This window comes from Doryrhamphus excisus, linkage group LG3 (assembly GCF_037039965.1).
Source record: "Doryrhamphus excisus strain RoL-2023G ecotype Guam linkage group LG3, RoL_Dexc_Guam_v1.1, whole genome shotgun sequence".
NCBI classification, from domain to species: Eukaryota; Metazoa; Chordata; class Actinopteri; order Syngnathiformes; family Syngnathidae; genus Doryrhamphus; species Doryrhamphus excisus.
Window position 1 is genome coordinate 25,826,524 of NC_136359.1, and position 135,977 is coordinate 25,962,500.

Sequence of the window (135,977 nt, forward strand, 5' to 3'; positions counted from 1 at the left end):
ACATTTCTTCTCCAATCAGGCCTCCTCCCTCACACAGGTCTTCATTCATGGCGGAGCACCAGCACAGACTTCTGAAAGTGATGGAAGATGCTTTGTCAGTGACGAATGGAGATGATGAATGCTCGAAGAGAACGCTCCTCTTGTGGCAACAACAAGGCCACACGGAAGTTTGGCAGAAAATGACACTTTTCCGATTTCAAGTCTCGTGTTGGCGGCGGCCGCTTCAACTGTGCTTTCCTGGTCCAGGAGATAGCCCAAACCTCCATGTGCCAGAAAATTTTCTGACATTTTGTCGGTCTCCCGGCTGGAGGGCTCGGATGGCAACTTCCATTATCATTCATCATCCTTTCATTGTTTTTAATAAGTGTTTGGAAATGAATATTAGAAGGCTAACAAAGTAGCAGTGGTACAATGTTTTGTTGGATTATTTTGTACGACAACATGAATCATGGGATTCTGGGATTCTGGCCCAGAAGTGACCATGCAGTCTCCGCTTGCTTCCAGCTGAGGAAAAGGGAAGGAAGCTCCTCCAGGAAGTAGTCTGCTCCAACAAAAACAAAAGGGAGCGGAGAGCAAGATATTGGATGAATACCATCCTTTTTTCATGAGCGTTTTAGTCCAACTTTACGAATAATGCAGAATAATGCAGAATAATGCAGAATAATGCAGAATAATGCAGAATAATGCAGAATAATGCAGAATAATGCAGAATAATGCAGAATAATGCGTGGCTATTGCATAGGCTCCATTTGTCCACCAGCTATGCTGCTTTTCATTGCCTTTTTTAGTTTTGCAATTTCAGCATCAGAATTGGACAAAAACTCTCCACAAGATTGTTGAATTCATGAGAAAACGTCCAAGGAGCAAAGTTGGACGAGGTCAACAGAAGAACTCCATGAAACACTCCAACAGATGCTAACGAGAGCTCTCGGACCAGGAAGCAGTAAATCCAATTGGTTCAATGTATTTTCTTGCTCTGGTGGGTGAATGTACTTCCGTACTTCTGTACTTCTGTACTTCTGTACTTCATATTTGGATCAAAGGGAGGAACACAAAGGTTTTGCAATTCATCAAAAACATTTTGGTTTCACTAAAGAGCCACAAACACAAAAACTCAGATGTGAAACTCCACGAGCGTTTATGTTGTTCTCAAGTTGATGAACAAGGAACGTGTACTACAACCCAACCCCCCCCACCCCCCGGTAACACAACACATGACCACAACAGCTGCACATTGTCTACTGAGTCTACTGAAGCCTACAAAGACCACGCGTCTGCATGGAGAGCAGGGCTGTTCATCTCACGTTCATTGAGGGCCCTCAGAGGGCCGCTTGGAACCACCAATGAACCGGAGCCTTCGGAGCCACAAGAGTTGGCAGTCCAGGTTTTTAGATCCACACCCAGCGTTCTCCACTCTGGTTCCAAAAGACCTTGGTTGGAGTCTGTGATGCTGGTACCTTCATGGACTACAGTTTAGTCCTTTAATATAGTATTTCAGTCACTGTACAGAGATATATAATACATCATGACATCAGTAATCATGTAGAGGCCATGGACAGTATGTATTATGTATGTACGGGTATTTCTACCAAGTATTGTTTCTCTCCAAGAAGTGTTCTCATGAAACACCTCATCAGTGCTCCGTGGGTGCCAATGAGAAGGGCGGGAGTCGAACCCAATGAAGTAACTTTTCCTCCCGCCCACAGAGAGCAAGGCTGAGTCTGAGAGCCGTGATGATGTCATTGGGAAAACCCCTAGAAGTACACGGCCTACAAGTACACAGCCTAGAAGTACACGGCCTGCTACACACGGCAGTAAATCCATTTGCACCAGCACTCACTGGCCACTTTTCAGAAGGTGGGGGCTCCTTACCAAGGAGACGCGCATGGGGACATTTGCGGAATGATTCACTAGAAGAATAGGAATGTGTTCCAAAACATTTCCCTTCCCTGTTGGGAGCTACTGGCAAGATGCATCCAGACATCCATTAAGGTCAACTATACTCCATCCACCTTCTTCCGAGTATCCCAGGTTGGGTCATGGGGGGCGGCAGCCTCAGCAGAGAAGCCCAGACTCCTCCTGGTGGATCCCGAGGGGTTCCCAGGTCAGCCGTCCCCCAGGCCTCCTGCAGACCGTACATGCCTTGAACACCTCCCCATTTGGGTTACACCAAAGCAGGGGTCCTCAAATGGTGGGAAGCCTTCTTCCAGGGGGTCTTTGCCAAAAGAGTCATGAGCAGGAATGAGAGGACATCATGCATCCGTCCATCACACGGCTAGCTCGCTAGCTAGCTCGATACCCTCTGAGTGAAAGCTCTGTTGTGTTGTGTGGGGAAACACATCGCCATTAATTGCATTTATTTGTTCTAAAAAAAACTTTGAACGCATTCTACAACATGCTTACGTTGTGAAGTCATCAAAAATGTTCACATTTGTGCAGAAATATCTGGAAATCCCACAGATTACTGCAACAATTCTGAAAAATATGATGATATATCCTGGTAACTTCCTGTAACACACTTGTATACAAACTCCCCCCATTTGTATGACCATTGAAATACCCCGCACTTCCACTGGGTGGCGATCTAACCAAGAGTTCAGTATCCGGAGTGGCGGTTATGTCTTTGATGTTTTTACAACAAACTTTCTCAATAACGTTCACTTGTGTCACCGAATCAAATCAGCGGTTAATTTCATGAAAATTATACATCCTAACATGAAGCAACTACTTGTAGGAACTTATCCTGTTGTTCATGGACAATTTAGCGAGCTGAATTGAAATGCAGCCAGAACAGCAAAGTGACGACGATGACCAGATTGCGTCTGACGCAACACAGGAAGTGTCTCCGTATAGCAGTCCGGCTGCAACTGGAGAGATACAAAGGTTCCGCCTCACACCAACTGCCAATCCACCTCCACCAATGTCAGTAATGCGTAGAACCATCACATTTTACAACTATTAATAATCGCTACACTTTCAAATAGTATATTATCTCAATAAACACTCAATTAAATCTATGTGGACACGATATTTTCGAGTGTGCCACAACTGACTTCAAGACCGTTCCAGAAAGCCAAAACTGGAACCATAAAACACATTTTTATCATTTCACAACTCAAGTCTCTGCTTTACTTTCGATCATGGCTGCAGAAATATCTCCAAGTTCAAAAGGAAGGCGGTGTCTGTGTTGATCTCGCTATCACATCGTGTCTCTGGGAACAATCATGTCTTCAGTGAAGGCAAAAGTAACCTCAAATGCCCGTTGATCCCAAGGGTATGGAACCTCCAGATCCAGATGTGGCTGTTTGGATGACTGCATCTGGTTGTCCGACATTTAACACCATAAAATGCACCCTGAATTCAGTTTATTTGACTGGCACCGCAGGTCAAAGGTCGAGGACAAACAAGGAGAAAACAAAGAGAGCTTAGCAAACGCTTAGCACACTTCAAACTGAGGACGCGGCGTGCAGGCAGGAGAGGTCTGGAAGGCGCGGCACGACTCAAACGGAGCAACAAACTGGCAAATGCAGAGTGGCTGCGGGTGTGTCTTGTGGCTCCGCCCGGGGCCAGAAACAGGTCTGGAGACCAGCTACCGGCATGACCAGCATATGTTGTGTTTTTGTGCTGCTAACCAGGGTGTACTTTAACCAAGGTTCCATTCAGGTGGCACATTTTAAATGCATCCAAATGATGAGACATCTTAGTAAAGACTAAGAATCATTTGAGTATCTCATTGCCATGGAATTGTGCTAACTTTCTTCAATGACTTGATGAACTTGATGAATTGTCCTGTTTTGCCCCCCCATAAAGTGTAGACGTTTGGTACGTTCTTGATCCAAAGACAGAAACATCATGTGTGAAAATATCCTTTTATGCTTAAGCAATTTTGAGGTCGAAGAAAGGTTATAAATATTAAGAGTGTGGGTTCCTTCATATATGGTAAAGTACAGTAGACCATGTGGTTGACATATTTAGGAACAAAGTCAATCCACTTTGAATCCTGGTTTGACTTTGAAGATGCAAACAAGAGCCAGATCCTCTCCTCCATTCCTCCAAATGAATCTCAGATTGGGTCCATAAGTAAGCAAATGACTCTTCACTCTTGGAAATCAAAGCGCTAACTAGAACCATGAGGTTCTTTCAAACCTTTGTGTTGCCTGGTGGAACCTCTGAGGACTATTTGGAACTCTTTTGGAGGGTTTGACCCAGAAGCCCACTGAGAACTGTCTGTGAAAGGTTCCACAAAGAACACTTGCTGGAGGCGACATCCAGAACCTGTTCACCTTCCAAGGGTTTCATGTAGAACCCCTTCGCTTCTCCACATTCCCTCACTTCCTCCTTCCTCTCATGTGCTTCTTCCATCCACATGATCTCCACCAAGCGCTTATCAAATGCACATCTGCCCCCTGGTGGCCATTTTTATGGCTGAAAAGTGCTTGAAGTCAAATCCATTGCCTCTTGTGCACACAGACGTAAAAGACGAATAATCGGTTGTAGGGATCGGGCGTTGGGGTTTATAAAAAAGTATGAATATGTCTTTTGTGTTGAGTGAGTTGATGACAAAAGGCGAACTCAAAAAGGAGTGAAAAGTACAAAGTACAACACAAACAGGGCGAAGCCACAAGAGTAACAACAACTGCAAACTCAATTTATTCCCAAGAGTCCCAGACTGAATGGCAGGACAGCATGGCAACAATCTGGCAACGAGTGAGTGGAGCGATCAGGCTTAAGAACGCCTGATGGCACGCAGAACCACCAAAGCACACGGCCGTTCTCACGGTTAAGGTTCCTCAACTCTACCAGATGAAGACGGGACGCGGTCTTTTGGAGGAACTTCCCAACGTGTCCTGTCAGCGTCGTCTCTACTTGCCGGCCTTGTTTCAGTGAACAGGTAGCAGACCATGCACCACACGCTGCGTTCCGGAGAGATCTGAACCCCGCTGCTGCTCCGAAAAGGCCTCAGAGCACAGGAACCTGTCAGCAGAGAAAGTTACGCTCTGTTGTGACATCTGAGAAGAACCCAGACCCACTTGTGCTCCAAAGGAAATGATGCTAACCGAGGACGAAGTACGCAGCAGCACTGAGAGTTAGGATGATGAGGAAGATAGTTCCAAGACCCAGATCTCCAATGGCACAGGCGTTGGGACAAGCACACGGACTCTCCACCCAGATGTGCAGCAGCTCGTCTTCCTTCAACATCAGGTCCCGGATGAAGGACGTAGACTGGTTTGGATTACAGTGATAATGGACCCTTGTTCGCACCAGTTCTTTGTGCCCTGGGAGGAAGCGTGTCCGTGGAGCGGTTGGCTAAAGAGGCGTACGGTTGACGTTGCACTCACCAAAGTAAGAGACCGACAGCGTCTTCAGGGTGTCGTTGTAGTGGAATTCATTGCCGTCGTGTCCACCAAAGTTGATATAGCGGTGAATGTACCTGTTGAAGCGCAGATACCTGCTCTCACACACACAGAGACATCGAGAATAGCGCTTGAATACGGCCTGCTATTAGTAAAAATATGCAGATTTAAGAAGGAGCCACTCAACAACCTGAGCCAAGCCACCGTGCAGAAGAAGCAGCTAACGTGGACGAACCGAAACGTCCACCCTGTGTGCGCCACAACACATTTACAACATGAATTGTCCTTTATTACGTCTACTATATTAGGCCATAGGACTAGAAAGGGGACTATAGGGGTGTTATTTCATGTCTAGCAGACTCTACTAAAGTTGAAAGCCGGAGTTACAAGGTTGTAAATACGCCTTCCTGTCCCAACAGGATGTGATGACCAGTGTGGGTGCGTGATATATTGTTTGTGTTGCAAGGTGCTCACTAAAAAGGGTTCCATCTATTTTAAATTGATCTACAATGCACTCTGAATCAATTCATCGGGATCGATTGTCTATGCCTGCCAAGGCCGAAAGGGGGCGCTGTTGGCCGCGGCACTCCATTCCGGATGAGATATTAGTCCCCTAATATTTATTTCCCCTCTTCAGGTATGTCACAGGCATCATATTTACTCGTTGCTGTGCTGCAACATGTGAGCATTTTTGAGCATTTTGTTTGTTGCATTTTGGAAACTTTTTGAGACATAGTTTGGTACCACGTTGTAGATGCTACATGGTACTGTTAGCTAGCTAACCGACGTCTGTTAGGAGGGTAATGGCGCGGCTTATGTTTAATGTATGTATTTGTTTAGGTAGACATGGACAGTATGTGTTATTTCTTTAGATGTTTAAAATAACATGCAAATGCTTTGTGTTTGAGTTATCTGAAAAAGTAGAAAGGGACACAGTTTGTTGTCTTGTTGATTTGCTGTGCAGGTCTACTTGGGGGAAACAAAATGGCTACCGTGTGCTTGACGCACATGTTTTTTTTGTGTGTGAAATCGATTTTAAACAAGCATTGTGCATGAGGATGCCCGAGGGAGACATCGTGTCCGGCCATCCTTATTCACCTATTTCCCCCTTTTCAGGGTTCCAACATGGAAGGTTGAAAAAGCAGGTGAAATATTTTGAGAAGATATTTAGTGTACCTGACAATGAGGCACGCAGCAACATTGGTGCAGTCACTTCCTGTCAGGTCTTCTGGCTGCGAGAAAGGTTGGCACGGACTAAAAGTCATCAGAATCTCCTCATTGGCTGGCAGGTGGTCTGCAGGAACACGCTTCATCCGCCCCAGAAGACCATCAGCATCTCCCATGGCTTGGAGGTTGATGACCCCGCTGCCGTCCTTCATGATGCACTTGCAGGTGTTGACTCTGAAGCAGCCCGTCTTCTTGCTGGAGGTCACAAGCGGGTGAAGGAACAGAGGGATGACACTCCAACATACGGACAGTTTGCGGAGCGTCTGAAAGCTCATGGCGTCTGTCATGGCAGCAAGACACCCGGGTGCTTGTTGTTTAGCCCGAGAGCAGCAGCTGACAGCTTGGTGTCACCGAGACAATAATTAGTACCAAGGTGATTTCCATTCCAGGCATTCCTCAGGGTCACTGTGCTCACATCAGCCTCTTGAAAGGACCGTCGAGTCGCAGTGTGTACTCGGACATGCAGGGTTATGTTTTAAGACCACCGGTCCTGGTCCGTTTGAAAATAAGTTCATGTAATTGGAAGCTACTTTTCTGTGCCGTCCGACGGGAAAAAAAACGCAATACTTTTATTGTGAAGAGCGGAAGTCATTGAACTCTTGACGACGATGAAGTGGAGTTCTTCCTTCATGTTGAGCTTTCACAACTGAATCACGGCCGATCATCTTTCACACTCTCGCTAACATAAATACATCCCATTAAACACTACATTGAGTAATTATTGATCAACAAATAATTCACAAAACTATAGTAAAATGCCTTTTTTATTCATAACAGGTTCCGTTACAATGTTATTGTCTGGTAAACAGAGCATGCTTTATTTAGCCCACAAGAGGGCGCTACGGGATCATTGTTCAGTTGAGACTCCAGAAGCACAAAGTACTCAAGATGGCTATAAGAATAGAAATGCAAACATTTCGATCGTTGTACATTGTCACATTGAACATTGTTAAGTAAAAATCGCTAAATGTGTACATTTCCTGACTAAAATACAAGGCAGGAACCTGACGACCCAATCAATGACTTGTGCCAGTTTGTCGCTACCATCTTTTTTGTTTCACAACAAAATAACGCTTTTCCTAGACACTGACAGTGTTGTGTTAGTAACGGTGTGAGTCCAACTATGCAGCGCTTATTTCTTCCACAACATGCCTGTGATACGGGAGCTGTCCACGCCATCCGTGCCGGACATGCGATGGGTTCTACGCATGTGCGAGAGCTACGTCACTTCCTCCATTCAGACGTCAAGTGCTGCGATATATACATATATACATACACACACATATATAAATAAACCAATAGCCATACGTCATATGTGTAATATATAGGTTGGTTATTTTCTTAGTGACACTTCGATAGAATGCAAACATTCACCAAGCGTGACGGCCTACGTAAAAAATACAAAGGCACATAACGTATGTGCAGATGCGCCATAGCCATAAACGTCCGGCCATGGATGCCATGCATGCATAAATACAATAACGTATATAAAACAAAAGAGCGATATTAGAATTTAGACTATAAGGAGTGTGCACTAATGGCTTGGACGTATGTACAAATTAAGTTGAGCACATTTTCAGCTTTATAGAACAGTCAAATTCCTTTTACATGAACTTTTTCCAAACGTACTTACGGTGTGATGATTTATCAATGTCCAGTGAGAAAGAATTTCAAGTTAAACATTTTTCAGCTATCCATTTAATTACTTGAAACTGAAAACACAAGTTGAATCGAAAAAATAATTTGAAGTTTATCAATTGTTTAGTCATACTGCATCAAACACAGTAAAGTACTACAAGTTGTTGACACTTGCTGAGGCAGTCAAGGGGCTGATGATCCAATAGGTTAACTTGGCTTTTGGTACACGCCCATCTAGATCACATGACCAAATGGCTTGTCAGCGCCTTTTACTCTTCCACTATGCTAACTAACTGCATTGGGTTGAATGTTTTCAGGTGTCTGAACTGCCAGACAAAGAATGGTGTCAACCCTGAGCTTTGTGGAGTTTTATTGATGTGGTTAGAAAAGCAAAGAACCCCTACCAAAACCAAAACCAGAACTTGCCAAAGCGGTCACTATTGAGAGGACAAAAAGGTAGGACTTTCCACATTTTATTTTGTCAATAGAAAAAGCTTCAAGCTTTGAGGGCAAATTTGCGGACTGAGTAAAGGAGGTCTTTCCTCTGCTGCTTCTTGGTCCGCAGATTCTCCTCGTGTTTGTTGAGGCGGCGACGCAGAGCTCGGGTCTTCTTGGGTCTCAGATCCAGGGGCTTGTACTTTTTGCCCTAAAACGAGACATTTAACTATGAGTAAACCAACTTTACATGGTCATCTAAACAATAGAAATGAGTAAAGTGATGTTAGGTCATGCTTCAAAGGAGAAATGGATCAGTGGTGGTGTTGAAATGTTTACCATCAAGGGCCACTGATACTTTGGGAAAAAACTGCATCTCAGCTTTGTGATAGTGAAAAAGTATTAGTGAGAAATTTGGTAAAATAAGTCAGATTTTGATTTAAATAATGATCTCCCCCGATCATTATTGGGGGAAAAGGAAGGGGTGAGGAGATAAGCTGCCAATAATGATCTGGGGAGAAAGAAAAGCAAACATTCCCAAAGCTTATTTAAGAAGAAAATTGAAATGTTTGGAAAATTCAAAGAAAATATTCAACATTTTTTGGAGGAGGGGATTTTTGACCATTCCCATATTTTGATATTCCAATAATGAAATCAAATTACATTCTCATAAAATTACAGTAGTGCTTTTCTCTTAACATTTCGGCCGTATTATTGTTAAACTACTGCTGGTTTTTCACATTATATTCTTACAATGTGGCATGTAAGCATCATAGAAGATGGTTGGATGGATGGATGGATGGACAGTCCAGCATACACTACATGATCGCAATCCATTCGGGCTGTGAAGACCATGACATCTCAAGTCTCAGTCTTTTGGTAAGCAGTTGGGTATGCATCAGCAAAAATTCAGCTCAACAATGATCATCTTGGACAAGAGAGCCAAAGTGGAAACCAAGCCCATGCAATCTTTTTTTTTTTTTTTTTTAGTGTGTGCAATGATCGTGACACCGTTTCTCACCTTGTAGAACTTCCTCAAATTCTCCTTTTGAGTCTGATTTATTACGGTCAGGACTCTGGCGATAGATTTGCGGACAACGCGACTGCAAGAGAAAAGCAGGCTTAAGAAAAATGCATCAATAATATAACAGGGACTTCCAAAAGACAACTGCAACTATACAAATGCTAAAATTTGATGGCACAGGTGAAGCTTATTCTGCTAATATCCACCACAAAGCAAATGATCCTGCCAGGGCTACATTTGAACGTCATACAAAACAGCGTCCAAAGCACCTTGTCTTATTTGGCTCTTTCCCAATAAGACAACAAGAGCTAAGGCTTAATATTAGCATTGGTTCAGTTGCAAACTCCTGCCCAAAGCAGACACCAGATATATTGTCTCTGTTATTATTTTAATGTATGAACAAAAGTGAAAGCACAAAGTCAAATAACAAATATTTAGTTGCACTTAAATTCTGTTTGCTAATATTTATGATCTTGTAGTCGTTCGCTGCAAAAATATTTACACAGTGCAACACACGTTTGCACATATTGAAAATAAATCCAATGGAAGTTCAGGTGTGATTACTTGCAGGAAAGTTGAAGTAATTAAGGGCATATTCATATGAAAAGGGATGTTTTTCCACATGTTTTGGTGGACCTTTCCACAAAACTCTTGTGTCAATGTGTGCAAATGGGGACAGCTGAGCTTTTTTGGTCTGCGTCATCAGAAACGCACAGCATGAGTCCATATTTTTAAACTTTATTTAATGATATATCTATAAATGTGTCCAGTTACCGGTGCTGGTTTCATTTCATGCAGCCGTAGACATGCAAGCCCATAGGCAATTTATAGAACGTTCATGTAAGATTTTCAACACACGCTATTGCCCATTTAACAATAATTTTACATTATTACCAGGTCAGCAGTGGCCGATTTTTTTAAAACTCAGTTGAGAGTAAAAGCAAGATGGCTAACCCGCAGTAAAGGCTACTGTAAATTCGCAACCCCTGCACAAAACCAATGCATAGGTTTCGCATTGGTACCTTGGTGGATGATGGAAGATCAGAACCACAGCATTGCTGACTTCTTCGGCAATGTACTCACATCTTGGACAGCTTGGACGCAGCTCCACCGGTCACTTTGGCCACACGGAGCTGAGACAATTCATTTTTCAGGTCATCCAGCTGCTTGAGCAGCTCCTCCTTCTTCTTGCCCCGCAGATCTCTTGCCTTTATCTTGGCCTGGACAAGAGTTAAACGTGAATATTACATAGCACTCGCTCGCCTCAAGACTCGTTTCACGACAACTCTTCGTTGACGGGAGAATAGTGTTAATAAACATGGTTGTGTTCAGAAATGCGGTTTAGCAAGAAAGACACGAAAATTGAATTTATGACACACAGATTATTCGGGAAGTCAACCCATTACCGTATAGCCAAGAAGGTCGGGTTTTAAGCTAACGCTAGCAGCCTGTCATCACTGCATTAGCTTAGCAATGTAGCTAAGCTAATGCGGCTGCTCCTCTTAAATAACGCTTAACTCATTGCCACGCGTTGCCTTCTCATCCCCACGTATCAACATCGCCACATAAGTGCTTCATACGCTCCTTAATGGCTGATTTTGTGGCGGTAAAATGTTAGAAACATGACAATTTTCACATTTCGCGAGGACTGATCTACGCTCACCATGTCGCCTCTAGTTGTCGTGGAGGAAAGGCCGGACGTACCGCGTGCTCACAAAAAGTGGCTGCCGGAAAAGGTCTTCTTCCTCGTTTTGCTGGCTTCTCCCTCCAACCTGACGTGAGTAACAGCGCCACGCCTGGACATGAAACATATCACAGCGTGACTGCACAGTAGTTGACGTTGCATGTATACAGCATGTTTGTTCTGCGTTCTTTATGTTAACGCAAACTGTTAAAATTGAAAGAAAAAACAAACAGGTAAGCACATTTACACTACAGTAAGTAAAAATGCTAAGAAATTAAATGCTATACTGTACACAATATTCAAGGGTTACAGTTAACACTAAACATTTTACGAGTTTTACGAGTTAATACTGCATTATTGAGTGGCATAGACAACAGATGGATGGATATCTAAAACGTGATTGAAAGGTGATGATAATGAAGTAACTGTAAACCTACTTTTGGCCCACGCTGTACATTGCAAATATTGTTTTCTTTTTTCAATTTCATTTAATTTATTTTGAACAAAACAATCAAGATAATTTCAAATACTAGTACTAAAAACATTGGTCATCAGAAAAAGAAGAAAAAAGAATTTTGAAGCATAGGAACTGGAGGAAGGCATGGGTTTTTATCATTCACTTTTTTTATTAATAAGGCAGGAGTATCAAGCCTTTTTGTCACTTCATGACAAAAAAATAAGGAGAGCTGTAGTGAAAGTACAGTTGTGTTGCCAGGTTCACAGGTAAAAAAAGTGCATTCAAAATTCCTTAATTCTCACAGAGACATTACTTTGCATGAACCACGCATTTCCTCTGACTTAATATTCACCTTCATATTGTGCAAAAATACCTCCTGTCTGCATTCATGTGTTTTAACAGTATGCATAATCCTGGAATAAGGGAAACAAAGGCCTTCACACAGGATGGTTATTGGGAATGACTGGGATACAATAACACATTTTCACAGCAGTAAAAAGCTGTAATAAAAAAACAACAACTAGAAGATGCTTTTACTGACACGGAGGGATGAACATGGAAATGAGTCAAAAGCAGCGTGAGGGTTGCAGATGATGCCAAATACTAAACTGATCATCAAGCCATTTACACATCCCTGTTATACACTTCCCTATTATACGCCACATCCCTCCCTATGATTAAGTTCGAAAAACATACACACACACGTACTTCTCACAGCATACAGTATATACATATATATATTTTCCTTAGGTATTTTATATATACATTATACATACGCAAATTCTACGTGTATATATATATATATATATATGCAGTGTGTATACACAGTATATATATATATATACTGTATACATGTATATACAGTATATATACATAAAACATTAACAGCATTGGTAGCTACCAAAATATTTGTGTTTGTTTCTGTTCCAGTTAATACACCAGTATTCAAAATGTTATTTTTAATGCTAAAATGTTCCGTGAATATTCAAATGCGTTTTACAAAAATCCCCCAGAAAAATAGCATCTTGATGAAAATGTGTTGGCTAACAGAAGAATGTGTTTTAGTGGTTGGTTTAACATTTAAAATAAAAGTTTTTGGAGAAGCCCAGTGAACAGATTCAAATTTGGTGTTTCATTCTCAGTTTCAAACAAGTATTGGAAAGGGTTATAAAACGTTTGTTGTTTCAAATGCGTGACAGACATCATGTCCTGTCATGACTTTAGCGTGTCGTCCTGGACTTGTGGATCACATATAAATACCAAATACGAACCAAGTTGCAACATAGCAAATGTTGTTGTCCTTTGACATGAAATGAAAAAGGCCAATGAACCAATGTACAAATCAAATACTAACTTATGAATGGTACGAACTTATGAACATATAAAAGACTGAAGAATGTGTGGTGTCAATTTTCCAGTGTAAATGTGTGTTCAGGGAGGTCATTTTACGGCAACAACTGCTTACACCCAGACTTCAATCCCTCAAAGAATTCACGCAGCCTGCCTCCTAAAACAGATTTAAAAAGTCCTTGTCCGACAAAAGCAGAATTGGGGTGTCAGCACCGACCACTGCACTCATTTCCTCCTGAAGGTGCTGTAGGTCCTATTTCTATGCCTGCCTTCCTTCCACCCTTCCTGTGGGCCATCAGCTCCAGGGGCTCGAAGCGCCTGAGACAGAAGGTCGGATGATACCCTTTGGAGAAGGCTTGGATCCAAACCAGGACATCTGAAACATAACATTTCCAATAATTAATCGGGATTTAAATATAAATAAACTACATATGAACAGACAGTAATACCTCGCAACTTTGCACTTACACAATGCCACAGCTTTACTCCACTAGGGTTTTTCAGAAATATAAAAAATCATGAATAATGCAGTTTCATGGTTACTATTAGTAAAACAAATAAGCATATTGATGTGTATTTCAGCATAAAAATGGGGAAATGAAGTAAAGATGACACATTGTGATGATGTAGTAGTCTACACTGGTCCCTAGGTGTCAGTAATGTTACTGCAACTGGTGATCATAAACTTGATCACCGCAACAACAGGCTTTTACTTCATAACAAGCAGAATACTCCCTAACACGGGCGACTGTTGCGACTGTTGCGACTGTTGCGGCTGTTGCGGCTGTTGCGGCCATGGCCAACATCAAGATAAACTGTGAACCCTTGACGTCATTTCCAGGCTGAAAACGCGTAGTATTTTCATAAACATGCATATTTTAGGACTAATCCAAGGCTGTATTCAACTATGAAACAGCATGATTTAGTAATATCGTTTTGCACAATATTTTTATTTTCAAACTGATGCAAGTAATAACAAGCAATAACTTCCTGCTTCTCAGGAACGAGAACTTTTTATATACATTTTTTTAAATACATGTTTGAGGGCCGCATGGCGGCCATGCAGTCAGGCAATCGGGAAGGGAAGAAGTCGGGAAGAGCGGAGTCTGTATGGCATCAGAATTCCGCATATTGGCCTGCTTATCCCATCATTTTTGACAGAGTGGAGTAGAGTGGAACTGTAAATCTCCAAGAGAGAGCGGCGAGGATTACTGTCCAGCCCCTTTTTGAAGACAAATATTCATTTGACAGTGATAAATGACACTAAAAGGAGTTTGATTAAAAACACTGACTTTATACTCCAGCGTTTGCTTCAACATGTCCTCTTCCTCACGAGTGAAGTTGAGCAGCACAGACACAGCTCGTATTAGCTGGTATGCCTGAAAAGACAACACACGCTTTCTGCTTCTGTTTCCTTTCTTTGGAGGTGACCTGAGTTCCCGTGTGGAGTCACCACGGATGACTTACCTCGGCGTCTCTTGATGACATAAACTTGAGGACAACATGCTTCAAGTATTCAAAGTTGATTTCTCGTGAGTCGTTAAGGTCTGAGGTGTTGGTCACTGTGGTGTTGGAAGTGGACGGGCTCGGTCTGGATGCTGGTGGGGGCTCAGAGCAAAGCCTTTCTTCCTTTTCGACTCGGCTTTCTGGCATCTTCTCCTTTGCCTCTTCTTCTGGGTCAGGCTTCAGCTTCTGCAGAGTATAAACAAAGAAAATACACAATAAGTATCTCAAGCTTAGTTCCTTCCCTTTGGGGCTGGTGCAGATTTGATTCAGAAATAGAGTTGAACCGGTGTTTGCATTGAACAGGCTCTATAAATGGAATACTTGGTATGAAAGATCTTAACCGTCATTTGCAATAATATACACAAGATGAAACCTTACCAGTTCTTTCTGTAACGTCCTCTTCAATTCCGCCATTCGCTGCTGCAACTGTCTGATGGTCTGCCAACAACAAACTTTATCAATATGGTCTACATCTACATATGGTCTATATTTTTCTACGTTCCATAGAAAAATATATGGACAAGTTGTTTGCATCAAGACGGTCCATGGCGTGCAGTGAGGTTCATGACTGGTGAGGCACCGACGGACTCCTCTGGTTGATCTTGGAAATCTTTTCAAATACTTCTTCATCCCATTGACTTAGTTGTTTTATTCAATGAGAAGCATTTGTGTTGCTGTCCAAAAACAAAATGCTGGCTTTTCCTTTCTGTGGAAGGACGGCAGTCACAAGCACCCGCCCCATTCAGGAGGAAGACAGTACTGCTAGCACCTTCCGTGTATTTGATTGTGGGATTAGCAAAAACTAATGACGTTACTCTTTAATTAGAGACATTACACAAGCTGCAGCAAGTCATGGTGTATCATAAACGTGTCGACAACATGATATTGTTGGCCACGTGCTGACAAACAAAGTGGCAGGCGCTAAGCCGCTAAGTGCACACACTCAGCTCACTTAGATGGTAGGCAGTGCTAAGCTGATATATATGTATATGATAAATATTCATATTTATCTATATTCATCATACGTACATATATTCTTATCCATATTCCTCACCTGCCTCCCCTGACTGCACATCACGGAAGACTGGTTTCTTAATGAGCGCTAGTGCCATAATTGTACCCTGGTCTTGTCACTGAGTTGCTGCTCCAGCTCTCGGTTGACCTTGTGTATGTTGTCAAGGTCATCCACTGTCATGCTGCCGTTGTGATCCTCCTCGCACACAGCAGGGCTGTGAAGCTGCTCCGTCAGAGTTTCCACCTCCACCTCCAAGTATGAGATCTGCAATCACGCCACGTTGCACACACACAAACATCATATGTGCTGACAGCCAAAGATGCTGCATACGTGATCTTGGTTCGAGCACCAAAGGGCAGGTACTGACCCGAGCCTGACAGTGGTCAAGCTGTTGAGTCTGGCTGAGAAGCTCCCCCCTCAAGACCGTGAGCTGGGAGTCTTTGTCCAGCTCCATCTGCCCTCCTTGGACCCGCTGCTGTTCAAATTCCTCTTGCAGCTGGACATGGGCCATCTTCCGACTTTGTACCTCTGCAACACACAGCATACTTCACATGTAGTACGTATGGATCAGGGACAAATAAAGGCATCTTATCTCTTAAACTGAAAATGTTGGTAGTTACAGCATAGAAAACCAGTTTGAATTTCTAAATAGTTTTTTTTACCATTATTGGAGCCCTCCAGACACGAAATAACACCTCTTTTTAGTTTTTGTTTACACACAGATTGCACGACACTAATGTGCAGGCGACAGGATCACTGCAGGGACATACAGTAAGAGACGCCCGCTCATAGCATATACCTAACCATATACCTATACCTAACTAGTTAGCCTCCCATTGATTTCTTGGAAACACAAACCGAGTGGGGAAGAAAGACAAAGGAAGAACCCAAAAACTTACCTCATCTACACAGAATGGGAGAACGTTTTCCCACTACGTTACGTCGGACGTGCTATGGTAAAAGTGCTTATGGCTGACTCAATGCAAAGTATCAAGGTCATGTAACCGGTTTCATCAATGTAACATGAATTGCTGCAAATGACCAGAATACTACATATTACTTTTTTAAAATAATAATAGGTCACAGTCAACCATGACACAGTGACCAATCACTTATGAATTATTTTTTACATTTTTGTTCCCTCTTTGCAACCAAATTGTAGCTAGGGAGGACTATAGAGGTTGAAAATATGGTGGAACCCTGATTAGTGTCATGAAGAATCCATAAGGTTGTGATAAAAGGAGGACTGAAACGTAATTGAAATGATGTCGTGGTACCATCATGGAGTGTTTGGATGTCTTTCTCTCTCAACAGCAGCGTCTCACCGAGCATAGACAATTCTCTTTGGGAGCTCTGTAGAGATTTGTTCAGCTCCCCGACCTGAAATGCAGCGCATAAAAGCACTCTTCATGAACACACATCAATAAAACCAAGTTGACTTAGGGTTAGGGTTAGTATGTGTGCGACCACAGACCTGTGTTTGGAGCTCCTCTCTGTGTCGCCTGCTTTCTTCTAGAGCTTTTGCTATTTCAGTGCTAATCGTCTGCTGGCCGTCTAATTCCGCCTACAGCAAATCATTGTGGGGTTAGGAGTACAAGTATTACATGTTCACATTTAAAAATGAACCAGAATGAGAGTTTCTATCATACCTTGCACTCATCCAGTTCTTGCATCTGCTGCGTCAGAGCGACATTTGCCTGATCCCTTTGCCTTTCCAGGTCGGCCTACCAAGCAAGAACAGTCATGGAAAATACTGAGTTCTAGCTCAACACGCAATCCATGCAATCCTATGCAATCAATACAAACGCTGACAGGTCCACCTTAACCGACATCAGAACATAACCTCCTAAACAGGGACTCCTTGGAGATGTTAATGTAGGGTGCTCATTAAGAGGACAATAAAAAAGAGACATCCACTGCTACTTTAAAACAACAACAATAAAAAATCCCTGCATTTTCCTCTGTATGGAAGGATGGCTGTGACAAGCACCTTCCAGCTCAAATGTGCCCTGCCCCCTTCAGGATGAAGCGAGTACTACAGCGTCTCCTCATATGACATTTCTTTGTATTTGCGATGACCAAGAGTGATGATGTCACACGTAGATTAAAAGACATTATTCACAGGCATGTGAGCCTGCCCTTCATTGTCTCTGTCCCTATATATATGTATGTGGTTTCCCATATCAACTAACATTTTGGCATGAATAGTTGGACATTTTCTCTGGAAGCGTTGCATTGGTCTGTCTCCTTGCATGCAGGTTGGATTCAATTGTAACTCTTATTATTCTTTTCTAACAACTTTTCGTGTCTATATTGGAGCCTTGACTCGTCCGCCGTGCAGCCCCCAATACTAACATACTGGATGTTATATAGATTTTCTTTCCACCATTCTCATTAAGGTAAGAGACACAGGCTACTTACTACTTCCTATGCCAGGGGTGGGCAAACGTTTTGACTTTGCTTCAACAAAATTTATGGGACTGTATATTTTACACGTAACAGTCCACCTGGAAGTATTGTATCTGTAAAAGTGTGTGTGTTGTGTCCCTTTTTGTCAGGAGCACTTTGTAAACGGCAGACCACAACAAATAACTAAATTGATAAAACTGCTACTTAAACCATCAAAAGGTTGGCTCAAGCCACGATGCCAGGTTGTATGTCAAGTTTAAATTAAAAACTTTGGAAAGAACGGGCGGGCCATATTCGAACACTTGGCAGGCCGGATGTGGCCCTCGGGACGTAGTTTGCCCACCCCTGTTTGTTTATTTGGACATCCTGTGAGGTCAGGTTGAAGACAGCACAAAGTAGAGCAAGTCATAGTGTGAAGACATGCTTGATATGAACAATGCTGGCCAAAACGATGAAAAGAGCCTACCATTGTGTCTTGCATGGCACGTTTGTCTGTCTCTAGGGCAATTAGACTCTCCTCCAGCTGCTTGATCTTCGCCTGACTCTGCTGCTGCACCAAACACAACTGCTGATCCAAAAAGGCCTTCTCTGTACTCCATTCTACTCGCTGTGAAAAAGTACGTGTATGGTAGTCAACGACATGTTTGATTCCTACATTCTTAAAATGACAGTAAATCCCTCACCACATTTGGCTTCAAATTTCAAAATAGATTAATTAGTTATGCTGTTTCGTGGTTGACTACTTCAGGGCTCTAATCATGTTTAAAAGTCGTAAACTGGTTGAAAATATTCCATTTATGAATAGAGAATGCTACTTGGTGGGAACCAATTGGTTCATTGGTCTAGGACCAATTCCCCGCTAGAAATACATTTTTCTCTTTCAATTCAAGACACCAACCTGTTTTTCTACGAGCTGTTCTTTCTCTACAGTCTGCTGCTCTGCACTCTTCAGTCCGTCCCAACTTTCTTGGAGTTGCTGCTCCAGGTTTGCTATCTGAAAAACAACCGTGAAATAACAAGATTTTCACAAAACAAACTGAATAATAAACACGTTGTAACTTTGCAGATGCGTCCAACATACTTGTGTGTCAGTTCTCTCTCGGTACGACCTGGAGGATTCATCTTTATGTCGTAGAAGTGTCTGCAGCTCGGTAATGCTGCATGTGGTTCTGGATATCTGTGGTCACAGGCGCAAGCTTCAATGAAAACATTCCTTTGACTTACTATCAATTGGCTCTTTTACTTCTGGCTACTTGATTTACTGTAAATAGTATATGACATGTACTCATCAATTCACCTTCAACTCTTGAAAATGAAATGGCACAGAGCTAAAGCTAAAAAGGTGAAATCCAGTGGGCGGCGTACCTGCGCCTGCAAGGAGCTGACAGTATCAGCATGCTTTGTCCGAAGGTCAAGGAGCTCTTTTCTGGTCTCCTGCAGTCTCTGTTCAAGACTGGACTTCTGCATAGTTGAAAACAAATGATAAAGCTGCTTTACACCCTATGATACTGTATGACAACAGAATGTTTATTATTTAAGCTTTTCTTTTGGGTTAACCCTGATTTTACATTCTTGTGTATTTACATTTAGAGCTCACCTTAAAAACTGTTGACCTTGTCTGGGCTGGTTTCCTTTTTGTCAGTACACATTTTGGCTAAAATCCCCCATAAACTTAAAATCTGAGGAGGGAAATTTAAAATAGAAATAACTTTCCCAATGCTAACATTCGTGAGTCTATATTATGGATTATTTGTCTTTGTCATATTTCTAACATATTGGGTAATAAGAGTGTAAAGCATAATATGGGTGTTATTTCATGGCTAAAAGGCTCCAATCATGTTAAAACAGGTTTTCTGTGCAAAACTATGCCATTTATAAATAAATGGCATCCTACAGTTGAGAAATTTACCTCCACTGTAAAACATTTTTTCTTACTATCTTACCGTAATTTCCGGTGTATAGTAAGTGTGTACTTTCTTCCAACGCTTTGAACCCCGCAGCTTGTACCAAGATGTGGCTAATTTATGGCTAACTACATTGCCCATAAAGCTTGGCACGTCACTTCAGAATAATAATACAAAAGTTTGACTTTTGTCTCATTAGAACACAGAGTACAAGAGTACTTTCCCAAAAGAACAAGCACCGAGTACTTTCATCAAGATGTTTCCTGGCAAAAATCCTGACAAGCCTTATTGTTCTTTTTGTTCAGCAGTGGTTTGGGTCTTGGAATCTGCCATGCAGGCCGTTTATGCCCAGTGTCTTTCTTATGGTGGGGTCATGAACACGGAGCTTCACTCGGGAAGGTGCACCGCTGTTCCATGGTTTCCCCATTTGGAGATAATGGCTCTCACCCCAGTTGGCTGGAGTCCCAAAGCTTTAGAACTGGTTTCATAACCTTTTCCAGACTGATGGATCGAACACATTTAACAAGGAGGAATCACTTTTCCACACAGGGCCATGTAGGTTATTTTTTTTCTCCCTAACTAATAAAATGTATATAATAAAAATGGCTCATGTGTTCCGCTGTGCTGTCATTGACGAATATTTAAATTTGTTTGATGATCTGAAACATTTAAGTGTGACAAAAATAAGAACTCAGGAGGGGGCAAACCCTTTTCTAAACCACTGTACGTTATGTCACCTGTTATAAGTCACCTATTATGCTGCGCCTGCATTTTCCACTTCTGCAAGGAAAGACGTCTGAGAGCTAATCATCTTTCACCTCCTGGAGAAGCTCCTGAAGATGTTCATCAGGGGTCATGTTCCCTTGTAGCCTTCTTTCCAGGGAGCTCACTTTCTTCTGAAGGTCCCCTAACAAGCGCTCCTTGTCCTCCTCAGTAACAGCAGACTAATGAATTCAAGAGATGGTCGACAAGTAAAGTCAACACTGATTTGAACTTCTGAAAAGCTAGAAGCAATAGCAATCATATAAATGGATTCAGTTTACTCTGACCTTTTCTTGTTGCAATTTCAGGGCATCATTTTCAGTCTGGAGATCATGAAGGGAGCTCTCTAAAGAGGACACCATACTCTGTGACTGAGACAAACATGCTGTGTTGTAGTGTGCAACTCATAATCAACTGAAGTCAAACTTGACGAAACATTTATACCACTGACCTCGTGCAGGTCTTTGGATACCTGCTGGATGGCCGACCGGAACTTCTGGTTTTCCCCCTCCAGCTCACTAGCTGTCTTTTCTGCCTCTTCTCTGAGCAGCAGCAGCTCCTCCCTGCACAAATCCAATTACAAGCAACATTCAAGCCGACAGTCAATTCAATGCTCCAGTAATGGCTTGTCACTTTCTTTGCAGCGTCACACTGTCAGTTTTTCAACATTATAGTACTTAATCACTTATCGCTGTTTCTTGTTGAATACGGCCTATTGCGGCCTAACCCTAACCCTAACCCTAACCCTAACCCTAACCCTAACCCTCTAAGCCAATCATTTCCAAGCATACAAGTAGCTAAATGATGTAAAATACAAGTATAAAGCATTCAGACGATGCATTCAAAGTCATGATGACATGTGGTATTCTACACTGCTCACTATGCGTCAGTAATGTGATTATAAAGTTGGGTGAGACACACAAGCACCAGACTTGATTGCCGGAACAACAGGCTTGTATTGTATGATCTCTCCAAGCACAATGATTCAGGGTCAGGAACCAATGAATCACAATAAACAATGGATGACTGTATTTCGGGATGTGTATATTTGTAAATGTCATTTGTATACTGAAATACTACATGTACTTTGTGTATGCTAAAGTGGGGGAAACTCCTCCTGATTACACTTAAGTTGATATGAACAGTCCATCATTCTTAAGTAAGAGAGAGTAAGAAGTTGAAAAGAAAAACATTCCAATTTTAAAGGGTACAAATTAATTTGTATTTGATTGAGTGAAATAAGTATTTGATCCAAATAGCAAATGGAGACCTATTGGTCTTGCTCACAAGCACAAAGGTCAGACGTTTCCTTGGGTTGCTCACCAGCGTTGCACACGTCTCAGGAGGGGTTTTGCAGAGAGAAACATCCCCAAAGCACAATGCTTGCACCTCCATGATTGACAGAAAGGATTGCTTGTTGATATTGATGCCAAAGAGCTTTCTTGCTTGTCTGACCCCGGGTTCACACTGAATCCGTTGCGGCCCCGGTCCTGATCCAGTTCTGGCTTATATAACTATCCTTGTACACAGGAGGTTCTTGTAAACAGTAGCTGTATTTGCCTGCACGGATTTTGGTGGCTTTTTTGTTGCCTTTTGACTTCATACAATGAGGAAGTACAAAAACCTTTAATATTATCAAGTGGCATTGAATAACTTCATATTGTTGTTTGTTCTTTGAGTACGATGGATATCAAATCATCACTGTAACTGTTACCCATTACTTGTATTGATGATATCATGATGATATAATACGAGGGTGCTCTGCAGCGTCCGCCCCCCACGGAGCTGCTGTAAGCCTTCAACAAGCATTTCAATCTTGCGGAAAGCTGCTGGCGGCCACAACAGAGGCGGGATGAATTCAGTGTGAGCCCAGGGTCAGTTATTCAAGCGTTCAGATCCACAACCTACTTACCCGATTGGATCAAGACACAACAAAAGACAAAGATGAAAAGACTCAAATAAACAATGCTCCTTTTTACCGTTCTATTTCCAGCTCGGTGTTCAGACTGGAGCTCTCGTCGTGCTGAGTTTGTAAAGCTTGTAGTTTCTCCTGACTTTCAGAAAGCCTTTGCTTGGTCGAATGAAGCTCAGCCGCCTTCTGTTGGAGGTCCCGCTTATGCTGACCCAGTTGTTCTTCCTTTCTCAGCAGCTTTAAACATTGACAGGGACACTTGCTTCAATTACAAACATATTAACACTTAGAGCTGTAACAATCAATCAATGTTCAATCAATTAGCGGATGAATCCACATCATTTTCGTATTCGATTAATTGCGCTTTGATTTCAGTCTCTATTAAATGATATTATATACTATTATATGTGTGATGGACATTATTGCCTGTTTTCTGATACGTTTAGTTTTTGTCCACCATTTCGGTTATTGTACAATTAACAGTGCACAAACAAATTAGTCAAGCGCCCAAATAAGGCAACCACGTTTCGGTGACTCTGTAAAAAATGCATGGCGGTTCTTTTAGAGTCCAAGTGAAATATGGCTGCAAAAAAGTTGCAAGCACTTTGATAAGGAAGGTGAGAAGCACTTCCGAATTCAAGACAAACTAAGATCTTATATGATATATATATAATATATATTTAAGGGAGACACTTTTTCCAATGACATTGAGGTCTAGCTCTACAGCTCTACGACAGCTTAGGCTTGGGCTCTAACTCTCCACTCTTCTTACAGTAGTTAAGTTTAACGTTAACTCTTGAAACTGACTCATTGGGTTGACATCATTTCTTATGAGAAAAGTTCATTTGGTTTTAATCTGACTTTTTGTAAAAGATTACCGACCAAAGGGGGGGTTCCACTCTACACAACACACAATGTATGTGCACCACACAGACGATGCTGGAAGTGTGGCACAGTTGCATTGTGGTCCACATGCGTGGCGTGAGGCAGGCGTTAGGATTGATACCAACGCCTGTTGGTTTGTGATGTGCGACTTCACTGATTCATACTTCAAGAGCAAGCAAGCTGAGGTTTGTATCCGACTACTTTCTGTGTAACTCAAGCTTTCCCAAGGTGGGGGACATGGGATGGGCTTTCTACTGATTATGGAGAAAATGAAGCACAAAATGGCGGCTTTTCCCACAAATGGTGAATGGCAACTATGAAAAATAACTTCTGCTTCAGGGCTATACCTCTTCCCATCCTTCTGTAATGGGATGGTTGCAGTAGGCAGGACGTACCATGTGTTTGACTTTAGCGAGTTCCTGTTGCTGAAAGCCTTCAAGTTCATCGATGTCATCCCTCTTCTGGAAAAGTGCCAAGCTTTGCTCCATCATCTCATTCAGTCTTTCTGATAAGGCAGACTTCTCCTAAAAGGCATGTTTCACAATGGGTGATAACGACATTTGTGATCTCAATGAAGAAAACATTGTTCAAACGTTCAAAAATACATTCCTGATCAAACTGTACATGATTGGACTTTTTCAACTGGTCTTTAAATTTGGATCAGGAGTGTATTATGCCAGAAAAGCAGTGCTTACCTTTTCCATAACCACCATCTTCTCCATCCATTCCTGTCCGTAAAAGATGGAGAACATTAAAAGACGTACCATTGCAGTCCCAAGTTGCCATCCATGCAGGAATGCATAATCATAATCATAATCATTCCAACTTGTACAAAGAACAGCTCAGGGTATTCACACCCATAATCAACGTATGCAAATAAGAGCAACTGTACGTATAGGTGAGATTGGCGTTTACCTGGTCCTTCTTCTCCAGAGCCAGCGTCATCCCTTCCGCCATTTTGGCTCTATCGGCCTGATGGAACTCATTCTGCTCTTGAAGTTTTTTGATGGAAGCTAGGCGGAAACAAGCAAGAGACAAATAAAGATGAAGATAAAAAAAAACTCCAACCATGAAGTAGGCATAAACAGCAACACCAAACCATTAGTAGTAGTATTAGTAGAAAGTAAAACAATGATGCTGGGGTGGGATTATCCAAAGAAAAGGTACTGTAAGTACTGTTAATGCCCAGTTTTTGACGCATGGCTTACTCCTCCCCCTGCAAACCCTCCTGCCAGCTTGAGGTTGAAGTTCTCCAATTTCAGTTAAACATCCATCCATCCATCCATCCATCCATCCATATATACTCTCACCCCCAATGAATGATAAAGATGATCCATCAACATGCTGCATGTATGCTGCGTATTTAGGGCAGTCAAATGATGAACATTTTTTAACAGATTAATCACGGTTTCCAAATTCAAATCAAAAGATAACCCCCAGGTCGGAAAATATATTTACCTAACACTAGTATACGTATATAGTATATATACAGAGATGGTGTTGTGATGTTCAGTGTGTTCGTGAGTGCATCTTGCGGTGTCGCTTGAATGGACTACATATATAGTGTTGGAATTGCACTGCTGATGATATGTTCAGGTGAGAAGAAAATGATGAAAGAGCACCAGACTCGTCCCTACTATATCTCAGTATACGCATACGTATCCTCTGACCCTGCTTCCTCTATAGAAGGGATGTCAGTGGGATTGAGCCCTGCCTGGTATTTATCACTAAAAGAGAGTGTTTTCTACAAGAAAAAAGCCCATTTTCAACCCCCCACCCAAAACAAAATCAGCAAATTTAAGGGTCATGAATGCTGAAACTACACAAACATTTTATGATGAATAAATGAATAGAAAATATATAATGAATAATGAATGAATGAACTGAGTAATAAAATGATCCCAGACGGTGACATGGTTGTTAGTATTCTGCTTCCTCATACCATTGTGCGAGTTATATTATATGTTAAAAAATGGTATTATTATCATTTTGGCATCGCTATCAGGGAGCACTTTGTTTGCTATGTGCATGATTGTAGTATGCAAATGTACCAATCCAATTTGGTACATTAAAAACAGGACCACTGAAGTTGGAGCAGCGGGTGGTCATTATTTTCAACAGACTGCTTAAATGGTTTTTTTTTTTTTTTAATGGTGGGAATATATATATATATATATATATATATATATATATATATATATATATATATATATATATACGTACAGTCATCCCTTGCCACTTTGTGGTTAGAATTTTGCAATTTTACTCTATCACGTTTTTTTCAAACACGATAATTAATAAATCATGCTGTTTCGTGGTTAAATATGGCCTATTATTCACCCTTTTGCTGGGTTGCTCAGTTTCATTTTATTTCTACAATGAAAAAACATGCTGCTTTATGGACAGCATGTATTAATATGCATTTTGATTTGTTTTCTGCAACTATAAAAAGCCATTTGTGTGAACATTTTTGGCTTTCTGGAACAGATTAATTGAATTTGATATTATTTCTTCTGGGAAAAATGGATTCAGTTGGAGTACGTTTGGGATAGACTCTGACCTTGTGGAGCAAATTAATGACGCTAAGCAAGGTTCCACTGTGCTATTTACAGATTACGATGATCGACTCTGACTGGACATCAGTATAAGCAGTCTGGGCTTTCAAGAACCTTCAACAGAAAAAAGGCAGGAAAAAAACATCACCCACTTATCTGGAGGAGCAAAAAGGATGAGGTGTTGAGGAGGCCAAAGAGAAAAGTATCTAATTGGTAGGATAAGGACAAGAGGAGAGGTACGTACAATCCTGGTGCTTTTCTAATGCAATTTCAAGCTTCTCCTTGGTCTTCTGCATTACTCGTAGCTGCTCAGCGTAGTCTAGTGGTGGGATGCAGGATCATGACATGGGGCATCAACACGGACACACACAAGCAAACAAGATGACAGAGGAGAGGACAAACGTATGACAGGAGTGGGAGGAAAACAAAGGGGAAAACATGATTGAGAAATAATGACAAATAAAGCAGCAAATTGTTATTGAAGTACAGCGTTGTTGGATTTAGTTCTTCTGCTTCCACCTGGTGCTGCTAGGAAATTCTAATTGGATCCTTTCAGGAGCAGATGCCAACACATTACAAAAGGTGGTCCTTGTTTTACAATATTTGGTGATGACAAGCGCGACCAACAAGAAGAAACGTGAAAACCTCTGTGCTTGCCAACAAGGCTGCGTTTCGCCTTGGGATCCAATACAAATTCATTTCTAACCTTTATTTGGTGTTTTTCCCAGTGTTACGCCATAAAAGGATGGACACGTCATATCTCTGTATCTTACAAAATCAGCAATGGATGGAATACTTATTTTGAAATGGATAATGCACTGAAAGAAATGAATACAAACGATGAACGCATCCTCGGCATTGAGATTGAGTTTGTATCAACTGCTGAAAGGGACGGGTATTGTGTCATTTGGAGTTGTGCGTGTGCCAGTCAAGACTGAACGTCCTACCTGATAGCTTGGCCTCCAGCTTACGAATTTGAGCATTCCTCCTGAGGAGTTGTGCGGGCAGGTCATCCCTGGAGCTACTCCCATCAGATGCCTAGCAGGGACACACGCACACATGTTATGTTCCAACATTTCATACGGCACCCTTTTTGTCCCACATTCCAAAATCAAAATGTTGCGCTCGTTCAGGACATATAGGCTATCTATCTGGCCTTTTCTAAAATATTCCTACATTTTCCATATTCAAATGAACGAGCACTTTGCAGTCCCTTTCTATAGGCTACCCAATATAAAAAGGAGGGTAAAGTTTTCTAGCAATAAGCTGGTAAAAACATGAATCTTAGAAGGAACTTACAAAGTCATCTCCCGAGTCGGCCTCAATTGAGGTGATGGATTCTTTGCTGATGGTGCGGGGGATTCGAACACCGGTCCGTGGCACTGTGGCTGCCTCTTCTGCAATCTTTTTCTTTAGCTTGGCAAACATTTTTGTTCTCATAGAGTCTTCCTGAATAGCTTGTGGAGGATACGGGACACCATGCAGGTCATGGAATTCACTGCGCTTCGGTCCAGCCAAAAAGTGCCCTTGTGTAGCCCTCAAACCGACAACAGCGAAATAGTGTCATTCTGCAAAAGCTAGACACAAAGAGACATACGTTTCTTTGAAGTATGACCACAGGTGACACTTTTCTGCAAAGCGCAACTGTTGTGAAGTGCAACTGAAGTGCAGGATCCATTTTGAACAGACAAACATACAGAAAATATTTCCGGCCGCAAGGACAAGCCATGAAATTGATCAAATGGACATTCAAATTTGAGAATATTGTGATATTAACGTTTCCAAAAACTTGAATGTTTGGTTAATTGGTTTGTCATTGTACCCATTATGTCATTGTATGGACATATCAACTCGTATTTCGCTACGTGACAAAAATTCATTCATTCATTCATTCATTCATTCATTTTCTACCGCTTTTTCCTAACGAGGGTCGCGGGGGGTGCTGGGGCCTATCCCAACTGTCTTTGGGTGAGAACGTGACAAAAATAAAATTACAAAATAAAAAAAACTGAAACTATATTAGGAAAGCAGGAAGTGAACAAATGTAACAGTTACCGATTGTAAAAGTACCAGATGGAGGGGTAGGATTTAATAAGCTTTGCTTCTTCCTACTCCTTTTGGACATGTGGAACTGGGAACTGATTATGGGATGCACTCAATTGGAATCTGATGCATGTTCAAATGAAATGAAACCATTACCATAATTGGCCACTCCAAATTGTCCATAGGTATGGGTTTACCATACCCATGGTATGGGGTTACCCCACATCTGGACCGAAGTCAACTGGGATAGACTCTATCATACCCACATGACTGTAGGATAAGCGGCATAGAAGACGGATGGATGGATGATGTGAACCTCTCAACTACTCAGGAGCCGACAGGAAAGTGTTCCAAAAAGAAACTCACACAAACACCATAAAACACATGTGAGGGGAAAATGCTGCAAATTTAAAAAATGCTGCATACATACAGTAAATACTGCAGGATCAGAAATGAATGCAAAAGGCAATGATTCCAATGCCAAAAAGCACGCATGAGAGAGATGTTGCAAAACAGACCTGTGAGATGCTGTATCAATTCGAGACATATTTTTCTGTATTTTATAACATACTATTTTTTGCACCGAGTTTGTTCCCTCAGGCCTGGCTAACTTCCTGGAATCCTGGCAAATTTTTGTTTTCTTCCGTGAAGTTGCACAGCATTTCTCTGATCCACTTCTTTTAGGGTGGTGTACTGTTTGTGTGTCCTTTTGCTGCACTTATTTTTGATGAAACAGAGTTTTTCTGATTGCAATGTTTTCAATTTGCAGCGTGGTGGACTTTGCTGTGCCAGACGTATGATAGTTATGGCATGTCTAAAATCATTTCAATTGTCAATCAATAATTTACAAAAAAATCCAATAATGTCGGCTAATTTAAGCCCTAAAGCAATTAGCAAACATAAGAGAATACATCCTGTAGTGTGCCGGATGCTGTGCAGTGTCTCTCGTCCAATCGGGAATGTACGGTCATTTTCATCAAAATATGACAAATTCAAGCTTTTGGTCCGATTAATAGCTAGCCTCCATATTGCAACTCTGACCCCTGTCAGCCACCGTATATATACGCCTTGTGGTTTTAGCAGCAAATTGCATTATTTCACGGATGTTTTGTTCATGATCTTTTCTGTGCAACCAAATTTTTTTGAAGACATGGACGGTACGTGGATGTTATTCGAAACAAACTGAAGCGTTTTTTTTGCTTTGTGTTTCAATAAGCACGTCATACATGGCATTATAATGTCCACTCAGATATGTAAACATGTCAAGTGGCATATTTAGCTCCACTGTTACGGGTATATCTATATCTATATGTTATTTAGGAGTATGACACAAGGCTAGCCACCTAGCCTGGAAGAGCCACACGATAATCATAACAATGAAAGTTAACGTTAGCATTAGCAATTGTTAACTTTTTCCTACCTTATCAACTTCCACAAGAAAAAAATAGCTTGTGACGTTTTCTTGCGCTTTCTGCACTTGCCTTTGCCCGCTGTAATGCCCAATCCAACAATAATTCCTTTGCGACAATCAGTAAGAAGTCGCTGAGCTTGTTTGCTGTCAGGCTAGCCAGCCTCCCAGATGGTGAGATACACGTCATCGGCCAACACACATGACTGACGACGTCATGACGCACCTCGTCTTTGATTGGTTAGGAAACGTCAGGGGCGTGACAGCCGCGCCCACTCCGGATGAGCCGGAGGAGGCGAAGCTGCCAATTCTTGTATTGAACGAGTTTGCTTTTAAATTGTTGATCACGACTGTAATCTGGCTAAAACACAAAGATCAACAATTGTAATGCTTCATTTGTGAAGACAATTAATTAAAAACTGCAAAATAAGTAAACAAACGTAAAATCTACAACAGGTTTGACTTTTTGCCCCCAAGAAATGACATTCAGTGTTTGTAAACAATGTACAGTATTTCTCTTTCTCGTCAAGATAATACTCTTGGCAGGCAATTTGTGGCTTCCAAATGCTTCTGGGAATCAAATACTCTTAATACAAACGCATTTATAACCTCGAGAATGAATGTTGAAATATCCAAGACCTGCATGGAAATGTGTTCACTGAACGAGGATCGAACCAGCAACCATTAAGTCGGGAGCTGATCACTCTAGACATGAGCCATGCCGCTGTTCATAGAATAGGCAGAACGTTACATGTCATGTTAAATGTAAAACATATTTCCATCGAACAGGGACAGCAAAATTGTCCATTTATTGTCAATGTGAAAATGGTCAAGAGTTAAGAGTTATTTGACCAGAAATGAGCCAGATTAAAAAGTTCAGGATGAAAAATTGTGTAGAACGGTGCTCAGAATTCACAACATAAGTCTCATAAAAACCTGCAATTTATTTTGACGAATAAATCTTTATTGTAAAGCAAAACAACATGAATATTTTCCAAGGGTCATTTGACCTCCACACGCCGATTCCAGCTTACCGAGCTGTCAAATATTTCCACAAGACTTGAGAACGAAGGAGCTGCAAGTCTGTGAAGCGGGTGAGCGCATCAGGAAAAAAACAAAATTAAAATCAACACCCACCAGACAGCAGCTAAGGTAGCACTATTAAAACCGTGTTGGACTGTGTGTTTTTTATTTAATGATAGAATTATTCAGTAAAATTCCTGTCAGAATACTTCAATTTTACTTGAGAGTTGACGTTAGAGTTGGTTTGCGGAACATATCATGCTAAACGTGTACAACAGACTGTTGACATGTTCACATGGAGCAAACTCCCAGCCTGTAGGATTTGCAGATAAATGGCTTTCAATGTACAGAGGGGGATAAACAATAGTTGGCACTGTAAACAGTCTAAATTTACACTACAAAATTCATAAGGACTCACAAGTGCTGCCGCCACTCTCCTTAGTGTCTGTGCACTCAAACAGAATGTTGCGGGTTTTATTATCTTACAGGAAATAAGGTGTTGTCGTCCGGGGCGGAATGACCCTTTCAGAATCAGGCACTGCTCGAAACAGCTTTGGCTCTCTCGTGTTGGCATCTTTGAAGACCATAATGGAGGCAATGTTGCCGCAGCGATAGCAGTAGTTAGGAGCCGACCACACCGTGACCAGCTTCTCATCGAACATAAACTTGTAACCCTCATGGACCAGTTGATGCGCTCGGCAGATCAGCTTCAGGTTGTTGATGTGGACGAACTGCACGTTTTGGTGGGAGACACAAAAACAGGAACACGGGAGTAGAAACGACTTCATTGGATAGCTGCACTGTCACTCACAATCCAATCCAAATTTATTTTTTGGTTAAAAAATAAATAAATAAAAATCTCAATCTCATTCATAATAAATTGATACTAATGCAGTCATTTTGGGCTTCGAATTTTCAGTTTATCACAGTTTAAAAAATATATAGTCAATAATAAATCATGCTGTTTTGTGGTTGAATACGGCCTAATAATAATTTTAGGTGTAAATAAAGTATAATTTGACATATCTCTGGCCTAAATTAAGCATTTACATGAAGTAAAATACAAATATAAGGTATTCAGAGGATGCATTCAAAGTAATTATGATGAAATGTAGTATTGTACACTGGTCACTAGGTGTTCGTAATGCGACTTTAACACGGGCTACTGTTACTTAAGTCACTTTCGCCCCCCACTCAGCACATTTACAGCAACACACGAGGCATGGGTCTAAACACGAGGGTGTATGTCTTATTATAAGTCTACTACATCGGGTAATGGGAGAGTACAGGTGACTATACCAATGTTACTTCATGTCCACAAACTGTATTTAAAAGGTTAGAAACAGGTTGTCTATGATCAGACTACAAAAATATTCCATTTATAAATCAGGAATCCTACTTTGCGGGAATTCACTTATCGCTGTCAGGTCTAGAGTTAATTAACCGCCATAGCCGAAGGATTACTGTACAGGTCAAATATGGAGCCTACATGGACGGCCACTGATGCAAAGCCAACAATTTTTACATGTGTATATCTTTAGGCTTCACTGTGCGCTGAGATTTTGCACTATGTTCAGCAGTCCTTGAACACACCACAGACCTTTGGTAAAAAATAGCCATATTAACGACCGTGTACATTAATCACAATTTTTCACCATTCACCGGTCACTCTGGAATGTGCCACGATAATGGATAAATTCGTTAAAAGAAACAGGTCAATAATTATGACGTCCTCGAAAGCAGTGTTTACATTATATTTGGGTGGCGCCCCCACCCATTAGTCCTTTTAAAAGGCTCGGCATAATATTAGTCTACCCGAAATAGAAATAAAGACCACCTACCTCATTTGTGACTTTAGCACCAAAGAGCCAGCCTGCTCCTCTCGGACTGATGGCCCAAGTGTCGACATCTTCTGGGTCAGACCAAACCAAATCACAAAAGGCTCCTTTGTGGGGGATCTCTTGGTTTCGCTCAATGGTCCGAATTTGATCGAGGGTTTTAATGTCAGGAGAGAGTCCTCCGTGTACACACAAGATCTGTTCATCCATTAGCTGACACAAACAGACCACAGAAAAACAAGGCTTAATACATGAACATGGAAAACATATTTAGAAACACGTCACTGCTAGTAAGAAGGTGTGAGCTACAACACGTGACGCGCATGACAAGCAGCTGGGATCTTCTTTAAAGCCAGTCAGCCGTTCCATCAATGGAAGTGCAGTAATCCAGAACAGACCATTTGAAGTGAATTTCAGTGAAGAACCGTGATAAGAGTGAAGCCCCAAAAGTCAAAGCGCACAGTGGCGAGGGATTACTGGACTGTTCTTGCTCTTTTTTGGATGAAGAAATATCTGGTTGTGCTAAAAGAGCCATTATGGCAAGCTCCACGTCAATCTGCTTGTGGGGCAACATAGTTTTGCATTCAGGCCTTGATTTCAGTTCCATTCCTACATGATTTGTAGTTGTAAACATATCTAAACGTCACGGCCAACTACACAAACAGCGGCGGCTGCAATCTTGATGTGAGATCTCAGAGAACAATGACACCTACATGACTGACTTGACGAGCGAACCAGTGTATGATGCGGTCATACTTACAGCCGCCACTGTTAACATATCGAAGACTTTGGTGCAATAACGCCAGGCATTAGCGTTTCCATATTTGGTCTGGCACTCATCTACGGGAAAAAGAAGGACACTTGGCGGTGACTATTACACAGCGTTAACCACAACGTTTAAGGCTGGCTACAAACAGAGTACGTGAACTCACCATAAAAGCCATAAACCTGAGTAATCTGTCTGCTCTCATGGTTTCCACGTAGAAGTGTTATGCGATCCGGCCATTTGGCTTTCAGCACCAGAAGGTAGGTAAAAGTCTCCAAACTGTAATATCCTCGGTCAACAAAGTCCCCCTGGAGAAGGCAGAGACATTTGACCAACATTCAGCCAGAGACATTTGACCAACATTCAGCCAGAGACATTTGACCAACATTCAGCCAGAGACATTTGACCAACATTCAGCCAGAGACATTTGACCAACATTCAGCCAGAGACATTTGACCAACATTCAGCCAGAGACATTTGACCAACATTCAGCCAGAGACATTTGACCAACATTCAGCCAGAGACATTTGACCAACATTCAGCCAGAGATACACGGGATGTATTCCTCATCGCTAGTCAGAGCAGACAGCAACTTTATGTTTAATGTGCTCATAATGCACTACGGCATACTGTTCCACACCTATAAGATACATAGTTGAAATAAAATCATACCAACCATAAATATGTAATTTGTGTCTGGGACTTGGCCGCCAGTTCGGAAGAGTTCACAAAGATCATAAAACTGAAAGAAAAAAGTACAAATACTATTCAATACATCAACCTGAACATTATATACAAACATGTACAGTATATCTCCACGTTTGGCTGAAAATCAACAAGTAATCCAAAAACCTATAAAATTCATAACGGCTCCTGCTAGCTTTAGCCTCATTCTTAACTTTAGGGTTGCCAACCTCCTGAAAAATAAATAAGGGAGCCCATCATCCAAGCGCCTGTTTTCCTTTAATATGCAGGCCTCGTTATGCAAATAAAACACGGTCATGTTTTGGAGGGATTTTTTTAGAAGGTCTTATAGCCTAAGTAGGTGAGTCCCGCCACGTCACTTGTTAGCGGCCTCATCCTAGTTTAGAAAGCACCGAAAAGGGAAAGACGTGTGTTCGTGTTCCACATAAGGATTGTGGATGATGGCCAAAATGGCCTCCAAAAGTGCAGTTTCCTTTAAAAACAGGCACCATTTCTGATGTCTAAAATACTAACAGTGGAAGACTAGAAGCAAAAATTATTTGGTGATCTATGCAACATCTTTGATGCTCAAGGTGATAAGGAACAAATTGTGTTCCTTTCATTTTGAAATATGGCTTGATTTAACATCATCTAGACTTGAGCTAACACAGGAAGTGATGCGAGTAGTTCAGAGTGGCGTTTGAGCTTGGCGTGTGTTACGGTCGCAACAGTCGCCTGCGTTAAAGATTATTGTGCCTGCTGTTAGATCATTCAAATCTGCAGCAATCAAAGTCTGATGCTTGTGTGTCTCACCCAACATGTCAGTAACATTACTAACACCGAGTGACCCGTGTAGAATACTACATATGAATACTATATATCAGAACATGATCTTTGAATGCCTTATATTTGGAATTGACTTCATTCAGCCATGTTTGAGTTTCAACATTTGAGATTTCACCTGTCCGTGTATGTCGCCGCATACTGTTACAGGAGTAGAAACAGGCTGAACATTAGATTCCTCCAGCAGAAGGTCACACACGTAGTCACATAACCTCTGTGGGGGAAAAACGGTATAGGTTCACAAAATGTTTACTAACAAAGCATGAAACACAGCTTCCCAGTGGTGTACAGCCATGTCCTTATGAAGCGATACAGCTATGGCAAGGACAAACTCAATTCATTCATCAGCAGGGCAGAGTTTTTATTCCGATGCCACAGCACTGGTCAGCTACCATGAAAACTCCTGCATATACTCTGCAAATAATCTGGAAGTTTTAGGGCTCAGCACTGACCCCTGGGGTACCATGTAGGAATGCGCAAAACAGTCTATCCACCTTTTGAGAGTGATGCCCCTGAGGTCTGGTGCTCCTGGTGACCTAGATAACTTCTCGTTGGTGCAGTGAATCTCTCCTGCAGTTGTTTGTGTGTGTTTGCCATTTGCAGCCTCTTTATTTTGCATTTCTCTTCCATCCTGCAGCGTTTATGTGGCTGCAGCATTTTCAGTTTTAATTTCTGCAGGTTTGCCCCTGTAAGCCACCATACGTTGATAGGAAACTTACTATTTTTAATGGGCGTTCCCAATATTGATCAACTTCCAACACTTCCAACGTTTTAGAAATGATAGGTTGAAATGGCTGCTACAAATCCAGAATGGAAGCATATGTCCTTACACTTCGCCTGTTGAGATTTAGCACAGCAGTGTGTCGCGTATCAGCCATGCAGTGCACATATTATGACGAATAACGATAGCCGTCCACATGAAAATTCACCAATCGCACCCATCGGTGTGCACATTTTACGTCATTTTGATGTTACAAATTGTTGCAAACGAAGACAGATCATGGTGACTGGGTGTTAGTCGTACTAGGAACACTGTTAACTACGTTCACTTCCTGGCCGCAGAGACGAAGCGGGTGTGCTAAATGTTACTTGTTAGCTGAAGCTAGCAGCCCGTATTTAAACATGTAGCCACGGTTTAGGTAAAATAGTACAGCTAGATTAACTAAAGGAGTTTACGTGAGACACAGATTACCTTTAGGTCATTTTCTGGAAGGTACTTGCACTGTTTGGCGATCTCCGCATATTTATCCAAATCTAGAGGCGCCATTGTAGCTAGCTAGTTGTCTTGCGCAACTTCCGGTAAAGCTTGGAGGGTCGTTCCGTCTGGGAGGTTTGAATCGCTCTACTGCCCTCTACCGTCTGTACACAGCATTACACTTACAAGGACATGCTGATGTAGTTTCCTATTTTGGACACTAGAGTGAACTATTAATCCATCCATCTATTGTCTACTGGGGCGGGTGGTATTGCACACTTTGATATCTATGTGATACCAGGCAAATACACGGCCAGTATTGCCAATAGTGATGCTTTCAAAAAAACATGCTTATATGCTTATATTTCGAATGTTGCAAATGTAATATTGTATTATACATTTTTATATGAAAAAAGCAATAATTAGCCTTCCCGGTAAATTGAGCATGTTAGCTTGCTAACCTTCACATACTATAATTTTTTGCTATTTTCATTGGTAAACACATATATAAACACTTAGCACTATCATGCTAGTTGTTAGCATAAACACTTAAACATAAACATGTTCAAGTGTAACCCAAGTGAAATTGATAATATAATTTATTTATATATATTTGTATACGATATATATATTTTTAATAATACCCTTTCATATAATTATAAGTGCATATGTTTATATAAAGTATAAATAAAATGTTTTAATATACAACACCCAGCAAACAGGTGATTTCAATCATGAGGGTTGACTCCTGTGATTCTGTGCACCCAATCAGGATATCACCCTTTGATCACATGACACACAATGACCTATAAATAGCTAACAGGAAGCCACATGGAGAAACACTTGCTGCACAGGTAGGCTTGCAAACGTATTTCAAAGCAACAATATGTTTGGACACTGCTGCATCTAAATGCGAGAGGCACCAACCAGCACTGCTGCCACCGGGCGCACTACCTAGGAGCATTTCATAGATTATGGATTGAACGGAACTGGTAAGTGTGGCTAAAATTAGCTTCACTTAGCTTAGCCACCCAGCCTCATTGTGTAGGCTGGTTAGCATGAACAGAACAGCATGAACTTTATGCAATTGAGTATTGTGTGCACACACATCCTTACCAATAACACAGATCCTGTGTTGATCTGGTTAATTGATGTGGCCCTAGAGGCCAAGAGCCAGGACCAGGCTTGGACTCCATGTGGATGAACTGACAACCTACCTGCTCCTTCAGGGCTGGTAGGAGGTTGATTGCACTGCAGCCAATCTGAACTGTTCCCCAATGTTTTCCCTTCTTTTTGGTCACTACCTCTCATACCAAGTCCTCATTATTGGGTCACCAAGACGAAGAAGATGGACTAATTATCAGCTGAATATCAGCGGAACCATTGAATCTCACACGTTTCATACTCGTATATTCTTGTAAATAGCACCCACTGAATGGCCATTCAATCGGGTACAACCTTGAGCACTTGAACTTTGAACCGTAATTGTCACTGTATACCTTGTATTTTCTTTCTTTCTTGTTATATTGTTTTGGGGTTTATGATATGGAATACACTGCCTAAGCAAACTCGTATTGTGTCTCTGGGCCATTTTTCCTCTCCCTGAGTCGTACCTAACGCTTCTGATCATAGTCGGATATTTTCCCAACAGGCAACTAATTACTGCTAACTACAACAAATTAAACACCGGTTACATGTCAGGTCTTTTTTTGTCCTTGTATTTTGCAAACTGTTATTCACTCATCTTGGTGCATTTTTGCATTTCTTACTCAATCCGATTTCATAAGCGGCATAGAAAATGGATGGATAGATGAATGGATTGTTTTCTACATGCGGGACTATGGATTATACTCACTGATACAAATACAAAATTTACTTTACAATTAAAGTAATTCATTCTTATAAATAAATTTGTCCAACCTGTTAATGGGTAAGCCACACTGTATTGTATATGTACATATATTACATATCTATGTAAATGCATCAGTATATTATGTTCATCACACCTTATACTTATTATTTCTTATTAAAATGTGTACATTTGGTCATGCCACCTCATTGTGGAGCTGTATTTTCTTAGGCTCTATTATGTAGCCTGTATTCTGTCAACATGTCATTCTGCACATGTTGTTTACGCACTTCAGGATAGATGCCAAACTACTTCCGTTACCGTGTATAAGTACTTTTGTACGTAAAATGCCAATACGTATGGATGTAGTCTCATCTAGTATACTATTTAACACCGCAATTGTTCTCGTTTGCTGCTTGACTGTTATGCTGTCAAGACAAACACTCTTTGCCCTCTACGAATGATTGTTGTGCCGTTTGTCCAATCAGCTTACACAAGGTGGGACTTAAACGCGCTTCTTGAGTTCCTATTGGCTTGCGTCCCGTCAGGTGGGACGGGAGACATGGTAGGTTGCAGAGTGTGGTTCATGAAGCGCCGCCGGAAGACATCGATGGTGGAGTACGCATCCATTCAGGGAAAGGTCTGACAGAGACCGATACTGGGGCTTACATGGAGAGCTGAGACTGAATATGAGATTAACGTCTTTAATGATGTACATATCGTCGGTTGTGGTATTGATTTTATATGCATATATTGGATTTTCTATCGCCGCACCTCGCATCAGCCTCTACGATGCGTCGCCTATCTCCAGGAAGCCAGACTCAGCCTCCGACACATGGGAAACCCTCCATACCGACATGCCTCGTCGTTTACCGGACAGCAGGTTCGCTTTGACGCCGTCGTCTGCCATTGTTCCAGCTAGTCATACCCCCCAAACCTCCGCACACCATCCCGCAACGAAGCCGATCGCCAGCCATCCCGACTCTGGGATCATTTCAACCGCCCGGGAAATGTCCATGTCAAGGAGCCCCCAGAAAAGAGCCGCCGATCCATCACTCTATGCGCCGGACAAGATTCTCCAGACGATGATGACCATGGTTTCGCCACGTACGGCCAACGACGCGGACAGCATCGACACATCTGTGACATCTGTAGAGAACGACCAAGGTGAGTGCCGTCGAATGAAACGCAAGTGAAAGTGAAACGTGGTGTTTTTACGTATTCAAACCGTACTGGTACGCATGGCGGCGTGTGGCATGCGTGTCTTCATTTGACGCAGAGAGGGAGCACATGAAGCAACGTTGCAACAATAGACAGACCCCTCACTTCATGCCTGCCCCTCAAATCATCCCAAAAACCAATAGCATGAGGCCTCTTGCAGAAGAATGAGTATGCGCCACATATTACAGCCTATTGGATGGGGTGGGGTGGGGGGGGGGGGCATGGGGTTGATCCTGTTGTTCAGTGCAGCAACACAGCATCCACACGGTCCCTATCATCATTTTGTGTCAGACCAAGCAGGGCTTGTTTTGACAGTAAATGCCATTCAGATGCACGAATGCATGCCTCACCCCCCCCCCCCCCCCCACAGTCTTTATGAATATTGAATATAGAAGAAGACCACCCAAACAAAATGGCCAGGCAGCCCAAGCCATGAATGAGCAATGACACTGGCGCCCCTCCTCTTACACATGCAAGCATCCAAAGGGATGTTCATTGAGCCCCCGCCACGGCGGCAGCAGTGGAGATATTTGGCTAATCTGAATCTCAGAAGCTCTCCGATGGTATTTTTCTTGACTTGGTCTGGATGTGTGTTTGTCTTGGTCCAACATTGTTCCTGGTTTTTACTTCTTGCAGAAATGAGCTGCGGTATTGTGTATATAACATGCATATAACTGCAGTTCAATGTTGTTTTTACTGCGACTTCAATTATGTTGTGATAAAAGGAGTATTACAAATGAAGAGAATGTTTTCAGCGCTACAATTGTAAATGTCTGGATCTGCTATTTCATTCTGTGTCACGTCGTGCTATTTTCAAGTACATTCCAGTATTGGCCAGTATTGCTAATACGGATATTGACGCTTTTTGCTTTAAAATCTTTCAATGATTCTTTTCATAGTCTGACGCTTTGTTGTTGGGATTAGTCGGTTAGACGTGCCTGTCTAAAAACCTTTATCAGCTGAACATGAAGATTTACGGGTGTTGTTGTCAGATCGTCATTTCCTGGGTTGGTCAACGAAAACCAAAACAAAAACATGTTTCCAGGGCACCATGTAAGTGTGCGCTGATTTGAAAGATAATTCCCATCGGTGTCCATCTAATATCTCACACATCATAAATTGTAACATCAAAGAGAGTTGCCTCATCATTTTTTCTATCAGAGGTTTAAAAAAAATACATGAATCACATTGTTACCTGGTTAAATGCATCTTATTATTAGTACCAAAATAGGCATATTTGAGCAAATGTGACGTAGTTTTGGCCTAAAATAAGCATTTTCAAGCATGAACATGGGTGAAGTAAAATACGGCATGCAGTGCTATAAGTGAAAGACCATTTACAAATACAGTAAATTCATTATTCATTTCAAAGATCCGACTCTGAGATCAGTATTGTCTGTGAAATGCCCATCACTAGATCTTAGGAGTGGCACAGCCGATTCGTTCGCGTTGGACTCATCACGAGTGCAGCAGGAGTGAGAGAGGAGAAAATCCTCGGCCGACAACTTGTGGCGCAGACCAAAAATTTGAGCAGAAAAGCTAATTCACCAGTGATTTCAGTAATCTGTCTTCAACGTGATCCGAATGGTTGACAAATGTGCAAAAGGATTACGGTTGAAAAAAATTGCCCGTTTATTGTCTATTGGAAAAAATTCAGTGTAATTATTGGGATTTTTGTAAAATCTGGGAAGTTATTGAAAAAAACTGAAATGATAGTGCCCGTCCCGAGTGATCTGAATGATTTGATGTTTGTCCTTGAGGGCATTCACACAATAATCCCTAACTACTGTTGTGGCCGTAACCCACGCCAAGCTAAAACTCAACTCTGAACCCCCCTTGTCAAGTCTTGTCCATCCCCTCTCAGACCCCCTAGTACCAAAACACATTTACAGCAACACACATGAACACAATTCTTATTTACGTGTTCTTTTCTCTTATAATGTCTAGTCTATTGGGTAACAGGAGTGTAAAGGTGACCGTATGACCGTTATTTCATGTCTACACGTCTCTAATAATGTTGGTCTTGAACAGGTTTTCTATGCTCTACAAAAACAAATCCTACTTTGCAGTCTAGTCTGAAACCAAAAGGACTTGCGATGAATTACTGTATATGTCTTTTATTGTAAAAAATAATGATGTTTTGTCTGGATCTGGGGACTTAAAGGTTATTTTTGGTTGTGGACTGGGAGGATGCATAAGGAAGTCTGGAGGGTGAGGAAGAGGAGTTTCTTGAGGTATTGGGGGGGGGGTCAATTCTAAACGGGATGGGAAGCCAGTGAAGAGATTTCAGAAGACAGAAGAGGTGAAGCATTGTTTATTGAATTAGGCACCTCAATTCTTTTTATTGCATTTTTAACTGGAAGTAGTGCCAGATAGCAATATCAACAAACTGCCGTAGTGGGGTGAAAATCCTTTATCGTCTATTCTCCTTATGTAAATATGCAAGCAATGGCTCGTTTATGTCGACAACTGTGGACAACCTTGGACTTCAACGGGTTGCACTATGTTATTGTTCTATTGTAAAGGTAAGTCATGATAATATCATGCGTCATCTGGGAGAAGGCGTTCCCCTGCCTGATAAGGAGTCTTGCAGACATGAGCCCTATTAAGCATTGGCTCTCCAGCGGGCGTCTTAAGTGTTTTAGAAAATGTGACAATGTGGTTGGATGCCTTGATTAAAAAAAGACAGTAAAAGGTTGGGTTTTGGTTTTTTATGGTAAAAGGGGGTCGGCAAGTACGTGCTTGAGAGGAATTTTGCGACTTGTTCTGAATAGCCTGCCCCTTTTGAATAACAGTCATGCTGTCACAACACGTTGAGGCAGCCAAACAGATGAAGTAGATAGGAGAGACATGCGCCCAGCCCCCGTGCTCTTTCCACTGTAAACACGTTTTAAAGTTTGCTGTTAAAAATGCTGCAAATATATTCCCACACGATTGATTCAAAGTGATCTAAAGTAAAAGTATCATAAAAGTATCATGTGCTTCATTACTTAGGCATGATCAGCGTTGCTAGTAGTTCCTCTGTGCTTGAGTATTGGCTTGCGTAACCACATGCCTGTATTAGTTACATAAAAGGACTGTAATAGCATCTCAATGGGAGTCGGAGGTGGACGTTCACGTGTTCATTTCAGCCCAAGTGTTAGTTTTATTTGAGAGAAAACACTCGCTGTGTGGTGTGGGTCTTTGCACTAGCAACCCAGCACGAGTTAGAGATATACTGTGAGGTCTGCAGTCAACACTCACCACACCTAATCTGAGATCAGATAAATAATAGATATCTGCTGAGTGCTTGTCAGGGTCACATACAGTATGTGTCACCATATCCTCGGGCTTCCCAACTGCACCATTGGGAGCCAAATATTCCAGTTCCAGTAGGAATACAAATCTTTCTATGCTACGTATAATTTTCCAAAAATCTAAATTCTGCAATAGAATACCGTACATTCATGGTTAAAGAAGAACTTCCGCACCATCCTTTATTATGAGGAAAAACCTGTAGAAAGTCTTTCAGCATGCAGTGTGCAAGGCCGAGGTGCGACCACCCAGACTATTGCTACTGTGCTACACAGTACTCTCCCTCCTGGCCCCCGCTGGCCTGGGCTCACATTCTTATTGGGCAATTTTGCGTATAATAAAAGCAGTACTGCACAAAAAAATGCAAACGCTGAAAAGTCATGTATACTTTTTTGGAAAGGAATACATATGCTGACAAAGCTGGTAAGTGACCATTGTTTGCAATTTGAAAACATTTTGAATGTTAATGTATTAAGTCTATAAAAATGCCAGCCGATTATCAATTATCCACGTTTTTTTGCCATTTGCTGGCGGTCCCGGATCCATGTAACCCACTGTGAAAAGTGGGTACTTACGATCCTACAAATTAGTCCACAAAGTCAGAATAGAGACGCTGTGCCATTTAATTACTGTGATCGCTCCTCTGCATGCAGAAAGAACATATGAATCTGTCATACCCAATGCCAACCAAAGGCGGATACGCAACACCCACATAGGGAGCATAAATCCAGGTAACAAAGTCAAGATCGGGCAAGAACGCTTCAGGCGAAAAACGAATACACATAAGCAAATGACAATGAGCAGAAGTAGTACATGTGGTGACATTGCGGAAGCTTCTGGAAACTTTGCCACAGCAAATGTGTGCTTGAATCCATTAACTATTTTGGTTATGCAGGTTATGACTAGCGATAGGATTTTTCTTGGGCCTTGGTCGATTGGTTGGGGTCATCTTGAAGTCCAGAAGCGACTGATGAGAGAAATATGAAAAAAAACATGTAAATGATTGATAGACTCACGTTTCCTATGAGTACTACACAACAAGACAAGGTGCTAGACTGGAGAATGCAGTTCAGATTGGGTTTAGGGTGACAACAATGGCCGTATTTGGCATAGCTATCGGGATTGGGGCCCGGATTAGTGTTTGGTACTTGGGAACATTTAATCCCAGACTGGGTTTCTTCACTATTACATGACAAGGGACTAGTCTAGAGAATGTGGCCAGGATTAGATTTAGGGTACTAGTCTGACGCTGAGGGATAGACCCTGGACTCATTTCCGATCCCAACATCTCTTCTACAAAAAACAAAGTCGTTTTTGGAGAATGCGGGCGTTGATCCGGCTACCTCACTCATGCTAAGCGAGCGCTCTACCATTTGAGCTAATTCCTCTCCTGTTGCAGTTTTGGCAGAGAAGGTCCAGTCTCAGAACTATTTTGGTTCCTTTGCTGGAGTACGTCAAAGCGACACGGTCTCTGCCTTTCTGAGTGCAGCCGTAGTGCGGTCCCTGGTGGTCTAATGGATAGGATTCGGGGCTCTCACCGCTGTGGCCCCAGGTTTGATTCCCGGTCAGGGAACAGCCTTTTGGACAGGTTATGACTGGAGATAGGGTTTGTCTTGAGCCTTTGTCGAATGGTTGGGGTCATCTTGAAGCGCTGTCTGCAAACTACTGTCACCCTGAAGCGACTGACGACAGAAATACGAATAAAACACATCAATAAACGATAGACTGGAGTTTCTGGTAACACAACAAGAGAAGGTGCTCGACAGGAGAATGCAGTTAGGACTAGTTTTAGGGTGATACCTATGGCTGTATTTGGCATACATTTATTGTTCCCTATTTGGGAACAATAAATCCCAGACTGGGTTTCTTCCGAATTACATGATAAGAGACTAGTCTCGAGAATGCTGCCAGGATTAGGTTTGGGGTATTTGTCTGACGCTGAGGGACAGATCCTGGACTCGTTTCCGATCTCAACATCTCTTCTACAAAAAGCAAAGAACTCCTTGGAGAATGCGGGCATCGATCCCGCTACCTCTCACATGCGAAGCAAGCGCTCTACCATTTGAGCTAATTCCCCTCCTGTTGCAATGTTGGCAGAGAAGGTCCAGTCTCAGAACTATTTTGGGTCTTTTGCTTGAGACGGAGGCTCTTCTCATCTGCCGCAGGAAGTGCAGTCGCTTCTGTGCTGATGATCTCCTTTGTTTTGTCAACATTCAGGACCCGGTTGTTCGCCTTGCACCAATCCACAAGGTGTTTCACTTCTCCCTGTAAGCCAGTTTGTTGTTCGTTGTTGTCCTGAATGAGGCCCACAACTGTTGTACCGTCCACATACTTCAGGATATGGTTGCTGCTGTATCTGGGGCGACAGTCACTGGTCATCAGGGTAAACAACAGGGGGCTAAGAACACATCCCTGGGGTGAGCCGGTCGGTGTTCAGGGAGATGACACCGGATGTGTTGTTGCCCACTCTGACAAACTGGGTTGTATCTGTGAGGAAGTCAAGCAGCCAGTTGCACAGGGAGGTCCTGAGGTCCAGCGGCTCCAACTTGCTTATGTAATGATGCGGGTAAGTGATGATCTTGAAAAACCTGTCCATGGTCAGTAAATACATAACACTGGCCTCGTTGACTGCAAACAATCCAGAATGTCCAAGACAAGTCCATACTTCACATCCCAACAGGTGATCAACAAATGTGGGCACATAGAAAAAGCAAGAACGTCACCTGCATCATAGAGGCAACTGGAACAGGTGTTGCCTCTTTTGACAACATGGATCCACTGTAAGTTCAGTACATTAACTCATTCAATCGCAGCCATTTTAGATGATTTTGACTGATCTTTCAAGGCACACAGAATATTGTGTCCCATGGCTACATAAACATGGAACCTACCAAAAGAAAGATTAGACTCGTTTATATCACAAAAAGCTACCTTTTTTTGTTCTTTGGTAATCAACAGCGGAACATAAGTAAGTTTCAGGAAAATATCATTTTGTAACAAAAAATGGAGAAAACAGCTTTTTGTGAAAAAATATATTTCAAGCATAACTTTCACTTTGATTGTGTTTGTGGCAGCTCAAATATCTGAACAACTATACCGCAATATAAACAACACATTTTTGTAACATCAAAATACCAATTGATTTTACAACTATAACACCATGAACTATTTGGAACTCCGCTATGTGCGTTTTTGCCTGTGTGTGGGTGCTTGTGCATGCACCTTCAGTGGATACTATGCTCCTCCATGCTCTTCTGTGTCATCATGAGCGCCACGATAAGTGTTGCCGAGCTCTTATCACACGCACCTCTGCCACTTCGCGGCCGTTTTTATGACTTGATCTTGCTCTACAGTGGTGCTAAGTTGCGTCATCACCGCTTTTTGCAGACAAACACATGTTTGAGTTTTAAAAAAAAATGTATAAATACTGTACATCTTTGGTATTGAGTGAGATAAGTTAGGGTTAGGGTTATCGCCGTAAGATTGTTGTGACTACAATATTTGACCAATAGGAGACCTTTGACCTTAGGATACATTGTCACCAATACGCCTGATGTAGTACATTACTGGTGAGGCCAGCAGAGAAGGCCTTGCTGGCCCTGACTGCACACTAGTGGTATTTACTGTATATATTGTAGGTTTGACCCGATGTAACATGTTTTGACCTACCTTATACTATACGCATATATAGGTATACGTATATATGTGTGTATATATATGTGGCTTGAGTTACCGATACCAATCTGATACGCTATCAGCCAAATCATTCTAACTTATTTAGTAATATGGGATGTTGGAAAAGGCTTGATCCAATGGTGTTACTCAAACAGAGTCAACACTAGTCAGCCAAGGCAGGTATGAGAAAGACTCACACTTTGACTATGTTTCAGACTGCGTTGGTTATTTGGAGGACCGGAGGTGTGCCTTTCACCCTTGCCAGGATTCTCATGCTGTTTTTTGTAGCGCTACTTTGGATTTTCATGCTGTCACATGGCTGACAACACTCTTGGTCCTTTGCTAGCAAATGCTGTTGTGATCACGTGGTATTCGCATGATTGATCCGTGTGCTGGATTGCTGCGACATGGGCTGCAATCGGCTGTTTTCTTATTTGATTAACCTGAAGCTTTTTGTTTTGATTCATTGAGATGAATAGTACAATTTATACATGTACATTCCGGGTTTCTTATTAAGACATTCTTCATTTAAGAAAACCGTAAAATTTCAATGTCTTTATTTCATGTGGTCTGATGTTTAAATTCCTCCTGCAAAAAGTGACACTAGCACATATAGCAGATTGTATGACACCCTTACAGATAAAATAAGACAAATGATTCCGAGTGGACTGTTAAAATGATAGGCATAAAAATGTGTGTGTATGAAATAATTAATTTCTCATATATAAACCTCATTGTGGCCTACGACTCAAAAGGTTTCCCTACTCCAGTTACTGGTTCCAGATCCTACCTGACCAAATCGATGTGAAGCATACTCGCGTTAGTATGTTGGTCTGCTACATAAAACACAAACGTAGAAATGTCCATCACTGTTTTCAAAGTCAATGCTGATGTGTGTGTGTGTGTGAATATCTTGTTTTTCCTAAAACACCAACAAAAGAAGTCCGCTTTTATGGCTAACAAAGGACTTAAAGCACCATTTAAGCCTTTGTCTTAACTACCATTTTCTCCTGTTGTCCACCCAGACGGCTTCTGTAACTGCAGCACTGCAGGAGAGGGGATTTTGTATCCAGATGAGTGTAACCGCAGCACCGGCCAGTGCTCGTGTCTGGACGGCTACAGTGGTCTACAGTGTGAAGACTGCGAGGAGGGCTACTTCACCAACGGTACCAGTGGCTGCCTACCCTGCGCCTGTGACTCCTTTGGTGCAGTTAGCCACCTGTGTGACAGGTACTGTTGTGTCCTGCTCCGATGCTTTATTTACTTCTCACTTGTCAAAATAGATGCTGGCACACTAATAGAAATGCAAAACAATACTATTTTATACTCATTTATAACTACCCGCACGCCATGCTGGAAAGCCCCTGTGCACACTCCTCCAAGAGGAAGTTAGCATGCATGCAGTTTATAAATGAGCATAAAATAGTATGGTTTTTCATGTTATTAGTATCATTGCATGCGATTATGCCATTCGTGGGTGAATACTGGGGATCTACCGTACTTGTGTAGCAGTAGTCCACAAGTCTACTTGGGAGTGTGACCAAGTGGAGCGAGTGTGCCTTGAGTCGGGCTGTGGGTGGAATACATTCAAACAGACCATTTTGAAAATCCAAGAAAATACAGCTGGAAAGGTGCAGATTCTGGAAGATCTAGAAAGCTTTCTGTGCAGGTTATTATGTGTAGCTGCTCTGTAGGAGTCTACAATCCAATACAAAGGGCCGGAAAATGAACGTAGTAGGTCCCATTATTGTGTAAACCGTAAACAGCAACCCAAGGGAACAGCAAGATAGTTGTGTCTTAACTACATCAAGCATGGTGGCTGGAGCATCATGGCGTAAGGCTGCATGAATGCTGTGGGCGCCTGGGCAACCCAGTCTGCCAAATGTAGGTGTTGGAATGCCATTTCTGTGATGGGGAAGGAGCCAGAACTTGTGCAAATGGTTGAGAAGTTCCAACGAGACATGCAAAACAACAGGTAGGCTCTTTTGTACCTTTATGTAAATGACCCTACGGAAGCAACGTTCTTGTTTGGGCTGTAAACATGCCACTCAGTGAGCTCACAGTCAGAAGTAATAGATGTTAGTCATACGGTAATCCTGCACTACTTTGCGCTTAAAATTTGCCAATTTGTCAAAAATATATGAATTAATCAATCATGCTATTTGTGCTCAGCTCATCTGCCCGAGTACCGGAGCACATTTACAGCAACACACACGATGGTCTTAGTCTTATTATAGATAGACTTATTTTCTCTATGGTAGCTATAGGGGTGTTATTTCATGTCATAGAGCTCTAACAATGTTAACAGGCTTCAGAGTAATCAAGTAAGAAAATAATAATTAGTTTCAGCTCTCATAACAATAGCATAATGAAAGGTTAACATTACGTATTAATGTTACATGGAAACAGTAGTGAGTATGCAAACAGTGTAGACCTTTCATACGTGGCCAATGAAATGATTTGCTCAAAGTAGTCATAAAGTTGGCGCCGCATCGTTGCAGCATATCGTTCCTGTTTCCGGGCATAGTCAGGGAAAAGGGTCTCAAGAATTAAAAGTTTGTGGACATTTGGTGGAAAAGGGGCTTTAGACCGTCTGAGCCTGGCCACTGCTAACGCAGAGCAGGGGACCCCTGATGGAGCTAATTATTGGGAGTACACTAATTAGCCATGCTGCTGCTCTCATTAAGTAATGTGAGCCTTCATTCTTTTCACCGCTCAGGGACCACTGCAGTGTTGGCATCGGAAACAAAAGACACTCGATGAGCTCGCCTAAATTCATCCTGCCAATCCGAGGCTGTTTTGACAAGATGTCCTGAATTACTACTTGTTGGATTATGTGAAGCAGTAGACCAAAAGACTAATGCGTACTCGCGCTAGGCCACTTGTACCAGCATGCTTCCCCTCTTTTGGCAGGATTTCATGCGAGTCATAAAATGACTCATGCAACTGGTCCATGCGGATGATAACCAACAGCATTCATAATAGAAATAAAGTACAAAGACTCAAGTCCAACCCACCGGCGGCCCACATGCATGTGTCATTTCATTCATTCATTGGGATCACTGATGATCACAAGTGACCAACTTTCCACATAAAACATCAGAATGACTCAAAAAAGACTGAAATGGTCCACTTAGTCAGAGAAAAGAACTTGACATTTAATTCATGCAAATAATTCATAGCAGCTCTCCAAATAAAGCTGGATGTAAGATGACGCTGTAAGATGTTTTGTATGGGGTATGGTGTATTTGGGATTGTTGTGCTGTTGGACACCTGATGGCATCCAGGTTGCAGCTGCGTAGCTGTTGATTTGAAGTGAAAGTGAAACATTTGGAGGTGAGTTAATCCACTTCGCACAGCGCATCAGTACTACCGGCAGCACAACAGCCAGGGAGCCGTGTGTCAAAAGAGACGTTTTGATGGGCAAATGGATTACTCGGGGTTTCTTGCCATTGCCATTCTTGCCACCACCAACAGGATGAAGGGCTGGGGGCTGCAGGATGAAGAGCTTTAACCAACTGCAACGTTGTAATTGTGCTGTATATGCCCCAATGGAACTCTTTACATTCATTGATGTTTTGCTGTTTATTATCGTGCAGATTTTTTCATTGGACATGGAACAAACCTAAATTCTTCATGTACTATAATTCTACTTCCCTTTGTTAAAGACGGTGCTGCGCCAGACTGCGCTGCTCACAAAATTTGCAAAGTGCGCTGGCCCCGTCGCGCCTGTGCTTGGTCTATGAAATGCGAGTCTAAGTCCGAGTATCCCATCCATTCTCCAGGTCCTGTCAGATGGGCCCTTCTGCTTTGTTTGCAACTTCTGTCACCAAGCAGAGAAATAGTTGCTGTAACAAAGAGTGACGCAGCAGGAATGTCAAAAGCAGCAGCAAGCCAGATTAGTTTTGTCAGCACTGGACTGGTCCCATGCCTGCGTGTGGCTTTTAGTTACCGTCAAGCAGGTGTTTGAAAATCAAATATTGCAACAAACGGGAGCATGAAACTCAGCTGCAACACTGACCGGATGCAACAAGCTGTGGCAGCTCGGGAGGGACACTTAAGACATAACACAGCTTCGTGTGCATTACAAGATGGACCACAGCCCGCGACGGTGTGAATGCGCACCGTTTTGCGCTGTTTCGTTTCAAATTCATACCGCCGATCAAAAGCCTCAGTAAGCATTGCCTGTCAGAAGGAAGGCTGTGCTGCACATCCACACTGAAACTGTGGCATTTGCCTTTGTGCCTTCATTCATATTCACGTCTGCTTGCTAACTGCTTGCACTTCGTGTAGCCCTGCCGCCCGCCACTAAGAGGCTTCATAGTTGAGAGGATGCTCGCTCTTTTGTGTTCATTTCATGTATGAATCAATATGAGTCAATGCACACAGACACATGCAGAGTGAACCCTCTTCTCATCCACTGTACACTTTTTCCACTTTTTTTCAGACCTATGAATGGAGTATTCTCATGTTAAGCCATGCCAAAGTTTCAGATAACGAGGTTTGCGCATTTGGAAGTGAGCCCTGGAAGAAGTTTGGGAGGACTGAAAACGCTCGGTTTCAGAGGGCGTTGTAAAACTGTTCTTTTGTTATGTTGTGTGGGTATCGTATACACAGTACATGCACAACACTACTATTTTATAGTCATGTGTAACCCACAAGGTATGCTGGGAAGCCCACACGCATACTTCCCCAACTGGGAGTTTGCCAGCATGCCTTGTGGGTTATATATTTGTACAGTATATTTGTATGCAATAACACTCAAAGTGATGGTACTGTTTGTGTTCCATGTCACTGTGCAAGTATTTTGCTAAATAACATTGTAGAAAATATTTCCAGTTGCGTATAAATTCAACCATAAGAAGAGCTTTTACAATACGTATGTATGGCATTGAAGGTACTTCAGTGTTTGAGCAGTCACAGGCATATTGCTAAACTACTTGTCTTTCCTCACACTACGTTCTTCCTCGGTGGGATTACAAGCTTTTCAAAGTCAGGTGACATCTGTAATTGGATCCTTGTTCACTGTACTTAAGAGCCCTAATAAGATTATCTCCTCTTGTTGGGTCTTAACGTGGCATTCACTGTCCTGGCCTTTCCACCGTCCATGTGAGGTAAAATGGAGTCACACGTTACCCTCTCTGAGAGTTTTATCAATGCAATTATTGTCTGTCATAACTGTCAAAACACTTGTGTACATTTATTTGGATCAACTCCTGCAGGCACTGACTGAAGAGCTTTGTATGTATGTTTTATTTTTCTAAATGCTGCATGAAAGGGCGCCACAGTCTGGGATGAAATATTTATTGTGCGTGATGTTTTCCTCTCTGCCTTGTGGTACTCATCATTGCAATCGCTGCATTTATGCATATTACAGGTGCTGCTCGGGTTCCATTCCTAGACTGTCATGTAAGTCGAGTTTTGGTACAACTTAAATGAACTTAAGTCGCTCACACTCTACACAGAACACACAAAGAACATAAAATACTACCCCTTATTTCAACCCGAACAAAGCCAATATGCTTATTTTACCAGAACATGAACAACATGCTGGTATCCACAACTCAACTTTTCTATTTCACAATGCATGTATTTCTCGTCTTCTCACATTATGAACTGAAACCTGAATGAAAAGCAGGTTTGAACTCCTCTGCTGGGTCCCTCCCACCGCATCTGCTGCCTTCTGAACCACTGATGTTTTTAGGTAAGGAAAAAAAATACAGAAATGAGACTAAGACAGATTTGATATTTCTTTTTACCAAAGTCTCATAATGAGCACCCTATAATAAGTGCCTCACCAGCCATGAACCTCACCACACGCCACTGCGTTTATCCCTGTGGTTTATTAGTTGGACGAAGTAGAAGAGGCAGGAGACTCTACTGAACGTGCTGAGGAGAGGGCACTGCAGGATTATGGCCTGAATCTGTGATACGGTTTTGAGCTCCAGCATAAGCGACCTATCCATCTCAGCAAGACCACCACTAAGTTTCATCGTTGTCACTGTCATTTTAATAGGAGCAGATCTTTATCTTTGGCAGACGTCACAGTCTCAGGCCAAACGTCTCAGAGCTTCTGATGATGTCTGTTTTCATTTTCATGGTGATGGCACACTTCCACCAGAAGAGCCTGACGTACGCCTGGTAGACAAAATGAAGTGCAAAAAGCACATTGATTGTCACACCTGTGTGGGTTCCCACGTGACAGTTTGTCCGTGTTCCCTGTCTGGGCTTTAGTTTCCGTTTTTGACACCCTTATTTTGTATGGAACTTCCTGCTTCTCCCCGTGTGGGATCGTTATCGTTTGTCCGTCTGCTCCCTGAGTTGCTTTTTCCTGCTGCTGCAATTTTTGCCATAAATAAATATTTTGTACCTGCATTTGGTCCTGTTCTCTGCATCCCGGGGTCGAACCGTGAAGCTCTCAAGCCCGATCGTGACATTGATAAGTGACGTGATCATCCACTCAGTATCGCTGTGAATGTGTCCATCTGCAGCTTTGTGTAGTTTCGTTTTGTGCCATCCTTTGGCAAGTCGTATATCCAATATTACTTGAGCAAGAAAAACGTACATATGGAATTGAGTGCTCTGTTCCAAGACTTGGAACTCGTGGCGGTCGTAGAATGAGGTTAAGCTTTGCACCCTATGTTCTAGTGACCTATTTTATATGCTGATCTGATGCAGAGTGACTCCTCTGTGAAATCACAGCAAAACAATAACAAAGCCCTCCTTGGCCATGAGGGTGCAATTATCCACTTGGGAGAAGTTTTCACCATGTCCTGTCAGCCCCCGCCCCACCATATCGCTGTGAAGTACACTATACCATTGTTTAATTCCAACTGCCAAATTCGATGGCAAGTATCTGTCCATTTGGTTCGTTATCTACTCTTCATTTCAAAAGAATGCATATTAGGTTAAAAAACGAAAAACGAAAGATGGATCCCATACCAGGGTCTGTCTAACGTAGGATCATTTCAAAGCTAACAGTGACAAAGTCACAACACCGAAACACTGAAACTGAACATACGTGGCAAGCCGCATCTCCATGGTATACACTTCTTTTGGTTGTAATTCTCAGATGTAAAGTGAGAAGACCATTCACAAGAGACACTTTATTTAGTAAGAATGGAATGCTCCAAACAGGCAATCCATGAATACATTAATAATTATTGACTGGCTTTTCAGTCAGTCACAATAATTTGAATCCACTTTGTAAGATAAGTTTTAGATTAGCAGCTTGGTACAACCTGTTGATTCTTTCTTATTTTACATTTCTGCACTTGTATTCAGAAGTAGAAGGTTTGAACCGTCAGAGCAAATAAGCGCACAAACCCCAGGTTGATGCTGGAATATTCCGTTAAAATGAATTGTAAATTGTAAATGAATTGTTTCACTGAATGGAGAAATGGCTTAGGCCATAGATGGCCCCAAATGAATACCAAGCAAACACCTACAGTTAGTGTTTGGGTCATCACCGTTCTTCCAATGTCAAAGCTGATACGTGTGAATATCTTGTATGGATTCATTGTTGCAGCTTCATACCAAAGGAGCACTCAGTGGTTCTTTGGTTCCTTTGTGGAGCACCGCAACCACAAGAGCCACAGCAAATGTGATGTAAACACGCCTTAAACTGTTACAGACAGCACATAACAACCATAGAAATGGAAGTTATGTATTAGCATGCTTGCATAGAAGAGTCAAAGCATGGAGTGAATGAGCTATGGCAGTAATCCGTGTATAACTCGGTGTACTATGTGAATGTATCAAAAGAAACTACAATACTTTGTCTTCGGGAATACTATGCACTTAATATTTGATAGTACCTTAAGAATAACATTGAGCCATCTGGTGAATGTGTGTGTTCTTCCCAACCTTGTCCTCAGCATTGTCCACGCCCCACTAAGCATCGCCTTCGGCCTTGCTCATTTGCATTAAGTGCACTTGTTAAACAAAGCCCCATTTGTATCAAGACCCACACCCACGCTCTTAGAAATGGCTCCCAGTCACTTGTGATTTGCTTCAGTTGTTAAGAAGTTATATTGTGTCATTCATCTTGTCTGAGTTGGAGGCCTGATCAGGCTTGACTTGGCATTGTGTTTGTTCTTCGTATTAATGATCCACAATGAGTTTGGGATCGGAGTGATGAGTTATGCTCGAATGAAATTCTTCATTTGTTTCTGGAAGCCTGAATTATACTACACCACAACCCACAAGACCATGTGGTGAAAATGAAATCCAGCTAAACAAATGCAAGTCAAATTGCTTTTATGCTGTTTTAGAGTCGATAGATGCTGAAGGAAATGTCTCCATACATACATATTCACAATTTACTTCCAAAGTAATTACTTTGACTTGTGTGAATGCGCCGTTAACTAACCAATGGAAAACCCACGCACCCATGGAGAGAACATGCAAACTCCACCCACCCAAGCCGAGAATCGAACCCAGGTCTTCCTGATCCTTCCCGGTCCTGAGCGAACAGGGAGTCGGATGTGCCTTGGACACTGAAGTCTAAAGACTGAAACAAAACACAAAAAGTAGTCGTACCAGGTTACCCACTGTGTTTTTAGCATTGCCAATTGATGCTTTCTATACCTTGGAAATTGTTGAAGCAAGCATATCTTCTGTATTGTCCTTCCAGCTCAGGGATTTGTGTGTGCAAGCCAGGAGTGTATGGGCCCAAGTGCGATGAGTGCCATCCTGGTTTCTTCCACTTCAGCAGTACAGGCTGCCAGCCCTGCCAGTGTCAAAACCACACCAGCTACTGCCACCCACAGTCAGGTGAGGAACGTTGAATGAAGCAGTGCCATTATTGTGATTGTTGTTGTTGCCCTGCTCTACATGAACACAGCTATTAAAACAAAACAAACCAAAGCTTTTTATTATCTTGTGCGCACCACATGTACAATAACACAGGCTACTAACCCAAGCTAAGATGAAGCCCAACATCACTTCCTGTCCGCCCCTACTCGGCTCCCTGAGGGAACACATTTACACAAACACACACAAGCAGTCTTCATTATGTCTTAAACATCTTCATTTCTGTCTATTATGTCGACTATGTTGGGTAATAAAGTATAAAGGTGACTATAAGAACTGTCAGGGTTCTAACCTTTACTCTAATAATGATAAAACAATGTATTTAGAAGGCGGTAAACAGTCTTTGTATGCTCTAACTGAATGGAATCCGGTTGGGTCTGGAACCGATTCACCACAATAAATGAGGGATTACTGTATTTACTGTACATTCACTGCAGGTGCTCTTTAGTCCTCTCATTGGACAGCATGTCAATTAGGGTTTAGCGATATGGACTTAGCATTCCCATGAGGAATTATCTATGCATAATTCCTCACTAGCTCTGTACATAACCTCAGTAGTATATGCAAGTCAAAATATCTACTGTGCCGTGAAACTGTTGGATACCCCTTTTTGGACAGTCCCACACTTCCAGAGAGGGGAGGATATCGTTTATATTTTTAGAAATAGTCCTGTACATGTGGATTTAGCATTAATGCGCTTGTTCATTCTGTGATTTATTGATTTGAATAAGAAGAGAGTAGTTATGTGCCAGTCGGCTTCCAGTTCCTGTGGGTCTGGACAACGAGGCTTTAATGGTGCAGTCGAAGCGATCCGATTGTGTGTATGTGCTGCATATGTTAGATTTTGTAGTGGAACGCCTCAGGCCGATAGGATGTGTGTCAAATAAACCTCCACATTTTCACCGTCAGTCTGATTTGTTTTGAGGCCTGAGAGTTGAGTTGGATTTATCCTCGTCTCCTCGTCAGGAGGATTGCTGCTCACCTCCCAACTCCCAGGCTTTTAGTCTAAACCCTCAAGCAAAGTGAGCCGCTTGAAAAGGAGGAAAGGTGGAGGGGTCTGCGGTGATGCTTGTGATTGTGGCAGGGCGGTGGGGGGGGTTAAGAAGCCATATGTCCTGCCGCTATTATGCAGGACCAGATGGACTGCCTCACTCTGGCTCAGTGTTTGCAGTGCTGTGGATTAACTAAGGTTTGACAGTTTCCCCTAAAAACTGGCCTGTCGTCAGGGATACTCAATCAAGAACACTCTATATACGCCAGAAAATTTGTCCGTGTACTTGTCTTTGGAATAAAAACACGGCTGTCCATGCTATTGTTTCTTCCTTCGCCTTATATGAAGATGAAAATCATCTGTCGACATGACTTGCACAGAGAAAATGTGTGTGTTTGAACACCTGTGACCATGAAATCTCCTTCCCTCAGGTGTGTGCCTGAACTGTGAGGGCAACACCCAAGGCTCCAACTGTGAGGAGTGCAAGCCTGATCATTACCGCAGCCCTGGCGCAACATTGACTGAAGCCTGTGTCCCATGCCCCTGCTCCAACGCCTCTTCCACTGGCACCTGTCACACCAGTGAGTCCATGACCTCACACACACTGACACACACACATTGACACATCCGTCATCCTTATCACATTTAGTACCTGACTTCATGGGAGGTCCTGCAAGGCCACTTGATAGGCATCTTCTTCATTGGAATTATATAGACTGAAAATAATCCAAAAACACGAAACACTCACTGTTGTATCGCTGTAAGCACTTTGATAAGGTCCGCGAGGTGGGCCAAGTCAATGCTATTTTCCAAATGGTTTCATGGCCGGGATGGTTTGGCTCCCGGGTCTGAGTTTGACACAGATGAATTGGATTTAAATTGCTGCTCATGGAAAAGTTCATTTGGTTTCCGTTGGAGTCTATCCTTCTGGAACGGGTTCATGATGCTCACCAATCTTGTGACAAAGATTAAAACATCGCTGGAAAATGTCTTGCTTAAGGAAAAGCCGTCTCGCGAGAACAGGGCAGCCTGAGGCCAATTTGATTGTGAACCAATTTGACTCGCTTCTATGAATGCTAAAATAGTAATATGGACGAGGCAGTGCTCAAGGCATTATTGAAAGCGCACACCTTGCAAGCCAACCTACCACGGTGTTCCCAGAGTCGGCGTTTTTTTGCATTGGAGTTGAACAGCTGCTGTTATGTTAATGTCCAAGCAGATGATGTGGTATTTCTCCATGTGATCAAAGTTACCAAAGATTTGTCAGATCAAAACACGTCAATGTTTGGTTGTATCTGCACCCTTAATCTCTGAGCAGTTCTATCGATACTCGTTACATTTGGCTCAGCACCTACTTCATAACACAGAGATCTGTGTTGGCAATTTAGCAACATGGTCGCTAAATTTAGCAAGTAAGTTTGCACGTTAAAAGTGAATGACAGGAAGTATTTTGTGCATCCAAAGGTGAAGCATCGTCCGTGCAGGTGAACGGGAGTAGAGCTCCAGCATCATACTGCAATGCAATGCGGGTGTGAAAGCTGCATAAACCCCTCCACAATGCCACCCAACCCCTGGCCAGCAACTGAGCCAAGACGGCGGCGCTTCGACACTCTTTGTCACCTTGCAACACGTTGCCTTCCTGACGACACACACACGTGTGCAAAGTGTGACGCAGGGGCCATCTGTAGAACGCGGCTTATTGCAGAAATAAAACAAACAAAAAATTAGCAAACGGCAAAGTATGTTTACACATTGCCTGCTAGAAAATACAAACGCCAATTCTGCAACTTTACAGCGTGAAATATGAAATATTAAAGGAGATATCACATTATTATGATATGGTAATATTATCAAAAGTGGGTTAGTGCAGCACGGTGGTCTAGTGGTTAACATTTGGCCAAACAGTCAGGACACCTGAAAGATTTGGGTTGGAATCTCTGTTTGGCATCTCTGTGTGGAGTTTGCATGCTTTTCTCCGGGTACTCCGGTTTCCTCCCCCATTCCAAAAACATGCTAGGTTAATTGGCCACTCCAAATTGTCCATAGGTATGAATGTGAGTGTGAATGGTTGTTTGTCTATATGTGCCCTGGGATTGGCTGGCCACCAGTCCAGGGTGGAAGACAGCTGGGATAGGCTAACTAGGATAGGGCAGGACAATAAACATTTCAAAATGCATCTTCATGGTTTAGCGACTGAGTTAAATAAAGAAAGTGAATCTTGTCTTGTAAGCAAGGTTTCGCTGTATTAGCGTGGTCTCTTCTACTTGGTGGAGTCCTTTTCATTTTCAGATATGGACTCATGACATACAACATTTGTCCCGTCAGCGGTCACCGCAGCTCGTCCATGTGCATCGGCCTTTTTGCCATCTGCCTTCGTCTTACCACCTTCCTCTTCTCAGGCGAGTTATCTGGAGTCATCAGCCTCATCAGCCTCATCCTGCATAGCAACAGCCATGTTTAGATGCTGTGGCTGTCAGGTTGTGTTGGCGCCTGCAGGGGGTTGCACTAGATGTTCTACAGTGTGGGAGGGCGGGGGGAAAGGGACATGAACCAGGCTGAGCTGAGCTGGGACAGGATAATCACAGCTGGGCCATTTCAAGGCTACGAAGGCAACATCACGCTGGGGGATGGGCGGCATCACCGCCATCACGACAGGAACAAGCACATTCAAAAGGAAATGGTGCTAGACTGGCTATCGCGTTAACAGGACTTCGGACTGAACACCAGAGCATGGACAGGAAGCACCTCCAAGCCCAGGTTGCCTTGGCGACATGATGCATGAGCAGAAGCGGCATCATGGCTCCACACTGCAGAAGAAAGGTGTTGGGAATATGTTGATGACTTGAATTCTTCTCATTGTGACACCAGAGAGGTGAAGTGGAGCGCTGCTCCAGTTCAAAATGTGGGTCACACATACTAAATTACCCATGAATGATTGGATCTGCACCCACTGATGTAGCCTGGCCTGCCTTCATTTGGAACGTTTCAGCACTTGCTTAGTTTGGAAATCGTGGGTGCCTGCCTGGTTACTGGGGATCTGAAGGAAACAGTGGGCAATGATATTTTAGTGGCTGGGGAAGACTTGTAAATGACTATACATACTATGAGCGTAACAACTATCTCAAAATGAACACAAGTTTCTGAACGTTCTCTCTATATGATGGACTTTGACTAGACAAGCATATTATATTGATTGGCTTTTGGACTGACATTATTTCAATACTAGTTTAAATATTGGGTTAGGGTTACAGATACTTCAACCTGCTGATATAGTTCATCTTCAAACAGCTAAAATAATGCACAAGGCTAAAAATAAGCAATGAGCTAAAAATGTCATCCAATACTTCTCTACAAGAGAGGAGAAATATGATCTCAGGGAAGAAGTACATTTGAAACACTTCTATGCTAGGACTACGTTATGCTAGCCATAGCATTTCAGTATGTGGAATCAAACTATGGAATGGATTGAGTAAGGAAATCAAACAATGCACAACGATGAGCCAATTCAAGAAACAATACAAGCAGTTGATGTTTGCTAAATACAAGGATGAAGAGTCTTGAACCAGTCATGATGTGCTATATATATCACTATATTGACACGCTCTATGGTACCCATTATGGCATTGGATGCTCATATAAAAATTTAAATTAAATTAAATTAAATTAGGAAAGCAGGAAGTGAACAAATGTAACAGTTAGTGATTGTTAAAGTACCAGATGGAGGGGTAGGATTTAATAAGCTTTGCTTCTTCCTACTCCTTTTGGACATGTGGAACTGGGAACTGATTATGGGATGCACTCAATTGGAATCTGATGCATGTTCAAATGAAATGAAACCATTACCATTACCATTACCATTACCATTACCATTATTGCCAGGAAAGTGCTGGTTATGTGAGATGGAGAATAAGTGGCGATGTGCTGAATGAGCCCAGTTTATCATTTCATTCACTTGTATTGGTCCAGAGTTTCATACTTGGCACTTTGTTCTTGTTGAGTCACATGGAAATGTGCACAAGCATCACGGTCCTCCATCATCATATAATCTGTGGTGGAAATTCAAGCAGAAGCTCCAAGTTGTCAATATGGGAACCTAAGGTCTTATTCCCTACCAAGATATGTGAAAATGGAGGACAGTAGCAGCCAGGATAGGAGGTAGAGCACACGTTTGGAGAAAGGTGACAGCTCAGCACCTCCTTGGCACCTTAAATGGAGAACTTTGGTACAACATTTCAATAACTGATCAGATGTTGTCGTCTGTCCATGCAGGCCAGCATGGCAGGTTTTGTGGGATCATATTGCGACCTCGAGGTTGTGAGCGGAAGCTGACTGAAAAGGGAACACAAAGGTGCTGCCGATGAGGAATATCGGATGCCTTAATGTGGATCAGATATCAAGCTGATGGAAGAACAGTTGATGACCTTCTGAATATGCTCTCTAACATTGTTGGGGCCCTCTAGTCACCTTTACCCTCCTATTACCCAACATAGTAGACATAAGAAGAGAAATAAGACATAAATAAGACTCTTGCACGTGAGTGTTGCTGGTGGAGCTGAGTGGAGGTGGACAGGAAGTGACTTTGGGGCTTCAGATTAGAGTTTTAGGTTGCCATGGGTTACAGCCACAACACTAGCCCATGTTTGGGATTATTGTGCCAATTGTGAGATCATTCCAACCTGCAATAAGTCTGGTGCTTGTGTGTCTCAGTAGCTTTGCTGACACATAGTGTCCAGTGTATAATACTACGTATCATCACAATGTCTTTGAATGCATCTTCCAAATGCCTTGGATTTTTATTGTACTTAAATGCCTCATTTAGACCAAAATGTGCTTAAATATGCATCATTTTGACACATTCAACCATGAAACAGCATTCATATTTTTTGTGTGTACCCTGACCAGAGCAGTATCGTGAGCTCGGTAGTCTAGGCCGGGTAAAACCGTAACAGCAATAGAACTACTTAGAATTTCACCGCGTTAAAATGTGACATGTTGACATATCGTATTCGTATGAAATATCGTATGAAAATCGTATGAATTTGCAGAAAAGCAAAAATGTTCTGCTGAAAGTGACGAGTAAATGTGTAAGCAACGGCAGGTTTGCATTTTGGTTATGGCGACAGGAGACATAAAGAGTTCCGGTGTAAAACACCAAGCTAACGGTCAACGCGTACCTTGTACGTTTCTGTTCCCACTCAGATCCCAGCGGCTCCCCAGTATGTGAGCAGTGCCTTCCCCAGTACGGCGGCCCCCTGTGTGACCAGTGCAGCGGGGGCTTCTACAAAGCGTCCGGGGCGTGCGTGCCGTGCGACTGCAGTGGGAATGCAGACCCTCAGCGTGGCGCCCAGCTCTGTCACCCTGACACCGGCCACTGCCTCGGCTGCATGAACAACACCGCCGGCGCCCGCTGCCATCTTTGTGCTCCAGGATTCTCAGGAGACGCCCGAGCTCATAACTGCAGCCGTCTAAGTAAGTATGCATATAGTACATATAACGTACATACATGTATATATTTGGGCTTCTCATCTTCAGTCATGGTCACATTGACACAAGCCCCCAAATAGTAGCTGTCCTCGGGTATGCCTGTCTGCAACTAGCAGATTGTAACCCAAATGTAGCAGTTCAAAGTCAAAAAACAAAACAAAAAACAGCGGAGAGACGCAGCAAACGTGTAGTTATGTCTTATGGCCACTAGGTGTCAGCTTTTACTTTAGTTCCATTCTGTACTTGGGCCGCTTCTTATGATGAAAACAATAATAATGTTGCTTTATTGTTTGCTCTGTTTACTTGCTTTTATTCAACTCCATTTTTTCTGTAAAGCGTCTTTGAGCATGTTGAAAAGCGCTATACAAATAAAATGTATTAGTATTATTATTATGACTTTTTGCAGTTCTAACGTGCGATTTGAATGACTCTCTCTCCTCAGCACCTCAGCTGATTCCCCCACCAGCAGTGCGACCCACGCCAGAGGTCCCCAACTCAAGTACTTCCTCCCTTAGCAGCCTGACCACCACCAGAGCGAGAGGCGTCTCCGCCTCCGTCTCCGCCTCCAACGGCAACTGGAGCACGGCCGCCACACCTCAGGCCACGCTGACTAGCCTGAGCAGCCCCACGGACAACACCACGGCGTCTCTGACCGAAGTCTCCTGGACGCAGTTCAACATCATCATCCTGGCCGTCATCATCCTTGTGGTGGTGATGCTGCTGGGCTTTGTCGGAGGCGTGTACACTTACAGAGAATACCAGAACCGCAAGCTCAACGCCCCCTTCTGGACCATAGAACTGAAAGAGGACAACATCAGCTTCAGCAGCTATCACGACAGCATCCCCAACGCCGACGTGTCGGGCCTCCTGGAGGACGAGGCCAACGAGGTGGCGCCCAACGGTCAGCTAGCGCTCAGCACACAGGGAAACTGCTACAAGGCTTAGCACCCCGGACTGGACCACGCTGCTGCAAATCCAAAGCTCACTGCTGCTCGACTGGCCGCTCGTCTGGCCGCTCGACTGGCCGCTCGACTGGCCGCTCGACTGGCCGCTCGACTGGCCGCTCGTCTGGCCGCTCGTCTGGCCGCTCGACTGGCCGCTCGTCTGGCCGCTCGTCTGGCCGCTCGACTGGCCGCTCGACTGGCCGCTCGACTGGCCGCTCGACTGGCCGCTCGTCTGGCCGCTCGACTGGCCGCTCGTCTGGCCGCTCGTCTGGCCGCTCGACTGGCCGCTCGACTGGCCGCTCGTCTGGCCGCTCGACTGGCCGCTCGTCTGCGGCGCTTCCCAACTCCACTCACACCCTTTCTGGATGGCAAGTGTCCAAAGAAAAGTCTTTTATGTGTTGTTTCTCCAAAGGATGTGCCGTTTTGCTAACACCAATCAGAGGACTTCAAGGAGGATTTTCAACTACTTGACTTTTGGCCGTTTGGGTTGAAAGGCGATCACTCAAACGGCCGTCTTAAATGGAGACAATGATTGTTATTGAATGACTTTTTATTCACGTATATATTATTTATTGGTTCCGTTCTTGGGAAGAAATGCTGCACATGTATGACGTGTTTATTCATCGTGTTTTATCTCCCGTGCGCTTTCTTTTCTTTTCATGTCTAGTTTTACGTGTCTAGTTTTTCTCCAGAGGGAACAATGACGGCTGCTGGTCCATGCATCTGTTGTTTATAGCGTCCTCCCTTTTTCCTCCACGCATGCCAGTCACCTGACGTATCCTAGAGGAGTGGTTCTTTCCCAGGCATTTGATCAGCACATCGAGCACCGCTGCAGGGCAGTGGCTTACGTTAACCGCCAGACTGTACACTTTCACTCCCAACTTGCCCTCCAGCTGCTGATTGGTTGGCGCCGACACCTCAAATTTGCACCACTGAGATGCTGTGAAATGTTGATGTTTTGTGTGTTGCCACGGCTACCGTGTACGAGAACGACAAACAACATGGCCTCGAGTTCCCACAAAATTTGAGAAAGAATAAACTATTTGAATGATTTCTTATCCAGAATGCACCGCTTATTGTCCTCGGCGAGTACGTGCCAGATTGATGCAAACATGACAAGTCCATGCAGTGAATCCCTCGCATGTTTGCTAATAACGTGAACGGTGTGACCGCACCACACAGACTATGCAGGTATGGAAATAGACGTGCAAAACAATACCATTCGATACCACTGTATAACCCGCAAGACATGCTGGGAACCCCCCAAACATCCCCAACAGGAAGTTGGGGGTGCTATGTTGTTATACAATTGTATTGGTTTGAATGTGCTTTGCATTTTGCGGCTTCACTCTGTTTTCCAAAAATATATCCATGACTTAATCATACTGATTCATGGTTGTATACCGTCTATTATTAGTCATAAAAAAATGGATCATTTGTCCTACATTCAGCATTTTCAAGCATAAAAATGTCTTAATGAAGTACAATACAATCATAAGGTATTCAGAAGATGCATTCAAGGACAATATGTAGTATTCTACACTGGTGTCAGTAAGGTTACTGTAATGTTGGATGGGACACACAAGCACCAGACTTGATCGCTTTTTGCAGGTTTGCGTGATCTCACAACAGCCACAATAATCCCAAACAGGGGGTACTGTTAAAGCTAAAACTCAACTCTGAACCCCTGACATCACTTCCTGTTTGCCACCCACTCAGCCCCCCGAGGGAACACATTTACAGCAACACACAAGCACAAGTCATAGGGCTTATTTTCTTTATATCGGGTAAAAGGGAGCTATATTTATCTAGTAACACGACAAGTGATACGTATTGTGGTCACTGGGTGGCAGTAATGACACAAACCATTGATGATACGTTACCTTACATAACATTACCTTCACACTGCATGACTTCACCCACGGCATGTCCAACCTGAAAAAATTGACAAAAATTTCTCCTCCGATTCTGTGAGGAAGTGGTACTTTTTTGCTTCTTAAATTTAGAAGAAAGAGGCTAACTGGTTATCTTGCTAGCTATCAGCCATCTCAAAATGAATAATCAGACTAAATGTAACCGTGGGGTTTTATTTCAAGTCTTATAATGTTATAAGTCTTATAAAGCTCTTATAATGTTTAGAAAAATGTATTTCCAACATCATAAACAGGTTTTCTACGCTCTTGTTGCAAAAATAGTCAAATTCTTAACATGAAATCCTGGATCTCAGAAATGAATGAATTGCGTCTGAAACCAATGAACCACGACGAACCAGGGACGACTGGACGAGAATTGACGTTGCAAACGTGTGCGAGTGATTTGGATCGTATTTAGGCCAGCGGAGAAGGCTTTGCTGGCTACGACTGCACACCACTGCTAGACCCAATTAACCGCCATGAACTAGGGATCACTGTATGAGTAACCGATGGGTGTCAGTAGGTTTGGAATTGGAATTTGGAAATACCAGGTGCCAAATCGGTACTTTTGAAACGGTGCCAGTGCTCAAACGGACTCGACAAAGGAAAACATCAAAATGTTGCCCCACATTTTTAAATGCTTTTGCAAATGTCAAATATGTGCCGACATTGTTGTCAATCTGTTGTTTACTTTAGGAGTTTTGGAATGCAATGTGACTTGGATGCACGGTGGTCTAGTGGTTAGCACGCTCTCCACAGTCTGGAGGTCAGCGTTTGAATTTGGCCGTGGAAAAGTTTTCAATCAAAAGTGTTTGTTTTTTTTGGTTGTTTTAAGCCCTAGAAACAATGCGTGATGCTAATTGTGAGACACAACTCCTCAGGTAACGACTCTTCCCTTCTGTGTAAATGTGTACAGATGAATGTGAATAGTAGCTTCTTATTGTAGAGTTAGAATAATACTGTGTCACCAGGGCACCCACCATCTTGCTTTTTATACCTTTTCTCTTTCTTCTTGGCAGTCAACATGGCCATATATGCAGATGGAGGACTTGAATGCACCGCCAACTTGAAACAAACACTGAAACCATGAAACCATGTGAATAACACCCCAAGGTCAACTCCAATAAAAAAATCTGAACTGCCTCTGTCTTTCTGCAATTAACTTTTTTGTTACGACTAAAAGTAAAGACACTGGAACGCCACACAGTTGCAAATTGGTGGTTCAAATAAAGATTTTTCTTTTAAAGCGGCAGGTTTTTTTCCGTAGAAAACACATGTCATTCACCGTGAGATGGTAATCATGTATAAATACACTGGAACCTTGCTTAGCTTCGGGAATTTGCACCAGAATGCCCGACTCTCTCCAAAACATACACAAGCCTGATCGATGTTTCCCTGGGAAAGTAGATCATCAAACACACTGAAACCATCGTCAATGACCACACAAATGAACTCAAATGCGGTTTTTAAATGATCCTAAGAGCACAGTTCATTTAGGTTTCTTTCATGTCTTAGTTCCTGGTTCATGCCCTTATTTTGTACTCACTTCCTGTGTTATTCTGTTCCCTTTTCTGTCGCTTTGTGTTTGCTATCCCTCGCACCTGTTTCCCATTTGAGTGATGTCTGTTTAGTTCAGGTGCGTGACGTGACCCCTTCTCTGGTGGATCATTGGCGCTTTTCTCTTTCTACGTGCTAGTCAATCTGCTGCATTGCATCGGCCATTAAAGACACTTTGACCCGCAGTTCGGTCCTCATCTCGGCATCCTGGGGCGTATCCTTCCTTCCTTCCTTCCTTCCTTCCTTCCTTCCTTCCTTCCTTCCTTCCTTCCTTCCTTCACTCACTCACTCACTCACTCACTCACTCACTCACTCACTCACTCACTCACTCACTCACTCACTCACTCATTCCCCACGTGAGATTGATGGGATTGTTCAGTTCAGCTTATTAATATTATTGCTTATTAATAATATTATCATTATTAGTACAGACTTAATCATGACTAAATAAATACAATCAAAATAAATTCTACAAAAAAGAATGAATTAAAATCAAAGATTGCTTTAAAAAATGACATGTTTTTTTCAGTGTCTTGGACAGACATAAGCTATTATGTTCTATTAATTCTATCAAGTGTTTTCCCTATTTTACCCCCAGTCTTGTGGGACTTTTTGGTGTGTCTGCAAGGAATCTTTCGTCTTCTTAAATCCAGAACTTCCTGCACTAAATCAGCACGTGCACTGTGCTTCCGTGTTCCTCCACCAGAGGGCAGCCTCCATCTACACGCTTTCTGTTTCAGCCACATACCGTATTTAGAAATCATTACTATTTTACTGGTTGTTATTTGCTGTTCTTTGTTGTCATTGACGACTTGCTTTCAATAAAGCAAAAGCAAAAGCAAAAGCAAAAGCAAAAACAAAACCAAAATCAAAACCAAAAACAACAGCAAAAACAAAAACAAAAACAAAGAAAGGAAAGAAGGAAAGGAAGAACAAAGCAGAACTAGTTGAAAGCTAGAAAACAAAACAAAAATCCGAAAACGGTTGCCATTGTTTTTGGTACGTATTGATATTTTGTTTTGATAATGTAACAGGAAGGCTCGGTTTGATCATCGTGAGAAATGTACTTTGCTTCGCTGCATGGAATATAAACCGTAAGGATGAACTTTACCGTCAAACGTGATCACATTGGAACCCAAGGAGGCTTCAGATGACACGTTTGGCTGCAATGCAGAATGTATGAAATGTAGAAATGTAGAAGTCCTTATCGCTGATTGACGATGGATTTGATGCTAGAGTAGCTAGCTAGGGTAGCTAGCTAAAACGCTAGCGTGTTCCATGTTGACTACGGTTGGTTCCGTGCTGTGATTTCCTACATCAGCAGAATGTCTTCAGAGTAAAAGTGCTGGATGTACCGCAAGAAGGTTTCCTATTTTGAACTCCTGAGCCTGCTTGTGTTTTAATGAGAAGATGTGAAGTGTTTGCATGTTCTAGTATTTCATGATGGCTTGTGACCTGAGTGCTGTGGAGCCACGGAGGGAGAGACTGAGTCGTGACGGCTATGGCAGCCAGTTAGCTCATGGAGTGACACGCCGTCTGCACAGACAAGGCCTCCATTATGCTGAGACAAGTCAGCTCCACGGCCGGTTGTGTTGAGGTGAGGGGAATGTTAGAGACGGCCTGGGGAGGAAACACGCAAAGAGCCTTCATGATGGATTTCCCTGAGGCCTCGCTGTTTCCTTTGAGTTACATTTCTGAGCTTGGACTTCTGCACCATCACCATGGACCTTAGGAGGTTAGGTTAGGTGGAGGTTGCGTGGTGTGTTCACTGCAAGACACGGGACATCGGTCTCTTCTCCAGCGGGTCAGCAGTGGCTGCGAGAATGCAAAGAGAAAGAATCAGGGAATCTAAAAAAAAAGACAAAGCATTGAATAAAAGTCATGTATTAGCTGCCACGTGAACCGCCACGTGGAGAATCCGGAAGACATGTTAACCACGTTCTTTCTAAACTGGAGGCACAGCCAGGAAGTGGTCTGATCAGCACGTCCGCCTCACAGCCTGGCCCAGACGCTTCTGGGTTTGAAACCTGCCTGTGACCACTTTGTGTAGCGTTAGCATTGCTTTTTCTGCAGGGGTGTCCACACTTGTCATACTAAGGGCATACACATACTGGAAAATTCATTTTCTAAAAAGATTAACAGCAATCCCAAGTAGATACAGCAAAGTCGGCGATGTCGAAACTTTTTCCAGTGAAAAATGAAAAGAGGCAAAGGCCACTTATATTCATCATGCTATATTCTATTATAGAAGCAAAACATGTAAGCAGCATTCATTCATCCGTTTTCTACCACTTTCCTCACCAGGGTCGGGGGTGCTGGAGCCTATCCCAGCTGTCTTGGGGCGAGAGGCGGGGTCCACCCTGGACTGGTGGCCAGCCAATCCCAGGGCACATATAGACAAACAACCATTCACACTCACATTCATACCTATGGACAATTTGGAGTGGCCAATTAACCTAGCATGTTTTTGGAATGGGGGAGGAAACCGGAGTACCACGTAAATATGCTAAGGAATATATGGGTGAAAAAAGCCTGTTATTCCAATCAACTCTGCTCTTTCCGTCCATTTTTACTGTTTTTCTTTTTCCTTTTTTCCCAACCAAATGTTTAAAAAATACGACTTTGTTTTGTTTTGTTATTATGACTTGGAAAAATCCCATTAAAAATATATCTGGTAAAACAACAAACAGCCTGGAGGCCGCATGTTGGACACCCCTGACCCTGTGCATGGAGTAGGTCAGTTGGCCCAGATACAAGCAGCGGTGAAAGTGGAATAGAGTATTTGTACATCGCCAACCCAGGCCAAAGTTTGGTAGAAATGTGCTGTAGAGTGAACAATAGAGAAGTGAAACCAATGAACTGACGAAGCAAAAAACAGAGATGAAAACATAACGAGGGTGAGAATTTTCCAAACGTAGACCACCAGTAAGAATATGTTCGCCAAGTGGAAAGAGTGGAAAAAAGGCAGCTTGGAGCAGGTCCCAAATACCAGAGCAGAAAGAATGAATGATGGTTATTGTTCATTATATACCTGCAGAAAAGGAGAGGGCTTGTATTCACATTTCACCTTCCTAAGTGGCCTCTTGACTGCAGGGCAGCCATGAAGAAGCAAGCACACACGGCAATATGGCTTCTCAATTCATTCCTCGTGATGTGATTGGAAGCGGACATTTTCAAAGGTCCATTAGAACGTCTGCACGGGATAGAAAATAAACAGGAACATTTTCATCAACGGATCACTGGAGAAAGGTTGCTTTCATGCACGAATGTTCATGTGTCCCGTGCATTCTTTTTTTATCTGTTTTTATATCTTTAAAAGACACAGAAAAGAGAAAGACACACGAGGATTGTGGATCATGGGCAAAATTCCCCCCAAAAGTGAAATTGCCTTTGAACGCTACTATATATTTACGCTAGGTTTGAACGACAACATACTTTTCCAGACTTCAGCAAAGAAACTAATATTGCTAATATTGTTAATGTTAATATTGTTATGTTATTAATCTGTTAACAGTGCACGTCATTGGTATAAAATGAATAAATGGGACTGAAAAGTAAGTGAAAACGACGTGACAATATTTGAACCAAAGTCTAGTTTTCTCTCGTTACCCTCTTAAGGAGCAAACTGCATTAACGTAAAAAAGCGGACTCCAAACTGACCGCCATTTCCATAACATGTGTGAGATATGAACGTGGCGAAGATGGAGATAAGATATGTGGGAAAACACGGACGATACAGACGCAATTCAAGATGCGTGGCGGCGTTTCTCAATGTCTGTTAATAACGGCTAGAAAAGCTAATTCCATATTTTATTTTTAAATACTACAATGAGGTTAAAGCTGTTTTTCCCCATAGGAAATATTAATAATAATCAATGCATCTGTTTCAGACACCCTAAAAATATGCACAAATACATTTTATACAGAAGAATTATAGTCTGACATGCAGTAAATGAAGTCATTATACTGTAAATGAGGAATGAAATGTATAAAAGAGCATTTAATGTTTACCTTCACTGAAGACTGGCGAGGAAGGAGGAGCTGGGAGGGAGGGTGGGGGAAGGGACACAATCTTTGGACTTCCTGGTGACTTCTTTCTTCAAGCTTTCTCACCTTCTTTATCAAACTGCTCGCACTTGCAACTCAATAAACATGTTGCCCTCAATAAAACACGACTCGTATGTTTTTAGTCAGGCTATGTGAGTAATGGTGCGTAGTGTTCAATGCCAACAACACTTTCCCCAAATGAAAAGTTTGAGAACAGAATTATACAGGAACTCATTTGTCAGGAAAAAGCTAAAAGAAACAAACAAAGTTGGGAAATTGAGGTTTGTACATATTTTCATTGTTAGATTTCATTGGTTTTTTTCACGTTTCTGACCTCGACGTAAATGTAGTTCTAATGTTGCATTACGGTGTTAAACAATGCCAAAGTTTCAGATCAGGAGGTTTAGCATTTGGAAGTCCTGAGAAGTTTGGGATGACCATGCACGCTGGGTTTTACAGAGTTTGAGTTCTACTGATGCCATCCGGACTACCTTACAGGTGGGCTCAGGATATGTTCTACTTAAAAATGTTGTTTAAAAATGCATATTTTGTTGACCGATGTTCAACCACGAAGCAGCATGATTTATGAAGTCATATATGATAGAATGAAGCCGGGAAATTATAGAACCGTGTGTTATTCTTCCATCTGACTTATTATTGAATGCGTTTCATTTGTTTTGATTGGGGTGGGGGGGCAACTACATGTAGAACTTTAAAAAAACTTTATTGCAAAGATAAATTAACCATCAGTAGACAATCATTCCTATTTACGTTGGAGATCAAATTAGCGTCATTTCGCCGTGGCGCAGCGTTTTTCCATCAACTTCTCCTCCAAACACTGTATCACGATGGGGTCCACTTTGGGGTCAAATTTGTTAGCAAACCAGTGGCCACGATGGAGGAGCCAGTGGAGTTCTGCAGCTCCATAGATGCAAACACTGCGCATGTGTGTGCCCGTGCAGGGTGGGTACAAAGTTCCTTCCAAATAGTTCCACTTCACAAGTCGCGTCTTACTCTTTAAGTCACTGACATCCGGTTCTGATCTGGAAATGTGTCCTGGCACCCCTGGAAGTCTGACCAGAGTGGCCCAAAAGTGTTCATCGGGGGAGTAAGTGTCCGCTGACCATGCCAGAAAGTCCTTCACCACTTGGTTGCTGCTGATGTAATTCACAAAATTCCAGGACAGCACAAAATACGCACTCCCAGTGAACATCATGATGGCGTGAGGAGGAGCACCTTTGGCCGCCGTGGTTTTCACAGGAATACGGCGGTACTCGTAAGGCACATTCCTGAGCTCGTGCTTAAAGCTGAAGCGCTGCTTCTTGAGTTGACTGGGCCGGCTGGACTCCAGCATGTTCCCGCCTTTCAGCTGCCTCAGCTCCGACACCAGCTCAGCGTTGGACTTGAGAGGAAAGTCCTGGCCACAGAGGTTGATGGCGTACTCCCACTTGACCGCTGACCTTAGCAGGTCAGAGAGGCAATTGAGGTCGGCATGGAGTCGACTGATGTGGGCGTATTCCACAGACTCCAGTTTGGAGGCAACAAACACGTTGGGAAGACACCGAGCAAGGTTCTTCATGGCTGTAATAAATGCTGGAGAGGACTTTTGGTCATAGTGCAGACAGTAGATGTTTTGAGGTGCATAGATGGCATGAAGGATGCGTTCCACCATGGGTGCATTCTTGTGCACCACCAAGGAGTAAGCCAGCGGGAAGCTGTGCTCGACCTCTGATACCGGAATGCCATCGTACGTTCTCCTTTTGAGAAATGTCTGACAGTCGGAAGTCAGACTCACGGTGCTGTCGTCGTCCACGTCAACAAGGACTTTTTGTTTCATTTGAAGAGCTTTGCCGATTTCCACGGGGTCTAGCTCATAGATAGCGCTGCAGTTGACGTCATACCGGTGGCCGTGAAGTCCAGATAGGCTGAAAAAGACTCCGTAAGGGTGCATGTAGACGCTCACTTTGATGTAGACCAGATACACCGCCACCAGGGACACAGAAAACAGGAAACACCTGTGTCTCAGTTTACGTATGTAGCGTCCATATCTTGTGTTCATTCTGGAAAAGGTGAAAAAAAGACCCACGTATAAGCGTGTGACCGAATACAGCAGTATTGCAATAAAAAATACAATAGAGTGGAAAGTAAAAGCTGTCAAATGTGAAGTTCATCCAAAGGTCAGTGGTAAATATACTGCACAAACGCAAAGAAAGAAAGAAAGAAAAAGTCAGACTGATGGATAAAAAAACCTCAGGTTTTATTCAAGGCTGCTGTGTGTGCTCGCACGCCAACACCAGGTAGCATATGCATATTACTCATTGGACTGTCAAAAGTACTGCGTAATGGCGGTGGCTAATTTCATTAATTACGTTAACATTTTTAGCATCAGTAAGGTAGCATGTCACAGTGGCCGAGTGGTTGGCGTGAAGGAGATCAGGAAGATCCGCATTCGATTCTCCGCTTGTGCATCCCTCACTAGAGTCAGGGGTACGCTGGGGCGATGCGAGGAGGAAAGTAATAACTTACCTTGCTATGGAAAGTTGTCGAGGAGGACTTCTTCAACAATGCCGCTGTACAATGACATGGCAACAATTAGTACACTTTATTACCAGCACTTCAACTCAAACCTCAGAGGTTTTCGGTCAACTTTCAAAAGTATTATAGATGTCACGTATCAGTAGTCTCTCTGGTCTTCTTTTCTTCCAATCATTCCATCGTGAAAGATACTTGCATGATACATAAGTGTTCATTTGCTGGTAAATCCCAAGTATTGGTTTATTTGTGACAGCAGACAGTTTGATGTGTGCAGCATTTGAGTGGAAAATAAGTGCAACATTTTTCTACAGGGTGGAAAGATTGAAGAGATATGTAAATAATAGGGCTGTCAATCATTGGAATATTTGATTGCGATTAATCGTATTTTGTCTATAGTTAACTCTGAATGTTTTTATCACTCATAAGTAGGGTTGGGCATCGCTTGAATTTGAACGATTATGGTTCCTAACGATTCTCCATTCCGATTCTTTGGTTGAAATGAGGGCGCTAACCAAAGTTCTTGGATGAAATGTAAGTCTCCATGTTTTGTTTTTTTTTTTTACCTTTTTATGACCTTTTTATGAATGACTTATTAATTGCCATGAATTCCTCCCAGGGCTATTAATAACCAGTATATAAGTATCAAACCATTGAACATGAACATAAATATTTAGAAGACTCTTTATATAGGAGTACACGTTCACAAATGATTGGTATTTTGAAAAAGCATCCTGTTGTTATGTGTAGGAGTGTCCTGTGACAAAGAACAGACAAAGTGTAACAAACCATGTTACTTCCTACCAAACTGTGTGTGCAAGTCAATGGTTTGATTTAGAATATGTGTCAACCTCTCTTCAGTGCAATAGTCATTTATTGACTTCCTGCGTATGGGTGGGGCCGACATAGCAACAGCGCTATCACTGTTGCTATGGAGTCATATAGCCAAATGCCAACTTGAAAGTAACAGCGATACAGAAAAACCAACTTCACCGTGGTGTTTGTTTATTTATTCGTTTTTTCCCCCACTTGAGAGCGACGCACTGACGAGTTATCCTGTGGGGCAGCAAAAAAAAAAGCAGAGGAAGGAAAAGGAGGAGAAAAGAAAGAAAGACAGTGGCGAGTGTATTGTTATGATCTACTTATTGACCGTTGTCACCGACTCCATAGGGGCTAATAAGCTAACAACTAAACTATGACGAATGCTTAACAGGACACAACAATGGTGAAGCTAGCGAGCAAATAGAAATAGTAATAATGATACAAGTACACCTTGTATGACAAGCTTTGCATAATGATGATGTAAACTTGATAGCGCGCAGAGAGGGAACGGGAGCATGGCGCAGCCCACTCAGTGGTAATTTGGTCCAGTGCACCACTGTGGCGGCCAATATGATAATTTGGTAGACTGTACTGTGTTGTTGTGTTGTTGCTGATCAGTGTTGTACAAATGAACGAAGAGGCCAAAAAGTAATAACTAAATAAAGGGGGTATCAATATTACTGCTTACACTGTAATTATGTCACTACTTTCTTACTCTATTGTCATGATTGACAGCATATATCATCCTGTCATGATGTCAGGGTAAACATGAAAACACGGCCGATTTGCGGCTGGAGGAGGAGCCTCCGAACGTGTGGCCTTCTTCAACCAGGTAGGCTACTGGCGGCCTTAAACGAGACACCCCCATAGTTAAGGGTTTGCACCCAGGTGCTCCCACACAGCCACAGCATGATGCAGTGGGAAGACATGGAAGTGAGGAAGAAGGACAAGGACCCCTTGATAAAGGTCAGCTTGTCGGAAAGGGGGACATGAAGACAAGGCCAAGACACCAGACAGCCGCCCAAAGGGTGACAAATGAGGCCGCTACCATGATCCAACTACTGGATGGGATGTAACGGCAGACCAATGTCAGGTTGACGTTCATCATGCCAGGTGATTTTTCCCGTGATGCTGGCCAACTCCAGAATAATCCTCAGATTTACGGTTCCTTTTTGGGCTAATATGGTGTGTCCTGGTGCTATGGAAAACATTTGAATAACATTACACACACGTGTGTGTGTAGATGCCTCGAGCTGTGACAGCACATTGGGAATGTCGTATGTCTACTATTGGAAATGTGACATTTTCTTCAGTGATATCCAGTCACTTAGTAGCCCAAACCTAACTTATTGAAGCATGCATTAGTGTTTTTTCTAGTCATGTAAGGTACTGAAAAAGACAACTTGGCGCTGGAGATGTTAGTACCTTGTTGTGTGGATGATGTAAAATATTATTACGTTATTACGTTACTTATCATGTTGTGAAGTTATGTTGAGGCACATAACATAATGGTTTCATTATTAGTTAATTATTTCTTATTTAATCCTACATCCTCATAGCTGTTACGCCTAATTCAGTCACACCACGTGTTAAACATGCTGACACTTGTGTGATTACATACAAAGTCACAAGAATGTTTGTTCACTTCCTTTTTTCAAATGTCACTGTGTCATTCTTAAAAAGGGAAAGAAAAAAAGTGAAACAATAGCTAGATAGCTTATGTAGTGAGGAAGGAAGGGAAAGAAGGAAGGAAAAAAGTCAGCAAAACATAAGGCAATCAGAAAAAAACAAGCGACACAATAAAGCATCATGCATGAAATAAGAAAATACAAATCATAAGAAAGAATAGAAATAAAAATGATGAAGTCAATAGGAGAAAATAGGATAAGAGTAAAAGGGATGCATAAAGAATACATTTACCACAAACGTATAAATAAATACGCAGGTAAAACAATCTGACAGAAACACTTGTATAGTTCATAAAGAAATTCTGGATGTAGAATTAAAAAAGCGTTTTAGGACTCCAGCTAAAAATCATGTCAGAAAGTTTTTGGGATTGATTTTATGGACCGTTTAAGGAATGTATTGATAACATGGTGTGTCCCGGTGCTACGGAAACATTTGGATAACATACCGCATGTGTGTGTGTGTGTGTGTGTGTGTGTGTGTGTGTGTGTGTATGTAGCGTCACCTTGAAAGATGCCTGGAGCTGTGACGGCACATTCGGAAGCCAGGCAGCACCAAAGTTCCCCATGAATAAAATTTGGACAGAACAGGCTGTGTGACTGCACACAGGATCTTGTTCAGGTGGAGTGACTGGGGGAGGGAATGAGGAAGGAGTCCAGGCGGCATCAGTCCGCCCACTGGCCCTCACTATACTAGCATTACACATCCACCCCCCCCCCCTCTAATGATTAACTACAGCAAAGCTTCTGTTATCTGCAAGGCAAGTACATATCTATTATTTACACACTGGCTTACTCAGCACACAACACTATGCCTGCAAACTTTCAAATAGGCTAAAAATACTCCCTTTGATATATTCTGTCAAAGAGGTATTGCTTATTTATGTTGATGATAGTTTTTCAGTGTTTGCAAAAAATTGATGAGAACATGGAGGACGTGCCTGGCGAGTGGAACTTGGGCCAAGGTACCTGCTTTAATTGTATTGTCTGAGTGTTAACAGTAGAATAAAGTTCAACTAAACTCACTGTTTTGCTTCCGTCGCCTTTTTTTTTATCAAAGTAGGATTCAATATTAGAATGGAATATTTTAGCGCACAGAAAACCTGTAGACTTTAAATAGAATTTTAACATTATTAGAGCCCTATAGACAGGAAATAACACCCCATTGTTCAACTGTAATGCGCAGGCTACGGGATCACTGCAGGGATACAAGGGACGGCCCCCACTTAGCATGCGACTGGGCTAGCGAGCCTCCAATTGATCTATTCTCAATTTAAGAAAGTTTTTCAAACTAAGTACGGAAGAAGGACAAAGTAAGAAGCTTGGTGCGCCACGAAAGAATACACAAGGCGTATAATCCATTTTGCTGCATTTGTCTCTCTATTGAGGGTACGCAACTCCTACGTAGACTGAAGACCACGTGCTACACAAATTTGCTTTGTCATCTATAACACAAGGCCAAGATGTCGACTTTTTGCTCAGATAACGTAGCATATATTGACTGACATTGTATTGGACACCACAGATGTAGAACTTTACATTACTGCATTAGATTGAGTAATATTTGTTTTGGTTGTTCAGCCAATTGCAGAGGAAGCCACCAAAAGAACAGATGAGGTAACTGTACCAAAACTTTATTGAATGACTTGAGTGTCAAATGAGCGTTTACTGGGTATGGTGACCATACATTTAACTGCTAACGCGTGACATGTCAAGTAAAAAGTAAAAAGTACATAACTTCAAGGGACAACATTTCTTCCAACTTTTCACTCAAATCAAACCTGGAGATGCTGAAGAAATTGCCATTAGAATTGCGGGACGTCACTCTGTAACAGTCTCTTCCAGTAGCTGTCGATGATCGAGTTTGGTATCAGCTCTTCATCAGCCACCAAACAAACCGTCCTGATAGCCGGTAGATGATTCTGACCTGACATAAAACAATATGGAACACATTTAATACCTATTTAAGGACACAGACAAAGAGTTTTAATGCAGCCACCAGCCTTGGTGTTGAGAGAACCTCCAGATGGAAGACATGTCATTAATAATGAACGTATTGAAACCCACACTTCCCTTCAAAGTGGGCGGCTTGCCTATTCTTATGTTGCATTGAGATAAAGGAAGGGCCAACGACAGGAAATGAGTGGGGTAGCCAGGGTAAACTATAACAGGAGATAGGGAGAACAGACCTGTGGTCGGGGTTTCCTGAGTACATCCATGACTATAACGTTGGACATGCGCCTCTGATGCGCCTTGGTCAGACACCTTTTGGAAGAAGTAAGACAAAGGTTTGTGTTGGAACATCACCTAGCAAAAGAGAAAAACATGAGAAACACCTATGAACATCACAAGTTGTTCATGCCATTGTCACGACTTTGTACATACGTACTTAGCTTTTAGGGTCATGGTTGTACATACTTAGGTTTTCAGGTCAGACAGCACGCACTCCAAGTATTGCGGCTGGTGACCACTGCATAATCAAACACAATCCAGACAGGCTTGCTCGCTGCAGGATCGCTGTGTGTGACTGGCCAATCACAGAGCTTGAAGAGTCAATAGTGAATACATTTTTAAAATTACAAAAATTAAAACTACAGAACTGTATACAAACCCAATGAGGATTTCCCGTACGGCTGTGGTTAACCACCAGCTATACTCGCTTCATACTCATAATCAGCAAAAATACATGATCCATAACAGATATTCATTTACAATGAATATCCAAATCATTGTTACAAACCAGTGATCTCTCCATTATTCTCTTGTTAAAATCATTTGAATAATCATCATAGTAATTTGTTACTACGATATTTGCCAATTGTTTACTTTGTACAAGCACCTAGTATCATAAAATGTTGTCACTTATATCACAGGGTTAGGGCAAATGTGTGGTTGATGAATCTGTTCCACTCCTGGTGTCTTTTTAATGGTTTTTAATCATAAAAACATCCTCTATTGAGGCTGCACAGCAGACAAGGGGTTAGCATACAGGCCACACAGTTAGGAGACCTAAGTTCGATTCCACCCTTGGCCATCTCTGTGTGGAGTTTGCATTGTTCTCCCCGTGCATGCGTGGGTTTTCTCCAGGTACTCCGGTTTCCTCCCACATTCCAAAAACATGCTAGGTTAATTAGCCACTCCAAATTGTCCATAGGTATGAATGTGAGTGTGAATGGTTGTTTGTCTATATGTGCCCTGGGATTGGCTGGGCGTACACCGCTTCTCGCCCAAAGATAGCTGGGATAGCCTCCAACACGCCCACGACCCTCGTGACGATAAGGAATGAAAATTCTATTGACTGGGGAGTTGTGCCATGCTTTTGCTGCAGAGCTCTTACTCAAAGCTGCACAAAAAATCTTGTGTTGTATTGATACAGTCGGGTGATGTGCAGCGTTTTATGACATTTGATATGCATATAACCTAGTCTGATACAATGGGGTGATGTGCAGCGTTTTATGACATTTGATATGCATATAACCTAGTTTGATGCAATTTAGGGCAAAATGAGGTTAGCAGGCCCCGAGATCTATGACTGCTGCGCTCTTTCATGCAGTCCAAGTCCCCTAAACTTCCTACAAAGAAAGATCTTGTCTTGATGCCGACACCCCCCCCCCCCACACACGCGATGCCAGTGCTCTCTGCGTGAGGTTGATATTTTGGCGCTCAAGGGTCTTGCGTTGCAGAGAACAACTTTTTATAAGGAGTGAGGAAGAGAAAAGCTTGCTTTTAACCGCTATGCATAGCAACTAAAGTCATGGTGTCACGACAGGCTATGCCAACACCATCACATAACAACACAAGCACAGACAAACAAAAGCACTCCCACTGGTTGGACAGAGCAAGGATGCAGATATGCAGTTCAAACTACAAACGGACGAACCATCCACATCGGCAGCACTGCAAAGCACGCTGGGAACAAGGAAGTGCCACCAGTGACGCCACAATATTTTGGTAAATGCTTGCATTCTCTCGAATGGGAGGTCGGCTTTCCTCAAGCAATGGACATTGCATTGTTGGAATTATTCAAGAATTCTTTGCTGATGCTTTCGCAATTCCGACAACTTGTTCCACTGGTTGGATGTTTTTCTTTTTACGGTTGTCTTTGAAAATGTAGCCAATCCATCAGAATGGAGGTGTATAGTTTGCTTTCCAATGATATTACGTTCAGGCAGTTTTCTGCTGCACCAGAATTGGCCAATTCCATGAAATGGGTCAGGACCTTTCCAATGTTTCTAATCAGCTTGATGGCTTACCTTGGCTTGTTTTCCTTTAGAGGAGGCAGTCTTTGTCAATATGTCTTTGCCACTACTGTAGGACGTCAGTCTTAGTTCTTTGATTATCATTCATCTATACTGCATCAAGTGAACCTTCAAAACCTCTGCTGATCCATGTGGATTATTTCAGTCTTTCAAGTGAATCCCAATCTTTCTTCCATCTGTAATACTTTTCTGCTGCAACCACTGAAGATGGGTAGGCGAGTCGCTTGAATCTTGATGGCCTGATCTGGAGGGGGTTGCACTTGTGCTGGCCTTTCTTCCGTTGCTGGTGCCCCCATCGCCTGCGGTGGGTGAAACTGGCATATCTTGTGCTCCATCTTGTTTCCTCAGACGTTTCTGGTCCCCTTTTTGTAGTTCCTTCATCTCATCTTGGGGTACCCACATTTCTCACATGGAAATGGCCTGCCATGCCTCCGCAACCTGTCTCTCAATGTGTCCAGGTTTGGTCTCGCCATCAAGACTCATGTTAGTCGCAGCCTTCTTTGGCCCTCCTGATTGCAGATACAAGATTGCAGTCTTCCATATATGGATCTTTCCAAGAGTGTGTGTGCCTGGATAAACCTTTCAGTTTCTCCGTACTTTGCGCTGATCTCCATGACTTCTTCCAAAGTGCTCTGTGAGTGCTGTGCTTTCCTTTCCATCACTGTCTCAGCCCCGTCTTGTAATCCTCTTTTGCTTTCATAGCTTTACAACGGCCCCCCGGTTAATCTCCCCTTGGAGAACCTTTTCTGTCATCTTGTCTACCTGTCTTTAAATATGGCTAAAGGGGACCTATTATGCTTTTTTCCATGTTTCTGTATTTATAAATCATAAATGAAGGAACCCTTTGGGGAGCTACCTGAAAGGTGTTTAGGGCGTAGAGGTAGCTCATGAGCGACTATTTGGAAACCCCTAACTAACTCTTGTTCATACATGAAGTATTATTACATGATAAAAGCACCGAGGTCGCAATGTGGCTCACCTTGTCCCAGGCATATGTACAACTGACAGGGATGTTGTTAGCTAGGATAGACCGGAGCCAGCACTCTGGAGACAAGTGGGATTTTCCTTTGCTGTCCTTTATTGAGCCGTCCTCCAGCACGCGTGCAAAGTGCCAGTCACCCTGAGGAATGAAACACAAAATGGGATTTTCCATTCATTCATTCAAGGTTACATGTGAGCTGGAGCCTATCCCAGTGGAGGGGCTTATCGCCAGTCAATGACAGTAGGAGAAATAAATATTTGATGACCTGAACATTTTGTAGAGTTACTATAACAAAGACACACAATTGTTACGGTTGGTTTACTTTAAAGTAGAGAACTTTTAATAAAACTTTTTAAAATTAATTTACAGTAAGCCCTCACCACTTCATGCTTCAAATTTAGCGGTGTCACTGTTTCAAAATAAATAAACGGATGGATGGATAGAGTTTCTGTTTCCTATTTAATTCAGGTGCATGGTTCTCTCCTTGCTGCTTCATTATCCGTTATCCTGCTGCTGCACAGCAAAACTATGATTAAAAATACTTTTTTGCACTTGGTCTTGCTCTCTGCATCTCGGGGTCGCAACGCAACGCCGACATGCCTGATTGCGACAATGATGCTGTTTTGTGGTTGAATATGGCCTATTCTTCATTTTTAACATCTAATATTTTTTCCTAAATTAAGTATTTTCAATGAAAATGTATGAATTACATATAATAATATGATATTAGGGGTGCTCCAGACTGTAAATAAATGCATTGTGAAATACAAAAAGAAATGTTACAAAAACTAATATCTCTTGGTCATTTCCATTTGGTAGAAGTAGCTCTCACAAGAAAAAAACCTTGGTGACCCCTTAATATAGCCAGTAGTACATTTAAACATATACCCTGTATGTATTTCAATCGGTATTGGCCAATTTCACTCATGGATTATCAGTATTGCCAGCATAGAATTCTGATGTGAACATCCCGATATGATATAACACATAACAAACAATACGTCCAACATTGAATATATAACATTGAATAAGTCCTCATTGAAACTGACCATTTAAGGTTGATGTAAATGTAGCCAAACTGTTGTGATCCTTTGACCCCGGCTAACTAACCTGTTTTGAAAAGCACTATTGAGGAAAGCTGCTGTGTTTGTTTAAGGCAGTGCCGCAGTGCCCCCTATTGGACATGTACAATACTACAACAGTGAGCTGAGATTGGAGATTAAATTGGAGTTTCAAGTATTCCTTTGTATTTGATTACATGTGTACTTGTGTAGCAAATGTAGCCCTCATTTAAGCAAGATATTGGCAAATGATCTTAATGGGTTTGTGTGATGAGCAAAACTAGAGTAGCACATGCTTTTTGGAGGATTTATGAAGTCAGATGTTTACATCTTCACCTTCAACAAAAGCTGGAGAGCACCTCCACGTGGGATTAGCCCCTTCTGTACAAGCTGAGAGAGATGTCGGCCATGTTTGTCAGTTCTTGTCTGTGACAGTGGAGCGTTATCTTTGACTTGAATCTTGTTGGCTTGCAGAGAGTTTCCCGGTTGGGAAACTCTTCTTTTCGTTGTCAGCTGGGCTCTTGATGGAAAGTGACTTGGTAGCACTGTAAGGATCCTGCCATTAGTCTGGGTCATGGCTTTCTGTCTGCTTGACCTGCGGGGTCGGCTTTTTGAAATGAGTTGATCAGATTTGTCTTGGGAACCCTTTACCGTCTCCGTCATCTCGGATGAGGAGTCCTGGGCCAATAAGCTTGGACTGTTCTGATGACTAGTGGTACATCTGGACATGTGAGGCGGCATTACCAAAACCATTTGCATCTGGAGGATGCGCACAAAGTTCCTTTGCCGCGAAGAAAGGGAGATCAGTTGAATTTTCACTCCATGTCGAAGAATGGATGAAGTCATGCTTCTGTAGCACAAACAACACAAGTAAAGCTGTATATTGTCAGAAAAATAGAAACACCGAGCAGAGGCGAACTGACATGGATGTGTAAAGATTTGATTTGGCTGTTCCCAACATAAAGCAAGACAACTTTGACAACTGACTTGTATTTGTGGGCAAGTTTAGCCTTCTCCAAACGCTGCTTGACGAGGACCTCAGCCAGTGTATTGTGAATGTGCGTGACAGCTGAATAATATTTCACTGGAAAAAAACAACACATCTAAGCTACATATGTTGTCAGTGCTTGGATGAAAGAGTACATTGCAGATGAAATAAATGTACCTCCATCCTGTGGTTGTGTCAGGGACCAAGTGGACATTTCTTTTTGCTTCTTCTCCACAGCTGCCAAAATCTGACTTATGGGCACCGATTGATTCAACTGTTGGAGAAAGTTAGAAAAAATCCCAGAGATGATTTGACTCTTGAATATACTTGTGTGCTTCACTGCTCTCCATTTTGTGGCATTTTGCTGTTTTCAATTTTGTCCAAATAAATAGAGGCAGTATAATCTTATGTTGGCACCAGACTTGATCGCCAGAACAACAGGCCCTTATTGTGGGTTTGATTGCTCTCACGACAGTCACAGTAATCCCTGACACAGGCTAGCTATTATCGGGGCTGTAAACCACGCTACAGCCCAACTCTGAACCCTCTCCGTCATTTCCTGTTCACCCCTCACTCTGCGCCCCAAGCACCAGCACCAACACATTTATAGCAGCACACACGAGCAAGTGTTACATTTTCTCTTATTATATCTACTATATAGAGTAAAAGGAGTTTAAAGGTGACCATAGGGGTGTTACTTCATGCCTAGAGAGCTCTAATAATGTTAAAAAACATATATTTAGATGTCGGAAACAGGTTTTCTGTGCTATAACTACAAAAACATTTTGTTCATGAAGAAGAAATCCTACTTATCATGGTTTGGAACCAATTGACATCTTAATAATAATGGACACTATAAAAACGGTAGTTAACGAGATCGTAGATACAATCAATCATGACATCCTAATAACTAAATTAGAAAGGAACGTAATAAGAGGATTAGTTAGGTAGCAATACGTACAGCTAGGAGAATACACTTCTGCAAGTTCATATATTATGTGCGGAGTTCCCCAGGGCTCAATACTGGGACCAAAATTGTTCAACTTGTACATCAATGATATCTCCAAAGTCAGGAAAGACTGATTATTATTATATTATGATTACTGATTATGGGATGTACTCAATTGTAATCTGATGCATGTTCTAATGAAATAAAACCATTACCGTTACCATTACCATAATATAATTCAAATGTTTTGAAATACAAATTAGAAAATTAGAAGAGTGAAACTTTGTTTATTTTTGCAACATTACTGAAATATTAATAATCAAAATGTGCATCTGTTTGTGTTGCATGTACTTGTGTACGAGTATATTTTGGAGGGGGTGAAAGCTCGACTTGTGTACTTTTCGAGACCATTACCTTCCATGTGAGCGTTTGGTCTATTTGGTCTAAGTTGCCTATTTTGGGTGACTTTCTCTTTATCCTGTTACAGTTGCCAGACACAGCGGACACTGATTGACAGCAGTGTCTCAGTGTAATCACTAGGTCTCCGTTGGTTCATTGTTCACTTCATGGAGCCCATTGTGTGGTTAAAGGAAACATTTAGAAAGTTTTTGTTTGCACATTGTCTGCTTCTCCTTTTTCCTGCCAGTGATGACTTTGCACCTGCTTATCCTGGATTTAAGAATTTTACGTGCATTTTACGCCTATGTCTCTGCATCCTGTTAAACTTTAAAAAGCACTTCCCCAAACAAAACCAACACATTCATTATGCCGACTTTTACCACATGCAAGTTTTGAGGTTGTTAACACATTTTAGTAAAATGGGATCAATTCTTCACTATAGTAGTTAAGAAGAAATATTATTGCTTCTCCATCACCTGGTCATGTCCAGAAAAAACAGCATTATCCTGGCTTTGTACGATGGCATTGACTCCAGTGTTGAACAGCTCCTTGACCACGTTACCCTGGGCAGAGGCCTCATGGAGAGCTGCACAGCATTACAATTGAAGACATTTTATTTCACAGTGGGAAATGAAACACTTGGAAATATCAGACAAAACAAAACGTCCAAACAACCTGAAATATCCTCCACACTAACATTGGTTCCATCTTGGGGGATTTGGTCATAAGCCACATCTCTTGTACATGCTGCGTGAATGAGATCGTCTGCATTTCCATCTCTCTCGTGGATATTACCATGTTGGCAGTGATTTGCTGTGAACATAAAACACATTTTAGAAAATGAAATTCAGCGTTAACATAACAGTTGCACTTTGCATTACAGCTGGTCATACATAAATATATTAGAAGAAGCGCTCACCATTGTCTGCATCATCCACTCCATATTCTGACATATTTCCCAGATCTATCCTTGGATGAGAGTTGAGTTGGTTTATTCCCCCCTTATTTGTCTGCTCATTGCTATCGGTGGCTAAAATGAAAGCACTTTCTTCCATTTTCCCTCTGCTTTGGATGGGATTGAGCTCACTCAACAGGCTGATAGAGTCATCTGATGTTGATTCATCTTCAATGCTGTCATGTTTCTCAAAGTAGCCATCGGTCCTCAAAAAAAAAAGAAAAGTTTCAACTTCATGTTTCAAGGGGACCTATTATGCTCTTTTTTTCAACCCTTTGTATTGACCTGTGGTCTCCTATAGAGCAGCTACACACAATAACCCACACAGAAAACTTTTTAGAAAACTATTCCAGCTGTATTTCCTTGGACTTGTGCTTCCTGCCAAAACGGCCCGCCTCTTTGGAAAAAGCATAATAGGTCCCCTTTAAATATTCATATTTTGGATTATAGTGGAACCTCAGTTAGTGTACGTCCTGGTTTTTCATTTCACATCAAAAATGAACACCCAAATTTTGCCTTGTTTCGTGTCCATTTTTTTCGAGTCCACTGCGTACAGTGTTCTTAATACAAAATATCCTCTTACTGGCCTATGGAATTCTTTTGGGTGAAAAACAAAATCAAATAAAAAAACTATGATTGCATGCAGTACAGATATTCTGTCAAAAATTGCAGAACACATTTTGGCTGTACATTATTTCCACAAAAAACAATGCGGTGGGCCGAATCTGGCTCCTGGGCCTAGAGTTCAAACTCAAGATCCGGGAGCCAGATTCTCCCCATAAACTCCAACTCAGTTATATGATGCTAACAAAGCTTCCACTGTACTTCCTAAATTCCTTGCAGTACACTATTACTGCTTTTTATATGAATTAAAGAGCTGCAGAATATCATCAGACTTACCCAGTGGTTAAAGAACGACTGTTGACCCGATTGAACATGTCCTCAGTTTTTTTCTGTACTTTCACACCTGAAACAAAAACATATTCAACTTTGTTGAATGTTAATTTACATATTGGTGACTACAGTCATATAAACTGCCAATTGGGGTTCGTTTGTAGTTAGGAAGCACTTTGGGCGTTTGCACGCCCATAATAAATGAAAACAGACCGTTTTGGCAGGAACCACAAATCCAAAGAAATACAGCTGGAATAGGTGCAGATTCTGCAAAATCGAAACATTTTCTGTGCAGGTTATTGTGTGTAGCTGCTCTGTAGGAGTCCACAAAAGGGTCATAAAATGAGCATAATCAGTCCCCTTTAAAGTATATGTAAACTGTTTCAGTCACATTCTAATCACATCATAAAACCACAAACCAACAAATGAGTGTTAGCATTTGTTTAATTATGAACATAAATTACTTGTTTTGAAATCAATAAACAACCCCAAATATAGTATTACCATAAATATAGACACATACATAACTTAAAATAAATGATTTAACTGAATTTGCTTGATACGAGAACTGCATTTGAACAGAGTATAAGCTCCAGTATATCACTAACCTCCGTCAATACATGACATCCAAACGGACAATGGTCACTTGAACCTGTAATATCATAACAATGAATTCTGTTACACAACAGAATTACAGGAAAACGACATAAGACCAACTGCGTCTTTGGAAACAACACGTTTCAATCCCTTTCAGTGGGGAAGTCAAAGCAATGGTCCACATTGCTTGGAGATAGGTTGAAGTTCTGTGTGGCTACACTGGCCCTGTCCACTGACTCGTCTGAACTAGTCCCAAAATAGTCAACAGTTTGACTGCTGTCACAGCTCTCTTCTTCGGAATCTCCCTGAAACAGGCTGGTATGGTTTGGTGTCGAAAACAGCTGGCTTCCTGGAGGAGAAAACTCCACCCCCCCTGCAGAACTGGAGGTTGTTCTGGCTTGTGAAGGTCCTACTGAGAGAGAATGAAATGAAATGCATTACCACCAAACTACAACTCCGACAATTAATACAGAGATCCCTCGTTTATCGCCGTCAATTGGTTCCAGACAAGACTATGATGAGTACATTTCCACAAAGTAGGATTCTTTTTATGAATTTCTTTTTATCTTGAATTGAATAGTCGGAGTTAGAGCCCTCTCGACCCCATAGACAACTGTACATTTACTGTATATTACCAAATAGATGTAATAAGAAGAAATAAGACATGCGCGTCTGATTAAAATGTCAATGTCAAGAATTTACATTTCGCACTGTCAGATCTTAAAGAGGTTCTAAGTAGAGCTTCAAAATGAACAAGCAAGAAATGGGATTGAGACAATTTTTTTGTTTTTTTACCAAAATAGGCTGTCGGTCAGCCCTGAAAGACAAGTGGGAAGTAGTGAAGATGGCTTCATGGAGGGCCTCCGCTGTCCATTTTTGCAAATTTCCCTTGCCAGCAATGGCCAACTGTTATCAGTTGGATTTAGATCAGGGGAACGCGCAGATGGTCCAAAAGAGGTTAGTCCTCTGGAAGAGGCCCTTTGTTCTGTTGAAAAAGCCAGTCATTACCACACAAACAAGGGCCTTCAATCTTGTGGGATGCCTCTGCCGTTTGACACCCCTGCACAACCTGGAGCTCCTTTGTTCAATTGAAGGAAAAAGCACCCCAGATCATAAGGCCATGTGGAAAGCATCTCGGGTGGGATCTTGTTGCCATGCTAGTAAGTTCTTTCTACTTGGCATTTGGGTCGAGGATCGTCCCATGTCTTAACAGACAGCCAATCGGATGTTTCAAACGTCTTACTGCCTCCAACCTCAGCAGCAATGGCGTGCTGCAAGAGGCCTTGCTTATGGAGCTCAACAAGCAGACGACATTCTAAGAGAGAGCGTTTTTTTGCCTTTGCCATCAACAGATCATAACGGTGCAAATACCTGACAGAAAATGTTATTGTATCCACATTTTTGTCAAATTTAGTCTTTTAAAGGCTGTGATCTTAAACTTTTGATCAGCCAATTTCACTTGCTTGCCTGGAATGAATTGCAAACTCATTTTTTTGTCTCAATTCCTTTTCTTCCTCTTGTATTTTGAAAGTCTGTTCCAACCTCCTCCAACAGTGCAAAATGTAAACTCTTGCAATTTGTCAACTGATCGTAAAATCAAGAGTTCATAAGTTATAAATAAGACTCATGGACATGTGTGTTGCTGTGTGTTTGGGTGCTGGGGAGCAAATGCGTATTAGAGTTCATTATTATTATTATTTATTGTAGTTTTAGTTTTCAAGCTGTACGTCAACATGTATTTCCAGGCCCACATCTATGTGTCGTTCGGTGTTGGTGTTCTTTGCTGCAACAAGAAAGAGGAAAGTTTCTGTCTCCAAGAAAAAAAACATGCTCTAAGCCTCCTTCTGGCAATTATACTGCCATTGACAACGACTGAGGCGTAGTACACTGAATACAACTGTAATGATGACCTACTCTGTCACAGCAAGAATGTTGCACGTTTGCTGTAAAATGATGGATGCAGACAATACTCAATTTCTGTAGCATCACTGTCAAATTTGAAAATGCTGTGGCCCGATTGTGATTTCCTGTCTGTACTTCAAGTACTCCAAATCTCAGTCCGAGATGAAAAAAAAAAATCCATGGTTTGGACGTCAGAGACCTCATTGGCAATGGCGACAATGCAAACCAACAAAGTGTATAAATGTCTACCAAAACCATAGCTCATAGTATATACAAATGATGCAGTAACACATATCAAGTATGCATATTCTCCATCCACGGTTACTTGGAATACCTGTTAATATGGTGATAGCTGTTATGCATTCATGTTTGACTTTAGGGAAGTTGAAGATATTCTCAGTCTGAACTATTGGCATAAAATTAGTTTGCATCGTACCTCCTAATTCTTCTGCCATGTTTGTTGATCCAGCAGGCAGATTGTCTTCCGTTTTGGTTTTCACCACTTGGACATGACGAGAATGTCCTTCAGTCATGCCAAATGCAGTTTCTTCCTCTTTGTGTTGAAGAGGTGGATGTGATCCATGTTTCATTAGTAGCTCCACTATCTGTAGTCAAATACAACCGTACATGTTATAGTGAACGTTCAAAAGAAATGTGTCGTTAAGAATCGTTAATGCAGCTACCAACTTTTTCATTGCCAAATGTGATGGCATCATCAAGTGGTGTAACTTTTTTTTGTGTCGGGATATTGACCAGAGCTCCAGCATTAAGTAGACACAAACAAGCCTCATACTGATCACGAAGAGCTGCTTCATGTAAGGCTGTCCGTCCTGCGAGCAAAGAGATGAGCCTAGAATATTTTTTGTGGATAAAATGCGCAGGTTTAAAGTAAGCAGAAAATCAAGCGCCGCCTTACCTGTATTGTCAGACATGTTGACATTTGGTCCCAACTCAAGGATGTCTTTCAGTAGCTGAATGTCTGCGTTCAGTACAGCCTCGTGGAGCAAAGTCTCACCAAAGCGATTCCTACGTTTAACATCTTTCAGCTTAAGAGTCGGGCCTGTGTGTATGTCAGATCGGTGAACGCCACAGCAGACAGAAAAATAGGATAAAATCATCCACTGGCTTGTGAATGGTCTTCCCACACACAACTATACATTTTTTATTCCACAAATATGATGTTATTTTCAGTCAAAAACTGGGGGATTAATTAATTATGTTATTTCTGAAGTCACCATCCACCAGTACAAGCCTGGACTTTGCTTTTCAAAGCGGTTGTATACTGAACAAATATGGACATTAGCACTATAAGGTCCTCAAATCTTACCTTTATGCATTCCCACTTTGGTATCGGCATTTGGAAACAAATGTGAGGTGAAAAATTCAGTATAGTAGTAGCATGAAACAAAGTTAGAAGGTGTGTTCAAATATTGTTGAGCAAAGTGCTCGCATTAAACATGCAAAAACTGTGGGATTTCGAATTGCATATTCTTTTGTGGAATAAAATATTGGCCCATATTTCCAAAATGGACATCTCTTTACATCAAATTCTGTGAGACACTGAAATGTTATAGACAAAGAAACACTGTACTGTACCTGTTGGGAATCTCTGAGTGGTAGGTGTAATTTTTTTACTAGGCGTAGCACTTGGCTTTACATTCATTTTTATTCTCCTGTGAATAATTGATTGATACAATTAACAAAAACATCAAAATACCATTATTTCTTTATTTTTGTACATATAATAATGTTATATGTTAATGTTAATAATGAGATGCTATGAGTCCTATTGATTGTATCCCATTTCAACATCCTTGAAATTCACAAAGGACATTGAGAGTTAACGATTGACAAGCATGTACCTTGCCTTTGCCTTCATGCTGGCATTTGAATGATTTCTAGTGACGTGTGTGTGATGCTGAGCTCCTGAGAACCTTTCTGGAAATAAAATTGTGGAATAAATGTGTCAAAATAAACCAAATATCGAATAACTCAAACTTACATGAATGCATGAACTGAAAAACTCCCAACAGCTCCATATATGCAGCTGACTTCGGGCGAGAGGCAGGGTAGTCCCTGAACTGGTCGTACCTTTTGGGTAAATGCCCAAGCACAGAGTCAATATTACCCAAGGTCTTAGAATTTTTAACCATCCATGAAGAAGATGCCCATCAAGAGGTTGTACTTATTAATGATACAAACTATGCAGGGTTTTTGTTGTCTCCACAATTTCTTGAGGAAAGAATGACTTTACATTTTGTCATGAACCAGGGTACCGCTGTTTGGGGTAGATAGTAAGACATTTGGTTTAGAAGATGGCCTCAACCCTGTAACAGGCCCCAAAAACCTGTTTAGGACCTTTAAAAATCTTGAGAGCGCTATAAACATGAAATAGCACTGCTATATTTGGGCAAAATAATGTACAATTTGCTTAAAGGGGAAATTTTAGGCTCATTTTTCGTCCAGCTAACCAGCACAGAAAGCTTTGTAGATCTTCCAGAATCTGCACCTAGTCCAGCTGCATTTCCTGCAGAAAAGAAAAGACTTTTAATTTCTTCCACCCAAGGCCCACCTCCAGACACAACCACCCCGCTGTGGTTGGTTGGTCACACGCCCAAGGAGAACTTCTGGATAGCTTCTAGTTTATAAACATATAGGAGCGTATAGGAGCTGATAATAAAATGTCTGCTTTTAACATACAGCCATATATATTGGATGCCGAATCCGATCTGGAAAAAAATAAAATAAAATCCCAAGAAAAGTGGTGATGTCTCTGAAAATTCGAACTGAAATGTGGCCGAGGAGACTGTATTAATAAACCCCACTGCTCGCTTGTTCTAATACCAATAATGACATATTATTGTATTTACCTTGCTGCAAGCTATGAGGCAGGAGATTGTGCCAAAGTTGACTATGGAAACTAGTGCTTCCATAGCCACACTTGGCGCTGCCATCATGACTTCCATCACACATGTTTGCTGTACTACTCTACTGTACATTTTATGCTTCACCATCATGGATTTATAAATTCTTGCCGACTCAGTGTGAATAAGATGCAATTTCTCAAAAAAAAAGATCTAATTTGGAGAAATATGTGTCCAGACTTTATCCATATGTCGAAGGGCCACTGCAATACATTTTGTACAATACATATGCTAAAACCATTGACATGTCCAATGTTTTGCTGTACATTAGAAGACAAAGTAAATAGTCATTAGTGTAACATCTAATAATGGACATTATTAATACTGACCTTATTGCATTTTCTCATTGACAAAGAAGCTGTACTGTAAGGGTGAAAAAGTTAAGTCAAGTTTAAATCAAGTAGTACACTGTACAATTGTATTATTTGTCAAATGTAAAGTTTTTGAATTAGTAATACCTATACAGTATATACAGTAAATATGGACTTTTTGAGTCCATATTAGCATGATGTACACTTTCACCACACTGAAGTAACCCAATTAAAGGGATACTTTAATTGTACAACTCCTCTGCGCCCCCATGGAATGTTTCTATACATAAACTTGGACAAGCTAGCTTGCTAACTTCGTTAACTTTGGATATGGTCACTCAAAGACTTCCATCGGTTAATTCGGCTAATAGGTAACCTAGTGAAAAGGACAATAAAACCGCCATGGCGAGAATCTGCGCTATAATTACCTTAACAAAGTGCCGAAGAGTCAAAAATGGCAAAGTTACGATGAGGAAGTTCGGACAAAACGGCGGGGCGAAATAACTGTCGCGTGCATGCGCGCGCACACACAAACGTAGAGCTGCGTCGTTTCCAAATACTGTATTGCAAACAAATGCGTAGACAGCGGCAACAGTGTATATATATATGTTCATATATCATGTTGGCAATTGACATACTGAAACGTGCAATCTCTGTTCACAATTCTCAATCTCAATGTATATTATTTATCTCTCTGTGACTGCGACAGCTAAGTCTATCCGTGAGGTGGTGTGACTTGGCGTCTACATGCTGGCCACGCCCCCACCACCATCACCTAGGAAACCGGGCACGGCCTATTGGTCACCGAAGCAGGTGATTGGCTCACGCCTCGTATGATGTAGTAGCGTGCCATGGTTCCATGAGGTCTCGCTTAATTGCAGAATCGGCTCAACTTGTGGGGATGTTACTGACGCTGGGAAGGCTGGGAACGCTGGGAAGGTCCTATCCAACCCACATGACGCCATCAGCCTTTATCATCGAGCCCGCCTCACATTTCACTCTCGTCATCCTCACAGGTAAGTACTCTTTCTGTTCGAGCTCGTAGTGTTTAGCGTTTACTGTACTTGGAAGTGATCCAGTAGTACTGTAGTTCAAAGAATAAAGTACTGCACTACCGTCGTTACAAAGCCAACGTGTGAGGTAGTTAATGCTTTCACTTTCAACAAAAGCAATCATTGTTGAGTGGTTAGTTGCAATGATCTTCATCTTATTAAATGTGTCATCAATTCATTGAAATACCACTTCATTTAATGTCAAATATTATTTCATGAATTACTATTTCATAAACTTAATGAATGTATATTAATTGACAAGTGATTTTTTTTAATGGTGTATTATTTATTTCATCAATTAATGACACATGTAATAGCACGTTTTTCCAATTGTATTTATTTAAAGAGATATTCATTAATGTCATTCATTTCTCTTTTTATTGAAATCAGTACTTCTGAAATAGTGTCGCAGGACTCCCCGGGATTTGAATTTGTTGTACTCAGCATGTAGTTTGTATGTTTCACTATTCTCTCCAGTTTGTTGCATTTCCAGGGTTTCATTTTTGAGTTCAGTCTGTACAGTACAGATGAATAAATAGTTCTTGAAATTTTATAGAAATTCATCCATCCATCCATTTTCTATACAGCTTATCCTCGCGAGGATTTTAATTTTAAATGCATATAAATGATAGAAGTAAATCAACCTTTAAAGTTACCTTTACCTTCATTGAAGACATGATGTTGCAGAAGATCAACATGGACACCACCTTGGTATTTTGCTATTTTGCTAAGTGTTTATTTATCCCTTTCATTCATTTATACACACACAGGTCCCGAGCACATACACCCAGACAAATTCATATTCTGGGAAAATGTAACAAAACTATTGTGTTCCCCCACAGGACCATGCTAACCCGTCTGTTCCGTATGCATGGCCTTCTGGTGGCCTCCCATCCTTGGGAGGTCATTGTCGGCACAGTCACCCTCACAGTCTGCATGATGTCCATGAATATGTTCACTGGAAATGACCAGATCTGTGGCTGGAACTATGACTGCCCCAAAACAGATGAGGTGAGAAAATATGATGATGCAATCTGAAAAAAAAACCACTCCTAATTGATAGATATGACTTGAAAATACAATGACCTGGATGAATGAGAATAGACACAGGTAGAATAGATACTTGATATCTATAGCAGTAAGCAGTGGTGTTGCTGTACATGACGATGATGGCTAGGTTTGCTTTAGAGATGACAAAGTGTATCACAAGCGGATCAGACATTTTGATGAGCCTGTTCATGGCCCGGTATCGTGGAGACAAAGATCTGATCAATTCTGTTATGCGCATTACATGAGAACATGCAATCTTTGGGTCGTACACCAAAGTTACACCTTTATCTGGAACCATTTTCAAGCTACAACCTTCCCAAATAGTCAACTAGAAAAAGCGCTGGTGCTTGAAGGGTTATGCCACAAAAATCACAAAGCACACAACGCTTACTCAAGCTGTGCACACTTGCCTCCCAGACTATTCAGAGTGGCTTTAGTCTGAAAGAAAACCATTTCTCCAGGTGGAGAATTGAACCCAGGTCTTCCAAATGTGTGGACAAAATGCTAACCACTCGACCACCTTGCAGCCCTACTGAATCCAATAGGTTTTGTCTGCATTTAGACTGCATTTAGAGGTGAAAACAACATGCAAAACAGAGAAATGTTTATGGGTGAAAAACAAGCAGCTGTGAATCTGGGAGACTTGCAGAAGAAATAAACCACTGGTGTTCTAAGTGACGGGTGTGGAACAGGTTGGTTCCATTTTGGCTTCTTTTGCAGCTGTGATGAGAAACTACTGAATTCTGAAGTAACTCATAGCAAAAGGTGTTGTCCTTTTGGGTGTCGTTGCCACGTCATGTATTTGGCAACAATCATGTCTTCAATGAAGACCTATTATGCTCATTTTTCCACCCTTTGTCTTGAATTGTGGTCTCCTATAGAGCAGCTACACACAATAACTGCACAGAATTTTTTAGATTTTGAATCTGCACCTATTCCCGCTGTATTTCCTTTCATTTGTGCTTCCTGCCAAAACGGTCTGTTTGAATTTATTCCACCCACGGCCCGCCTCTGGGAAGTCCACCCCTCTGTGAAACCGAGCGTTTTGAGCCATCCCAAACTTCTTTCAGGGCTGACTTCCAAATGCCCACACTTCATGATCTGAAATGTTAACATCGTTCAACACGAGAATACAAGATTTTAAGTGCATGTATAGGTCAGAAACGTGGAAACAGCATAATAGATCCCCTAGACCAGGGGTGCTCATTAAGTCGATGGCGATCTACCGGTTGATCGCGGAGGTGGTACTGGTCGATCGCGGCGTGACATTAAAAAAATATCATCCTAGCATCAATGCCGTCACTTGATTGATATACAGGGCAGCCATTCAGATGACAACTGAATGTTGCCCTTCGGGTGACCAATCAAATCAAACAACGTCTCTAAGTGCAGCAGAACTTACCATGTCAGCCTATCATCCATCCCCGTTACTTGATTGACATACAGGACAACCAGTCAGATGACAACTGAATTTTGACCTTTAGGTCACCGCTCATGCGTAAACAACGATGCAAAGTGCTAAGCTAGTCGGCGAATTGCGTCAGATTTTAAGCCCTCGCTAAAGTTTATGGTCACTAAAGTGAGTGAAGTAGCTGGACCAATAGCTGGAAGAATGACTGTATTTGTAATGAATGTAATGTGTCGTACTTGAATAAAATATGTCTGCTATATGTAAGGATATCACATCTCGATACTCTGTGAAAATGTTCTTTTAAGTTTAACTTGAAAAACACATTTGTTCTTCTGTTGACAGCAAATCCTCAGCAGTGACATCATCATCCTGACCATCACACGATGCATTGCCATCGTCTACATTTACTTCCAGTTCCAGAACTTGAGACAGTTGGGATCCAAATATATATTAGGTATGAAAACTTGTTGTTGTTATTACACGGGAAGATGATGGCACTGATGTGGAATCACCGCTTCCCTTGCAGGCATCGCAGGCCTTTTCACCATATTTTCCAGCTTTGTATTCAGCACAGTGGTCATTCACTTCCTGGATAAAGAGTTGACCGGGCTCAAGTAAGTTTGTGTACTGCTTTCACACCATTACACGTAAAAAAGCTCAGAGGTTGATTGTTGTGCTACGTCTTCCAGCGAGGCGCTTCCATTCTTTTTACTCCTCATCGACCTCTCGAAAGCATGCACTCTTGCCAAGTTTGCCCTCAGCTCCGGTTCTCAGGTAACAATGATGATTTAGTGCTGCCGTTTATGTCATCCTACTCCTTGTCTGTCTTTATTGACTGTGTTTACATGCGCCAGATTAGCACAACAGGGAAACACGGAAAATAAAATATAACAATGTGTAATAGTAAAGGTAATGGAGTTTTCAGATGGTGTATGTTTTTGCTTTTATTCCATATACGTCTCTCCAGAATATACTGTATATTGTTTTCAGGACGAAGTTAGGGAAAACATTGCTCGAGGTATGGCTGTATTGGGACCGACCTTCACCTTGGATGCCCTGGTGGAGTGCTTGGTGATTGGGGTGGGAACCATGTCAGGTAACGTCTGACCTGCTGATTGCAGTGGGGTTTTTTCCACGTTCACTTAACGGGTCCCTGACATGACTGATCAACTTTGCTTAAATATGTTACTGTTTGCGTTTACTGTTTACTGTTTACTGTTTGGTGAGCACGCAGACCGCACAGCTAGGAGACCCGAGTTCAATCCCATCTTCTGTGTGGAGTTTGCATGTTCTCCCCGTGCATGCGTGGCTTTTCTCCGGGTACTCCGGTTTCCTCCCACATTCCAAAAACATGCTAGGTTAATTGGCCACTCCAAATTGTCCATAGGTATGAATGTGAGTGTGAATGGTTGTTTGTCTATATGTGCCCTGGGATTGGCTGGCCACCAGTCCAGGGTGTACCCCGCCTCTCGGCCAAAGACATGGGATAGGCTCCAGCCCCCCCCGACCATCGTGAGGATAAGTGGTAGAAAATGAATGTTTGAAAATATGTTCGGCATTGTTCGATTGTTGTCATTCTTAGCTAGTTCTCGCACTTGAGCCTCATTTCCGGTATTGACATCATTGGGGTACTATCACTTGGGTAAACAAACATAGCGGTGAATGAGACAGAGGATGTCAAGCTTTGTCACTACGATGGAATAGTGTTTAGAAGATATCATGAGGTGGCCGTCCATCTGTCTTTTGTTCACTGTACTTAGATCATCTTGTTGTGTTATACTTTCCTCTTTTGGTAAATAAAAAACAACTTACAGTATCACTCGGATACGGTGAACATCCAGCAGCAACACATATTGGCATGACAAATATTTTGATCATTTGGCTCATCTATCAGGACTACAAAAAACTACCATTTACTGTTTTCATTCATTTCATATTTCTGCAACAAATTTCCATTTAAACCTATTATATGTCAGCATATAAAATGCATTTTTTAGGCAATTCATCAAGACTTTTCTAAAAATAATTTGTTCCCACCTTGAAAATGACAACCATTTCAATGTCGTCCTCTAGTGGTGGAAATTAATTGTACATTCCAGTTGTTCCACCTGAGTGTAGTGGTTAGCGTTCTGGACTTTGGAGTGGAAGCCTCGCGTTCGAAACTCCACTCGTAAGCACCATCGGTATTTGTCAGGAAGGGCATCCGGAATACAGCATCCAAAAAAAAAAAAAGCTGAAAGAAACGCTCCAGTTATTCTAACCGGTGACATGCCTCAGGCCTTAAATTGGTTGTCTCTCAATTTAATGGTTGCTGCCTTTCCATCTTCAGGATTGTGTAATTGTTGAATATATTCAGGCAATTAATTTTACCGCCTCGTTTCTCAAACTATTCCAACATCAAAATGTTGGGCTCTTTCAGGACATCTAGACCATCAGGAATTTTCTAAAACGTCCCACATTTTCAATAAATGAATGTTTCATGTGATATTTCTCTCATAGAAAATGAATGGGCTGTTCGTCGTCGTCTACCAAACTGATAGTTGTTGGTTCAATGCTTGTTAGTGAATACATTTCATGGTTTCAGTTCATCTTCAGCATTTCAGCATTCACATCACGGTGACTACACGTTATTTTGGCGTCATTTCAGTGCCACTAAATGAATAGTAAATATTAAGTATTTGTAGCTATTCATTTAGTAGTAATGGTAACTATGAATGACTTTTTCTGTCAGGTTCCTACCGTTTACAAGAATTGGTACTCATCCCTAGAGTAACAATAATATTCATGGTATGAATGTGATGAATGTTTTTAGGTTTCATTTGTCACGATGTGGGCGTGACCCACTTGTGACAGCTCTTTTAGTTCCTGGGTCATGCCCTTATTTTGTATTCACTTCCTGTGTTGCTCCTTTGCTTGTTGGGTCATTGTTGTTTTTATGTCGGACATGCTAGTGAGTTGTGCTGCTGCATAGCATCTGCATTAAAGACATTTTACCTGCAATGGGGTCCTCATCTCTGCATCCTGGGGTCCATGCCCCAACGTGACATCATTCCTAAATAGAATTTGTCTATCTTACAGGGGTTCGACAGTTGGAAATAATGTGCTGCTTTGGCTGCATGTCTGTTTTGGCCAACTATTTCGTCTTCATGACATTCTTCCCTGCTTGTGTCTCGCTGGTGCTGGAGGTAAGACTTGACTTGGTTTGACTTGAGATGCTGGTATTGACGCATATTGATGTTGATGTTGTTTTTTCCTGGAGCTGTCCCGTGAGAGTCAAGAAGGCCATCCCATTTGGCAGTTGAGCCACTTCTCCAGAGTGCTTGAGGAAGAGGAAGACAATAAACCCAACCCTGTCACCCAAAGAGTCAAGATGATCATGGTAGTAGCTGTCGTACATCCAGTGTCATTTTCCTTTGTACTTAAAAATGCGCTGCGTGTCTCCACTGTCTGCAGTCTCTTGGCCTTGTGATGGTCCATGCCCACAGCAGGTGGATCGCTGATCCGCTGTCCTTAAATACAACACTTGGAATCCCACGTGCTGGCATGGTCAAGCCGCACCTCTCGCCAAGGAGGATAGAGCCAACGATACCGCTGTGGCACTATTACCTCACTCGGTATGGACGTGCACACACTGAAACAACATGTATGTGCATGCACAGTTTATTTTTCCATAAAACCCATCTCATACACAACAAGTCGGTAATCATTTATAAATAGTATAATAGGCCTATTATGCTATCATTGAGATTTTGGTAGTCCTTGAATGCACCATAGTTGTGTGCTGTGACACTTCATTGACTTGAACTTTGATTGAAGAGATGGTTCTGGAGCTGAATCTCATCTAATCATACTTAGTTAGTAACTTAGTACTTAGTAACTTACTTTTATTATTTTTACTTATTTTTATTATCCAACATCAAGCTAGCAGGAACATATCAATTACTTGCATTTTTTTACATTTGCCAATGGTCCTGATAAGTGGCCCCACGAGTTGGGAAAATTGGGTCATGTGGATATAAGATATGCCTATATTCGTCCCTCAGTGAGGAAATTTGCATTGCACAGCAGCAAGAGTACAGAATCAGTTAAGCAGTGCAAAATACACAATATAGAAAAATACACAATATAAACAACCCAAGTATTAACAAAATCAACAGTTTTACCAAGAGTTATATGCAAATACAGTATGTAGATAATATGAAATATATGACCAGTCTATACGCTATGAGATCTTGCTAGTGAGTTAATGAGGCATTATAGCAATACTTCACATAGAACTTAATATATTGCATTTAGAGCCCTAATATTGCACATGGATATGTTCATTACATTACTTTTATGTTTACAACTTTTCAATTTTATGTGGATGGGTTCACCTTGCTCATTATTAATATTCCCACACGGGCTTTGGCATTTGGCTTTGCAAGCAATCTTTGTTCTACCACGCTACCTTGCATTGTTCCACACGGGGTTCCGTTCTGTGTGTCCCACAGATTGCTAACCATGGACATAGAGCAGGTCATCTGCCTGGCCTTGGCCCTGCTGCTGGCAATCAAGTACATCTTCTTTGAGCAAGTGGAGATGGAGTCCACCCTATCGATAAAGAACCCCATCACAATGTCCACATCCTCCCTGATTCCACAAAGAGCCACGGAGACCTGCTGCAGGAAGGAGCGTCCCCTACCGCCCCATGTGCCGTCTCCCAGTCCTCATCCTGGCACACCCGCTAGCAGAGACCACAGAGGTAGGCCTAGGTTTTTACATGCGCACTCACAATCTGATCATGATCGGATTTCTGGAGTTGTGGGTTATTGAAGTGATCGTCCAGCATCAGCAGCGTCATCCAATATCAGATGAACACCTTTCATTTCTTGGTGCATGTACACCTGATCTCATTTGATATGTTCTTTTACATCAGCACACGTGTAAACATTGCAGATATATTTTTCCAAAATTTCATTTTCACCTCCATGATGCCGTTCCTTTTCTTTGGCGCACTACCTCTTGGGAGACGTAATGAAGTATAAATAGTGAACAAATATTATGTGTATGTTGTTTTTCTTCAGTGTAGCTGAGCAGGCACACTGCATTTTTGCATTTAACAAATATTTTCAATTGATTTATGATAGCACATTCATATTCACATCTGACATCCTGTATGTCAGCATGTCAAAGCAGCCTGGGGGTAATCAGTCCACCGCTGTAATGTGTGATTTAAACATGTCAGATCTAATTACTGTGGAACCTTGGTTAGTGTCATGAATCTGTCCAGAAGGTCAGACTCTAACCAAAAAATGTTTTTTCCTCTACAACGATTCCATACATTTTCAACCTTAACCACAAAACACACTAACTGGGGCTTATAGTTGAACAATTGTAAAACACAATTGTCTGGCTACACACAGAAAAATTAGTCATTAACTGATGATTATTTTTATTGACATACATTATCAACATTGTGAGGATAAGCTGTAGAAAATGAATGAATGAATAATTCCTTCTTATATGACACCAGAATCAATTTACTTGTACTCCCCTTGCCTGATTAGATGAGGTCATCCGCCCCCTTCTTGTCCCTGTCCCTGATGGTGATCCCAAGAGCATCTTTGTCCTGGAAGAAGAAAGGGAGGAGGTCAAGCCTGACGTCACGGAGACCTACCCACCCTTGAAGCCGAGAAGACTGGAGGAATGTGTGAGCATCCTCAATAACCCTGAGGTACGACGCTAGCATAAATGTATTCTCTCAGGTTCGCTAGGCGGCGATCACGATCTCTGCTTGGCTTCAACTCCAAGGTCACGGTGGCGAATCAGACAAACAAAGGTCATAAGCCGTGTGTGTAGCGTCTGGGGAGCTTAGCATCTCCATTCTTCACCAGGGGTGTCTAAAGTGTGGCCCAGAGACCCTCAGGCATACTGGGAAGCCCAACAGAAAGTTACCCAGCATACCTTGGGGGTTATAAATGAGCATAAAATAGTCTTTCAATACCCCCATAGCACTTCCTCAAGCCAAGTTACAGATCATCCCACCGTCTTTGAACGCATCTTCTGAATGTACTGTACTTCATCGTTATCCTTAAATGCTTTATTTAAGCAAAAAAAAATCATTATATATTATTATATAATCATTATATTATTGCCAAATAATCGTCTGTATTCAACCATAATTGGTATATTTTTATGAAGCTGTGTAGTTTGAAGTGGTGGGATTACGGTATCATTTTTATTATGAAATATCTTTGGCCAATCAGCACCTTTTCTGCAGCAAGGTTCCGGTTTCCTGAGCGATGCAGAGGTGATGCAGCTGGTCAAGTCCAAACACATTCCTGCCTACAAGCTTGAGGCCATGATGGAGAAACCTGAGAGAGGCGTGGCTATACGGAGACAGATGATCTCGGCCAAACTCCCTTCTCCCTCCGCGCTCTCGTCGTTGCCGTTCACGGACTACGATTACTCCAAGGTGTGCTCGCACTCCCGCCAGCAACACCAGAAGTCCATTTTGCTTCGTATTTGACCAAGATGTTCACGGCTCCTCCAGGTTATGGGCACCTGCTGTGAGAATGTCATTGGCTATATGCCTGTGCCAGTGGGCGTGGCCGGGCCTTTGCATCTGGATGGGAAGCAGTTCCAAGTTCCCATGGCGACGACTGAGGGATGTTTAGTGGCGAGCACAAACCGGGGCTGCCGAGCAATTGCGGTACGCGTTGTTCCTCTCGATTCTCAAAAGGGAATCTTATCCAAAGTAATAGGAACCGCTGGACTTCTGAACCCGCATTGCGTGTGACAGGCTTTGTTTTCTGAACGTTGCAGCTCGGAGGAGGAGCCAGCAGTCGCATCCTGGCCGACAGAATGACCAGAGGACCCGTGGTGAGGTTGCCCTCGGCCTGCCAGGCTGCTGAGGTCGCCGCCTGGCTGGAGAGCACAGATGGTTTCCAGGCCGTCAAAGAAGCCTTTGACAGCACCAGCAGGTTTGATCTCAGTTGCGTGCGTTGTCTGCATGTTGCTTCGTCATCATCATCATCGCTTCATGTTGCCAGGTTTGCTCGGCTCCAGAAGCTGTTGGTGGGTCAGGCTGGAAGAAATCTTTACATTCGTTTTCATTCAAAGACGGGTGATGCCATGGGGATGAATATGATATCAAAGGTGCGTGAGCGCGTCAAGCCGGCTTCATCGAGCTTGTGGGTGGCATTGACGCCGCAGTCGTGTGCTCCTGCAGGGAACGGAGGAGGCACTAAGCAGACTTCAGCAGCACTTTCCTGACGTGCAGGTTTTGGCTGTGAGCGGAAACTACTGTACAGACAAGAAACCAGCCGCCATTAACTGGATCGAAGGCAGAGGCAAATCTGCAGTCTGTGAGGCCACCATCCCCGCTCGTGTAGTCCAAGAGGTACGGTCTGTCCGTCAATTAGCTCATTAGCACGTCAGACCCCACAAAACGGTAGTACAGCAGTGCAGCACGTCACTGCTGTACTACCGTTTTGAAGCTCATGGCTGGTGAGGCACTGACTTTTCCGAGCCTCACTGACCTTGCCAAAACCACGGCCGTTTTGGAAAATACCGTGCTGTGAATAAGTGTGAGCAAGTGTTCCTGATTTCTTATTTTTTGCATGTTTGTCACGCTTAAATGTTTCAGATCATTTAAGAAATGTAAATATTAGTCAAGGACAACACAACTGAACACAAACTGCAGCTTTTAACCCTTGGATGACTGGACCCTACACTCTTCCATAAGTGGGTCAAACATGACCCATACTAGAATCAATACCAATTTTGCCATTTTGGTTAGGAATAATCACTTGTATGATATTTAGGACCACACAAGAATGATTTCATGTTCGAAACATCTTAATTTTTCACTTTTTGACATGTTTGAAAAAGAAAATGACCCCGTACACCAATAGAAAATGTGAGGATCCATTGTGTGCTGCATAGGGGATGCGTGCATCTCACACCCAGAAGAACTTTAGGCCATACTCGGCTTGGACAAAAGTCTAGGTCATCAGACATTTCTGACTCGGAGTCCGACCCCGTTACTGCCTCTCCATCATCCAGCATCTGTAGGACCATTTCAGCTGTGTATCTAGCAGCCAAGGCATGGATGAGGAAACAAAAGAGTAATGGCCAACAATACATTTAGCAATGTTAGCCAGCCAGTGTCAGCTAGTTATCAAGTAGGCTAATTTGTTGATAATACTAACAGTCATGAAAGACACATACACAATATCATATGAAGATAATACTTCCATGTATTAGCACTTGATGTGTCAAATAATCTTCCTGAGGGGTGACACTTCTGATATAGTCTTTGTGGTCTACACTTAATTTCTTCCTGACAGCCAAAGTTGATAAGAATCAAAGGTTCCTATAGAATTGGATTCCATAGAAAATGCATGCGGCTCATTTTTGACACACTTATCACAAATTTCTTAAAATGTATAAAAGGTAAGTTAAAAATGTGAATGGCATGATATCAAAAACATGTTTTTTTAGGAATACCTGGAATATGAAATGATAAAAATCTTTCATTACGAAGATATTTCAAGAAAACATGACCCGGTCATTTTTCACCCACTTATGCATCTAAGGGTTAAAGGAAACTTATTGACTGAGAAAAAGTCCAAGACTAAGAAAACCTACGTGGTCCTGTTTGGGAAAAGTGACAACTGTTAAAAGATAACTGAAATTAAATGAGACGGTTCTAAAGCCGTTTGAGTGACAGGCATTATTCACACATGGCAAAAACACGGAACAGTGTTTTGATCTTCCCAGGAGTTCAAAATTCAATCAAAATGACCCCAAGAGCGACTCATCCAAGAGGTCACAAAAGACCCCACAACAGCAAAAGAACGACAGGCCTTACTGGCCTCAGTTAAGGCCAGTGTTCATGACCCCACCCCAAGAAAGACACTGGGCCAAAATGTTCTGCATGGCATTAAAGTAACAAAAGAACACTAACAATAAAATATGGTGGTGGTAGTGTGATGGTCTGGGGCTGTTTTGCTGCTTATGCAGCAATTGTGCAAAGATGAGCACTGCAAGAGTCATTGCAAGTTATCACAAAGGCTTGATTGCAGTTGTTGCTGTTAAGTGATTGGGTTTAGGGGACTTTTTCACACAGGGCCATTTAACTTTGGGGTTTTTTTCTCCCTTAATAACAAGTTTCATTTGAAAACTGCCTTTTGGGTTCAGTTGTGTTGTCATTGATTAATATTTCAGTTTAGTTGATGATCTGAAACATTTAAGTGTGACAAACATGCCAAAAAAGAGATCAGGACAGGGCCAATACTTTTTCTCACCACTGTATATTCTTTTCCTTGATTGGCTGGTGACCATTCCAGGGTGTACCCCGCCTCTCCCCCGAAGTCAGCTGGGATAGGCTCCAGCTTACCCCCGCGGTCGTAGTGAGGATAAGCGGCATAGAAAAAATGGACAACTTCAGCTTTCTTTTCTAGGTTTTGAAGACCACGACAAAGGCTCTCGTGGAGGTGAACATTAACAAGAACCTGGTGGGATCCGCCATGGCTGGCAGCATCGGTGGATTTAACGCACACGCAGCTAACCTGGTCGCAGCCATCTACATTGCCTGCGGGCAGGTAATCTACTCTTCCTCATCTCTCACGCAAACACAGCCATCATTGGCATCATTTCCAGCTGGATCTTCAACACCACTACTGCCACCTAGCTCTGGACCACATTTACGGCAACACTCAGGAGCACAAGTCTTATGAATGTCTTATTTTCTCTTATTATGAGGGTAAAGGTGACAATAGGGGTTTTATTTTATATTTAAAGGGCTCTAATGAATTTAGAAGGTTGCAAATAATTTTCTTGGTGTTAACTATTAAAATATTTGTGGTATGAATTAAATTCTGCATAGCAAATCCACTGGCCAATGAACGGCTTGGTTACGTAAATATGTATGTACGCCAGGACCCTGCACAGTCAGTCAGCAGCAGTAACTGCATTACCCTGATGGAGGCGTCGGGCCCTGTGGGAGAAGACCTCTACATCAGCTGCACCATGCCCTCCATCGAGCTTGGCACAGTCGGGGGTGGCACCAACCTTCCCCCTCAGCAAGCTTGTCTTCAGGTATTTTCATCTTCAGATGTTCTCATATAAAATGGGAAATTTGGCTTAGGTACAAGTTTTTTTAATGCAAAACAAGCATAATATTATGTTGGTTTGGACTGCAGGTTACAAACATAAGTAGCGCAGAGTATATACAAATGTTTAATTTTTTTTTTTTTTTTTTTTTCAATAATGCACCTCGTACCGAAGTACTTGGTGATATGAGCATCCAATGCCATAATGGGTACCATAGTAAGTGTCAATATAGTGATATGTGTGTGTGTATATATATGTATATGTATATATATATATATATGTGTGTGTATATATATATATATATATATATATATATATATATATATATATATATATATATATATATATATATATATATGAAAGTGATGAAGGAAGACATGATTGTTGCCAAAGATGCCATGTGGTAGCGAGCTCAACACTGGTGTTTCCTATGAGTTATTTCTTCAATTCAATAGCGTTTACCTTTTTTTTTTTGTACCAAAACTTTGGCACTTAAAACTTTATTTGGCTCCATTTTGCCTTCTTTTGCAGCGATCAAACGAAAAGCAGAGACACGCGACTGAATGTTGTATAACCCTATCAAAACAAAATTAGGGTTCAGAATGTCTCCAGTGAGTGAATGATACATCCTGCTCTTTACATCCAGAAAGTAATCATATTATGCTACAGCCTAAATCCAAAATGGAATACCTACATTTATACCCCATAGTGACACATGGAAAATGTTATTTTAGATTCTTTGTAAATGTAGTAAAAATGAAAATATTTTTTTAATGTGTGATAATGGAACATTTTGTGTAGAATGATGAATTTCAAATGATTTGACGTTTGGAATACGTCTGGTAGGAGTACTTTAAACTGTGTGTGTGTGTGTGTGTGTGTGTGTGTGTGTGTGTGCGTGCGCGTGCGTGCGTGCGCAGATGCTGGGTGTGCAGGGTGCCAGCGAGGAATGTCCAGGAGAGAATGCCCGGCAACTGGCCAAGGTGGTGTGTGGCACGGTGTTGGCTGGAGAACTGTCACTCATGGCTGCCCTCACAGCTGGTCACCTGGTCAAAAGTCATTTGACACATAACAGGTAAATAAAAAGATACACTATATGATATTATGATTGCTAGGCCTGGCACCATAATGGATAAATCCATTTATTGAACAATCATTTAAAACAGGTCGACAGTTATGAGAAATTGACATACATGTGCACGGCTACCGTGGCTTGGAGAACCAGAATGGACAGCAGGAAACGCCACCCGCTGTAATCGGGGAAGGTGCAATAATGTCTGATGTGCTATGTGCGTCCACGGAGGTCGCAAGGACCAGAGTGCATAGTCGGGGGCAAGAGGAGTCGCTGCTGTGCAATTATCGACCAGAAAATTGTATTATCGTGACAGGCCGATTGATTGATTGATTGCTACGCTATGTTCTGCTATTTCGCAACCAACTGAAAGCAACATGAAAATGTTCAGCTCATTCAGGACACTTTGTCTTTCACTTTCATCAACCCCAACTGAACACTAAAAATTGGGTGTCCGAAAGGCTCTTAATGTATTTGATTTCTTATCAGTTTTTAATGTAATATACGTATGGCTTCATGACAAAGGGAGCTTCTAAGATGCATATTTCTAATTCAAACAGATCCAAGGTCAACCTTCCAGACAGTGCGGGAACATGCACCTAAAAGGTCCCCTCAGAGCCGGACATGGTCTCTTCCTGATCAGCTCATCCAGGACGATACGGGCACACTGATAAAACGGATGAAACGTCTCATGGCAGAATTGAGGGCATTTCCATCGATCAGTGTGTACGGAATCAATAAATAGATGTTTGGATCACATATATTACGTTTCAAAACAATCAAAGTTGACAGTCATTTGTTGCATTTGGGATGGCCATAGATGAAGTCATTTGGCAAGTCAAGTGCACATCCTCACGCTGACACGTTATTTTTTTTACATTGATGTGCCATGTTAGGAGTTAAAAATATGCCACGGGCCAACACATGCTGCAGCTCTCACAAGGCCCCCAGGCCAGACATTGGACACCACTGCCTTAAGAGTTGTACCAGCGTTCAATGGCGGCATCGATAGCTTTATAACCTTCCTGGTGGTGTGCCATCGTATGGTTTGAGGGTTCCACACTCTGGAGTGTCACATCATTGAAAGAAGGAATGTTTAGGACGCTGCAATTATTATGGGATTATTCATACGCTGGCGGAGAAGTGCAAAATGCGTTAACAAAAAGCAACCGCCCAGAAGGGGAATGTACAAAATGTGATCCCGGTTGGTGTTGGTACATGACTTTTCTGGTGTGTCTTTATAGCCCAAAAGTGCAAAACAAATGACTGTTAGACCATCCTGAAGGAGATTATACACCTGTTGTGTCCTCATTATCCTACAGGGATGCATCAATTATTATTAATAATAATTAGTATAAAAATTATATTAAATATACATTATATTCTATGTTATATTTATTATTATATATATATATTATATATTTTATAGTATATATTTATATGAATATTCCACTACACCTAAACTAGAGATGTCTGCTATTTTCTAAGGCACAGGACTTGATGACTGAAGTGGCAATTTTAGTTTGGGGTTTTGTACATTCCCTCTCCAGATGATGTCATTGTCATTTGGGTTGCTTATTGTTTACGTTTTGCACTTTTCAGCCACGCAGCTGACAGCTGTACTGCTGTCTTATGCAAAATATCTTCAAAGATTGTGTTTAAATTTATGGCTCATTTGTCCTGAATCCAAGACAGCTGAGCTTGCATATTTACTAGCATATTTTGCCTATATTTTGTAATAAAATGTACTTTTCAGCAAAGCATGTGCTCTTCGTTTATGTCTTGCTTCGGAAAAGGCCGCTTCCGGTACTAACATTCCAGTACACTAGATGGCAGCATCCGCCTTTACTTTTAGTGGAGGTGACGAAGAAGAGTTGCGACCGGAAGAAGCAGAGTTGAATCGGATCACAACAAAATAATGACGCTCCTCCTCAGTAAAACTTTATGTATTTATTCTCACTTACGCAACATTACATGCACGCAACGGAATATGAATATGGCTTTCAGGATGGCTACAAATATCGCTAACCAGGTATCTGAAAAATGACGCTGCTTATTTGGGGAAACTTTGGCTGAAAGTGACAGTGTACGTATATGCCGGACATTTACTTTCATTCCGGTGTGTTTTGATTGCAGCTCCGTGGGATGTGTAGCTTTGTTCGTCCTTTAGCCCGACACGTGCAGCCCGCCGCCATCAGGAATGCCGCCACCAGGAATGCCGCCATCAGGAATGCCTCCATCAAGGTATGTTATATACTTGTTATTGATATGGAAACATTACGTGTAGGTCAAACTGTCATTATTATACAAGGCACCAGGCTGTTTCTTAACATTTTCATTGCGCCATAGAGATCTTTTCATTTTCGGTTTCATTTTGATGTTGTTGATGTCATTTCATTCACCGTTACTTGCTTCAAAAACCCGATAGTGTGGGATACATTAGTGAGGCACACCAGGGATTAAAGATGTGGACAATGGTAATTAATGATATAGTTGGAGAACTATAGAAAACCCGTTTGTGACCTTCATATTTTAACATTATTAGGGCCCTCCAGACTTGAAGTAACACTCACATAGTCATCTTTACACACCTTACCCAATATAGTAGACATTCATTCATTCATTCATTTTCTACCACTTTTCCTCAGGGGGGCGAGAGGCAGGGTCCACCCTGGACTAGTGGCCAGCCAATTCCAGGGCACATATAGACAAACAACCATTCACACCCACATTCATACATTCATATTAGGACATTATTATGGAAAAACCTAGCATGTTTTTGGAATGGGGGAGGAAACCGGAGTACACGGAGAAAACCCACGGGCGCTAACCACTCGACCGCCGTGCAGCCCTATAGTAGACATAATAAAAGAAAATGGTTATGGTTTAATTTCATTTGAACATGCATCAGATTCCAATTGAATGCATCCCATAATCAGTTCCCAGTTCCACATGTCCAAAAGGAGTAGGAAGAAGCAAAGCTCATTAAATCCTACCCCTCCATCTGGTACTTTTACAATCATTAACTGTTACATTTGTTCACTTCCTGCTTTCCATAATACAGTTTAAGGGTTTTTTTTGTTTGTTTTTTTTAAATAATGTACCTCGAACCGAAGTACGAGGTAATATGAGCATCCAATGCCATAATGTGTACCATAGTAAGTGTCAATATAGTGATATATAAAGCATATCATGATTGGTTCAAGACTCTTAAAATAAATCAAATTTGTGTTTGTGAGTGTGTTGCTACAAATTGTTCGAAGGTCCAGGACAGGAAGTGACATCGGGGGTTAACTCCTCGTGTGACTCACCAAACACTCGTAACATCACTGACAGCCAGTGACCAGCGTAGCTTATCCATACGTGTCTACTGAATGCTTTATAATTGTATATTTATATGAATGACTTCATTATAAAATGACTTCTTTGCCTACTTTCTATTCCAGTGCTCTGAATGTAGCGATGACAATCAAAGATGGAGGAGAAACATCCATGTGACAGCTCACAGACTGGAGCATCATTTGCACACGAGGTATACCAAAGAAGTCTATATTGAATATTTCTTATTGGACAAGGCTTATCAGCATCCAGTGTTGGAAATGTTTTTCCCAGTGAGCTGTCAGAGGCGGCCTATGAGAAGCTGGCAGATGAGACACTGGATTCCCTGGCTGATTACTTTGAAGACTTAATGGACGAACCTTTCACTGGAGCAGACTTTGATGTGGTGTTCTCTGTAAGTCAGTCAGTTTCCTGTTTCCTGTCTTTCCTGAGCCTCTCTGCCCTTAGTATGAATGAATGAATGGTGAATATCAAATGTCTATGGAAGAGTCGTTGCAAAAGAGGGAGACAAGCTTATCGATAATATTGAGGCCACCCCACTACATAGTTATCAATCTGTTTTTAATGAAGAGCAAAAAGTTGAGAAAAGGGAACTTTGTTACTTTGTCCTTCAGTGTTGCTAGCTATTTTTCTGCTTCCGTATTCTTCCACCACGTGCACCTAATTAGTTCTCTTTTTCTTCATGTCCTATTTAATCATTTATGGAAGTCCATCTGTAGCTGCTCCTGCTGACACCGGCTAAAAATAGCATTGTGTTCTCTGTGTTTGTGAATAAGGAGACAGTGGCAGTTCTTTTTCCAGCCATTGGGGGCGTTTGTTCTTAGCACAGCATACAAAGCATATACAGCAGCTACAGCAACGGCTTTCATGCACACCTTTCTTCTCCTCAGTAGTCCAGAAGGCCACTGAAGAGCATTGTATACAAAACATTGAAGAAGAAGGAGTACACATACATGTGCACAACATACAACATGCACAGCAACTTCAGCAACATCTTTCATGCACACTCTCCTCACGAAGAAAACCACATGAAAAAATTAACTCCTCAAAATGAACATTGCCATCCCCCAAGCTCTGCTCCTCTGTTAATGAAACAAGCTCAGGCAGAAGTTTTTGGGGCAAGAGAGAAATATTTTCATCTGGCAACGGCATTTTACACAGGTCTGTTTTTGCAAACATGAAGGTGAAATATCCGCCCAACTGTTGCTGAAGCTAGAAGCTGTCTCGCCAGGAAAGGTGGTGCATTAATGTCGTACAAAGTGTGTCCGACAATGAGTGCTCCTCCTCGGGCAGGCGAGGTTGGAGGCAGCGGCCACACGTCCCAGTTCTTCTGAGCTTCACGGCACCAGCGGTGCTTCTGACAAAGTGTGTGCGACAATGAGTGCTCCTTAATGTAATACTAAACAAGATAAAAGTATTTATCAGATTTACACAACAATTTCTGTCTCAACAGTACATGGCTGTGCATTCATAACTATGTATTCTCACAATCATGCATGGGGGGGTGACACAAGTTATCTATTTGAGCAAGCTTGCCGTTGGATTTGACTGTGGATTATTTTGTCTTTTTATTGTTTTAGTTTTTGAAAGGCAACAGTTAGCATGGAACTGGTGATAACTCATCACAGGCGTTCTATGAGTGGGCCTGTGTTAAAAATAGTCATGAAGTAATGATGAAAACACAGGTATTTTATATGTACATCCATGAACAGGTTATATGTCATTGTTTTAGTTGCTTTAACCGATGCCATAAAAAAAGTAAACTCAACAAAGCTGTGTGATGTTGAGTAGAGCTGGAGAACAGAGCTGGAACTATGAAAGCATATTCATGGTAGGTGTACCCCATAAAGTACTGGCCACTGCTCCAGTGTGTCACTAACAGTCTTTATTTACTGTGGTGCCAACAGATGAAATGCAAACGTAAATAAAAAGGATATTAACATTGTCTCAATAAAATAAACATTTCAACATGATTAAAAGCCCAGTAAGTTGTTTCAGTGTTTGAAGGGTCAGTAAAATGAGTGCGTTTGTTTTTTCCCCCTGTGCAGAGTGGCGTGCTGACAGTCAATGTGGGTGCTGACCACGGGACCTATGTCATCAACAAGCAAACGCCAAACAAACAGATTTGGCTCTCATCTCCAACCAGGTGAGACCATAAGGTAACCCAGCAACCCACGGAACGATCCTTACATCGGTTTTGGGGCTATGGTTTGGGTCCGGTTTTTGTGTGTAAAGAGAACCAACTTTTTTCTCCCCAAATTATCTCTTTTTATTATTTAGTATTATTACGATTTATTTTTTTTAAAGAAGCATCAACATGAAATTGCAATATTCAGGCAGGAAATTCTCCAATAAATAAAATTCACAACTGAAAAATAAAAATATTGAAATGGCATACAGAAAAGTGTAAGGATATGGGGCCCGCTTTTATTATTTAGTATTATTACGTTATTATTATTTATTTTTTAAAGAAGCATGAACATGAAATTGCAATCTTCTGGCAGGAAAATCTCTAATAAATAAAATTGACAACTGAAAAATAAAAAATATTGAAATGGCATACAGAAAAGTGTAAGGATATGGGGCCCACTTGGATGTTATATTAAAGATGCTAAATGTAGGTCAGCATATTGTACCATAAACTATACACTACTGATTAAAATCTTGAGACCAGTTACTTCGAGAGCTTCAAAATGCGAAAATAAGAAATGGGAGCAAGACACAAAAAATATGGCAATTTAATGAAAAAGGTACGGAATCATCGGATTTGTTTTGAACCGGGTTAAAAGCTACCTAGCCAGGACACGACACAGCTATCTGCAAGTTTAAATATTACATATGGAGTACCCCAGGGGTCAATACCAGGGCCAAAGCTGTTCAAGTCGTATATCAATGACATCTGTAGAGCGATGAATGACTTATGAGGGACTTATTATGCTTTTCTGACCTCGAAAGGTTGTTGGGATGATTTGGAAGTGAGCCCTGAAAGAAGTTTGGGACGACTCTGAATGTTGGGTATTTTCTAACATCCCATATAAGTTAGCTTACTGTGATGTCACACTCGGGCTTCCTGCGCTCACGGGAGTAAGTCATTCTTGATGCGCTACACTGCTGTAGGGGATGTGATTCAACTTCATGGCAAAAAATCCAAACAGCCTAAAAGAGAAATAAGATATTCCAAAAATGGCTCAGTAGTGAGCAGCTGCAACATTCCAGGTGATGAAGATGGTTTTACGGAGGGCATCTGCTGTCTGGAACCAATGTCCATTTTTGTAAACATCCCAAATGTTCTCTACTGGATCTAGATCAGGGGAACATGCAGAATGGTCCAAAATAGTGAGGTTGTTTCCCTGGAAGAGGTCCTTTTTGGAAAACCCAGTCGTTACCACACAGATGATGGCCTTCGGTCTTGAGCAAATAACATCGCAGGAAGAGCAAAATGTATCTGTGCAAAATGTACCAGAAGTCCTACTATTCCCAATATCTAATACCTAGTACAAGTACATGCATTGACAAAGACTTGCATACGCCATTATATTATGCAGCACAAGTCCGCATTGCTAGCTTGACTTCAGTTGAAGTTGTCTTGACAATTCAAGGAAGAATCCACTTAAACATGAACTGATTTCCTAATGCAGCCAATCGGTATTTTGAAATATCTCTGATAAAGTCTTCACGGCTATCCCTTCAGGTTGAGCATGACATTATTGTTCCGCCGCAGTCATTTGGCTTTACGGAATCGGCGGTGGCTAATGAGACCCATTTTGCTCAAAATATCTTTTGACATTCAGAAGATTTTGTTTCACATGGCTGGTCAGCCCGTGGTGCTTGTTTTCTTTCTTTACTACGTCTTCCTTTTCTTCTGGATCATTTGATCTTGGGGTTTGGAATACTGTTGTTTCGACTCTCCGACTCTCAGTTCTTGGTACAGTGGAACCTTGGCTAGTGTCCCCATTTGGATATCCCTTGAATGTTTCCTGAATTCAATACTGTTTTTCACCTTCTTTGTCAAAGTGCAGGACTGCAACTGCCCTTGGCTTCATTTATCTTGTCTTCTTTAGAAGAGAAAGACTATTGATTTCAAGAATAAGTCCTGGCCAAATAGCAAGATGGCGTCCATGTTGATTATATTAGTACTTTTGGGCCTACCGCATTGTGAAGAATTCAGCACGGAAGCAAATCTGCATGCATAATCATTTCCTTGGCCACCAAGTAGTGAACGGCTCTTGCGGGCCTGTGTGGTGTTTCAGCGGTCCCAAGCGCTACGATTGGACGGGTGATGCTTGGGTCTACAGCCATGATGGCGTCAGCCTGCACCAGCTGCTGTCTCAAGAGTTTTCCACCATCTTCAAGATGAACATGGATCTCTCTGGCCTGCCTGTTCCCCATCCCTCAGGGTGAACTACTAGTGGAACATTCATCTGTTTATTTATCAATTTAGTGTGAAGAGTATTTGTCAACATGTGCTTTTATCTACATTCTTTACAATGCTATTTCAGGTAGTCCGTATTTTCTGGACTATAAGTCGCTCCGGAGTATAAGTTGCACGAGGCCAAAAATGCATAATTAGGTAGAAAAAAACATACATAAGTCGCACTGGAGTATAAGTGGGTGGCATTTTTTGTGGGTCATTTATTTTCCAAACTACTTGAACAAAACAGACATTACGTCATCTTGGAAGGCAAGTTCTAACAATAAAAGAATAGAGAACAGGCTAAATAGCTGTAAGATATGCTAACACAATGCTTATTCAGCTACACGGAAAATAAACATGATCAGAAAAGGTGTCCAGTGTTTATGGAACATATACAGTTTTAAGTACACTAACTGTTTTGTTTTCTTCATCGTAGTAGAGTAGCCTCCGCTTTACGCCAGTCCCTAAAAAGTTTCTCACTTTCTCCAAACGTTCTCTCTGCTGCTCAATGATGTTTTCAGCTGCAAATTTCACTACTTGCAGCTTCTAGTATGCCGAATAGGATTTTCTTTTGGGGGACATTTGTGTTCTGTCGTCCTCTGTTGTCTTTGTAAGATAACGTCCACTGTTAAATATTGAATTGTTAAGGAGTACGTGATATCTGTATGAAAGTCTAGAGTGCCATCTTGTGGCTGGCTGTGAAATTATATATATATTTTGGTAATGGTAATGGTTTAATTTCATTTGAACATGCATCAGATTCCAATTGAGTGCATCCCATAATCAGTTCCCAGTTCCACATGTCCAAAAGGAGTAGGAAGAAGCAAAGCTTATTAAATCCTACCCCTCCATCTGGTACTTTTACAATCACTAACTGTTACATTTGTTCACTTCCTGCTTTCCATAATACAGTTTTTTTTATAATGCACCTCATACCAAAGTACAAAGTACAATTTTTTTTGGAGTATTAAGTCGCAAGAAAAGCCAACCTGTGGAAAAAAAAAGTGAATTATAGTTAAATACTGTGATACCTCGGTTTTTGTCAGCCGAAAACCGAACGGTGCATAACAGAAGCAATTTCTCCCATGGGAAAGGATGTAAAGCCAAATGCTGTTTCAGAGTCAGACACCCAAAAATAATTGACAAAATTGGCAAAATCATTGTAAATGACAGAATTAGACATAAAAACCATAATTGTACCTTAATCCAAGACACGTACCGTGCAATGAGCTCTTTCTTGAATTCCATCGTGTTTCTCCCCTTTATCAAAGTGATGGAACTCGCAACCTTCTTTGGCACTGTGTTGGGTTACGCAGTTTAGACTGAGGCCAGAGTCACCATCATATGCGATGCTTTGAGCATTGTTTTTTTTCACAATGTTACGTGGGCAAGACCGTACAAAACAACGGAGGTGACATTTACATACTTTTACTACATGGTAGTATTTACAAGTATGATACTTGACCCAAATACTTGGACGCCCCTGAAAACAGGGAACCTTGCGACACGAGTTTGTGTGAATAGTTGCTTGTCTACGTGCACACTAAAGTCAGCTAGGATAGGCTCCAGCACCCCCGAGAAGTAGAATTGGTATCCAGTATGGACAGTTGTGGTGCATTATGAGAACATAATATTTTCCTTGTCATTATCTATTTAACATGGATTGGTGGTACTTTTTAAAATGCATATTTAAACACATTAAACATTAACAAAAGCATTAAAAGTATCAGTAACATTTCTGTCATGTTGGGTGAGACACACAAGCACCAGACTTGATAGCTGGAACAACAGGCTTTTATTGCAGGTTTGAATGATGGAATCCCTGTTATGGCCGCAACATAGCTGACCGCGATGGAGAGATGGCGGTATAGATGTTTGCGACGGGAAAGTCACTGTTTAATGTAGTTTAATGTAGTCTGCAATGAACAATAAGAATAAATAATAAGAATAAGAATAAGAAGAAATAAAAAGCATATTTTTTGCAGGTAGCCCAGATTAGAAATGATGTAACCATGCGTACCTTGCGCCAGATATCTTTTGGTCAAGAGTGGATTGATGCTATTTTTCCCGTAGCTTACTGCTTCAGTGCGTATGTCGGCCATGTTGTGGCTGTAAACACGACAGTGAAATAAAAGCAGACCAAAAGGTCAACATGATGTCATGAAGATGGATGGGATGGGAAATGTAATGCAGGGCGTCTGCAGATTGCATTTGTAGATTGCATTGTAAAATCATTATTTATATTGCGTCCAGGTGTGACTTTATTCAGCATTGTAATAAATGACTCAAATATTTATTGTGTGATATTTATTTTTTTGCATTTTGTCATCGACACAATGTGCGTAAATCAAGGTCTTATTTTAGCATAAACCCCATTTGCATTTCCTTAATAAGTTAAGTATGGGCTTTGAACCTTGAGGTAGGTTAGCATTGACGCTTAACACTCCATTGGACAGCGTTGCTGTCTGTGACAGGGACATTGTCCATAACTCACCCATCATAGTTAACCAACTATAGTTATTACAATTGTGTGTTATTGGCATTCTGTTCACTATCATGGTTAATATTTTCACTACTACTATTGCCAATAATAAGTTGCTTTTCAGTAATATCTTTATGGTCTTTTATAACGTTTATGGTCTTTTATAACGTTCATGCCGTCCTGTTCCTTTTGTTCTGTTCTTGGCCTTGCAATTGTTGCTGCTGCTGTTCTTGTGTCTTTTTGTGTTGTCCCCCTCTTGTCCCCCAGCTCCCCCATGTGTTTTTTGTCTTCTTTTCTGTCCCCTCCTGCTCCGTTCCGGCCGCTCCAAATTTGCATCACAACAAAACATCAAATAAAGCCGACTAATGCGCCATATAAGGTGGTAGCTTCCACCTTTCCCTGGCAGAGCAAATTTGTTTAGGATGTAAGAAGATGTAGATCAATAACAGGACAAAAAACATCACTTCTGGGTTACATAGAGTAGGACTGCGCAGGACTTTTTTTTTTCTATGGTTACCGGCTGAGATGTAACCAGAAGAATATTCATGATAGAAATACGTCCAAAAGGTTGCAGGAGTTTCTAGATGCCCTGCAAGGGGCAGCGTTTCTGAGACTTCAGCCAACGGTAATGATTAGCAAGACTTAGGGTTAGGGCTTTGTTGGACAGAGCCAGCTATGCTATGCTAGTGCTATAGTTGCGCCTTTTTTTGGGGTCCTTTTTTTCAGCTTTTTGTGAGGTTTTGCTAGGCGTCGCCAGCTTTCACTTACATTGATGACATCACGATGCACAAGAGACCACTCTCAAGCGGACCAAGGCCCTTCTTTCAGGTGGCCCGGGTGTTTCTCGTCATGGGTTACTTTCCCTTAAGACCAAAGTGCCATTTGGCAGGACATTCTGAAAATATGATTTCACAATAAAAATAAAAACAACAAAAAATGGAAAAATCAGCAGTAATTTGACAACAATACATTTCAAACATAAAAATAGGCTGTCAGGTAAGAAAAATTTTAATCACAGTTTTCACGATTAATCACCGTTTGCAACAATGTGTGAAATCCGCCCATTTTGACTATTTTCTGTACCAAAAGATCATCAATTGTATGGATTAACAGATCCAAATGAACTGAAAATTGACATGAAAGCAAAAAGATACATCACGTCTAAAGACTGTAAACATTCACATGCTTCTGTCTTGGCACTTTCTGTGTCTAAGAGGACTTTTACAAACATTGTCTGTGATTATCTGAAGGTACAACATATTGATATATTCATTCATTCATTTTCTACCGCTTTTTCCTCACGAGGGTCGCGGGGGGTGCTGGAGCCTATCCCAGCTGTCTTCGGGCGTAAGGCGGGGTACACCCTAGACTGGTCGCCAGCCAATCACAGGGCACATATAGACAAACAACCATTCACACTCACATTCATACCTATGGACAATTTGGAGTCGCCAATTAACCTAGCATGTTTTTGGAATGTGGGAGGAAACCGGAGTACCCGGAGAAAACCCACGCATGCACGGGGAGAACATGCAAACTCCACACAGAGATGCCCGAGGGTGGTATTGATATATTGTATTGATATATTATTCTACTTTTTACATTCCACCATTTCAAATGCTGAATTTCTTTCTCAACCACTTCAAAGCGTTCCAGCATCAAAATGTTCCTCCCATTCAGGACATGTAGGCATTTATCAGGACCTTAAAAAAAATCCTCAAATTTTTTATCATTTCATATTTTCTGTGACATTTTTCCGCTGAAAATGAACGGACAATTCCAATGTCGCCCCCTATTGGTAGAAAGTTGGCTCAGGTGGAAGTGCCTCCCAACCTGATGTTCACGGACGCGATCATCAGTGAATGAATGGATTGCAGCATTTAAAGGCTATTTCAGCATTCATTGTTATTATCAGTACCTCTCATTATTCTCACAAAACTCTCATCAATGTAGTGTTTCCCTTGACAACAGTATCCTTGAGCATGTTAAAGGATCTTCTCCAATGAAAGCAATCATAATAACTAAGCAGTGTAGCGGGTTTTTGGATTCTTATATTCATATGACAGTTTTATTTCAATGTCCTTCATGCTGATTTGCAACACCAGGCCCGCCTGGACTCAAACGACACAAACGCACGTCCAAAGCAGGGTTGGTTCTAATGTTGTCAGCTTGTCCTGAAATTCTGTTGATCACTCAATGCCGGGTATGTACAAGTTGTAACAGATTTCAATCTGTCTATATTCATGAGCTTTGACATTTTGTGCAAGAGCATCTCATCTCCCTCACTGGTACGGTTGCACACACACACACGCGCGCACACACACACACACACACACACACACACCAAAGTCTAATATGCAGCAGCAGCAGCAGGGCGGTCGTCCTCCTCCCCGTGTCTCTATCTCTCCACCTTCTCTATCTCCTTGGTCTTGCTTTCTCCCGGCTCCGTAAGCATCCCTTCCGTCCCTTTCCATCTCTGTTGAATCCGCACGTCCCTCTGCCGGTGTTTGCTCGTCCGTCATCATGCGTCTCGGCATCTCATCCTTCATTTCGGATATCCTGAGCACCTCCAGTAACATCTGTTTCTGCTGGACCGAGGGCAAGGTAGAGTGAACCGCCCCGCCGCCGTGCTCATGCAGGACTCGGGTCCCCTCGGAGCTCCTGACACAAACTTGGATGTTATTACTTCTCATCTTGTGTGTGCTGTTTGCCGTGTTTGTCGCTGCAACTTTGGCTCGCTCAGCACTTTGCTGGAATCGGATGATTTCCACGGGCTTTTGTCACTGTGCGTCTTCCCGTAATGTCCATTTGTCTTTTCTGCCTTGCATTGTCAAAGATACGGTTTGCAGTTTGCGTCATGGATCTGGTCCAGGTGGAACTGAAACTCTGACCAATTCTAGTATTCCAAGTATTTCTAATATTTCTACAATACTTACAATACACTCACTTAGAGTGTCTCGCTTTTCTTTGATCACGGCTGCAAAATAAGAAAATGGAACCAAATAAAGTTCAAGCAAGCATTTTGATAAGAGAGGTGAAATGAATTATGAGCTGTAATTAAGATAATTAATCTCGTTTTTAATCCACCTAAAACTACTGAGAAAAGTCCTCATTATTTCCTGTCTTTGTCATGTCACTCGAACAGATGCTGTTCTAGCCATTAGCATTCGGCTGTATTTGAGGCTAGTCCCAAGTGCTAACTGCAACCTGTAGTTTGGACCAACGGGGGTATTTTGTTATTTTTGTGTATCTCCAATTAATTATAAAATCCAAATAAAAAAGTATAAAGTGCTGAAGTTAGAACAGAAGAGAAGTATTGAGTACATCTGCGGTTATGGCAACACGATTGGACGAATCCTCCCATCAAAATCATTTTTTTTCTTCTCACCATCGTATATGTAGCTTGCTGATTTTGGTGGTCACGCCCACTATGTTCATGGGCCTGCAGTTCGTCGCTATATCCACTTGGCAGGACTATTTCAGCCTGTCGGTCGCCGCCGATACGTGGGATGTTCTGGTCGAGTTGAGCTTTTTGTGGCTGCGCTCACGGCTGGGCGCTTTGTGTTGATGAGCTACGCTACAATTGAGCTGGTAAGGCGGTACGCATACCACTCAATGGTGCCATCGGGTACTTTTTGAAACTCCCTTTTTGAAATTTCCCTTCCGTTGGACCGACAACTCTCACATGCGACTCCATTTTCACCACTCCTCGCCGCTCCTCACCTTGCCCTCCCGACTGTGATGGCAACTAAAAGCGGCTGATGCTAAACAAGTCTACACACGATGACAGCCAATCAATGTCCAGGGTGTGACCCTTGTTTTCCACCTAAACAACTCAAGCTCAAGAAGTCTGATGCATAAAAAAATGATTTTGTAAAATGGTAATTCGAAACTGTAAACTTATGACGTAAAAGTAGATATAAAAAATAATGTAATGAATATGACTGAAATTACTCAATCTTGATTAATGCCTTAATTTGATACCTTGAAAAAATCCATTTAAAACGCAATTGTACTCACACAAGATGCACAAAAAAAGCACACCACATTGTACGCTAACCTGACAATATCATAAAAGGTGCCGACTGTAGTCTCACCAGGGGAAATTTCAGGTTTACAGCAGCCAAAGCACACAAATCAAAAGGCAGACATTTTTTACCCTAACCGAAAACACCTTAATCGGGGTGTTCACTAACCAAGGTTCCAGTGAAATTTGGTCCAAATTGTCTTGCATGAAAATGTTCAGATAAAATTTCACGGATTTAGATGAAGTGGCCCAAATATTATACACACTGGATCCCATTTATGTCAACAACCCTTGGAAATGGACCAACTCCTCAAGTCCTGGTCCATCATCATCTCATTAAAACGGAAAAGTGTCCACTTAGGTGAAAATTGGATCTCCAAAGGGGTCATTTGTTTGTCAAAACAATAAAAACAAAGAAAAATGGGTGGGAGGGGCAACTGCCACTTGCTTTCAAAGCTTCAAAGTGTCGCCATAGGAACAAAGGTTCTCTCTTCTTTGGCTTAGACATCAGTCGTTCTTTCATCCCCTTTTCCACCATTCAACTATTGAAATTTACATTTTGCACAAATGCAGGAAAACCGTGCTTTCTTATTGCCCATTCTCCTTACGTCTCTGGTGGAAGTCCCAAGTAAACAATGCTAGCAATGCTATCTTGGGTTACGGCTTCAGCTGCATATAAGACGGTAAGGTAGCGTTGCTGCGCTAATCCACGTGTTACGTGGCTGTTGTCTAATAATAATTACAACTCAGCACTTGGTCATTTGGTCCTGTACTCGAGGGCTGGAGGGGGGCTGGTTGCTGGAGAGGTGCCAGTGACTTGGCACTGACATGGTGCCCTTGAGCAAATGCCCAAATGCTGAAGGCGATCACTCCACATCTCCACATGAGTGCACATCTGGGATAGTGGGATTTGTGGCCGGGTTTCGTACATGTCTTACATCTTATAAATGGGGGTTTAAATACACAAAAACCACGTTGTCTTCCTATAACCTATCCAGTTGATTTATTGCTATCAGTAACAGTTTCACTGTCTATATAGTATATATATATACACTGCATATGTGTGTTAGCGATGTTCCGACCAGGGTTTTATGCTGCCGATACGATCCTGATCATCCATGAGCAAAAGTGGCTGATACCAATACCGATCACATACCTGCAGTGTAAATGTTTAAAGGTACTACTGGCTATGTTAGGGCTCATCGAGCATCGTTTCAAGGTTAAAAACCTCCCTGTTTTGGCCTCGCTCTCCTCCTACCATTGATTGTTTTCTGGGAAAGTCCAAACTTTTCCACAGTGAGATGGTAGCTTTGGAATTCTACTGGAATGTTGTGTGCTGAATTCACTTGAATGACGCACATGCCTGATTGATGGGCTACAAATATGAACTCATTGTAAATACAATCACAATAGTAATATCGTAAAGGTCTGCTGAAAAAAAATATGGAGTGATAGTAAACAAATATATGGACAAGGGTTATAGAAATCCCCCCCCCCCCCCTGAGGACTCTAGGTGGGTTTTGAATAGAGGATAAGGGAATCATTTGCAAATGTTGTAGCCTGTGTAGTACTAGTAGTGTGTAGTAGTAGTATCAGTTGTAGTCTATGGTGTATTGCCCTTAGCACTTACCCCAAAGGTCAAAAGTCAAAGGTATAAAAGTAGTATGCTACATATGATCCAACACTAGCGTATTCCTTCATTTCATGAATACGTAATACTTTATTAATGGATGACTTTGTTGTCTTCAATATGTCATCATAAGGACAAGGTGTCAGGCTGTGTCGTATGGGATTTCACCCGTGGGCCTGACTTTGACAAATATGCTGTAGCCTTCAAAATAAAAGTGTTCCCTGTGTTGCCGTGGGACATTTCCCTTATTTTACAGTGCAGGGTGGTTATGTCACATCACCAAATGAGCTGTGGTTGATTTCTCTGGCTTCTGATTGCCAGTCAATGCGGACATGATAACCACCGCTGTGGCTGAAAATGTATTTATTAACAGCGGAAAGGTGTGTTTTGGTGTGGACAACAAACGAGCGAAAAGGCAGGAGTGTATCCATTTCTCCCAAAGCAGTCTTCTCGGCACTATTTATCTGCTGTAGTCATTACCATGGCACGGCCCAGAGGCATCGATTCAGCTCCAGTCAAGGTGTGGCAAGGTCACCACGCTGCAAACATACACAACATCCAGATTAGAAAAGGTAGAGTGGACGCTGAAGTAGCTCCGGCATTGTTGCCCAACTGTGGAAAATCACCGCTCGTGATGACATGTGAGTGTCCACTGGAGTGGTGCCTCGTTTTTAATTCATTGGTTCCAAAAGGCACCGTGTTGAATGAGTTTCAGCAAAGTAGGATTCCTTATTATAGAAAACCTGTTTACAAGCTTCAAAATACAGCGCTCAACATTATTAGAGCCCTCTACACATGAAATAACACCCCTATAGTCACCCTTGGTGCTCCGATGACCAAATATGTCTTAATAAGACATTTAAGACATGAATAAATACATTGCTGTAAATGTGTTCGGGTGCAAGGGGAGCTGAGTGGGAGAATGGACAGGAAGTGACGTCGGGATTTCAGAGTAGAGTTTTGAGTGGGAGAGGACAGGAGTGAAAATCCACTCTTGTGTTCTCTCTATTCACCACACATCCCTGGAAAACACAGCCTCTCCTTTGACAAACCTGTGGAATGGTTGACTATGTTCTATTATTAGTCATTAAATATTATAAAAAGACAAGTCATAGACATGTGTAGTGTACTACACGGGTCACTGAGTGTCAGTAATTACCTTACATTACATTACCTTAACTTGCACTACATGGAGTCAGCCATGGATGCAGGGTGAAAAAAAGTTGTTAGAATAAAATGTAGATAGAATGAATATAGCGTTAGTTATCACCCTTATATCCATTTGCTGAGACAACTGACTCCCCCCCCCCCCCTTAGATTTGCACAACCATGTAGTAGGGACCCCCACTGGGTATGTGGTTGCACTCTCCTCGCTGTGAGTAACTTTGAATATTGTTGTCTGTCTCCTGTATTTCTGTATTTAAGTGTTTTTAAAAGTGTCACAAGAGTTTGAACTTGACAAAAGTTCTCCCATTCTGTGTGGAAGTGGTATGTTTTTTTTTGCTTCTTATTATCCTTCTTCCCCACTTTGAGATAACAAGATTGGGTGTGGAACTCGACTGTATTCCCTGTGAGCTGCAGTTTTTCCACGCCTGGTCTGTTGTCAAGTCGAGTCATATCACGTTTTTAAAAATAGCTAGTTGCTCTTCATACAGTATACAGTACTAAAGAAAGCAAGTGTACCCCATATGAGCAAAGGATGGGAAGAACTCCCCCCACACAGTCCATGTGGTTTGGGTTTTGTTTTGTCTTCAGTGAATTGCTTGGATTGGATGATTTGGGTGATTTTGGTGATTTGTGTCATCAGTGACACCCAAGACGTTTTCATGTCCCATGTTTGTGTAGCGGGGCAGCGGGGTCCATAGTTGTTTTTCTAATCAGCGCTGCTGTGTCAGGGTCACAGGCATGTCCCTCTACAGATGAACGTTCCTTCATCGATTGGTCTGTTTGGATGAATTGTATCCCACCGTGACCCCCGTGACTCGTGTCCACTATCTCCTACCACGCATCTCCGCCACAGCGGTGCACACTGCCGCGCCGTGCAATAATAGCATGTCACACACAGCCATAAATAGCTCATCATAGCTGGCAATGTGTTGCCACCTAGAGATGGTCAAAACACGACCATGAAGTGCTCCCTTGAGGCAGGATTTACAAGCTGTTTGACAGATTAGCAGCTAGCATCCACCGACATCAGCTGTCGAGAAAGGAGTTAGCATTTTACAAGATACTTTGGGCCAGTTTGGAGTGTCATTATGCCAACATGTTGCCTTGGTTTGCATACATTGCTCGGTTAGTGTACAAATACAATTTCACATGCAGTAAACAATTCCAAATCCATATGAATGTGCACATTGCCAGTATTGAAGGACTAGTTTTGTACTAAACGGGCACTATGTGACCACGCTGAGCCTTGGGACAAGCGGTGATGTTCACTGCTGGTATCCTTCCTGCAAATGACTGACGTCAGTTGAGGTGAAGAGGAGGTCAAGGAGATACGGGATGTTTATACAGACAATGGATGGGCAGTTCTTCAATGGAACGAGGGCAATAAAGATTTCCTTCTGAGGTAGGTCAGCAATTGGGGAGAGCTTAGGATGAAGGACGATGCTTGGGATGCTTGTTGGTGCTGGCCCACGTGATCTCAGGTGAAGGATGGGTTCTTCAAGCTGTCGAGCTGCTTGTAGTACATTCTACTTCACGGGATTCACATCAAATTGAACCTTGTTAAAGTTGTCAAAATGTTTGTGTTTGGGTTGTGGATCATACAAAAATAAGTCTTGAATTATTTCCACAAAGAAAATAATGCCAACCGTTTATGAAATTGGGGACTCTGCCATCAGGCCACTGAACGATCTGGGAATTTGAGGCCAGGCCCAATGCCAAGTAATCAAGCCCCCTCAGGAGCAGCAGAGGAAGCTAGTCGGTGGCTCCGGCTGAAGAGGTGAGACGTCTCCTGGGCCACAAAGTCACGAAAGAAGGGTGGACAGCAGAAGGTGGCAACTGGGACTTTCTGGAGGTGCCTAGGGCCTTTCATCCAAACACCGATGAAGGAGGGTGCCCACCTGACCACCCCCATGAAGTTTGAAAGCCACCCCCTCGGTCATGATGTCGCCATGCATCACCACGTCTTTGATAGTCAGGCGTGTTGTATCTGGACATCATGGAAGTCCCAGGCTTACCTTGGGCACCACCACTTCCTGCCCTTACCTCAAAGAGGTGGCGTGGGGGACAACGGGGGAGATTGAGCAACAAGCGGGGAATGGTTGGCGTTGTCACTGCGTAGCTCATGGTCTGATCTGGTGCCCACCTGATGCCTGATGAAAGGAGTTTCAAACCCACCCACAACGTCACCGTGTGGTTAACGTACATGCCCCAGGTATGTTCATTTGGAGATGATCCCCCTGGTCCTAAACTCCCAAAGTCCAGAACTGTGCTGCAGTCGTGTCAGGCAATCCAAGGGACTGCAACACGCCATCTCCTAGGAGACAAAGCATTTGGTACCCAGGAGATCCAGGGTTTGTGTCTCTGTGAAGAAAATGAAGACAGATGAATAAGCAAATGGGTGTCTGTGCTGACCCGAGCTAAAAATAAACTCTGCATGAGATGAGACGATAGACCAGATCGGGTCTATGCTCAACTTTTCATCGCTGTGACCCAGACGAGGACCAATCAGCGGGTGTTTCATTGATCCACCAATGAGCGGACAGGATGTTATTCTCTCTCTCTCAAGTAAACATGGAGGGGAAAAAAGCGATACTTTCCGTGAGATTGCCGGAGCTACTTGATTCTTGATATTCTAAAAAAGAATACGTCAGGAATCCATTCCAGATGGACTGTCTCTAACTAAAACAGACTCTAACCAAAGCAAATTTTCACATAGAAAATAATGGACATCCAATGAATTCGTTCCAGATGGTCTGACTCTAACCAAAACAGACTCTAACCAAAGCAAATTTTAATGGACATCCACTGAATCCGTTCCAGACATCCTGAAACGTGGAAAAAAACACAATTTATAGACGATAGATATATTATATATTATCATTATAATTATATATATATATATACGTATATATATATATATATATATAATTTGATAATATATAAAATAAATTATTTTAATTTAATGAATTAATTAAATATTTTAAATTAATATAATAATATATTAAATAATAATAAAATAATAAATCATTATTATAAATTCAACAAATATATAATATAATATATAAATAAATATAAAATTATACATAATATAATATATAATATCATTATATCTTAATTAATTATATTATTTATATTATTATAAATTTGACGTGCACAAAATAATGCAAACAATAATAAAATGACAGATTAATGGAAAACTGAACATTCAACAAACTTTACCAGTTTTGCAACGAGGGAGAGAGGGAGAGGACATTTTGAGGAGTGCAACGGTCAATATAGGGGTGTTGTTTCATGTCAAAAGGCTCTAGTGATGTAAAAAACTTTAAAACTGGAAAACTGATTTTCTATGCTCTATGAAAATATGAAATGTATTCGTATTGAATCCTACTCAATTCATTAACCCTGATGAATGGACGGTAAATAAGTCAGCCTATGGGAAAGGGTTTGTTTGCCACTTCTACCGGTCGCCTTTCAGACCAGTGCTTGGGAGCAAACACACTTAGATTTTTCTTAGGAAGTCAACTGTGATGTTCACCAAGAGATTCCAAGTCTCCTCGTAGAACCATGTCATCTCCTAAAGCATTGGTATAAGTGTGCATAAGTGTGTGTGTGTGTGTGTGTGTGTGTGTGTGTGTGTACGGGTAGGCCACAGCAACACAAGGGATGTAAATACACATGCAAAGCAGAAGGAAGGAGCGTCCACACAAGCTCCATTTTTGCCACCTCAGCATGTCTGGGTGCCACATGAAACACGCGCACAGCAAGGTTAATGTAAAGCTTGGCTTCCACACCTGAAGCGCATGCATTCATGATGCTCATGCTAAACCACACGCTAGTGACACGTCCACTCTCACTCCTCATTGGACAAACCACTTTCACCATGTAAGAAAATGAAAGTGGGAGGGGTCACTGTGGCCAGACTGGCGCAGTGTTGATTGATCTCACTTGATATTGATCAGGCGTTGTTGGCTCGTGGATACATTTACATTTGCAGATACATAAAGGGATATTACAGTTGGACACCACCTTTACAGCTGGATTTAAGTGGAATAAGTGGAATAATCATACAATAACTATACCCACCACTTGTTGGTTTCTGCTTGAATACGGCATTCATTCATTCATCAATTCATCCATCTATCTATTCATTCATTCATTCATTCATTCATTCATTCATCAATTCATCCATCTATCTATTCATTCATTCATTCATCCATTCATTCATTCATCCATCTATCTATCTATTCATTCATTCATTCATTCATCAATTCATCCATTCATCCATTCATCCATTCATCCATTCATCCATTCATCCATCTATCTATTCATTCATTCATTCATTCATCAATTCATCCATCTATTTATTCATTCATTCATTCATTCATCAAGTCATCCATCTATCTATTCATTCATTCGTCCATTCATTCATCCATTCATTCATCCATTCATTCATCCATTCATCCATTCATCCATTCATCCATTCATTCATTCATCCATTCATTCATCCATCCATTCATTCATCCATTCATTCACTCATCCATTCATCCATCCATTCATTCATTCATCGATTCATTCATCCATTCATTCATCCATTCATTCATTCATTCATTCCTCAATTCATCCATTCATCCATTCATCCATTCATCCATTCATCCATCCATTCATTCATTCAGTCTCATTTTCTACTGCTTATCCTCACAAGGGTCGCAGGGGTGCTGGAGCAGAGATGGCCGAGGGTGGAATTGAACTCGGGTCTCCTTGCTGTGAGGCCTGCTCACTAACCATGCAGCCTGAATACAGCAATTAGTCCAAAATATGCAAATGTAATCACATTTGACACATTTCTTTTGCTTCAATGAACCATTTTCAAGCTTTAAAATGTTAATGAAGTAAAAGCAAATCTAAAGCATTCAGAAGACGCACTCAAAGGCTTTAATGTAGAATTCTACACTGGTCACTAGGTGTCAGTAATGTTTCTATAATGTTGATGGAACACTAATATAGCACCACAGGTTGGGTAGTGATATAGCGATAGAGAGAAAACAATATTTCACTGTTACTGTCAACACTAATTATTATTATTATGAATTGATACGCCATGCCAGGACTGCATGATGGACAAGATAAAACACCTTAAGTCACACCCATTCTTTCTTCTTTCTTGTCCTTCCAGCCTCTTGTGTGCTGTGTGGGGTGGGGGGTGGGGGTGGGGGGGCGTGTGTGTGCATATCTTTGGCAGCAGTGTAATTAGTGAAGGCCAGATGGATGAGGTGACGGCGTGCTACACTGTACCCTCTGCAATGCCACGCCCACTCTTATCCTGCACGTGCACACACACACACACACACACACTTACATAACCCCAACCTATGTGCAGATGTGCCCTTAATTATAGTATATTTCGAGTATTCAAATATTCAAGTATATTTCAGAGGAATAGAAATTGGAAATGTTTCACTAACATTTGATCCTTCACTTCCTTCCTTGCTATTTTGAGTAGCGTAGTGCTATTTTTAGTGCTGCTATTTTTAGGAAGGAACGACAGGAAGACAATACAACACAGTCATCTTCTTACCCCATTCCAAAAATAAAGGAGCATCTGAGTGACATGCTTGACTCCACCGCTTTTTCTCTGCATCGACGCACTGCAGTTTTCTCTTTCTTACACCTTCTCTCTTTTTTCTCCTCTTTTCAGCTTCCTCAGCAGGTTGTCGCCGTAACATTTGCATATTGGCTCTGTAACCACACACACAATGACACAGTGACCTTGAAGGATGAGCACACGCCATAGATCAAAGTTCCAAGCTGTAATCCTCAAGTCCTGAACGTGTGGGAAGGCTACCGTGCTTCTACAACGGAATGTGAAATATGATGCATTCAATGTCCTAAATGAGCTTCATAGGCATTAGCCTACGGGCTCCAAAGAGGCCGTTCACACACAAACTGCATCAACAAGCTACAGCTGGTTAACATTGCTACTTTATTGTTACAGTACAGTAACAATAAAGCTGCTTTGCACTTTATCACAAACATATATTCATTAAAGGGGACCTGCTATGCTTTTTACACTTTTTTGACCAATAAATATTGTTAGAATGTTGTTGTATTTTTGTGTTAAAGGATGCCAAAGTTTCAGATATGAGCTTTGCACATTTGGAAGTGAGCCCTGAAAGAATTTGGGATTGCTCTGAACGCTTGCTTTCGGAGAGTTTTTTTTTAACACCAGCTCCCTGTGATGTCACAGTGAACCGGACTTCCTTATATGGGCGTTCCTCGGATACAAGCTGTATGCTTGCCATACCCTGCACTGTCGCACTGTTTCACTGCTCTGATTTCACCGTGTTAGCGCATGGCTAGTGCTAATGGCTTCCATTAAAATATTTGGACGCTAACTTACCTAAAGAGGCGACCAGAAGCGGTTGGAGTTGGAGATTCCAGGTAAAAAGACAGTTTGGGCGAAACTGGACTGGAAACCGGACCCCAAACTGTTGCAGAAGTCCGATGCCTTTCCAATGTTACTTCCAGTCAAACGTGCAAGCTGTAATTTATCAGTGTCCTACCTGTGTTTGTTCTGTGTAAGTCACCGATTGTCTGGGTAGCATTATAGAGTGCGCATACAGGGAGTGTCATGCCTGCATGCATGCAAATTACAAGCTCACCGACGTCTGGTGTTGGGTGCTCTTGTGGTTGTTGCCAAAGACCAACACGGACACCGCCTTGTTGTTTTGTCAATCGTGTTTCTGATTGTGGCTGCAAAATGGAGCCAAAGAAGGTTGCAAGCGGGAGCATTTTGATTAAGAAGATAATAAATCAGACCAAGGTGGTAAAAGAAACCTGAAATTGGTGCCTTCCATTCGTCGTTCATATGATTTGGAATGTCAAACTTTTGAATGAATGAACGCTCGTTCAAGACAGCGTGCCCTTTGGCAGTGCTAGTTGGCTCAGCGTTTTATGGTCGGGTTGGCTGTCTGACCACATACCCTAACAAGTTTTAGGACTGTCCTCATTTTTACTTTTTTCTCCTTTCTTCAAAGTCGCATTGTCTTCCTCTTACAAATTTCCCCACTGAGGGACGAATAAAGGCATATCTTAATCTTAATATCTTAATCTTAACATTTTGATGTTGTAATAGTTTGAAGCTGTTGACAAATGCGGGAGGAATTAGCGGACAAATAACAGCAAAATGTAAAGATGGAGAATGATTGTTGAAATGGATTAGATTAGATTAGATTAGATTAGATTAGATTCAACTTTATTGTTATTGCTCATGTCACTGGTACAGGGCAACAAAATGCAGTAAATATAAATATGTTGAACCAGTAGACAGGGACTGCGGCTCAAACCAGCAACCGTCGGATTAGGAAACAACCCCTCTAGCTCCTGAGCCATGTCATCTGGTCCAAAAAGTGAAATGTTAACAGCATTGTAAAATGTCAAATTATTATTCCCCAATACGGGGCACCATTTCATGCTTCCATTTCTTTTTAGCAGACTTGGAACAGAAAAGCAGAATTTGAGCTATTGAGTGAAAATGCAGACTGAATGTTGAAATAAGTTGAGTGCTCGCACATGGAGGATCAGACCAATCAGCCATCAGGCTGGGAAACCCTCTACTTCCTGAGCGATGCTACCCCGTACACTGAGCACAATGTTACCTTAATGTAAAGTGAATTTCCACCACTAGAGGGCATCAAATACTTTGCCTATTCATTTTCAACTGGAAAATTGTCACATGAAAATATGACATTCCAGTAAATGTGGAAAACCAATCTAAGAAAGAAAGATAAAGGACTCCTCAAACTGTAGCGTCACCACAACACCTGAGAAAGGTGGAACAGTGAGACGTGAGATAAAAACGACTTCCATTTCACCCGGAGTGTTCCGCAGTAGGATCAATGTCATGCATTCCCCGTCTAGAGCGTTGTAGCCAGGCTTTAGTCACAGGTTTCACCTTCCTGCAAATATTGATCCACTCTTCCTGCTGCTTATCTTATCTTTTTTATCAGCCTCATTTACTCAGCACATTCCTCCTGTCTGGGTGCAACATTGTGGCCGTATGGGCTCATATATGATTACATAACTCTATGCAATCGTTTGGTTCTCAACAATGGATTGTCCGGGAGGATTTAGAAAATGAAGAATGAAAATGAACCCCCTGCCTTAAAGTGTTTTTTTGGAAGGCGTAAGTGCAACAGTCGGAGTTTGAAGATTTATTTTCATTTTTATTTATTTATTAAAAACTTTTTTGTAATTTTAATGATTTATTTTCATTTGTATTTATTACTTTTATTCATATTTTTTATTTTAATGATTTATTTTCATTGTTTTTATTAATTTTATTCATATTTTTTTATTTTAATGATTCATTTTCATTCATGAATGAATGAATGAATGAAAATGAAAATAAATTCATGAATGAATGAAAATAAATCATTAAAATAAAAAAATTATGAATTAAATTAATTTGAAAAATGAAAATAAATCATTAAAATTAAAAAAGACTTGTGAATATTATTTTTATGATGTATTTTCATTTTGATTTATTTATTAAATACATTTTTTATTTTAATGATTTATTTTTATTGATTAATTTTCTTCATTTCTTTTATTTTAAAGATTTCTTTTCATTTTTAGTGAAGTTCATGACCTGCAGTGCAGCGTCCTCAACTCTGCTGAACAACGGCAACATGCTGATTTCATCTTATTCACTCACCTTTTTTTCCCAAATCCAATGGTTGCTGGTTCAATCCTGTTTGCTTGTGTCTGCTTCAACATATTCACCCAATCATTCTCCATTTGTACATTCCAACATTTCAAATTCAGCCGTTATTTGTCCGCTAAGTACTCCAACATTTCATTAGCACATGCGGACAAATTCAGTTGCTTGTACTTTCCATCTATTTTATAATATATTGGTATTCTATACATTTTAGGAGTGAGAAGTAAACCCGGACAAAACCAAAAGCATTTCACAGACACTGCATTTCTTTCCTGACGTCTGTGTGTGACAGCCGAGTGTGATGGGGGCAGGTTACGTCTGAGATGAGAGGAACGTGTCCAAATACAAACGGGTGGACTCAGCATCTCCAAAGACGTATCAGGTCACGATGTGTCACAGCCGCGCTTTCTCTGCAGGCTCCTTTTATATCTGCATTGTGTGATTCCCTTCACCTTCATCATCGTTCATCTGTGCTTTTGGGAGACTGTGGCACGTGGCGTTTGCCTATGAATTTGTCCCAAAAGCTCCAACAAAAAGTTTATATGGAATAATTATAATAATGAACTCCCATTTTTCCTTTTTGAAAACTCTTGCTGGCGAAGGTGGCGACTAGCAGTGAAGGAGGGGAAGAAGTGGAGCAGAGAGGATGGAGGGGATGGAGGGCATGGAGGGCAGTGGGAGTGTTTCTCATCTTTATGACACTGGCTGGCACTCACACCTTTCTTTGGCCCCATGGCGGGTTATTTAGCAGTTGCACTCAATCCAACAGCGCATGGATGTTGAGTCATCAAGTATGGTGCTGGCTGTGTGATCCAACATGGCTGATAAACCAGCAGAAGGCCGAACTTCCACCTTAAATTGAACAATCGCTCAAATATTCTTTTTCAACTTATAGTATGTGTAGACTTAGAACCGCATTAAAAATGCAATGGAGCATTCATCTGCTGTGAGAGTGTTTGCTCTCTGACGTGATCGCTCTTCCCTCGGCACAGGTTTTTCCCATGTGACACAGGAGCGCAGGTCGGAGGGGAGACAGCGGTCCAAGTGGACATGAAGGGCTCTAATTTACGCCACAGCGTAATGGCGCAGGGTGGCGCACCCCATGCGGTAATTCCGTCCAGCGTTTGGTCGTTTGGAAGGCTTCACATACTTCACATTTTCAACTTGGCTCGGTGAAAATTTTGTGAAAAAAGGTGGGCTGGAAGATCGCCAGCTCCGCCCTGGTCTGTTCTTGGCGCAGGTGAAGCACGCCCTGCGCGGTGCTGAATTGGATGACATGCACGGGGAGAACATGCAAACTCCACACAGAGTTGGCCAAGCGTGGAATCAAACTAGGGTATCTTAGCTGTGTGACCACTCCTCTGCCGTGCAGCCTCGAAATGATGTATTCTTTATAAATATAAGCATATACTGTATGTACATTGTACGTGTATATTGGGGTGCACTTTTTCAGCATGCATGTTCTAAGTCAACATGATGGAGTTCGTACTATAAAACATACATGTTCTATACTGCTTATCTTACTTAGGGTGGCAGGGGTGTGCTGGAGCCTATCCCAGCTGACTTTGGGTGAGAGGCAGGGTACTATAAAACATACAACACCTCCTGAATATAAATCTAAGCAGTACATTTATATACACTAATGATTAATATATCACAGTCATAGTTTCCAAAGTCGTTGAAATCATTCACAAATAATTCACAATTAAATTCAATGTGGCAATAAAGATAATTTCACGTAATTGTGTACATAACCTGAGTACGCACTTGCTTCATGTATTACGTCCAGTTAGCATTTGCTATCAAACATTACCGATATACAAGAAATGAAAGGGATTATGGACAATTAAGGACAATGCAGCTGAAGTCAAGGCAACATCGTCAAAAGATTTCAGTAATGTGTACATTTTCTAATTCATCATGAAATAGTGGAAATGGAGGAGTAGAAAAACACGCATTTCTATAGTGGAGTTCCTGATGCGAAGCAAAGAATAAAGATGACAATTGTATCTCTGTGTCGTTTGAGACCGTTGCCATTGGTGAGCAACATTTTTTAATGCTGGAACAGATCAAGTAAGGAATTCCAACTACGTACTAAACAATGCAAACTGTTGATGTTTGCAAAATACAAGGAAGAAGAGTCTTGAACTCGTCTATCTCTATCTCTATTTATGATAGTTTATTTCTTATCACACTGATGATTATTTGTGACTGCGAGAGCCAAGCAAAAGAACACTAAAATAGAACCCTAAAATAGAACAGCCACAGTATTAAATGCAGTGTCCAGCTGTTGGGCGCGCTACCTTTTATAGCCGCTAGGTGTAGCACTTTTTCTTTGACTGGTAATGACAGCAGCCTGACTTGCTGACTTGCCGACTTGCTGACTTGTGTGCACTCAGCAGCTGGAGCTGTGTTTGAACTCCCCAGGCCCGGAGGCAGACTGAACACGCTCACGTACACACAACTCAAAAGACAAGGTTTAAATCCAAGCCTAATGAGTGGGTAATTTGCCCTGGATATTCAAGGTCAGTGGATAACGGATGTACTAACACTGAGTGAACAGTTAGCTGGCCAGAATTAATCTGCTTGTGTAACTAGCAGACAGGACATATTTGCATTCCACTTTTAGAGGAAAGGACTTTTTGTCAAATTGACATGCAGAATTTGACACAAACGAAGAGCACTATTATCATCATCTCCCACCATCACCCGACTAGTAGCCGAGGCTAAACCAACTCATATCCATTCATAATTACCTCCTTTTTATTTCATGATTTCAAAGAAATAGCAAGTTTGAGGCTCTTGGTCTGCAATATAATTAATATGATGTAATACTAACAATTAAATGTGTTTCATTTTTGAGCAATTACTGTTAGAAGTTCCATTCTTTACCTTATAATTAACCAGACGGCTGAGGTACGGCGACATCATTGCAAAACTTGCTTGGTTTCATCCACATCACATGGTGGGCGTTTGATCACGTTTGGGGGCGTGAGCATCATGCCAGTATGGGTGCACATCTGCCGTGTACTGACTCGGTGAGGATTTGGTGAGCGCTGGGCATTAGGAAATAGATTTTTTTTTTCTTCTTGGCCCCCCGCGGAGCCCCTTGGAGAATGCCGCCTGGGCAATTGCCCACATGGCCCATTGATAGAACCACCACTGGGGGTGAGTTGCTCTTGGTGAATAACACTGCTGATGCTGATGCTGGTGGGGGTGACATGTCAAAAAATCTTTTTTTTGTACATTGCTTGATGCCATTAAAGACGATATCCTGTATCTAAAGCCAGCCGCCGTGTCTCTGCATCCAACATATACTAGACAGTAATACCAAAGTGTGACGAATTGAATGTTAACAAGGGTGACACCACCCAAACTGCCGTCATTGGCTACTCTGTTGTACAATGGACTGCTCCATTGTACTCCATTGTATAATGGCTACTCCTACTCCATTGTATTCTAACGACTGTTGTTTGAAACCATTCTTGGCCGTACATGCCTCCTCCTTTAGAGGATAAATACTTTAGATCCTGCACTGAACTCTGTAGTCTGAAATCTTTCCGATCTAATTTTATGTCATGCAATAAGTTTTATGTTGAGCATAAAACCAAAACTATATAAATAATAAACAACATTTGATATAAATGTATTTTTACATTTTACAAATACAAATTAATTTGACACGGAATACATTGATAAAAATTGAGGAAAAATATTTTTACTGAGCCGATCAAAAGAGAAGCCGTCCTTTAAAAATATCCGAACCATTCATCTCTATCCGCACCATTCATCTCTCGTCAGTTGATTTGAGTGAATCGAATACCCGATGAAACAGTTGTAGCGCATATAGTATGAGAGTTTTTCAGCATGCACAGTAGCCGTTTCACGTTAGCGAGTGACTCATGAGATTTCAAGTCAAAAAAGAATCGAGTTTTCCGTCACTACTCTCCAGTCTCCATTTGTAGGACCGCCCCCTCCACGAGCGCGCCGCCTCCCGTAGGCTGGCGCTGTAGGGAAGTACGCAACGGCGGGGGCGGGGCGGGGCGGTTCTGGCTAACAGACGTTTGTCGTTCCAAACACTAGCAACAGAGCTAACTGCCGTCCCGTCTCTTCCTTGAACCGCGGCGGCCACCCCGACTCCGGGAACAGGATGCCGGTGAGAGGCGGAGGAAAGCTCGTCTCTTACCCGAGCAAGAGCGACCATGTCGGAGTAAGTGACACCAGACGCGGTCGTTCTGTTTGTTTACATGGGAATTAGCTCTTCTAATGGAGCCCGAACACCGACCCACACGGTGACGTTGTGGACATTTGGTGTTAAATGTTCACTTCAAACCTGTCCGGGCGGCAGTGACGCGTAGAGGCTGTGAGGTGTCATGGCGGGCAGCACACCTGTTGTACTTCGTAAGGGCCAATAGGAAGCTCGGCAGAGCTCGTGTTTACTCTCTCCACTCCTTTTGTCAAGTTGTTACGTTTAAACGTTTCTCCAACTCTAAAGTGGTGTCTCAAATACAAGAAAAGTTGTGTAACGTACATATACTGTATCTGTA

General features: G+C 41.9%; 11 protein-coding genes across 25 annotated transcripts in view; 4 read left to right on the forward strand and 7 right to left on the reverse strand.

Moving 5' to 3' along the window:
• Positions 1-4,726: 4,726 nt before the first annotated feature.
• On the reverse strand, positions 4,727-7,119 carry LOC131128724 (uncharacterized). 5 transcript variants are annotated; one of them, XM_058071831.2, is made up of 4 exons: positions 6,531-7,119; positions 5,340-5,431; positions 5,058-5,276; positions 4,727-4,974 (listed from the first exon to the last, which is right to left on the reverse strand). In XM_058071831.2, exons 1-4 carry the CDS (start codon positions 6,866-6,868, stop codon positions 4,781-4,783), a joined length of 843 nt encoding a protein of 280 aa, XP_057927814.2. In that variant the 5' UTR covers positions 6,869-7,119; the 3' UTR covers positions 4,727-4,780. The 5 variants fall into 5 exon arrangements, with proteins under 5 accessions (XP_057927814.2, XP_057927813.2, XP_057927812.2 ...); XM_058071830.2 differs by having other exon boundaries at positions 5,340-5,449; XM_058071829.2 differs by having other exon boundaries at positions 5,340-5,452.
• Positions 7,120-8,679: 1,560 nt separating this feature from the next.
• Positions 8,680-11,496, reverse strand: rpl35 (ribosomal protein L35). Its single transcript, XM_058071835.2, has 4 exons — positions 11,342-11,496; positions 10,762-10,898; positions 9,676-9,757; positions 8,680-8,865 (listed from the first exon to the last, which is right to left on the reverse strand). Exons 1-4 carry the CDS (start codon positions 11,342-11,344, stop codon positions 8,716-8,718), a joined length of 372 nt encoding a protein of 123 aa, XP_057927818.1. The 5' UTR covers positions 11,345-11,496; the 3' UTR covers positions 8,680-8,715.
• Positions 11,497-11,962: 466 nt separating this feature from the next.
• Positions 11,963-29,750, reverse strand: golga1 (golgin A1). 3 transcript variants are annotated; one of them, XM_058071731.2, is made up of 25 exons: positions 29,581-29,750; positions 27,417-27,694; positions 27,065-27,155; positions 26,362-26,436; positions 26,123-26,231; positions 24,478-24,575; positions 24,258-24,290; positions 23,958-24,086; positions 22,745-22,914; positions 21,217-21,328; positions 21,053-21,136; positions 20,822-20,947; positions 19,465-19,560; positions 19,181-19,276; positions 18,998-19,093; positions 18,566-18,706; positions 17,340-17,414; positions 17,165-17,254; positions 16,968-17,070; positions 16,058-16,218; positions 15,796-15,954; positions 15,054-15,113; positions 14,637-14,861; positions 14,462-14,548; positions 11,963-13,545 (listed from the first exon to the last, which is right to left on the reverse strand). In XM_058071731.2, the coding sequence occupies exons 6-25, from the start codon at positions 24,517-24,519 to the stop codon at positions 13,465-13,467; spliced, it is 2,166 nt and encodes a 721-aa protein (XP_057927714.2). In that variant the 5' UTR covers positions 24,520-24,575; positions 26,123-26,231; positions 26,362-26,436; positions 27,065-27,155; positions 27,417-27,694; positions 29,581-29,750; the 3' UTR covers positions 11,963-13,464. The 3 variants fall into 3 exon arrangements, with proteins under 3 accessions (XP_057927714.2, XP_057927712.2, XP_057927713.2); XM_058071729.2 differs by lacking the exon at positions 26,123-26,231; XM_058071730.2 differs by lacking the exons at positions 26,123-26,231; positions 26,362-26,436.
• Positions 29,751-30,494: 744 nt separating this feature from the next.
• Positions 30,495-36,079, reverse strand: ppp6c (protein phosphatase 6, catalytic subunit). The gene is made up of 7 exons (XM_058070432.2): positions 35,915-36,079; positions 34,841-34,936; positions 33,872-33,937; positions 33,362-33,503; positions 33,190-33,269; positions 32,433-32,642; positions 30,495-31,322 (listed from the first exon to the last, which is right to left on the reverse strand). Exons 1-7 carry the CDS (start codon positions 35,987-35,989, stop codon positions 31,074-31,076), a joined length of 918 nt encoding a protein of 305 aa, XP_057926415.1. The 5' UTR covers positions 35,990-36,079; the 3' UTR covers positions 30,495-31,073.
• A 2,264-nt stretch (positions 36,080-38,343) lies between these two features.
• LOC131127987 (multiple epidermal growth factor-like domains protein 9) lies at positions 38,344-65,317 on the forward strand. The gene is made up of 6 exons (XM_058070431.2): positions 38,344-38,933; positions 46,982-47,186; positions 54,592-54,731; positions 56,193-56,342; positions 60,961-61,230; positions 61,688-65,317. Exons 1-6 carry the CDS (start codon positions 38,456-38,458, stop codon positions 62,188-62,190), a joined length of 1,746 nt encoding a protein of 581 aa, XP_057926414.2. The 5' UTR covers positions 38,344-38,455; the 3' UTR covers positions 62,191-65,317.
• A 5,078-nt stretch (positions 65,318-70,395) lies between these two features.
• gcnt4a (glucosaminyl (N-acetyl) transferase 4a) lies at positions 70,396-75,459 on the reverse strand. Of its 2 annotated transcripts, XM_058069577.2 has the most exons (3): positions 75,252-75,459; positions 72,233-72,276; positions 70,396-71,766 (listed from the first exon to the last, which is right to left on the reverse strand). In XM_058069577.2, exon 3 carries the CDS (start codon positions 71,763-71,765, stop codon positions 70,497-70,499), a length of 1,269 nt encoding a protein of 422 aa, XP_057925560.2. In that variant the 5' UTR covers position 71,766; positions 72,233-72,276; positions 75,252-75,459; the 3' UTR covers positions 70,396-70,496. The 2 variants fall into 2 exon arrangements, with proteins under 2 accessions (XP_057925560.2, XP_078645455.1); XM_078789329.1 differs by lacking the exon at positions 75,252-75,459 and having other exon boundaries at positions 72,233-72,536.
• A 373-nt stretch (positions 75,460-75,832) lies between these two features.
• Positions 75,833-91,695, reverse strand: LOC131127563 (uncharacterized). Of its 2 annotated transcripts, none has more exons than XM_078789238.1 (11): positions 91,395-91,695; positions 85,239-85,305; positions 84,303-84,544; positions 84,059-84,196; positions 83,860-83,969; positions 82,213-82,309; positions 82,035-82,131; positions 81,384-81,897; positions 79,984-80,124; positions 76,935-77,010; positions 75,833-76,672 (listed from the first exon to the last, which is right to left on the reverse strand). In XM_078789238.1, exons 2-11 carry the CDS (start codon positions 85,274-85,276, stop codon positions 76,551-76,553), a joined length of 1,575 nt encoding a protein of 524 aa, XP_078645364.1. In that variant the 5' UTR covers positions 85,277-85,305; positions 91,395-91,695; the 3' UTR covers positions 75,833-76,550. The 2 variants fall into 2 exon arrangements, with proteins under 2 accessions (XP_078645364.1, XP_057925556.2); XM_058069573.2 differs by having other exon boundaries at positions 76,935-77,052.
• On the reverse strand, positions 85,679-91,147 carry LOC144898215 (uncharacterized). Of its 6 annotated transcripts, XM_078789239.1 has the most exons (10): positions 90,985-91,147; positions 90,203-90,258; positions 89,734-90,009; positions 89,594-89,669; positions 89,328-89,404; positions 88,648-88,791; positions 88,419-88,561; positions 88,168-88,336; positions 86,625-86,814; positions 85,679-86,238 (listed from the first exon to the last, which is right to left on the reverse strand). In XM_078789239.1, the coding sequence occupies exons 4-10, from the start codon at positions 89,608-89,610 to the stop codon at positions 86,109-86,111; spliced, it is 870 nt and encodes a 289-aa protein (XP_078645365.1). In that variant the 5' UTR covers positions 89,611-89,669; positions 89,734-90,009; positions 90,203-90,258; positions 90,985-91,147; the 3' UTR covers positions 85,679-86,108. The 6 variants fall into 6 exon arrangements, with proteins under 6 accessions (XP_078645365.1, XP_078645366.1, XP_078645367.1 ...); XM_078789240.1 differs by lacking the exon at positions 90,985-91,147 and having other exon boundaries at positions 90,203-90,365; XM_078789241.1 differs by lacking the exons at positions 89,734-90,009; positions 90,203-90,258 and having other exon boundaries at positions 90,985-91,003.
• A 127-nt stretch (positions 91,696-91,822) lies between the features above and the next one.
• Positions 91,823-107,101, forward strand: LOC131127725 (3-hydroxy-3-methylglutaryl-coenzyme A reductase-like). The gene is made up of 20 exons (XM_058069897.2): positions 91,823-91,982; positions 92,861-93,029; positions 94,822-94,933; positions 95,006-95,093; positions 95,169-95,253; positions 95,470-95,575; positions 97,558-97,664; positions 97,739-97,858; positions 97,933-98,093; positions 98,973-99,223; positions 100,029-100,195; positions 100,742-100,936; positions 101,015-101,173; positions 101,287-101,444; positions 101,514-101,619; positions 101,693-101,863; positions 103,929-104,069; positions 104,407-104,565; positions 105,501-105,655; positions 106,213-107,101. The coding sequence occupies exons 2-20, from the start codon at positions 92,865-92,867 to the stop codon at positions 106,253-106,255; spliced, it is 2,649 nt and encodes an 882-aa protein (XP_057925880.2). The 5' UTR covers positions 91,823-91,982; positions 92,861-92,864; the 3' UTR covers positions 106,256-107,101.
• Positions 107,102-107,512: 411 nt separating this feature from the next.
• fxn (frataxin) lies at positions 107,513-115,362 on the forward strand. The gene is made up of 6 exons (XM_058071394.2): positions 107,513-107,684; positions 107,789-107,896; positions 109,099-109,184; positions 109,244-109,385; positions 111,040-111,137; positions 113,242-115,362. Exons 1-6 carry the CDS (start codon positions 107,571-107,573, stop codon positions 113,390-113,392), a joined length of 699 nt encoding a protein of 232 aa, XP_057927377.2. The 5' UTR covers positions 107,513-107,570; the 3' UTR covers positions 113,393-115,362.
• A 5,133-nt stretch (positions 115,363-120,495) lies between these two features.
• Positions 120,496-135,977, forward strand: part of LOC131128489 (tight junction protein 2-like) — a 57,085-nt gene continuing 41,603 nt past the window's right edge. Inside the window, exon 1 of one of the 2 annotated variants that reach the window (XM_058071386.2) lies at positions 120,496-120,597. In XM_058071386.2, coding sequence (XP_057927369.2) covers positions 120,550-120,597 — 48 coding nt within the window. In that variant the 5' untranslated portion in view covers positions 120,496-120,549. Of the gene's footprint in view, positions 120,598-135,446; positions 135,641-135,977 lie in introns of those variants that run through there. The other variant, XM_058071385.2, reaches the window with a different exon arrangement.

What these genes read in the sequence shown, in the direction of transcription:
- golga1 (XM_058071729.2), bottom strand. Translation starts at nt 27,557, where the DNA reads ATGAGAACAAAAATGTTTGCCAAGCTAAAGAAAAAGATTGCAGAAGAG. An exon ending in CTCTGGAGAAGAAGGACCAG is followed by an intron (nt 24,291 to 24,477) that starts GTAAACGCCAAT and finishes TTTTACGGACAG; the next exon opens with GAATGGATGGAGAAGATGGT. An exon ending in TGTCATCAAGAGACGCCGAG is followed by an intron (nt 14,549 to 14,636) that starts GTAAGTCATCCG and finishes TTGTCTTTTCAG; the next exon opens with GCATACCAGCTAATACGAGC.
- LOC131127725 (XM_058069897.2), top strand. Translation starts at nt 92,865, where the DNA reads ATGCTAACCCGTCTGTTCCGTATGCATGGCCTTCTGGTGGCCTCCCAT. An exon ending in GCCTTTGACAGCACCAGCAG is followed by an intron (nt 101,445 to 101,513) that starts GTTTGATCTCAG and finishes TCATGTTGCCAG; the next exon opens with GTTTGCTCGGCTCCAGAAGC. An exon ending in GGATGAATATGATATCAAAG is followed by an intron (nt 101,620 to 101,692) that starts GTGCGTGAGCGC and finishes GTGCTCCTGCAG; the next exon opens with GGAACGGAGGAGGCACTAAG.
- LOC131127563 (XM_058069573.2), bottom strand. Translation starts at nt 85,276, where the DNA reads ATGTTCAATCGGGTCAACAGTCGTTCTTTAACCACTGG. An exon ending in TTTTTTCTGGACATGACCAG is followed by an intron (nt 82,310 to 83,859) that starts GTGATGGAGAAG and finishes TTTCTCCAACAG; the next exon opens with TTGAATCAATCGGTGCCCAT. An exon ending in CTCTCCAGCTTTTGTTGAAG is followed by an intron (nt 80,125 to 81,383) that starts GTGAAGATGTAA and finishes TTCATTCCTCAG; the next exon opens with GGTGACTGGCACTTTGCACG.
- ppp6c (XM_058070432.2), bottom strand. Translation starts at nt 35,989, where the DNA reads ATGGCGCCTCTAGATTTGGATAAATATGCGGAGATCGCCAAACAGTGC. An exon ending in TTCCAGAAAATGACCTAAAG is followed by an intron (nt 34,937 to 35,914) that starts GTAATCTGTGTC and finishes TTTCCCCCACAG; the next exon opens with AGGTTATGTGACTACGTGTG. An exon ending in ATATGTTAACAGTGGCGGCT is followed by an intron (nt 32,643 to 33,189) that starts GTAAGTATGACC and finishes TGTTTGTGTCAG; the next exon opens with CTAATGGATGAACAGATCTT.
- LOC131128724 (XM_058071829.2), bottom strand. Translation starts at nt 6,868, where the DNA reads ATGACAGACGCCATGAGCTTTCAGACGCTCCGCAAACTGTCCGTATGT. An exon ending in GCTGCGTGCCTCATTGTCAG is followed by an intron (nt 5,453 to 6,530) that starts GTACACTAAATA and finishes TGTGTGTGAGAG; the next exon opens with CAGGTATCTGCGCTTCAACA. An exon ending in GCTGTCGGTCTCTTACTTTG is followed by an intron (nt 5,277 to 5,339) that starts GTGAGTGCAACG and finishes GCTTCCTCCCAG; the next exon opens with GGCACAAAGAACTGGTGCGA.
- rpl35 (XM_058071835.2), bottom strand. An exon ending in GCGTCCAAGCTGTCCAAGAT is followed by an intron (nt 9,758 to 10,761) that starts GTGAGTACATTG and finishes TTTCTCTTGCAG; the next exon opens with TCGCGTTGTCCGCAAATCTA. An exon ending in ATTTGAGGAAGTTCTACAAG is followed by an intron (nt 8,866 to 9,675) that starts GTGAGAAACGGT and finishes GTCTCGTTTTAG; the next exon opens with GGCAAAAAGTACAAGCCCCT.
- LOC144898215 (XM_078789239.1), bottom strand. An exon ending in CACTCAGAGATTCCCAACAG is followed by an intron (nt 88,792 to 89,327) that starts GTACAGTACAGT and finishes ACATACACACAG; the next exon opens with GCCCGACTCTTAAGCTGAAA. An exon ending in CATGGCAGAAGAATTAGGAG is followed by an intron (nt 86,815 to 88,167) that starts GTACGATGCAAA and finishes CTTTTTCAACAG; the next exon opens with AACAAAGGGCCTCTTCCAGA.
- LOC131127987 (XM_058070431.2), top strand. Translation starts at nt 38,456, where the DNA reads ATGAGATTAACGTCTTTAATGATGTACATATCGTCGGTTGTGGTATTG. An exon ending in ATCTGTAGAGAACGACCAAG is followed by an intron (nt 38,934 to 46,981) that starts GTGAGTGCCGTC and finishes TTGTCCACCCAG; the next exon opens with ACGGCTTCTGTAACTGCAGC. An exon ending in CTACTGCCACCCACAGTCAG is followed by an intron (nt 54,732 to 56,192) that starts GTGAGGAACGTT and finishes TCCTTCCCTCAG; the next exon opens with GTGTGTGCCTGAACTGTGAG.
- gcnt4a (XM_058069577.2), bottom strand. Translation starts at nt 71,765, where the DNA reads ATGAACACAAGATATGGACGCTACATACGTAAACTGAGACACAGGTGT.
- fxn (XM_058071394.2), top strand. Translation starts at nt 107,571, where the DNA reads ATGACGCTCCTCCTCAGTAAAACTTTATGTATTTATTCTCACTTACGC. An exon ending in TCAGGAATGCCTCCATCAAG is followed by an intron (nt 107,897 to 109,098) that starts GTATGTTATATA and finishes TTTCTATTCCAG; the next exon opens with TGCTCTGAATGTAGCGATGA. An exon ending in ACTTTGATGTGGTGTTCTCT is followed by an intron (nt 109,386 to 111,039) that starts GTAAGTCAGTCA and finishes CCCCCTGTGCAG; the next exon opens with AGTGGCGTGCTGACAGTCAA.